At 44.8% G+C, this 144,179-nt stretch overlaps 4 protein-coding genes across 5 annotated transcripts; 3 read left to right on the top strand and 1 right to left on the bottom strand.

Annotated features, from left to right (window-relative positions):
* The first annotated feature begins 27,673 nt into the window (after window positions 1-27,673).
* On the top strand, window positions 27,674-89,550 carry l(2)05287 (WD repeat-containing protein l(2)05287). 2 transcript variants are annotated; one of them, XM_084593830.1, is made up of 19 exons: window positions 27,674-27,884; window positions 28,317-28,446; window positions 28,570-28,635; window positions 29,635-29,743; window positions 37,929-38,115; window positions 39,500-39,607; window positions 43,869-43,954; window positions 44,145-44,300; window positions 47,780-47,961; window positions 51,137-51,315; window positions 53,018-53,208; window positions 56,032-56,215; window positions 57,591-57,682; window positions 60,764-60,847; window positions 60,936-61,090; window positions 67,665-67,721; window positions 72,342-72,476; window positions 72,722-72,816; window positions 87,562-89,550. In XM_084593830.1, the coding sequence occupies exons 1-19, from the start codon at window positions 27,733-27,735 to the stop codon at window positions 87,764-87,766; spliced, it is 2,553 nt and encodes an 850-aa protein (XP_084449956.1). In that variant the 5' UTR covers window positions 27,674-27,732; the 3' UTR covers window positions 87,767-89,550. The 2 variants fall into 2 exon arrangements, with proteins under 2 accessions (XP_084449956.1, XP_084449955.1); XM_084593829.1 differs by having other exon boundaries at window positions 27,675-27,884; window positions 56,029-56,215.
* A 6,276-nt stretch (window positions 89,551-95,826) lies between these two features.
* LOC146198362 (multiple myeloma tumor-associated protein 2-like) lies at window positions 95,827-108,930 on the top strand. Its single transcript, XM_084593827.1, has 6 exons — window positions 95,827-96,153; window positions 97,353-97,503; window positions 99,713-99,761; window positions 104,022-104,107; window positions 104,400-104,531; window positions 108,732-108,930. The coding sequence occupies exons 1-6, from the start codon at window positions 96,060-96,062 to the stop codon at window positions 108,811-108,813; spliced, it is 594 nt and encodes a 197-aa protein (XP_084449953.1). The 5' UTR covers window positions 95,827-96,059; the 3' UTR covers window positions 108,814-108,930.
* A 153-nt stretch (window positions 108,931-109,083) lies between these two features.
* Window positions 109,084-117,258, top strand: LOC146198361 (cytochrome c-like). Its single transcript, XM_084593828.1, has 3 exons — window positions 109,084-109,241; window positions 111,006-111,192; window positions 116,911-117,258. The coding sequence occupies exons 2-3, from the start codon at window positions 111,009-111,011 to the stop codon at window positions 117,054-117,056; spliced, it is 330 nt and encodes a 109-aa protein (XP_084449954.1). The 5' UTR covers window positions 109,084-109,241; window positions 111,006-111,008; the 3' UTR covers window positions 117,057-117,258.
* Window positions 117,259-120,090: 2,832 nt separating this feature from the next.
* On the bottom strand, window positions 120,091-136,230 carry LOC146198360 (uncharacterized). Its single transcript, XM_084593826.1, has 4 exons — window positions 136,035-136,230; window positions 130,256-130,369; window positions 129,843-130,025; window positions 120,091-122,450 (listed from the first exon to the last, which is right to left on the bottom strand). The coding sequence occupies exons 1-4, from the start codon at window positions 136,143-136,145 to the stop codon at window positions 122,379-122,381; spliced, it is 480 nt and encodes a 159-aa protein (XP_084449952.1). The 5' UTR covers window positions 136,146-136,230; the 3' UTR covers window positions 120,091-122,378.
* Between the last annotated feature and the right edge of the window lie 7,949 nt (window positions 136,231-144,179).

The following is a 144,179-nucleotide window of genomic DNA, read 5'->3' as shown; positions in this document are numbered from 1 at the left end:
CTCATGCTATTGTGTTTTTATGCCAAGTCGCTAAACCAAGAGCAGACCTCTAAAGCAGAGCAGGTAAAGCACCTAAAGCTGAGGAGATGCAAGTAATCGTGTTTGAGAACTTTATTTAATCATTCTGCCTTTCTCTTGTGTGTTTTCAAATTTAGCAGCTTAATTTATTCACGGTCTAGTACAGTTCATTAATATTCTCATATAGTTCTGTACAGTTTTATACGTTTGTACCATATTCTTGCACTAAGTCGCGATTTTTTTTTTCCACGTCGTCCATTGTGTGGTTTCGTTCATTGCTATGTGCTCTCATTCATTCATTTCGTTTTGAGTAGAACTGCCAGTTCATATGTATTCGCCCACATTTAAATAAAGTCATCAGTAAGCGCTGGCATAATTTCTGTCTTCAAGCAATCTTCGCATACCTCTATTTACATGTGGCGCAAAAAGTACGCTAGCCTAGCCTAAAACACCATTCACTGCGTTTTCAGTGCGTGCGAGCGTCGATGGAAGACTTCAGTCTATCCCGCATAAACCGGTGCATCCAATATTAAAAATTTACATGACCATAGAAATACGTTGGAGATTCGCCATTGAACATCCCGCTAGTGTTCGAGAAATAAAGTACCCAATACGTTCAGGAAATATATCTTGCCGTTGCTTGTCAGTTCGTCGGCAATCTGTATCTTACATTGCCTGCATGTGTATTGCCGTTCCCTGACGACGGCCGCTTATTTTATAGGGAACTAGTTGTTTTGTTCATGAACATAACCGTTTTAATACATCTAGACAAGCGTGTGGGAGCTAAAGCTACACAATTTATTGCTACGCGCCTTCGGAGTCCGATTAAACTAGCGGTGACGAAGGCGGTTCACCCAGCTGTCTGCTCCGCGCTCACTGCGCTCCTCCTGCACACAGCGCCCTCTCTCCTGTCATCGCTGAAACGACCAGCTCGCCGGCGGCAGACGGCACACTTCTCAATTCTAGAACACTATAAACCCTTTACAGCGCGAGCGCATGGGCGCTGCCATATTTGATCATGTGACCCTTCCGCCATCGCTGGCCTTCGGGCCTTCTGGTTTGACGGCTTTCGGCGCGCTAGTACGGGCTGCACGGTGCGGCGTACCCGCTGGGGACTACGAGCTTGTAGACAGCCGAAAAACTTCCTGTGAATGCTCATAGTGTGTATGTAGGTGCTAAAAAATGCTTAATTCAACCACGTATTTCATTTATTGCATCCTCCTAACTATATGCATTGGCTAGAACGTTTCGACAAACCGTCAGCCGCCTACTCATTTTTTATTTTTTTTTTACCAATTCCCTCTCTTGCGCTCTCAGTGGAAAACATTTTCTGTAAAACTGAATAGATTACAAACTGATTGTCCCCTCGAACTTTTTTTTCTTATTCTCTTGCGCAGAGGGCGAACGCATGTTCAGACCGTGCTGGCTGAGACGCATTATTAATGTTCACCATTTAACACTGTGCACAATATTTACTGCTCAATATGGACGCGCGTGTAATCCCCGACAATTGATAAGGTATAATTTTACCTCCTCTAAACGTCCTGGCTTCAAAAGACTATTACGCTGCATGATGGCCACATCAGGTGCTCAGCGGCGTTCACCTGCGCTCGGGCGAAAGTGACTGGAAACTGCATCGGATTTCAGAACCCACTGTATAGGCAGCCCAAGCAAGTGGGGATATAAAAACTCTTATTATGGTAAATTTTATCATTGGTCCGTGCATTAGTTTCATAAAAACAGCAGTTATTACAATTGCAGCAGTGCTTGTCTAATTAAAGTTTGGTTTGGTTTGGTTTGTGGGGTTTAACATCCCAAAGCGACTGAAGCTATGAGTGGAGGATGCGGAAATTCCCACCCCCTGAGGTTCTTTAACGTGTACTTATATCGCACAGCACACGGGCGCCTGGGTTTTCGGCTCCATCGAAAAGCAGCCGCCGAGGCCGGGATTCGATACCGCATATATCTTGGGAACAGTACCTAATTAAAGTAAGCAAGTTCACTGACATGCCCACACTGATTTTCCTTCTCTGCACAATCAATTCTTATAAATGCATATACATTAATAGCCACGTCAAGGTGCTCCTTAACGCCACGCGAAAATAACGCGGCATCAATGGCGCAATATACAACTCCTCAGAAAACGTCAGGGTCGTTCTCACATTCCCCTGGCTACTACCGGTGTTAAAATGAGCTGGTGCGTGAGGTATAGCCTTTCTTCACAATGCACAAGCGCTTTATTTTTCCAGAACGGAACATGAACTTGTGATACACCTCCGAGAGAAACGGCGACCTAGCTTGGCCATGATGTGCACCTCGTGTAGAAAACACAGTCTGTTCTTCCGCAGTAAACAACAGGGTCATTAGCTCTACTTCCTCGCAGAATACTTATACAATAAAGATGACATCTGCATCAAAGCAGCAGTGTTTAAAAGTCTGCCGGCATTATTACACAAGACGCAGCAGTCCGCACTGCGCGTCGATGCGTTCCGAAGGCCAGCAACGACGGCCGTCCTAGTGGTGCCACCTGCTAGGGAGGAGTGGAACTACTCTCTGTAAACGGTCTATAGCCACGGCTTTAAGCACCCAGATTGCCTTGACTGCGCCAGATGGCGCCACATGCTTGGACAGCGGCACGCAGGCCTGCCGCGACGGGACCAATCAGCGCGTGAACAGGCGTGAGCACGGGAGCCATCGGGAGAGCTTACGGGTTACGGTGGCTGATCGCATCATTACTAAAACATTTTTTTTAGAACAGCTTGGCTCACAGTTGGCCAACCGGACTGATAAAGCAGCATCTTCACGGTTCCTTTGTTCAACATTTCTACCAGTTGACATTTCCTGCGCGTCAAACCACCAAGCTTTCGCGGCTGCTGCTGATTCCTGCTTCGTCGCATGAGTCACAGGCGAGCGGGTCAGGTTTTAAGTGCCCGGCAATGTTAGTAATATCCGCGCTACTGGACAAAACAACGTCGCAGTACTAATTATGCTACGCTGAAGCGCTGCTCGACGACGATATTTTCGTGCACGTGCGACAGCAAGCAGACGAAAAACGCGACCCGAATGCGTCATTAGATTTTGTGTTTACGCGATCACCAACCTTGCCAGCAGGGGGCGCTCGTGTGGCGTTCTCGTTAAAGCCCCTCTATCTCTGGAAAGTAGCGAAATTGTAAGATCTTTGCCGCCGTTTCCTTCTCCCAGCGCTTTCCTCCTCGCTCCTCTACGCTCCCCTCTCCAAAGAGAGAGTGAGGGCGGGTTTTCTGGTTTGTCGTTGGCTGCCGGGCCCCCTGACGTGACAAACACGTCACCATACGTCATCAGCGCGCGCAAAATCTTGTTTTGCTTGTTTTTTATTTTCTCGCTGCCGCCATTAAACTGCCTCGTCTTACCATTCCTGTGGCTTGCGCGCGTTCAGTTTCGAGCACGCGATGCTGTGCTGCTGCGCGTTTCAGTGTTCAAGTAGAACAGAAACAGAACATAGAATAGTAGAACAGAACGACTGCCGCGCTTCGCTGATTACCAACACGGCACCGGCAAGGTTAATTGAGTTGAAGAACTTTTCACAGTCTCACATGTCACTGACGAACCCATCGCCAGCCGTAACCGAAACTGTAAAAATTGCTGAGAACTTTTTCCGCAGTAACAGAGAGGGTCTCCTCAAAAATTCAATCAGCACTGCACAACTGCAGGCCCGGATAAAAGATAGCATTTCATTGGTATCTTGCTTCCCAGCCTGCCACGATGTTGTAAAAGAGATTGTGAGTGTTTTCGTGAAAGTACGGATCCAGATTTTTGTCCGAGATGAAGCCTCCAAAATATCTCCAGTGACTAGTAGTAAATGCGGTAGCAAAGGCGTAGGCATGCGGGTCGCTGCAGCTCAGATTCGGTGACAGTATGCATTCGTAATTTCAAGTTTCATTAATTTGAAACATTTGTGAAAGTTGTGGTTTGAAAATCTGCATACAATTAATATTTTGCCTGTCGCCTGAATGAATCTGTAAATTGTTTAAAATTTCTGGTAACTGCTTGCATTTTTTAAAGATAATCTCGTGCATATCTGAAGCTTAAATCATCGAAATTAAAATTGGATTGTAGCGTGTGTGAAAAATGTTTCTACGAAAATTATTTGCTTGCACTTCGTTTTCGTATCTTTTCATTTCGTTAAGGTTTCTCAGCATCTTCCAATTGTCTAACAGTGTTTTTCTGTGCATTTATTTTTATTTCAAAATGTGTGTTTTCAATTAATGTGCCTGCGCCAGCCTTAGGACCCTTTTCAAAGCGACCAGTGCTTGTCAGTAAAATCAAAGATGCTACTTGGTTCCAATATGCAACAGTGTTTATCGCTACATTTCTTCTGTATTTGGAACTGTGTATTTTGTATGTGCCACATCGTACGACCTTTAAAGCAAACCAGTATTGTGACAATAAAATAAGACCCTATTTTGCGTGAGTCACTTTGCCGATCAATTTATTTTGCGAAGAAATAAAAGCCACTTTTTTCACCTACACTGCCTCTGATTAGCAGCTGTAGGAACACTGTTTCATCGTTTTCTTACAGATGTGATTTGAAAATGAAAGCATACAACAATCGACGCTTTTGCTTATAGGTTAGCCAGAAGCGATCGATGTTAGAATTCGCCGGTTTGCCGCTCACGCGCAAAGATGCAGAAGATTTCTGAAGGGGACATTGGCTCTCATTCAGGGTCATCTATCTGTCACCCAACACAGATGACACCATAATTGCCTGCTCAGTTTATTTCCCGTTCTTGATGCTTCACAGTACCCGAGCGCGATGCTGAGTGCAAACATTTCTTGCCGTTTTGAGCATGTCTTCTCCTTCCTTCTTTGTTATTGCGAACAACATGTGCCGCTAAAACCAAACATAACATTTTCAAATCGATTAGTAGTCACCTGTGCAAAGCAGATTTAAAAGAACGCTTTAAAAGGCAGCACAAAAAGCCCCCGCCATTCACTATCATTGACCCTTCCGCGGCGCCCCTCGAGCGCAGGCAGGTTCAGCGTGCCGTGCGCAGCGCTCCCGCCGGTGGTAGAGTGAAATCAGAGGAGAATTGAGGAGGAAAGCAGCCGAAGGGAGGAGAGTTTCGCTACTTTCCAGATAGAGGGGCTTTAGTTCTCGTATCTTTGACGTCATCGCGCGCTCGTGTCCTGAGAGATCGAAACCGAAACTGGCCCTGATAAATGCACTGATAACAAATTAATCGATCTGTGCTGGGGCTTTTTGGGTCGCAGTCCCTCTGTTTTGGACCACTGTGGATCGATTAAAGCAAAAATACCAGAACAGAAAATGTACGTGTCTATACTCCTTTAAGAACATATATATGTAGATTAAAGGTCCCCTGAAAGGGGTCACCAAGGAGGATAAACAGCGCCATAACACTGTTAGTTATTGAACCACCCATCATTCTCCCGCAAAAACTTCGATCTAGCTTCTGCAACACCAGAGATATCGGCGATTAAAAATTACCCTTCCAGGTGGTCGAAATTTCCGGAATCCTCCACTACGGCGTCTCTCGTAGCCTGAGTTGCTTTGGGACGTTAAACCCCACAAACCAACCAACCAATTTTCCCTCTCAACTCGTACGCCGAAGGGAGCCATAAAAAAAAAATAAAGAATACAAGCAAGTTCAAAGCTCCGCCCAGACATACGTCACTTCGACGAACTTCCGGTTGCCGTGCGCTCGCTCGCTTGCGTACTCGCGTCAACCCGTCCTCGCTCGCACAAGCCTGAGTTCGCCAGTTCGCGCAGCGACGGTTATAGTGTAACCGCGAACCCGTGGTTACACCACTAACCGCGGTTATCGCAAACCGAGCTTGACGACCTCGGTTTGCGTCGTTAACCGAGGTTATGACGGCGTCTGTTGACGGAAGCTACTCGTCGGCGCCCGAGTGCGCGAAACGTACGAGCGGGTCTGCTTCACAAAGTTATTCATTTGCCCAATGTACCACGTTTAAATATCGATGTATAGAATATGGTGCCGCCCGACGTCTTCGATTACGGCCGACAGCGCAGCGACTGCGTACTGAAGCCTTGTCTTGCCTGCAGTATCGTTTGAATGGCTTGTTGCTGAGCAGAACGTCACAAAATGCGCGGCCTTACCTATGAATAAAGTACACGAGTTTGCAACGCTTACAGCACGGGATGCCGCGAGCAGGCTAAGGTACGTTACACAATTACCGCGGGGGTGGGGCGCGCGGCGAACGACGGCGCCGTGCGTGACCGTCTTTAGTCGTTGCTAGGCCTAAATATTTTCGCTTCGAAGCCGCAGCGGTCGACGCTTTGGAACATGATCAACGCTGTCGTAAATCGTCTACTTATGAAACTGCCTTATAGTGATTCCTATCCTGCCATAGTAAAATAATTATAGGATTAACTCTGCCGACGCATTAATCGCAGAGCTAGTACGAGCAGATCGGATCAGCCGAAACGCACCAGCAGCAGCTGGCTTGAGCAGAAACTAGCTTGTATCACGGCTATCGCTCTTACCAGCAATTTGCTGCTGGTCAGCGATCCTCACGAGGGCTTCATACTTGATATTCGGCTCAATATTCTAGACGCCAACAAATTTTAGCACGCTTTATTTCGGACATCGGTGCTAACGATCCGCCGTGTCGTTCGCGAATGGTATGCGGGAGGGGGAGGGGGGCACAGCGGCGGTGTTTACGGCGGTCGAGGAGGTGCTGCCATCGTGCGGTGCTTGACCGTGCTGTTGACGCCTCGTCGGACGACACTCCGGTACTCCTGAAACTACGTTATATAAATAAGATGTTTGTAAATGCAGCTTCGTTCTGCCGATCCCTGCGTCGCTTCGGTTGTTGTACTTAATGGGCAATGGCCACCTAACCAAGGGCGGCGAGCTGTGTAACAGCCCGCACAGAGTTCGAGCAGCGCACGAGCAGACGACTTTCGCAGCTACCGGAAGTGTGTCCATGACGTCATGGCTGCAGTGGCCGCAGCGAATGGCCGCTTCTAGCAAGCCTTGCCAGTCAACTTACCCGTGACGTCACGGGTCAAGGAAATAGTTCCATGCGACACCGCCAAGCGACATTCTTTCTGCCCGCGAATTTCAAAAAACGCTGTTTTTAAAAATAATAATAAATCGCTGGATTTGTTCCAAGGAGTTATACTTTGCCTTATTGCTCAAAAGGATGTATTCTACACACTCAACACGTTTGTCAGTGCCTTCTTGGGGGCCGTTTCTGTGGACCTTTAAAGTAGCGAAGATTGTGCACACTTGTACGGTTTCGAAGCACTGGTAAGTAAATCTAGATCTTCTGGAGGAATAGCACAACACACTGCTAGAATCACATGTCACAATTTTTGCTGAGCCATTAAAACGCGGTATACCGGCCGTACGTGATTGCAGATAGCTGCAGTACACCGAAAGACAAGAAACCCTAGCTGCTCTATCTCGGGCAGTGCAGCATAAACCGATAAAGCTTTGTAAAGGCTGAAAAAAAAATTTTGCACAATGTACGCGTGGTATTTGCATGCTTTCAGCTATGGCCGTCGCAGCTATAGTTGTGCTACAGTCAGCTCCTAGGTATCGTTAAACTGCGGCTGCCGGCAGTCTAATTAACCGGCTTCCGCTAGCGAAATACCTCTAAACAATGCTTACTCTAGTATATTTTATAGATATATGTCGCGACTGAATGATAACATCAAGGAAAAACGAACTTTGACCAAATAAATGATGTATGCAAACTTCATCGCGAACAGACGACACGTAATGGTTGCACTTGCAGCGATATTTCACCAGTTTTCTTCAAATACGAAACGTTAAATAGGATCATAACATGTGTGCAGATCATTATGACCTTTTCTACCACTTCATTCGCGCTTATAAAACACGTGAAGAGTCGAATTTAAGCTTGTCGATGCCGAGTTTCAAGCACAGCGTAGCAGACATGATAGCAGACGCGCGTCACATAGAAAGACCCGGAAGTCGAAATTACCCAGCGTGCGTGTTTACAAACAAAGGGGGCGCTCGCGGCGCCACAGCCGACTAGGGGTGAAAAATAGGCTTAGCGTCCATAGGAATACATGGAATCGAAATATTCCAAAGCAGTTTTCTCATTTCACGTGGCACCTGTGATGTCGTTATTCGGTACGAAGCAACTATAAACATCCTAGAACAGATCGTCAAAATATGAAATCTCGTCACCGAGGCGAAGTATTTTTAAAACACCGCGAAACATCTTGGGGTGCTAGCTGTGAGGGCGACCCGTAGAAATACATGTAAACACAACTTACCAGAACATTTTTCTTATTTCGCAGAACATCAGAAGTGGTGGCTGGTCGTTAAACGTTGACCAGTGCTTTGAATAAGTGTGTGATAAAGTATGGTGCGTCATTACGGAGGCAGTCTACTTTTAAAACTCCCTGAATAACCTGTATTACGAATCCAGACACTGTCAAAAGGTAAGCTGGGTGTAGCGAATCGCGTAGTTTGCTTACAGTCTGATATGCTGCCGCATAGGGTAAATACGCTTGATAATACTGTCGCTCCAGTGATACGTGCTAGACAGAATTACATTTAAAAAGCAGTTGTCAAACGCCATATGACAATATGAACCGAACGAGATTCGCGCATTGCAGCAGACGACAGCGTAGCTGGCGATACCCACCACGGCCGCCTCCAGCTCCGGAGCGTCTGCTAGCGACGGGGGTACGTGGTGCATGGTCGTCTGCAACTGTGCGCGGTCAGTTCATTACGCTGTGAGCGGTCCCGCAAGTCGTGAGACTTGCATTAGTTGCAAGAGAATGTAGTGTGTCATGCAACATGACATCGGGGCGTCGTACAAGACGTTCACCAAAAAATGAGAAGGGTTCAACGCTGCTGAACGGAGCACAATGTTGCGGTAAGTTGTGCCTACATGTATTTCTATGGGTCGCCCTCTCAACTCGCACCCCCATACGTTTCGCTGCGTTTTAAAAATACTTCGCTTCGGTAATAAGATTTCATGCTTTCAGGATCTGTTTTAGGATGTTCATGGTTGCTCTGTGCTAAATAACGACATCGTATGTGCCCTGTGAAATGAGAAAACTGTTTTGAAATCTTTCACTTCCATGTATTCCTATGGGTGTTAACCCTACTTTTCACCCCCAGTCGGACCCATAGAGTTTCTTACTCTTAGTGTAAGGAACTCTATGGTCGGACCACGCTAGCGACAGAAGCGCCACCGCATCGTGTTTACGTCACAGATCGTAACACCGATCTGTGACGTAAGCACGATGCGGTGGCGCTTCTGTCGCTAGCGTGGTCCGACTGGGGTGAAGTAGGGTTAACACCCATAGGAATGCATGGAAGTGAAAGATTTCAAAACAGTTTTCTCATTTCACAGGGCACATACGATGTCGTTATTTAGCACAGAGCAACCATGAACATCCCAAAACAGATCGTGAAAGCATGAAATCTCATTACCGAGGCGAAGTATTTTTAAAACACCGCAAAACGTATGGGGGTGCAAGTTCAGAGGGCGACCCATAGAAATACATGTAGACACAACTTACCGCAACATTGTGCTCCGTTCAGCAGCGTTGAACCCTTCTCATTTTTTGGTGAACGTCTTGTACGACGCCCCGATGTCATGTTGCATGACACACTACATTCTCTTGCAACTAATGCAAGTCTCACGACTTGCGGGACCGCTCACAGCGCGATAAACTGACCGCGCACAGTTGCAGACGACCATGCACCACCCACTGTCGCTAGCAGACGCTCCGGAGCTGGAGGCCGCCGCGGTGGGTATCGTACGCTGTCGTCTGCTGCAATGCGCGAATCTCGTTCGGTTCATATTGTCATATGGCGTTTGACAACTGCTTTTTAGATATAAATCTGTCTAGCACGTATCACTGGAGCGACAGTATTATCAAGCTTATTTACCCCATGCGGCAGTATATCAGACTGTAAGCAAAACTACGCGATTCGCTACACCCAGCTTGCCTTCTGGCGGTGTCTGGATTCATAACACAGGTTATTCGGGGAGTTTTGAAAGTAGACTGCCTCCGTAATGACGCACCATACTTTATCGCACACTTATTCAAAGCGCTGGTCAACGTTTAACGACCAGCCACCACTTCTGATGTTCTGCGAAGTAAGTAAAATATTCCGGTAAGTTGTGTTTACATGTATTTCTACAGGTCGCCCTCCCAGCTAGCACTCCAAGATGTTTCGCGGTGTTTTAAAAATACTTCGCCTCGGTGACGAGATTTCATATTTTGACGATCTGTTCTTGGATGTTTATAGTTGCTTTGTACCGAATAACGACATCACAGGTGCCCCGTGAAATGAGAAAACTACTTTGGAATATTTCGTGTCCATGTATTCCTATGGACGCTAAGCCTATTTTTCACCCCCAGTCGGCTGCGGCGCCGCGAGCGCCCCCTTTGTTTGGCTGGAAACGCTGATTGGTGGACACGCCGCGGCCTGGCGTGACGTTTTTTGCGTTGGGCTCGATGCTTAACCGGACGTGATGTAGTCAAAAACTGGGTTTGCTTGTTTTTTTTTCGTCCCTAGACGCTCTAGGGAATCGCTAGGTGCCCCCCGCTCTGGCAACGCGCGCGATTCCGGCATTCGGTTCGTGGATCTCGCTGCTGCAAGGCATCGGCATGGTAGAAGAACAAATGGTAGCGTAACTCCCATAGAAGCCTGCGTGTCGGCTCTGAGCGAGGCTTTAGTTTCCCAGTGCCCCCTGCGAACTGTGAGGCACAACAAACGCGTGACGTTGCTTGTGACGTCACAGTAACGTGCTTTTGGCGGGGAATTTGATTGTCTTTTTACTTATGAACGAAAAACAAGGCCAACAACGACGGAGGCAGAACGATGCTCGGATAAGGCAGAAAAATGGACACCGTAACTGTTCAGCCAACTTTACTTGACATGGATTTCTACTGTCAAGTTTTACGTTAACTGAACTGTTACGGCATCTTTAACCACCTTATCATAGCATCGTTCTGCCTCCGTCGTTGTTAGCCGAGTCTTTCGTCGCGCGTCATGTAAACGCATTCTGGGGCTTATTTCTTCGGGCACGTTTGTGAACAAGGGCCTTCAAGTGAATTCGGCAAGCACATGGATGGAACCACATGGCTTGAGGCATTTCACTAAGGGCATAAATGAGTGAAGCTGTGCTGCATAGAAAGCCAGGCTTTATTAATTCACGATTACTTACATAGACGCTTCACGACAATGAAATCTAAGTGTAGCAGAGCGACCACCGCTCATTCGTCACGGTCTTCATGAAATCCTCGTGATAACAAAATTTCCTGAGCGTAGGTCTCCAAACGAGACGCGGTGAGATTATAAAAGGGTGAAAGATCTGGCTAACAAACAAAGTACATATCAGCGTCAAAGAACAACAAAAACAAACGAACGGAATAACTAACGCTAGCGCTAGAACGCCAACCTGTAAGAGCTTAGGTAAGCAATTCAAATTGGGATTGCTAGTATTTAGAAGTTAATGCGTCTGACAAGTGAAAATATCTAAGATATAGCTTCGCTCCAATAAATCGCCCTGTTCATGATTCCCATATTTTACTCGCGCTTCATTTGCCACTGAAAGGAGTCAATGTGAGGTTACAAATTTACAACTTAAGCATTTAGCATGTTCATGAGAAAGATCCCATTGACAATAGGAACATCACTGTAATAACAGCTAAAGCACGTTCAGCGAACGTTGGTGCGGTAATACGACGCAGTAAGCAAAACACGCAGCAAAGGGAGCGGAACGGAAGGCTCTGCGACACGCGTCTTGGGAGCAATAAAATCTCACCTTCACCACTCAATTAAAACATGCAGCGATACGCCGCTCATGCAGACGTGTATCCGTAAAACAAGCCACCACTTTTGCGACGTGCCTGGGAGGCCGAGCCGAGCCGCCGAGCTGTGACGCAGCATTGTCCAATCGTCCGGAAATGCGCACCTGCAGCGGCAATCAATTTCTCATCGAGCACAGACAGTCTTTGCCTTGCTGTAAAGCTCTACCACAACCAGCAGAATGAAATACTGACTGTTTGTTACAGATAACCCACTCTACGCAGCACGCAACGATGAACGTTGAACCGGGGCCGACGACGCACCCATTCCGCGGATGAAAAAAAAGCTTTGGTCTGAGCCATATTTGAGCTTGAGCCTCTGAGCTTTGGGCAACTACGCAGCGGATAATAAGTGGCCGAGAGAGGCCGTTAGAAAGAAGTTAAAATATTATTAAAAATGTGACACGTTTTTTCTTACGCAAGAAACGAAAACTGCATTCATTCCTGAGCGCGAATATTATGTTTACTTTCTAGTTCTTTGGAGTTCTGGCAGATCTTATTTTCTGTGCGCTAGTAATTTGCCTCACAGTTCGCAGGAGCCCTCATCATCGAGTTGATGCCGCTGGCAGTAGGCAGCTGCACGCGTTTTCTTCCAAGTTGCGCGACCAGTTGTACATTGACCTTGGCATCGGCGCGTTCGGTCACCGAGGTGCTCGACGATGGCGGGCCTGCGCGTTTACGTGGATGCGCTTTCGGCACGCTGATCCGTACTTTACGTTGGGCGGAATGACGTTGATAATGGCGACGACCTGCGGGAGATCGCAAGCACCGTCAAGGTAAGTATAAATTGCACAAAATTGTCTCGCATTTTGCTTATTTATAAGTGCTGTGTCGCTTGTCTCTCCCCACGTGCTTCCAGGACCTCGTGCAGCAGCAACTCGTGGCATGGACGCTCCTCGTGTTCAAAAAAAAAAAAAAAAAATCGGCCACGGCTATGGAGACCTCCACGAAAACATCCGCCGTCGGCAACTAACCGCTGCCTGACTGCTATGCTGAGGCGCACGTCTGCCGTGCGCATTCTCAACCCTGATTGAGGTACAAGAACGCAGATTTCTTTGTCGAAAGTTTTGTAATATGTTACGCATTCATCAAATCGCTATGTTCATAATGCAACTTTTTTCTACTCTTTTACAGCACCGTTTCCTGTATGCTGCGAAGAGGCCGAGGATTTTCTTTGTACGCAGCAGCCCATGTCAGGGATCGCGGCAACCCTCGTAAATGTCTACAGTGGAAGCATCACTACAGCATCCAGGGCTGCATATAACCAGGCACTGTGTACGACGTAGTGCACCACTGTTGACGGTGCACGGCAAAGGGCCACGGACGAGTGCAGGGCGTTGTGTTCGCCACGCCGTCACGTCGTTGCGCATCCAAACGGCCCTTTTCAGGGCCGCCCCAATGTTTCCTGGCAGACCGCAGACCTGCACATCCCGTACTCCTCTTCCCTCTCTACGTTGCACATGGCTTGTATCAATCGCCGCGGCCACCAAAATAACTTGCGCGCTAGGCCTCATTACCAGGCTATACGTAAATACACGCATGCATAATCGTGTCAAATTTGATATAATAAACGAAGTGTCTAAAGGTACGTCCGACGGATCCATTCGATTCTCGTAAAGATACGGCGGACGTCGATATACAGGCTCATGGCTATATGCACGTCGAACGCGGCCCCATTCCGCTTGCTACGCGTGAATGGATCTCATCCTCTATGATATCAGCTAGCCGCGACTCTGCGACTCTCGATGAGGTGCTACGAAGAGTGCATCCGTTCTAACATAGATCACGGTCTTCACTTAGGGTTGTGTACGGCAAACATCGCTGTCAAGCACATAGCTGCAGGCGATATGCTACGTACTGCACCAGCTCCACCAGCTGGCATCGAGATACGCACATTCACGAGCAGCTTTCGCTTCGCACTAAACTATCACCTCGATCTGCCCGTAATGCGAGCGAGCTATTCCTAGCATTTACGCTGTCTTAGGTCCTGCATCGACCTCTGAAGATCTAGCGCCGGCACAACACACACACACACCTCGTCGTGCAGCTGAACATTCGGCAGTCCAAAGTATGTATGTGAAATGGCATTATGCTCGTTCCTCACATGCAGACCGAGGAAACAGGATGTTTTTAGCTAAATTCTTCGTTTAAATTCTACCTCAGAGCCGTGGCAGAAGACATGCCGAATCTACTAGAGGCCTGCACATCGACTCGTCGAGGCGAAGACCTACTGCACCGCACCGCAAGAGTGCACAACCGGAAAGCCGGAAGCGTGAATGATCCGAATTCCCTGTGAACAGCAATGTTCTTTGGTATATAGGGGATTACTAGACTAAAGTGCTTAGGCTGCATCTTTTTCTTGGCGTTGAAGTTTGCGTACATGTAGTTTAAACCCCCGCATGCTCGAGGTTAGCGTGACCCGACTGAACGGCCGCGCAGCTTTGAAACGATCGGGATCGATATACATGCATCGCCGGGCTTAGGTACGCGGTAGAAAATGTGCGCTGCACATTTCGTTGAAGAAGCTGACTCTTGGAATTTTGCAGAGTGTGCCATGCAAGCGATCGTTGCTACAACCACGCATCCATGTTCCCACGGCTGGCCTACCCCGAGGCGCATAAATGTTCAACCGTGGACGTATCAATGATCGAAGAGAGGACAGATTTTCACAATATTGGGCGCGAAATCGATAGCTACCAGTGCTCAGTGTTAGAGAAATTCTGCCTTGATCATGCGCAATTCAGTGTTTCAGGTGTGGTCAGTAGCTATATAAGTTTGAACAGTTCGCCTTTCAAGTCAGCGGCGCCAGCGATGGATCGGCGGAGCGATTTTCCACGCTACACCGCTGTCTTGCTAGAAAGCCTATCTAGGCGGCGTTTGACATTCACCTGCTTTTTGTTGGCCCCGTAATTGAAAGCAACGCCTTCAGAAACGCGTTAAATGTTCAAAAATGTATTCTCTTCAACAGTTTCACTCCAGGCTGTCAAAGCAGGCGGACGTTGATAAAACAGTTGAGCACTCCAGTCTTTAGAAATCTGTACAATCACCTTCAGTTTGTAAAATTATTGGAATAGGTCACTTTCCGATCGCTGGGACATAGACCCTCATGACAGCGCTGTCACGTGAATAAGGACCACACCAGGCCGAAAGCTTGTCTCATATAACATAGCTAACCAAGGTATACCTTACAGCATTGTGTTGATTTTTATGGTGCCTAAGCGACTAATGCTGCCATGCACCAAGAACAAGGTTTAATGTATTTATTTTGTGTGTAATGACTAAAATGTTCTTTAGGATGTAGCTTGTTTAGGAACATTTTAGGAAACCAAAAATGCAGGAAATTTGCACGTCTCTCCTAGGATCATGCTGGGATGGAAATGGATCTGTTGGAAATTGTACAAAATGTTTCCTCTTTTCTCGACTCTGGTGCATGTGTAAGATATGGTTTATTGTTAGTTCATCTCCACACTCCTTGCATATTGGTTTGCCCTCTTTCATAAGTATGAAGCTGTGTGTGAGGTTTGGGTATGTGTTTTGTGAAGATGACCTAAAATGTCCTCCATGTTGTGTTTTTGATTACTGCATGATTTCCATTCCTTAATGACAGGTTTGACAAGTATAGTTTGTAGTTTATTTCAATGTTTCAAAAATCCTGCCATTTCACTCTCACTTTTCTTTGTACAAGCTTCTTGGTATCTTCATGCAGCATATTCACCCTCTGTAATTTAGCATTGCGTCAAGGTAACCTGGTTATTTCTTTTCATCACCTTTCAAGACTACTGTCCCGATTTCATAAAGTTTCTGACGACAGGAACTCCTTGGAAGTCATAGAAATAAATGAGATCCACAATCATGAGCTATCTAGGGTATGCATACACATGTCCATCGCTCAGTGGAATGGCGTCAGTACGCTGTTAGAACAGGTCTTGAGATAACAACAACCATTGTCTGAGGTGGTCCTTTAATGGGCATTGAAATGCTATGTAACTACAGGTACTGATAGAACTCTTGATCATGTTATGTGATGATGCAATCCTTGCATGAATATAGGTATACATTTCAGAATCTGCAGTGCACCACTTGACCATTTGCCACCAGTTTGTGTGAAAATGTATTTTTCATGCATGTTAACCAGTGTTTAACAGATGACCCCTGTGCACAAGCCAAAAGTGCCACGAGCCAAATGTCACGAGGCCACACGACATGGCAGGAGCTGTTAAGCCAAGCTTAAAGTTATATTTGAAATATTTCAGCTTCAACGTTTCAGCTCCAATTAAGAAAGGTTGAGGCTTACAGAGGTCTATGCCAGGTTGTCTATCACCTAACAGGGCAGCCTACGACCGTATGCTAATGAGTATATCTGAGATAACAGAGACATGAATTAAGGAATTAGTAGTAATGTTTGTAGCAAAGGGCATGTAAATTAACGAGAATCCACAGTGGGATCTGCAGACAAGAACCATTAACGCTGGCACACCATACCCTTACAGGTGGAGATTAGGAGTCTCCCTAATTTTTTGTCTGCTCAAAGCTTGTCATTTCCTTCGTTCTTCCAGATGAGGAAGATGTGAAAATGATAGCATCTAAAATGCCAGAGACCATCGTTAACAAGGATGCTGATCCCAACAGCGTAAAAAGGAATTTCAGAAAAGATGGGTGACTAGTAATGCTGGCAACAGTTGAAACTAAGTGGAAAGGCATGAAATTGAAATGCAACATATGCAGAGATATGTTGCGAGACGACCAGTCTGTGGTGTGCGACATCTGTCTCCGTTAGTTCCATCAAGTGATTGGCCAAAGCAGATGGGGCTTGTGGTTTTGTGATAAGTGCAGTGTAGTAGCATAGATGCAACCTTGCCCATTAATAATTCGAGTGGAGTAAGTGCATTGTTTTGTTTTGTTCATGGTTTCCATGAAAACATTATGAGAAATTTTTTCCTAGAGAATGTTTGCTGAAATGTGAATATAATGTGCACTAAAACTAGTGTTTTCTTGCTGTTTATTTTTCCTTGTATACATTAGTTCTGTGAAGAAAACCACCGGCTAGAAGGAAATGTAATGGCATGCATTTTGATACTTGGCCCAGTTGTGCTGGCTCAGTAAAAGTGCTTGGCTGCTGAACCCAAAGATGCAGATTTGGTTCCAGCCACAGCAGGGACATTTCAATAGAGGCGAAACAATAGGCCGTCATGCACCGTGCGGTGTCAGTGCATGTAAAAGAACCCCAGATGGTCGAAATTATACCGGAGCCCTCAACTATTGTGTTCCTCATAGCCGTAGTTATTTTGGGATGCTAAACCAGATATATATCACATCATACTCTGAGTAAGATGCTATTCATGGTCAGTTAATCATACACTAAATGATCATTTTTTTTTCTGCATGGTACAGCAGCTGTTGTACAATTTTACTTTAGCCTTCATGAAGAATATCACACTGGCTCCACATGGCCTTCTGTTGACCCTTGATATCCGTCACAATCACACACCCGAGTATGTATTTGTCTAAAGGCACCTATGCATGCAAGGAGGGGACAGTTACTTTCCACTTGTCAGAACAGAAATGCATGATCCACATCATTTCTGTAATTCAACTGCTTGCTATTTGAACTGTCCAGCATTGATGCAAGTTTCAAAGAACTGCAATTAGCAAATTAATCTAAGCAGCAAACCATGCCAAGAACTGCTTCGGTTTCATCTTTAGCAACTGTTTGGGAACTAAAATTAGCCAAATGTTGCAAAACATAGATGAGAGGTTACAAAATCTAAAAAACAATGCAGCCTACCTGTGGCATGTAGGGTTTCACATCCTAAAGTGACATATGTAGCTATGAAGAATACCGTAGTGGAGAGCTCCAGACTAATTTGACTGCCTGGGCTTTGTACTTTGAATTGACATCTTGCAGAAAACAGAAGCATTTGCATTTCACCTGCACCAAAGTGCGACTGCCATCACTGGTATTAAACATCACGACCTTGGGGCAAGTAGCCTAACGTGCCACTAAGATGTCGCAGCGTGTACATACATGCTATACATGTCAACCTTTCTAGCATTAAAGCTGTCACATGCATGGCAGATATTCATGTTCAGCTTTGGACTGACAAGTTTAAAAGTGTACTATTTGTGTTTGTCTAGCATGAAAAACAAAGGAAACTAAGGAAAAACGAAAAAAAAAAATGAACATAATATGTTGAAAAAGCATTAGTCATTAACACATAAAGCATATTCGTTCCTTTATTAATGATAAAGTGGCCTTCAACAATAGTACAAAGCCTGAACATTTAGAAAGGTGCTGTGCCAGGCAGCTATTTTACAGAAACCTGAACCATTTCACCTGTAGTAATACGCATCCCGGCGGTGTGGGCTGGGCACTTATTTTTCGGTCCACTCCAACATGCGAAAACTGCATCGTGCATTCCCATTTTCCGAGTTTTGAGCTCTGTAGTACAGGCTAACAAATTGTCGATGACTTATTTTCGTCTGATTGTTGCACAGCGCGTGTAAATAAATTACCACTGCACCTAATAAACACTGACATGCACGTGCAACATCGCCGATCATAAACGGACACACTGATGTCCGTCCGGACATCGGCGCACTCATCACAGCACTCTTCGTAGTCTCACACAGCACTCTAGTAGGACGTAATCCGTAATCACAGCATCTCACGGTAAGCACAAACCACACCTCCAGTTGTACAACAAACACGAATGACGCGATGCTTGGGCTAGAGACACGCCGGCGGTGCCCAGCTTTTTCTGCGCCGCTTGTACTACGTAGAACTTGCAGCACCAAACCTCAATGCGAGCAGAAAGCGATGCATTACGTGACGCATCTCATCACAGATGGAAGTGACGAAACTTTGAAGAATCAAAACTACATAACTACATAACGACCGTCGTAGACGTTAATCCACATGATAACGAGGACCAAATGAGCGGGCGTGCGGGCCGCGGGCTGGCCGTCAACACCGCGATTACATGCGCTTGCGCTCTGGTCGTGCTTGCCACCCTGCCGCGGTCCAACTCACGTAAACCTATCATCATGCCATCACGTAGTATATCACCCATTCTAGGCACTATTCTTGCCACTGTACTATTCTTTGTAATTTCACATTTCACGCATGCAGTATGTAGTACATACTTACACCTCGCACGTACACCTCATACCAACTTCGATTTGGCTACATATGGCTACCATGTTGTTGCTACAACCACATCTGAGTCCGGCTTTCCCGACGGATCCCAAGGCCCATATCGGAGAAAAATGCGTTGGGTCCGTCGGAAGAACCCTACCGATCGGGTCCGTCCGCCGTACCTCTGAAAAATATTTCCCGGATCCGTCGGACGGATCCCGAAGAAAAACGCACCGGGTCCGTCGGACGTACCTTTAAGACCATTGATCGGGTCCGTCCGACGTACCTTTAGCCACAGCCTATAATAAAATGCTACAGTGCATATATTACCTGCTTCCCTCACGCATTCTTCCGAGTCTTCGTGCAGCAGCTGCAGAACACGTGGCAAGTGTCACTCTGCTGCCGCGACGAACGCTAAGTCCATACAACAGGGTTAACAGCTAGAGTATTCTCAGTGTGGTGCGGCTTTGTTCAGCGATGTTAATGGAAGTATCGACATTTTATATAACAACTGCATAGTCGTCTTGAATATTGCTTCATAAAGTACTGTACTGCTTAGTTCTCACTTACCTCGTGCATTCCACAGCTGCTGCAGCTAGCACGTGGCCATCGTCGTTCCCTCCAGTGCTGCAGTGACGACAAACTATAGGCCTCGCGATAGGCTACAATATACACCGCGGCTTTGTGCCGCTGTGTATTTTTTTTTATAAATGCATCACATTTCGAAGGTTATAGTCGCCATCCAAGGATCACTTAACTCGAGAGCACGGGAAAAGGCAGAAGTGTACGCACCTGAATTCGATGCTGTGTACAACGCCGTATTATTTATTTATTTTTTTTTTTTTTAACGAAAGCATCCTACGCGCTAGGCGTCCTAGACAAGGTTCGAGTGCAGTGTGCCTTTGTATAGTAACATGCATGTATGGGGTGAGCGGTTGCCATGTTTTTAGTTCACTTTTGTTGGCTGTTTCTTAAATAAAAATCGTCATTGGTCTCTGTGTCTGTCACATGTGTCTAAAGAGCTGCTCTAGCCGAACCACGTACGTAGCGATGGATTGCACCGCGGCAGTATGGCTTTGTTCCAAGTTTAACAAAACAGTTGAGGCCAAATCAAAATCGGAAATGACCATTTCCAACTTGGATATCGGCCCCCAGTCAACAATTTGGAGTCCAATTCAATGGCAACACTTCAGCTCTGTGCCAACATTTCGTACAATTAAGGGAGTTGAAATTATGGAAATGGCATGCATTTGTGAACATCAAACATGCTTCACATCCAATTAACATATCATGCAATGCTAATATAAAAGCTCAATATTCTATCGGGGAACTCTATGAAATCTGCTAGAGCATGGAGCACTCGTTCGTAGAGATATTTTTTATAATTACCAGCACTCGTAAAGGTATTGGAAATAATTGAATCAAGTCCCATTCAAGGAATCAGATGAACAGTAACAAAAACAAATCATCCTTTATATATTTTGTTTAGTACCTCAATGAAAAGTATTAGGCACACTTTTGCTGAATTTGTACATAAATGACATTCATATTGACAACAGTGTTCAGCTCATCATGTATGCTGATAATAGTGTGTTTATTACTGGCTTTGATCTCAATGAGACTGTTTTACACTGAAATTATTTGCTTGAAAAATCGTTTGCCTGGTCCAATTTCATGAAGAAATAAACACAGAAAAACTATTTTGTTTTGAGTCTGAAATAAGGAAATGATGTAAGAGATGGCTACCGATCTATAATAAAAATATTGACCTTGTAGAAACTCGCATAAGTCTTAGTGTGAATTTTGTTCATTTGAGATAGGAAATTCATATAAACAACACTGCAAATAAAAAAAAAGATTTCTTCAATGAGTGAACTTTACCTTGATGTGGTACTGTCCTTGCCTTTAATTATGCAAGTCCCCACAGATAAGGTATTGCAGTTTTATGTGGGCAAGCACCACAAGAGCAAATATCAATAAAATGATAATTCTCAGTAAATTAAATGTGTGTTTCTTACATAACCGATATTGACTGCCGGTTTACGACATGACACCTCCGTGCAGAATACAGTATAAGTATCTTTAACTATGAATGCCACTTGTTGCATTTTTCCTATTTTTCTTGGCAGGACAGTAAAAGCTTTCTTTACTCGATGGCACTGCTGCAATTTAGAGCCACTCCGTTTTTAACTCAAAACTCCAACCTCTGGTTTCTCCCGCACTTTCACACTTGGTGCAACCTGCAATCAATAAAACACAATCTAATGGTCTCACTGAATGAACTTAAACAGGTATTCCTGAAATTGTGAAAACAGCTATGAATACACTTTTTAGGGTTGTAAAATCAGAAATGTTGCAAAGTTAAAGAGCACTGCAGAATCTGCATTGGAGCAATGCAAAAGAACGGATGCTGCTGCATCATTACATCACCCTCCATCGATTGACACCACTCATTAACCTCCACCACTTCTCAATTACTCACAACTGCTGCGGACATGACTTTGCAGACATGTTCTGCTGATGCGGTGTGCGGACGCGGTCTGCGGACAGAAATCTGTGAAATCTGTGCGTTTGCCAGCGCTGTGTTAATGTTTTATGTTATCACTTATACTACTTGAGAATTCATTTAGTGTTCTATCAGTGTGTTGTGTTACCTTGCTAACAAGTTTCCTTGTATTTTCTTTGCATGTGTTATTGTATGTAGTTGTATCCCCCCTACAATAATGCCTCATGGGCGCTGTAGGTACTTACAATAAATAAATAAATAAATAAACATAGCGAAGTAATACTTTCGCATTAATAGATCTTCTAGACATACGGTCTCTAATTCTTGCACTCTTTTTTAAATAATGTGTAAATTTTTTTATCCTACTCTGCAGCTAACATCTGCTGCTCCTTTGTAACTAGGTCCAGGACCTAAGTGCATGAGTTGCTCTCTGAAACATTTAATTTAGCTCTCGAGACTATCTAATATGCTTGAATTGAAATCATTGACTCCAGATTGGACTTTGAAATTAGTTGCAAGATTTTTAACTGCAAAGCCTATTGAAATCTAATATGTTTGGATGTATTTTTACTAGGGAGCGAAATGCACCAGCTTCCTTTAACATCTTAGCCAGCACACACACAATGCATCATTGAAATGTAGTTTGAATTCCAGTTTCACCATGCATAACAATTGTCCATTCAGTTTGGATGTTCATTGGGAATATCAATTCTAACCCGTAAGATGACCATCACTTAGCAGCCCATAACAAAAATAAATTGCTTCTTTACAGAGAGTTGAAACTATGCAGTTGGGACTAAGTACTTATTCCAGCTGGGAGGTCATCTGGAAACTGGAAGACATTTGATTATGGAAATTCAATTAGAACTGAAAATTCTAATTGGAAAGAATGAAAAGATGCCTAAATGGAATGAGGGCTTCTAGAGAAAGTGTAAATTCTGGAAACTCAATTGGATAATACAAGACTCTTTAGCAGGATCTAGAACACATCTTTTACAAATGAACACTTGAAACTGAAGTAGAACTTGTTGCTGGGCTAGTTGGTTCATAATCGTACGGGGAAAGTAAACGCAAACAAAGAGACAAACACAAGAGAGGAGACAAGACAGTTGCCAGTAGCGCGTTGTTTTGTCTCCTCTCTTGTGTTTGTCTCTTTGTTTGCGCTTACTTTCCCCGTACGAACACTTGAAACTTAGAGCACTGGCTGACGCTCACCGCCGCAGCTCTCAGAATAACTGACAGCATGGTCAAAACTACAGTAGGTGTTAGTGCAGTATACACCAGTGTTGTCACTGCGAAGTGAAGAGCCACAATTCAGAGGACTGCCATCCTTACTTCTGTCAATATAAAAGTCCTTCTCAGAGCCACCCCATTGTTTCCTGGCAGATCATGGGCCTTCAACTTCATCGTCATGTTTTCTCATTTTTAGTCTTTTGTAGGATGTATTGGACCTTCGGTGGTCTGTCATGCAACACTGCATGACTAATCCACTGAGTGCAAAGCCGTTAACCAACAGAGATATCTTTTCACTTCATGTGCGGCACACAAACATCATGCATAAAAGAAGCCACATATGTCACTATTCCATCTTTCTTTACACTTTCTTTCTTTAGCACACTCTAAAACCATTCCTGTAAAAAGCTATAGCTTCTTTTATGCAAAGTGACATGGCAATTATTGTAGCTTGAAACATTTTCAAAACGAAAAAATAAATGCATGAGGCGGCTCACAACCATTGTTTTTTTGTAAAACTGTGTTGCTTCATAGGCAGTAACTTGAACAACACTGACAACATTTCTACATTACTTTGAAACAACCCAGGCAAAAATCCTAACTGATGTAAATGGTTTAAGGAACAAACTTCCAGTTCACACCAGTTGGATAACAATGGATCCCCAACTGGAATTCAACAGGGATCAACGTTCATGCGTATAAGGTACCCGTTGCATGCGAGCCTTGCTACCTGTTGATGGTTTACAACTCAGAAAGAACACAAAAACGAGGGCACAAGTGCAGATAAGGCGCATGTTTGCAGTCTCCATGACCGGTTGTATTCATTTCTCTGTATCCCATGAAAGCACTCCATTTCTAACCCCCAATGACGTAGGTCTGCGACATCCGGTGAATAACGTGAGGCAACCCCCCCCCCCCCCCCCCCCCCTCTTCATGAACACACCTGAGCGCAATACCATCAACTACTTTGTTGTCAAGGCTTTCTTCGATTGGGGAACTTCGTTTTTCTTATCGCACAACATGGTTCAAGCCGAGGCATTTTTTTTCATTCATTTCTTAACGTAACAAGCATACCCCACAACTGATAATAAGCTATATTACGAGGGGCATATGTCATATTTTTTCTTTTCTTAAGAAAGGTGCATTTGTGAAGAACTAAGTAGAGGTTTTTGACAGATGAATTTCTAGACTGGGACCCCTCAAATAAAAGGGCATATAAAAACCACAAGAATTGCAAACTTTGAGCATGTAGAAATACTTGGTAACATATAGTAACTAAAAAGTGGCAAACTGGCAGATGCTACCAGGATTATAACACGGTGCCATTGTGAACAATTTTGTTTACATCAGGCATAGCGCAGTGCCAGCAAAAGCCTTGAGAACTGGCCAATGTGCTGTATTGCAGTTCATATTTTTTATGCTTCCACAAACTCTTCATAAGAACTGTTGAAAGCTTTGAACATGCACAAGACTACTGCAATTACATCGGCCACAGTGACAAAGAATAAAGTAAATACGAACCAGCTAGAATGTTAGACGAGTGTTCACATGCAAATATGGGTGTAGAAATGCTATTTGAGAAGTAAGCATGCTAATAGTGAAAGGACAACTCGAACACACAGAAGAGAACTGAAGTTACAAAAACAAACAAGCAGTCATAATTGAGGCCTTCAACAACTACGCTGTAAAATCAAATTTTGCAGAGGGACAAGTGCATAATTTATCCTGCCGCACAAATGAAATAAGCATACCCCTCGATCAATTATAGAAATCGCTTGTGTACAAAAAGTGGGAAACACTGAAGTCATCTTGCTTTGAGCAACTAATTTCAGATATTATAAATCTTGTTTTGAAAGCTGGTATTGATCTAAAGAGCATAAAGAAAAAAAAAAAGAAAACCCCGACATGCCAACATTTTCATTTTCCAGTCTTTAATTAAGGCTTCAAAGCTGCTACTCGGTTTGTCAAAATCAATGTATTTTGCCAGCTCACCTACACAAGAGATGATAATGCAAGATCTGAAAGCGTGCACTGACCCATCATAGGTCCTCTTCCTCACAGGACACAACCTCCTCCTCTCACAGGATACAACAGACACTCATATATTAGGAATAGTTGCAGGCTGGGGAGAGGCTCTAGAAAATCTCAATCTGGGGAACTCCAATGCTGCCCAACTGTTGGCCTCTTCAAGTCCAATGCTTGCCACTTTAATTTGAGGTGTCTCCTCAGCCAAGGCATTTCGATGAAATGTGTCCTATCAGACAGCTTGTCGTAAAAAGATGTAAGCTTCGGAATACATACTTTAAGGCTTGAGAGGTCCCTCAGTAGAATAAAGAAATCTCTTCACTTCAAGAGGACTAGATATGTTCTGCGGCTTCTAAAATTGCTTTTGATTTAATGCAGAGCTCGGCATAAAATCTACCAGTGCAGTCAAGCATCACCCCTTTTATTTTCTTCCTGCAATGAAAACCCTGAACCTCAGACACATTCCCCTACCATACTCTTTTTGAAGTTTTGGGGCCTGTCTACTGATATTCTGAGCTCATTTGATTTTATGAATTTCTGCTCAATAGCCTTGCACACTGTGGCCACACATCATCTTTGAGAAAGAGCTTTAAATCATCCATCTTTGCCACCACTTTGTAAAGTATAGGTGCTTTGTCTGCAAATGAAATTGTGCAGCATTTACTACTTCAGGTACTGCATGATATAGGTGCAAGCAACATAGAAAAGCAATGGCACAGACTACTGTAGCCTCCATGCAAATAAAAAAGGTACCAATGAGCAGTGATGCCTTGCTAACAGAATACATTTAGTCTCAAAGTGGTCTTCAGCAGCGGAGTGATAGTGGGGGTCGTCAGGTTTGATTTCATGATGGACTGACTTGTATCTCTCATTTTAACGATAACCTTCTCTTACAGCAACAAAAGAGAGAAGGTATTCTCTTGAAGAAAAGAACTTAAGGCCCACAGTATTGCAGCATGTGAATTGCCTTGCATATATTTCTCTAACTGCACTCTTTGCATTACCACCCTCTGCGCTGGCGAACCTCGATTGTTTTTGTCGCCGAAAGGTCTCACACAGATCTAGATAAAGGAAAAGCAATTGAACTGTGATTTCCCCGGCAATTCGTGTGGTGTGACAAGCTGGTTCGGAAACCTCTTCGCGGCTCGGAGCGTGCATATGTTATTTGACATCGCTGCCGTTTCCACGGTGTCCGCACTGCATGCAAGCTAGGCCTCGTGCCTCTCCGCCGACGGCCATCGGCTGGACAGCTGCCGTTTGCTTGCGGAGTTCACTGTACTTGCGGTACTTGCGGCTCGCCGCCAACACCGCCGGCCATGCCGCCGGGTCGCGCCCGGGCGCTCTGAAAATCATGGGGAATCCAGGGACAGTCTAGGGAAAACACGTGCACCCTACATCCGGACATGACATAAAATATCACGTGACCCATGACGTTGTTTGTGACGTCATATATGACGTCACAAATTTTGGGTCAATCAGCGTTTCCAGCCGAGCTACCCCTAAACGCTTGTTCTAGGTTACTGTCTTGTATCCTCCGTTCCAGGTTTATCATATAAAGCATGAGCAGCACCGGTGATAGAGGACAGCCTTGTCTTAATCCTTTGTTTACTTTGACATCCTCCGTACTTCTTATCCCTTCCCACGTAATTTCTACTTTGTTATCCCGGTATATTTCCTGTAGGAACTCTATTATCTCATAACCGATACCTTCTTCTTTTAATATGTTCCACAGGAGTTCCCTGCTTACGTTGTCGTACGCCCCGTTTATGTCCAGGAAGGCCAAATACAAATGTCTATTTTCCACTCTAGATATTTCGATGCATTGGGTAAGCACGAACAGGCAATCATCTAATCGCCTACCATTTCTAAAGCCGTTCTGAAGTTCTCCGAGTATCTTGTTACTTTCAACCCATGCTTGCACCTTTAATTTCACCGCCTGCATGGCTAACCTGTACATAAAAGATGTTATGGTAATCGGCCTGTAGGATTTTATGTGCATCCTGTCTCCTTTCCCTTTATAAATCAATTTCATTTTACTCTGCCGCCAGCTGTGCGGAATTTGCTTATGCGTTATGACTGTTTCCAGAGCTTTTAACATTAACGTTTCCTTACTTTTTGGACCGAGTTCATTAATCAGCTTGATCGGAATTCCATCTATTCCTGTAGATGTGTTTTTAGGAATATTTTTTTCTGCCTTTTTTCCAGTTTAGATTGGTCAGTTCTAAGCTGCTTTGTATTCTGCTACCTTGTGTTGCTTCCTGATTTGCGGAGATTACCCTGTCGTCTCTCTTAAATGACTCGGCTATAACTGATGTAATGTAGTTCACTGCGTTACCCTTTAAACAATTTCCCTCGTTATCTTGAATCCGATCTTGCTTTCTTTGATTCTTCTTCCCTAGCCAGCTTATATGGTTCCAGAATTTTCTTGCTCCGCCTCTAGAGCCATCGTGTATATCAGCCATCCAGCGATCGGTGGACTGTCTTCTTTACTTTGGACGAGGGCCTGCACCTGAAGTTTCTTTTGTCGATATGATTCCCATTTTTTGTCGATTTCCTCCTGAGATACCTGTGTTTTCTTTGCCATTCGGTGTTCCCTTGAAGCTGCCCGTCGTTGTTCAATAGCTTCCCTGATTCCCTGAATCCCAGTCCTCCATGGGGCTTTTCTCTATTGCTTCCTCTATGTCTGCTGCTATCTGCGCTATTTGATCGTCGTTTAATTTTGCGTTTATGTTTTGTCTAAGTTCCATTTCTCTTTTCATCAAGGGCCCCATCTGCAGACTAGTACCCTCCCGACAAGCAGCGGCCTCTGCCGCTAACGATTGGCTTTCATTGCAAATAGCATCATCCTCGCCCATAGGGAAGCGCGGGCGCTCGTCACACTAGCCAGGATATTCTAGGCACTGTAGTAAGGCTAGAGTCTTTAGAAGTCCCTAGTAAGGCTTTTTTTGCTTCTGGAGACATACAACGTGTATTCCTCCATACATGCCGCGTGTGCCCGTGTGCTCCGGCAGCGTTTGTTGTGTTTGGTCGCATTGGAAGTTCGCTGCTATGACTTTTAAGAACGAGTTGTCGCCGCGGTGCAAAACAGGCGCAAGTTTAATCAAGCACAAAGGAACGTTCTCCTACGATTCCAAGTAAGCCCACCTGTTACTGTAGTGGTAACAATCGCCTTTAAAAGACGAATTTAAGAGCTACTACGCGCTGGTCTGAAAACTCTACATACCTCGATATCAGCTTCAGTTGAAAAAAACTAGGAATTCTTATGAGCACGAGTAGCAATGGCGATTTCATGACACATTGGACCGTACGCATGGTGTACTTACACTCGCGCAAAAGCCTGACAAGTCGAGCCAGTGAAAGTAGGTTCTGGTGCGCCTTTATTAGTTATTACTGCCATGATTTAAAACCAATGCTTCTTTTTAATTAGACTGCATAAAAAGTGTCATGCCGTTTAAAAGTTATCACTACCTCCGTTGGGGCACTTTTATCTAAGTGAGATGGCCTCACGCTCAGAAAAAATACCTAATTTGAATCTCATTGCAAACACTGTGCTGTCATTTTCGCAGGTTTTTTCTCATCCCTAGCGGGACGTGTGTGAAGGTTTTCAGCTGCGCAAGTGGGGAACGTGTCAGCACCTTTAGCAAACATAATTCGGAAGTGGTTGCTGTTGTGAGAAACCCGGAAAACTTTGTACAGGTAAGCAGTTTAAAAAATATTACGTTTCAGTGTAGTGACTTGTTTTAGGTCCGGGGTATGCATCGTCTCTTGCAAAAGTGGCTACGTCATTTTAATCTGGTTCATTGCATTGCGGAATTTCAGGTGCTGAGTTGTTCTGACGACGGTGTTGTGTTCAAGTGGGACCCTTCAGATGGCTCTGTCCTTAAGGTATCACTGCTACACTGTTTGAGCTAAATGAAAATCATTTACAAAGCCACATGTGTGGCTAAGTTTAAGGTGCGCATTGCAGTATTTTATCACATGTATGCTAGCAGAAGGTTGCACAGTTTTGAGTCGCAAAGAGCGTGTGACCGGTTGTTGCATGCGAACAGGAAGCCACTCAGCTCGACCGATGTTTACGCTTGCAAAGTAAGGGTGACCTGTGGGTCGCTTTCCCTTATTGGCCTCATTCGGAATGAGACTTGTCAGTCTCGACTGTTCACCACCACGGAGAACCCGAATGTAAAACTAATTTTCATTCACTTCAGCAGGGATTCTCATTAATTACTAGTCTGCAACTAGCAATCGGAAGGTTGCAAAATTGTGCAGGGCTTGACTGGCCTACATAGGCATTAAAATAAAATGAGGCCACCACAAAATATAAGCAAAAGAATAGCGGCATGCCAAGCAGCGTCTGGGCGATTAGTACGCTTGATCGTTGTCATCACTGAGCAGAGTAGGGATGACTTGAAGTTAAGAAAAATGAAACCAGAAATATACTACTGAGCTATATTTCAGAAATGGGAAGCTTCCGATTGTCGTTGTGGCTGCTGTAGCATGCACGAAGAATGTGTATACCACTGTTCTATGCAATTTAGGTTTTGGAAGGTCTATTTCAATGATCACTGGCTACGCAGGTTATGCCTTAACACAATGGCCCATTCAAATTAACCAGATCGAGGCTCGCCTATGTCCAAATCAATAAGCATCTGACGCCATATATTTACATTGGTGTCAGCCGTGATCGAATTTCCAAGTTAACAAGGATCTAGTTACAAAGATTTTACTGTAAATGTGTGCATTACTGTAGTGTGGAGCGTATGCTGCATGTATCGAACATCAGGCTCTTTAGAAGTACTTCTTTTTCAATTATTCATTGGTTCCTACAATTCAACAGCAACCACTAATTCTGCATGGTTCTCTTAACGCTGCCTGCACTTTCCACAGAAATACGATGTCTCCACGTGTGGGGTTAAGGGAGATGCAGTGCCCAAGGTAGCAGGATTCTATGCTCCACCTTCCTATTCATCCTGGTTTGTTCTGCGATGGAAAGCAGGTGAGGACAACTGCTTTGGATATATTGTCACCCTCTGCTTTAATGGCATGGGGATGTCTGAGAGGTTTTCAGTGGGTGGGCAGGCTCAACTGTAAAGCCTCGTCTTATTTTACGCAAGTTTCAGCATTCACAGCACTGCACAGTTTACGTGAAAGAGCATTGGGCACAATAGTGTCTAAAAGCTGTAACCAATCTCTGATTTAGATTAAGCTGCACTCTTACTCACAAAAGTGTTCATAGTGCTCATGAAAAATGCCTACCAGGCTTTACAGTTACTCAGAAAGTTTTCCAGGCAAACAGTGAAGGGTTAATTATCTGTGGCCTGGCACAGACACCTTAATCAGCAAAGAACTCTGCAATACAAAAAGGTGGTTAGATAACTCATGTGGAATTTGCTGTGGCCATCCCTGTTGAAATCCATTTCCACGCCTGAACTGCTAGTATGAAGTAGCACAAGCAGAATTCCAACTGTTACTTTCATTTGTCATTCTCTCAAGGGGCATCTTTTAAAGCAGATGCTTGCGATCTTTTCTACATCATGGACACTGAGCACCAGTGCTTAGGTGTGAATGGTGTAACAATGATCAGGGAAAGGAGGTTCTAGGGGTTGGGCCGACATCAGAGACAACACTTGCTTTGGCCCCTGTTTTCCCCAGATGGCACCTCTGGGCCGCTGTTCCATCGGGGAAGGCAACAGTCGCTATTTCCTATCTTCCCCTTTTTCTTTCACTTTCCTACCTTGTTTCTCATAACTTTCCTGTCTTCTGCCCACTTCTCCAGAGATGTGATTGCTTTGTCAATTAGGTCAAAAGGCATAGCCTACTAGTACATGCTGCTACATTATGACAAAATAGGAGTCATCTGTGCTAACCCTCTACTAAAAGCCCGTATTTTCTTGATAACATAATTATCCGGTGCGGCACGTAATCCTACATCTATGGGAAACAGGACTAGCCGACAAATTGTTTTTTTTTCCGAGAACTCTTAATCAGTCAGTATATAGAAGGGTGAGCATCCTTCTGGCCGGGCTCGTCAGTGCGTGTAATAAAAACAGAAACAAAATGGCCTGCTGCGCGCAGGAATTTACTCTGGTTGTCTGGTTGTCCCATGATGTGGGTGTTATGCTGAAAATGTGCATGGCATAAACATTCACAGAAAGCACCAGTATTGACTTTCTTGTCCTTGCTCGATCGAATTGTGGAAGTAGCATTCTACTTCAGTAAGTGTTCCCAGTGGGTGTCGGTTGTAGGGTTTGCTTCATTGCCCTAAACTGTGCCTGGTGTGCATGCCATGCATCTACTATTGGAAAGCCAACTTAAATGGACACTGAGGCCAATCTCATCCAGTTATTGTTCCCAGTAAAAATCAATTCTTCAGTGGCTTGAAACTTCGATTTTTTATCACAGCTTTTCTGTCTTGCAAGTGATGTCATGTTATGTCAGCTTTGCGGCTGCGGTGCTGACGTCGGACTTTCAGTAATATGACTGAACATATTACACATAGTGCGCTTTGCTGAACTTGCGTATGTGCAGGTCATCTTTAGTGCGCGCTTACCACTGCGCAGACACAGCTGTCTCACCACAGAGGCGGATCATGGTAGTGTGCTACGACGCACTAAAACTATGACTAGATTTTTTTTTTTTCTTTTCTCTCTACTCGTTGATTTCTGTATCAAATATATTTAGTGGAACTGCAAAAGGTGTCGCGTGCTGGTGTACCATTTTTGGTCTTTTATAAAGGTTGCACTGGCAAAAAAGCACCAAACCATTACTTATCTCTGCCAAAAGGCATTGTTAGCTGCTCCGAAGTGACTTCGGCTAATCGCATCACTGCTTTCCACTTTTTTTCTTCTTCAAAGTAGTGAAGGTTAACTTTGTTTGTCTAACCACCGTGAGTTATGTTATTGTGTGTGCTGGCATGGACAGTATTTATTTTTTAAGTTCTTGTCTCATCTCAGATTGGGCTGCATAGTGCGCAGCTGCCCCCATGAGTTATTCTACTAATGGTGTACTGCTGGCACTGACATGACTTAGTTTTTAAGTTCCTGTGCTGTCCTCATATTGAGCTGCATAGTAGGTTGCTGCCATCATGGCTGAAAGGCTAAAACACATTTTTTCATGGCTTCTCGTATTTCTCACAATATCCTTCAAAAAAGAGGGGCACAGAGACCGCAACTAAATTCTTCAATAAGAATGCAACCAGCTTCCCACAATTCCACACTGTTTGCAGCAAACACGTGGAGAATTCCACTCGAACAGACTTGCCATATTTTTTTTCACAGAAATTAGCTTGACCAGTTGTACATGTCTTGGCAAAACAGCACGCAGGGTAACAGGACAGAGTCATGAATGTACAGACACAGCACTGACTAACAAATGAATTTTTTGCTTGCTGGCAGTAAATACAGGGAAAGTAACCTAAATTACAAATAAATAAAGCCATGGCATTTGTTGTTACCAGGATTTTAACAAATCCTCTAAGAGAAAGATAAAAAGTCAGAAAGTCTCCAAATGGCAACCTTCATTTATAAGGGCTTTACAGCCATCAGCAAGAAAACTCTGAAGTGAAATCTGTTGGGGAAATTTCAGTTGCAGTCAGTCTACACCACTCTTTAAACACCGTCGAAGGTGTTGTCACACATAATGATCTCAGATATGCAACCGAAGAAGTTCTACTAGGCCTAAAGGATCAGAATGTGGTCAACTTGTACAGAGTAAAATTTAGGCGAAAGAAGAAAATACCCGCACCACACATTGTTCTTTACATTTGCATCAAGAATGATTCCCTGATCTACAGAAATACGCTGCATAAAGCACCAACCCTGGCAATATATGCAGAGTCCACGACACTTCATTTAATGCCAACAGTACGGCCAAGGTTCTCAGAGCTGCTGAGCCAACTGATATGTGCCAGATGTGTTTCCCACAAACATGACTCAACTAACCTCCGTTTTGGTGCAGCAGGGCGCGGCATCACAGCAGCTTTTGGCATCTGCTCACATCACACACAGTAAGCCTGGAGTAGAGCCACTCGTGCCTTTGGTGGCAGCAGATGGCGCTGTGCCACCACCCACAAAACAGGCTGTGCGGACTTCCAGGTCAGCGAGCCCTAAGCCTTTTCCCCACATGGCAAGAACAAACAGAAACATACCCCTGCATTCTGCATAGATGTTGAGCACACCTGAGGGCATGATGTACACCAATCGAGACAGTCGTATACTGCCAGCATCAGATGTACAGATGTACTATGGGGGCCTAAAATTAAGGGGCCTGAAAACATAACCTAGTTGTTTTACTACACACATGTAATAAAAGATGGCTTTCATACATTGGAATTGCAGGGAACATTTGCATTACCTGAGTGACACTAAATACATATTAGCCACATTCTTACCTTGTGTTTACAAGAAACCACCTTAGGCTGTAAACACAAAATTGTACTCCACTCTGATTAGAAATCAAGTGAGTAGGCTTTTAGGTGGCATTGCTGCTGTAGCCAAAAATGGAGTCGAAGCTCGAGAACATGAACTTAAAACTAAACTAGAAGCATTGGTGGCCGTCCTACACGCATTTAAAACAATTTTAGTGTGTTGTTTACATCTAGAGCAAAATTTTAGATAGCCATCAATAAATTAGAAGATCCTTTAGAGCAGCTGCAAGAACTACCTTTACTAGTAGAAAATTTTAATGCACATAAAACCAACACAAGAGGTCAAGTTATTAAAGGGAAGCTGAAATGCTTTTTTGAGAATTTCCCGAGAGGCGTGCATTAGAATATATGAAACTTGTAGATTAAGCTCTCGAAGTGGTTTTGCGGTACTATTTAAAGTTATGACATAATCTACTATTAAATTTGCAACAATTCTCAGGCTTCTCCTCAAAGCAATGAAGCAGTGCGGTGAAACTAGACGATGACATCATTATGGGTGATGTTTCGAATTTCAACAGCTTTCGCCCAATTCTTTCTGTAAATCACCTGATGTCACTTAACAACGCCTCACTACTTTTACTTTTGTTGGCGTTGGTGTTCTTCCTTAGAGCAAACATTTCTGCGTTGAAAATGCAAAACCTCTGCAGATGACATCATCACTGGTGTCCCTACTTGTCACCGCATCCTGCGGAGAAGCCTGAATGCCGAAATAGTTTTATTGAGCAATTATGTCGTCAATTTAAATGCTAGCGCAAACCTGCTTGGCATGATTTAACCTTAGCCTTCACACATTCGACTCTTAATTTAGTGGAGTTCTAAAAGTGCTTCAGTTGCCCTTTAAGGTTGCTATACTGTGTAATAACCTTTGTTTGTCAAATACCAGAAAAGCAACCTATTGTCCTCCTAGCTCAGGAAAAATTCCTGTTTTTACATTCATGATGAAGTTAGCGTAAAAATGAGGATCAAATGGGAATAAATGGGATTCCTTTAACAGCCCATATAGAAGAGATCATTTAGCTCTATTATCAGCTTAATATCTTGATCTGAAGTAATATCAACAAATCCGTGACATTGGAAGCTGCTCTAGCTGACTAGGCGTTGTTCCGAGAAAAGGGGCAGCCAGCTCGGGAAAAATTCCTCTGTTTTTTCATTCATGATGAAGTTAACGTAAAAAACTGGACCAAATGGGATTAAATGGGATTTTTTGAACAACCCATATGGAAGGGACTATTTAGCTTGATTGTCAGCTTAACATCTTGATCTGAAGTAATACAGTCGAACCCGGATATATTGAACTCGAAGGGGATCGCGAAATAGTTGAATATATCGATAATTCGATATGCAGCAATCGGCTTGGGACGCCACTTGCGATCATGAGAAATGATACTGTATCTGTCGCGTAGTCAACCCACTCGCATAATGAACCCACTTCCCACTTTTGCCCCCGAGAATTTGAAAAAAAAAGCGTTCGGTGGTGCGTCCCTTCGTTTCGATCGTCGCATCCACAGGTAATTTATTGGCAGTCCGCCAAGATACAGCGCAGCGATAACGTCACGGTGTGCTTATCTTTTGACTATACTTTTCATAGATCCTGGCAGAGTGCCCGCGTGATGGCTTGATTGCAAAGCCTGGTTCGATTTATTGTGTCGCGCTTAGGGCGGGTGTAGTCCACTGCTACAAAATCATTGGCAAGTGTGATAGCTGCAAATGCCGTTTGAAGAGTACAATGCTAAAAGCCGGTGTCATGATCGCAGCTGACCGCGTGCTTTCGGTGATTCAGAAATACAAGAATGAACTACTCCTGCAAAAAAAAAATCTGCCGTTTCTTAACATCCACAGCCCCCATATATTACGCTGCGCCGCACGTTCGGCATAACATGTAATGGCTCACAAGTAAGGACAACTCTCGTAAAAGAAAAGAAAATGCTGCTTCTAAACGTCCGCAGCTGCCACAGCATACGCTACTTCGCACGCTCAGCACGACAGCAAGGATGAACGACTCTCGCAAAAAAAAAAAAAACTGCCACATCTTAGCGTCCGCAGCCACCGTAGCTTATGCACATTTAAAAGCACGACAACACGAGCTGCACAGAGCGTTCACAACACACACTGAAGAAGCGTCTGCCACGGGTTGAGCTGGCTTGTCTGCGCATGCGTAGTGCGTGCTGTTGCGAACGAAGACCGGGAAAAGAGAGAGGAAGGGAAGAGATAAAGCTATGCAGGAGAGCGCTTTGCTCTATCGCATTTTTCCTTCTCGTTCGTTCACGCACATGGCTTGCAATCGTCACGTGCTGGAGTGTAGCAAACATGGCGACAAATGGTCACCGCAGATATCACAGATGCGCACGCCTATGGGGAAAGGGCGCGGTGCTGCCCTAGACCAGCCGCCGCCGAACTGTACGCTCACATTCCTTCCACGCGTGGCTTGAAAACGTCAAGTGGCAAGCGGCCGAGGGTGATGCAATCCTCTTTGGGGTAGGAACACGTCCAATGGGTGGTGCGGAGTTCGATGTATCGAACGACCGGTGAAATTGAGTTCGATATACGATGCAGCTTTCCTATACTTTTACATGGGATTTTCAAGGGGATATTCAGTGAGTTTGATATAACCAAAATTCGATATATCCGGGTTCGACTGTATCAACAAATTCATGACATTGGAAGCTGCTCTAGCTGACTAGGCATTGTTCCGAGAAAAGGGGCAGCCTAGATAAAATAATTTTGGATGATCTGAGTGTAGACGAACTTACTGAAGTTTTCAGAAGCAGCGTTATTGCTGCTGCGTGGCTAGGTGTTCCTCATTCCTCTAGAGTGGTAAAAAGAAAATCACAGTTTGATATACATAAGATTGTGGAAGCAAAAAAGAAGCAAAGCAATGCCTAAGGAATTTCTCATAGATACCAACGCCGGATTTCATAAATTTTAAGAAGGTGGGAGTTAAAGCCACTTTATCTGCTATAGCGCCGAGAAAACATTGGAGCAAAGTTACTTGTCATCTGTAAACGGCTCAACCTTATCAAAAGAAATATGGGAGAAGGTTCACAAGCTAAATGGAGTGGAAGGTGCGCTCGTCGAGTGAAGCCTCCGCGACGCCATCTCGAGGGGGCAGAAAAGCGAGCCAGTTGCCTCAGAGCGTGCCCACATTGAGCAAACGGAGAAGTGAAGGTTGATCAAGTGCACGGCATGTAACACGATCAAGACAAACATTGTTGGTTTATGCATGGCTTACGATTGTACAGACTGTGTAAAAATGACACCAGGAGTCACATTTCACAAATTGCACTCGTTACTGTTCATTCCGAACTGACTGTGCTCCTTGCATTGCGGCATGTACGTGCGGGTGGCTATTTCTTTTCTGCTAGGTTTCCCTGAGACACGGACACTAGGAACGAGCTGTTCGCCATGAGCACTGGCAAGTAGAAGTCGGAGGCTGCTTGTGGGCGGTTCATTTCACTCTAGAATTCTTTGACTGGACTGAACAAACGGCACGGTTGTGTATACGCTCTGTGCCGGCTCTGTTATTCCCAGAACAGCTACAGTCCCCGGTAAACAGTATACAGGCTCAGTACAGTTTGTTAGTTGGTTAAATAGGTTTATGAAGTGCATCTAAAACACTGACACGAACCCATGCATGAGCGCCACAAAAAGGTGTCATGTTCTAGCTACCACAAGGAATGAGCATTTGTTTCATCATTGCCCTTAACATGTAGCCCATGTGATCCCTCGCCCTCTTGCTCAACCCAGGCGACAATTGGACAATGACATGTCATCCTAGATCTCAGAAGGCTGTCCCATTGGAGTTTCATCTGCCGGCAGCCACATTTACTTGGGTTAATTTCTATCAAAAATTTTTTGCACAAGCATAACTTCAAGCACTACAATTTGCACGTTAATTACCGAAAAAAGTGTTTGTGCTAACAAAAATGCCTGTGAACGGATCAACTGACTTCTGACGACAAAGGAATGCCACATTAGAACACAGAAAATATTCAGTGATTCATTCACAGAAAGTAATAGTATTCGCCAAACACAAACTTGTGTTCTGGAGTAAGCACCAAGAAAAATTGCGAAATTTTCAAAGTATAAGAATCGAGTCAAACCCCTAGTTATATATCAGTAGCTCTCACCAGCTGTAAAGTGCTTTGAACAGGATAAAATCTTCCTAACTTGAATTAGGTTAATTCAGAAATTCAAATTAGAACTAGGAGCGCAGTCCTGACCAATGCGCATGTAAATTTCTGCTGTTGGATACTCGTTAATTCGGACATGGGCGGGCTCACGCCTGTTAATTCGAATGCGGAGCCACATCAAAGTATGGCCTATGAAGTAAGCGACTTTTCAAATAGACCGGAAGCTGAATGCATGAAAAAGTGGTGCCCACCCCTGAGCCTTTGATGTGCACACTGTGGCAGGGGCAACAACAATGTAAAGTTGCGAAAATATAGCCCAACAACTTCTCTTAAATTCACGCTATCCCACTGCTGTCGCATGCGTTGGCTAGTCGCACTTGATTTGACGCTGCTTGACGCTTAACTGTTCTTTTATTTTGTGAAGGACCCATGGTTTCTAACACCTATGCTTATATCCCTTGCTTGCATCCACGTGCTTCTTCCAGTTAGCTGGAACTGGGCACTGGTCACATGCAGTTCATTCTAGGTACAAAGTAACTACCTTGGCCCATAATTTCTATTAGAAATCAATTAGCCTCCTTTGCAGCAGTTAAATTTAAGATTCTATTTACCATGCCATTTTGTAGATGATGGCCACAGGACGCTTGAGTCAGTGCCTCCTGGAGGTGGGGAGGGCCAGGTGCTGGCAAGCAAGGTGTCCCTCACAAGCATCTCTCCTGTTGCCTTCAACTCAGAGGGTGGTTTCTACGCAGCCATACACAAGGCTAAGCTCTTCATTGGCACTCCAGGACTGCCTTCCCATCCTGCAACCAGGTATGAAAATTCTCTGCCTTTGGCAAAAAAAAAAAATTAGCAGGGAACTGACGTAAGTGAAAATAGAATGCATAATGGTGTTATCCTTGTGATAGTTCTATAACTATAGATTAAAAACATTTTAATTATCTAAGGAATGCTGTTTGGCACACAGCACTGCATTGAGTAGTTTATATATATGCTCCCCCCACCTTTCAAGGGTTTGTTTAATTCGTGCCTATCTTAAATAGACTGTACAGCAAACACTGACTAATTTGAAATTTTAAAGGAGCGAAAAAGTTTGAATTATTCAAAACCAAATTTTTGAATGACTTCCAAAGTAATTTACAAGGACTACTAGCATTGCAGCAGATATATATTTGATAAAAGACTGGGCGATAGTCACCTGCTTTTGCTGTGATAACGGTGTGAAAATGGCTATTTCCCACCTTTCTATCTCGGCATCTGTCAAGGTACAATGCAGTAGCGGTGGTGCCATTTTGCAAGCAGTCTGCTTTGGGTGTGAGGAGGCCTCACCGCACACGGCAAGAATGGCACTTGACGAACACATGGTCTTGGTGCAACAAAAGAACTGTGTGGCCGGAAGCGAAGGAAACGCACAGCGCCAGCAATTGATTGATGCCTGAAACTGCGTGCATGTTGGCTGGGTTGGCTGGCTGGTCCATGGCCGACAAACACAGTCGCCGCGGGCTAGCTTGAAACTCGTAAAAGTGAAACCGAAACTGACTGCTTGGCATGATTTCTGAGACTCTGCCTTCTTTTCTTCATCCCTCTTGCCATTGCATGCAAGTCAGAGGTGCAGCTCAGGTTTGACAAGTGCTGTTTTCACATTCGCTTACAGTGGCGATCTTGCCTTCAAAGGCCCATCCAAATCAAATGTTAAGAGGCCTGTCCGAATCAGTGATATTCTGAACCATAGCCTAATGCAGGCATTGGTCGCTGAATTGTGCAAACGATTTGGCTTGTCCGGAATTCCAAATGAATGGGGATTGAATTAATGAACTTTTACTGTAGAAGTTACATGTCTTGAAGGTAGCGCAGGACAGGAAGGAGGCAGTCGCTGCTGCGCCACTCCTGACACCTCCTTGGTTTTATGCGGTTTTACTGGATATGACTTTTCCTGTTCTCCCCTCCGTTCTGGTGTCAAAGCTGCCATGTGACTTGGCTGCCCTATCACAAGTGCGTTTCTCTGGCCATGTGCCGGATGTCAGGCTTCCTGGGCACAGCAATGTGCTGTTCAAATTATGTTTGCGGGAACCAACTCGCATTGAAATTTTTTCTTTACCTAGATTTTTATGGAGTCGTGAAGTTGAAACTATTGAATAAATTTTATTTAACATGCTTTCACTGTCTCTGCATTGTGCATTTCTTGGAATTGTTTCAGGTTTCATGCCATGGGCCACAAGAAAAGCGTACAGTTCACTTGTGTGGCATGCCACCCCACTGAGGCATCACTTGCCACTGGTGACAGCCTGGGGCGCATCACGATCTGGTACGGTCTGGTTGGGTAGTTACCTAAACACGGGCTAGATATGCTGCCCTTGGCTGCAAATTGCTGTCCCTTTTCAGCATTTGTAAAGCGAAATAACAGCCTGTATCAAATAAGAGTGTATTATAATACCAGTACTGCTCACAGGGGTTGCAGCGGTGGCGTAGCGGTAGAACATCCGCCTAGCATGCAAGAGGACCGGGGTTCAAATCCCGGTGCCGCGCAATTCTCCACCGGATGAAAGAAAAAAAAAAAAAATCCACGTGTTGATGGAATTGCATAAACAGGTTTGGGGTGCGACCTGATGCCGGTGAACACCTCCGGCAAAGCACTCCCTCACCAGAACAGGAGTTGGCCACCCTGGTGCAGTAATTGGCCGCAACCTCCTATGATAAGCTCCATAAAACCCCGGCCCTCAGTCACCAGCGGCTGCGGAACAACTGACCACGGCGGCGGTCAGACCTGTGACGCAGCAGGGGGTGCTAAGAAAGTCTGGCTCCGCTGGACAGGCCGCCATTGGAAACTGACCCTGGCAACGTTTAATGCTAGAACCCTAGCTAGTGAAGCTAGCTTAGCAGTGCTGTTAGAGGAACTAGAGGGCATGAAATGGGATGTCATAGGGCTTAGTGAGGTTAGGAGGCCGAATGAGGCATATACTGTACTGAAAGATGGGCATGTACTGTGTTATCGAGGCTTACCAGAAAGGCGACAACTAGGAGTAGGTTTCCTTGTCAATAAGTATATAGCGGGTAATATAGTATTAATGAGAGGGTTGCAGGCATCGTAATTCGGCTTAATAAGCGGTATAAACTGAAGGTTGTACAGGCCTATGCACCTACATGTAGTTATGATGACCAGGCAGTTGAAAGCTTCTACGAAGATGTAGAGTCGGCAATGCGAAAAGTAAAGACGCAGTATACAGTACTAATGGGTGATTTCAATGCCAAGGTAGGGAAAAAACAGGCAGGAGACAAGGTAGTAGGTGACTATGGCATTGGTTCTAGGAATAGCAGGGGGGAGTTACTAGTTGAGTTTGCAGAGCGCAATAACTTACGAATCATGAATACCTTCTTCAGCAAACGGAAGAACCGGAAATGGACATGGAAAAGTCCTAACGGAGAGATTAAAAATGAAATCGACTTCATAATGTGTTCAACCCCCGCCATTATGCAAGATGTAGAGGTAATCGGGAAAGTGCGATGCAGTGACCACAGGATGGTGAGGTCCCGAATTAGCCTAAATCTGAAGAAGGAACGCAACAGATTAGTAAGAAAGAAACCCATCAACGAATTAGCGGTGAGGGGGAGGGCAGAAGAGTTCAGGATCTCGCTACAGAATAGGTTTTCAGCTCTAACTGAGGAGGGCGACATTACCCTAGAGGCAAGGAACAATAATTTCAGAGATATCATTACTGAGTGCGCGGTAGAAGTAGGCGGTAGGATAGTTAGAGAGGATACCGGTAAGCTGTCTAAGGAGACGAAAGATTTGATTAAGAAACGCCAGAGTATGAAAGCTTCCAATCCAACAGACCAGATCGAATTGGCCGAGATATCGAAGCTAATCAATAAGCGCAAGGTGGCCGATATTAGGAAGTATAACATGGAGAAAATTGAGCATGCTGTAAAGAACGGGGGGAGCCTTAAAGCGGTAAAGAAGAAATTGGGCATAGGCAAAAACCGGATGTATGCGATAAGGGATAAGGCGGGCAACGTCATCACTAATATGGAAAAGATAGTCAAAGTAGCCGAGGAGTTCTATACAGATCTCTACAGTAGCCAAAGTAGTCAGGACCGTAATGAGATTGGCGGTAGGGAAAAACAGTCAGACGTTCCACCAGTGACGAAGGACGAGGTCAAGAAAGCACTAGAAACTATGAAAAGGGGGAAATCAGCTGGAGAGGATCAGATAACTACAGATTTGCTGAAGGACGGGGGGGATATCGTGCTAGAAAACCTGGCCACCCTGTATACGCAGTGCCTGGTGTCATCGACGGTACCGGAACCATGGAAGAATGCAAACATTATCCTCATTCACAAGAAAGGGGACTCTAAGGACCTTAAAAATTACAGACCAATCAGCTTACTGTCTGTTACGTATAAGGTATTTACTAAGGTAATCGCTAATAGAATCAGAACAACCTTAGACTGCAATCAAGCAAAGGATCAAGCAGGGTTTCGGAAACGGTACTCTACTATCGATCATATCCATACCATCAATCAGGTGATAGAAAAATGCTCGGAATATAACCAGCCCTTATACATAGCATTCATTGATTACGAAAAAGCATTTGACTCAGTTGAAACCTCGGCGGTGATGCAGGCATTGCGAAATCAGGGGGTAGACGAGCCATACGTGAAAGTGCTGGAAGATATATATAGCGGCTGCACAGCAACCATAGTTCTGCATAACGAAAGTAACAAAATTCCCATAAAGAGAGGTGTTAGGCAAGGAGACACAATCTCCCCAGTACTATTCACAGCTTGTTTAGAGGAAGTATTCAGAGACTTGGAATGGGAGCAGTTAGGGATAAGGGTAGATGGAGAATACCTCAATAATCTGCGATTTGCTGATGACATTGCCTTGCTAAGCAACTCGGGGGATGAACTGCAAATAATGATTGATGACCTAGACAGGAAAAGTAGAAAGGTAGGCTTGAAAATCAATATGCAGAAGACTAAGGTAATGTTCAACAGCCTCGGGAAGGAACAGCAGTTTACATTAGGTAGCGAAATACTGGAAGCAGTAGGCGAATATGTCTACTTAGGACATGTAGTAACCGCAGACCCGGACCACGAAAAGGAAATAACAAGAAGAATACGATTGGGATGGAGCGCATTTGGCAAGCACTCGCAGATTATGACTAGCAGCTTACCGGTATCGCTCAAGAGGAAAGTATACAACAGTTGCATCTTGCCTGTACTCACCTATGGGGCTGAAACGTGGAGGCTAACCAAGAGAGTTCTACTTAAGTTGAGGACAACCCAGAGGGCTATGGAACGAAAAATGGTAGGGGTAACATTAAGAGATAGAAAGCGTGCAGAGTGGGTCAGAGAAATAACTCAAGTTACCGACATTCTAGTAGAAATTAAGAAGAAGAAATGGACATGGGCAGGACATGTAGTGCGAAGAGAGGATAACCGATGGTCGCTGAGGGTAACAAACTGGACTCCAAGGGAAGGAAAGCGTAGCAGGGGGCGGCAGAAAGTTAGGTGGGCGGATGAGATTAAGAAGTTCGCAGGGGTCAAGTGGATGCAGCTAGCACAGAACCGGGTTAAGTGGAGAAATATGGGAGAGGCCTTCGCCCTGCAGTGGGTATAATCAGGCTGATGATGATGATGACTGCTCACAGTGAGCACCATGTGGACACTTGTGCCACCTAAATGTTCAAGTAGTTGCTGGCTGGCACAGCTGCAGTAGTGGAAACTTGGTAATCATAAGATTAGGTATCTAGGATCTTAATGAGGGTAGCAAATAGATGTGTGCTATGAATGCTGTTATCAGAAGGTAGCTCGCTGCTATGCTATGCACATCAGGGCACTGTGATATTTTATGGGTGGTGTAGCTGTGACTTCTCACGCCAGCACAAGATATGCTCAATGCCTGCATTTGCATTTGCGCCTCTGTGGAGATATGCTGTACTGCACATTTTCTCACATATAGCCTGGAACAAAAGTTGAAAAGCGTTACTGAAAGTATGTTATACAATTTGTTTCTTTTTTTCTTTTCGTTGGTCAAAATTGGGGATGTGGGTCATATTCGCAAGAAACGCTATGCTGTTAAGTGTACAAGAGAATAATCTAAGCCACAGAAGTAGAAACTAGGAGTGATGATTCTAAATTGACAGTTTAGAGTGAATGCAATGACTCGGTTGTTTGATGTGATGTAAAGTGTTAGCTGTCTACTTATTGGTATGATTTGTTGTGTGAATGATGACTTTTTCTCTCTTGTGTAACCAGATCAGTGCGTAAATTTACTTGGCTGTCTTCATAGCCTCCTCCAATCGCTGTAATGTCTTTAAATCCATTTATGAGGCTAAGGATATACGTATGTAATAAAACATTTATGACATGTTTAATTGGAGTAATGCATGATATTGCAGTGTTGAAAGTACCTGAATGTATAAGTATTTCTCTCATTAAGTGCTAGAGTATTGCAGGAAAATATGCAAGCTGGTAAAGTTGCAGTGTGTTGAGATTGACAGAATCTCCCCCCTTTTTTCTTTGTGAATTCACACGCTTCCATCACTACCATGACATCATTACAGGCAGGGCCTTAAAGAAACGTCACCAGTGCGCTCAATTCACCACTGGCACACACTTCCTGTTCGTGACCTGGCTTATACCATTTCAGGTCAGTGGTCTAACAGGGCTTGTCTTTTGAGCCTGAGGCAGAGTGGGCCCAGCTTGTTCGTGCCTGCATGTTGGTAATAAGTTTGCTCCCTAATGACAAGGGTCCTAGGATTGAGCAGCTTGTTTGTTTACTTGTACTAGTTGTGTTGTGCATGCCTCACTCTGTTTTTTTTTTTTTTTTTGCACTGCAGGCAGCTTTTTGCTGAGCGGAGGTGGTGAGTGCGTACTGGTCAAGTGGAGCCTGCCCTCTGGCGACCGTCAGTTCTTGCCACGTATGGGCCTGCCCATCAACCACGTGGTCACCTCACCTGATGCTACTCTGCTTCTCACAGCCCACACGGACAACTGTGAGCATTGAGAAAGCATTGGTAACATAGTTTTATGGCGGTGATTTTCGGTGGATGAGCAGGAGCATTTTGGAAGGCCGCTGAAACTGTGCCTATGAAAGACTGGTCTGCTTGCCAAGAAAGACTGAGGTGCCAGTTTGAGCCATATTTCTCGGTGCTGCTGGTCCACAAACAGGGGGAGTAAAGGAAGCTGGTTATTGTGAGTGACAGTATGGGCAGGAAAGCAGTGCTTTTAATGTCCAAACATGTCAGCAAAGTGACTGGTTAGAGCCACTGTTTGAGAACTGCACTGTGTATAAAACAAAATGTTTTGAACTTCTTGGAAGGCTTTCCAAGCCTCCTGTCACCCAATACTGCTGCTGCAGGTGATGACCTGCTTTGGCAACGAACATAGCAAGGAAGTCACCAACATCTTTGAGAGTCTGCATTTTCTTCTATTTGAATGAGGACTTTGTCGTGAATTGTTGTGAATTGTATGAGCAGGAACAGGTCCGTTATCCATACAGCCAAGGTCGTTATTGCATCATTGTTAATTTACAGACAAACAATTGCCGTGATGGCACGATTGCTGTCAAAGTTGGTCTATTGTTTAATTTGTAGAGGTGTTGACACCTTTGGGTGCTTCTAATATTAAATTAAATAATGTATTAAATTCATGCTTTGAAGCAAATGTCAATATTGGAAAATCTCGTAAATTTGGAACTTATTCGAGGTTCAAGAATTAAGGAAAATGTGCTGTTCAAAGGAAGAGTTGATGGTCTCATGCATGCTCTGTCATTTCTGCACAGTTGCATTGCTAGTGGTGCAATCGCATCTTGTGATGTTGACATGCCTCCTGCATAAGGTGCGGTAGCTTCATCTGAAAACTCAGCTTTTGATGACTGCATTGTTCAGCATGTCGCTGACGAGCATACAGGATGTGGAAAAAGGCCCAGATGCGACAGCAGACAAGGTGCGGCAGAAATTTTGATACGCTCACCGTACAGAAAGCCTGAAAGTCGAGGGTGGCAAGTGACGCCTCTCTTGTGCCAAAATACTCCAAACTGGGCGCTAATCGAGGAGAGCTCACCACTCTGATAAAAATTGAAAAACTGTACCAAACTGCTTCAAACTTACGGTTCTAGAACTTGGCGGTGCCAGCAGTTCAGAGAAACGTTGGCTTGGTGGTCGCCTCTGTTCCAAACAAATATGGCTATCTCGCGGTAACACGGTTTTGCATACGGTAGTTTCTGTGCCAGTACACTAGCTACCATCAGTCCCGTGAAGTTTCGGCACGCATTTCAAGCTGCATTGACGAGATGTTGATTGATGTCCTCAGTCTTGTGTGTGTGTGTGAATCTGACTTTTGTTGGCGCGATTCAGACTGGACAGCCAATTAGACCTAGCCTGAGTCAGTTGGTTGAAGGTGTCATTTAAATATGAAGCAATGATAACTTGGTGGGGCAATTCACATGCTCAAATATGGAAATTTCTGCATATACAATTAAAGCTCGTTAATAAGAACTTTGCAGTACTGGAAAAGAAGTTAGTATTATTGATTGGCCTCACAAAATCTGACAAGAATGACCAGCATCAAGGCGAATTTTTTGGGTAAAATTTTTTCCAATGGTCACATACTTTCTAAATGAGAACAATGTTACAATGACTATTTTTCGCATTCCTTTTAATGCTTTATTCCGCGTACATTGTCAGGAGTGTTAAAGCAAAACTTCTCAAAAATGCGCAGTATGCAGGTCGGGTTTGAGGATTGCTACGATAATTCACAGTGCCCTTTGTACATGGACACAGCCTAATCGTCACGAGGTCCGTAGCACTCGTCCGATGCCATAGCCTTACATTGGCATTAGCTGAGAACATGCCAACTGCAAGACTTATTCATATTTTCGAAATAACGGTAGTCGAATTAACAAGCATTTAGTACTTGGAAGTGTCAGAAGTTGCACAGAACAGAAAGCAGGCAGTCACCACCAAGTATACCAGCCTCTACCCTCTGACGCTGCTGGTCACCGCGCGTCGGTCATGACGTCAGAGTGTAGGTACTAGTGGACTTGGTGGTGGCTGCCTGCTTTGTGCCGCTGGTTTGACTTTACCCATTCCTGTACCTGGTTTTATCTCATCTCTCCATTTTAGAGGCATACATCCTCTTAACTATGCTACCCTATCGCTGGGTCATTTCTTTGACCTTGTGTCTGTCGATGGGGTTTGAGAAGAACGGAGTCTTTGCCTGGCTAGTATTTAAAATCAAATTAAGATATGTTCGTGGCAAAATGAGAGGCTGGGATTACTTGAGGAGCATCTCTGTATAACCGGGAAAGCAACCGTATCTTCCTGACGCTTCAAGAATTGGTGTCTATACACCTTTAAACATGTGTACATGTTTTGGCCATTTCTCTTGACAGAAATTAATGTGTTGTTTTTGATGCTCTGTGGCACGTTATTATTTTTTTAATTAGGAAAGGCATTGCACTGCTCTAATGCTTACACTTTGTTGTATCCCTCACTTGTATCCACATGCTTCTTCCAGTGAGCTGAAACTGTGTGCTGGTCAGATGCAGTTCATCATTCTGGTGTTAAAGTAACCTTTTGTTCTACCTGTGAAGTAACTGCCTTGGCCCACAGTTTCTATGTAAATTAATGAGCCTCCTTTTCACTTGTTAATAGTTTATTTCTAATCAATTTTTATTCACACATACGTTGGTACATAAATAATTTCACTTTAATCAAAACCACACACACAAAAAAAAAGACTCCCTGTCCTTTTTTTGTGGTATCAGAGGCTATTGGGTACCTTTACATGTATCTCAGAATGAGCCTGTCATTTTCTTATGTCGGCTCTCTACTGAGTGGAAGTCACGACATTTAATGACTTCAGAATTTCTGTGCATGTAGTGTGAATCAAACTGCGAACGACTGGAACTTGGCTCTGTGGTCAGACTTCTGTTCCACATTTAAAATCTGATCTTACTGGGTTGTTTGCAGGTCACCCCGGTGTAGGATTGGTGCGTATAAGATGACATTACAACTATCTCAGTTTTTGATCATAGAAACTTATTCTTAAATTTAAAAGCCATTACATAAAAATATTAGCTAAGGTATGTTAGCATACACTTTGCATCAGGTTTCATACTGGGAAAAAAAAATTGTACACACATTCTCACTGTGCTCAGTTGATTTAGAGTGAAGTTCCACAGTAGCGGTGAAATGTACAGGATGTTCTTTCTTAGCTACAGAGTGAAGTCGAGCATTGCAGTGCAATGGTGGTGCAGTAGTGGAAGGACTTATATGTGCATGTGTTGACAGTAGGCAGTCTTTCTTTTGCGGGCAATTGTTTTTGTCTGTCTGATAATACTTTTTAATTCCTTTCATCTGTTGTATGACAAAGGCTTCCTGTTCTGCAGGATGCGGTTCTGTCTTGCGTTAATGTTTGTGGCCAGTGATCTCAATGTTAAGGCACTTATTTGGGTCCCTTTGCCTTTCAGGCTTGCAGTTGGTGAACAGTCAGCTGTGTGTGATGCGGAAAGTGCAGGGCCTTGCACTGGGCAAGAGTAGCTCATCACCCGTCCTGCTTCAATACGACCCCCGCACAGGTGCCCTTCTTCTTAGAGGGCAGCCAGGGCACTTGCAGTTCTACCAGCCACATGAAGACAAGCAGCTGTTCTGTGTCAGTGCATACCTTTGTATCGCGGTTTCGTGCTGTTATTTTTTACTTCACTTTGTGCAAAACATTTTGGATGGTTAAATTGGTACCACACTCCAAGGCTGTTATTTCTTCCTACAAAGTGCAACAATTTAGGTAGAGCTGTTGCAGCTAGCTTTGTGGCACATTGCAGTGGAACCATATTTAATTTCTTTTTTTTACCTGATCAATTCACTTAACGTGTGGTGTAATCATTGCATGATGATGGAATTTCTTCTCTCATTTTGCTGCAGCTGTGTATGCTTGGAAGAAACGCTGGGGATAAATCAAGGTTAATCTGTACAATAGACTGCCACATTATTGTCACAAAGAGGCAATTGTTACTGGAAACAGTTATAAGACAGAAAAGATGAAAACGAAATATAGGTGTCGTCGTCAGTGGTGGATTTTTCAAGTAAAATGTGTGTGATAGTATTTAAGCACATAGACCAGATGCTGTGCTGCACTACCATTCACATAAAACTGTGATGGCCTGTCCATTTTGGTTAGGATGTTTCTAGTTTTAATCAACTGGAGGAAAGATATATAAATTCAGTTTTTTTTTTCACCTATAAATGGGTCTTTTACTGCCAGAAAAATGTCAGTACTGTAGCCTGAAAGACATGGAGAATCAATTTTTGCCAAGAAGGATAATTAGATGGAGTTGTCCTTGTTGTAAAACAGTAAAGTTTCGTTCATTCGGATAATTCAAACTGTAAATGCAGCCCCGGCTGACTCCCATGTAAGTCTATGGCATTAGACACTCATTAATTTGGACATGCGTAGTTCGCTGCAATTCGGATGAGCAGTCGTGTCACGGTATGACCTAAGCAGCCAGAGGATCACAAAAATAGGCTGCCCCAAACCCGGACTGCATGGAACTGCAGTGGCCACGCACTTTGTGGTATGCCAATCACGCTGATGGTAGGAAGTTCCCCTCTCTAAAATAAAGGTCAGTCGCATAGTTTCAGTTTAGCTTTCCTTAACTTCATGCCATTTCACAGCTGCGATTGGGTGCGAGCACAGGCCAGTCGCACTGTTTCAGATGCTGCTTGGTCACTGCTAATTTATTTATTTTCTTCTGATGGCGTTACGATTTTCTAACACTTATAAAGTCATGTCTCATGCACTCACATACTGCTTACACCACGCTGAAAGTGCATGCTAGCTCACCACATCCTTAAAATGCGATGGGGCTGCTTTATGAAGAGTCACCACTGCTATTTTGTCTGTGAAAAGATAAAAGAGGCCTTTACAATTTTGAAGTAATCCTTCAACTTTACTGACGGTGTCTGCAAAACAAAACACTTGAAAAATAAAGATAAAGGAAAACCGTCATTCTCACTTTGTTGGTTTCATTTGAAATGCAGATAACCATCATGCAGATGCGAGGGGTTTTCAGCATTTTTTTTAAGTCCCATTTAATCATTTAAACTTTCCGTTAACTCAAATATTTCGTTCTGGTTCCTAGAAGGCTGAGTTATTGAGAGTTTGCTGTATTCCTGTCAGTATTGGCTACAACTCGCAAGATATGGTAGGATTTCGGTTCATGGAGTACTGCTGGCCCAGCGGTGCTTGATTTATGTTTTTAATGCCATTAAAAGAGTGCAGTGCACACTGAACTTTTTTTTCATTGTTTGGACTCTGATTGAGACATAATGATCTGCTGTAATACAGAAACTTCATATGCTTCACTTGGTGCAACTAATGTATTGCAGATCAAATTCGAAGCTGCATGTTCTTGCACGGACTCTCTGGTACAGATGCTGCTTCCTGGTGCACATGCATGTTGCTCATGCGTACCACTATTTTGTGGTACAGTCGCTAACAGAAGATTCAGAGCCTTGATTTTGTGTACATGCTCGAATATTTCACCAGTTTTATTTTTTTACTCTGCAACATGCACATCAATGTGTAACCTGAAATTTCGAATGCAGTGCAACTTATCGATCGATGTGCTGGACCTCATTCACACTTGCTGCAGCACCACAGTCGGTAGAAACGCTGTCATTTAATGTGCTAGAGGAACTTCATTAATTCAGACTTTAAGGGACATTGAAAATTAGACCGCATGAAGCAAAATATAAATGCGCACACATTCTTGAGAGCTCATGCAATTCTTAGGCATCATCCGCTGCACACACCTGAATTAATATTGCAGCGAGAGAAACAATCTATTTTGAGTTATTTTTCTGCCGATGATGCGAAGAGGCAGCAGAAAAGCCTATGGGGGGTGTATGCCATCACGTAGAAAACAAGTAGAAAAAAAAATATCTGCTTTTCAAAGCAAGGATCTTGTGCCTGTGACAGAATGCATTGCAGCGCTGAATGTTCTATTGCAGCACTGTAAAAATTGGCATTTAAAATTGGCATTTTGATGGCAGGCTAAACTCCTCTCCTTCTGTGCAGGCCACATACTGCATACAAGGATATACCATCAGTTCTGAGATTTGTTTCCAACTCTAGTAGTCAGACATAGTTGCATAGGCCAGCAGAGAGCTTGCTTTGACTCTTGGGTTTTTCTTTTTTTCCCTCATCTCTATTGCCACTTTCGACATTTCGCTTTGGGCCCTCTGTAGAGTGGGCACGGCATAATTCCCGCAATAGTGAGCTTGCTTTTGTATCTAGACTTATTTATGCCCAACCAGGGCATCCATCCACAACATGCCTGTGACGCTACTACTACTAAATACCGAACTCACCCGAAGATTTATAGTTATGTGAAGCACCAGGGCGCGCACAAAACTGCTGGCCTCTTCTTCCATCGTAGTTGGCAATTAAGAACTGAAGTGAATAGATTTTTGCTATGAAATTTTATTTTTCAGATGTTTCTACAGTTTCGACAGAGTCTAAAAAATAGGCCGCCTACTGTGCCACCACATAGTATAAACCTTCCTATAGTTTTAAGTAGGAATTAGCAAGGCCCTCGGGTGTGGCAATAGTAGTCTCTCCGACTAGCACCATTTGCATGTGAATAAGGGTTTGTGCCAACAAAACAGCAAGCTGTATAGTTGGCACCAGCAAATATTCCTTCGTTCTAGTTGAACTGTTCTGTTTTCCTTTAAAAGGGCCAGCCATGGCTGCTTGTCTGCACCTGACACAGACAGTGTGGAGATAATGTGAGACAGTGTGGAGATTATGTGAACTGCTTTCTGTGCAGCTGGATGTGGTGGGCCAGAATTACATGACCCAGGAGCGAGAAGGTGGCATTGTCAACACAGAAGTCATTCACATCGCCCTTGCTGGTGACTGGCTGCTTACAGTTGAGCACTGGGCCGATAACAGCTTGGGGCCTGAGACTCGATTGAAGTTCTGGCGCTTCGACCACACCCTCCAGAAGTGAGTGAAAGCACCTTTATGGTGTCAGTGCACTGAAGCAGTATTGCTCAGTTTTGACCCACTTCTGATTTGCGTAGAAAATTGTAAATCTTGTGAATCCACATATCCTCACGTGACAGCCAAAAACAGGCTCCTTGAAAACACTAAGCTTTTGAAGTATTTGCAGCGTGACACGAGTTGCACGGGGTGTCACCTAATCGCATAGTAGCTGGTAGCGATAGATGATTAGCGGATGAATGTATCGTATAACCACCTCATTCTTTCAAATGAATTCTGGAAGGCCTTCAATGTTTGCGTCTCAGGAACTTTGAAACCAATGCTCTCAGGATGGTGCCCTGCAAATTCAGCTGAGGCAGAATGTCGTTGTCAGGACGGGGCACATATGGGGAAACAGGATCCATAGATGCACAATTCAGCAGTCACAGCAAGAGTGCATAAACACACTTCAAGGTGCAGAGAACAAGCGAAGCTTCTTAGCAGACATGTCTTACACTCTACATTATCATTGCTGCCCTGGTGGGTGTTTACAATTGACATAATAAAAAGAGAGCATAAAGTTTTCTTCAGTGACAACCGTCATTGTGACGTTTCTTGTATATGGATGAGGTCAAAGCGTTTAACAGCATTCGTGCACCTCTGTGATGGGATAATCTGGGCATAGAACAGATTAGACTGCAAATTTTTTTAATAAAATATAGCAGTGAAAAGTCATTCCTACATAATTGTTGAATACATATTATGGAGAGACTCTACCATATTTACTTACACGTTCATTTATGCATCATAAAGATCAGCTCAAAATTTTTGGGAAGCAGGAAAAGGTGGGGGAGTTAAGAATTGGACATTTGCATGTTTTGACCGGCGGAAGTTCTGCACTGGAAACATTCGACTGAGCTGACTGGCATGACACATTACACTTTGGAGAGCAGCTGTAGCATGCTGAGAAATTAGTCACCGGAAATTGCGCACTTTAAAACCTAGCGTGAATTACCATGCCTTATCCCTCATGAGAGTGCGGCAGAAGACATAAAGGCCATCATTTCAGTCTATAAAAGTTTGCCGTACGCATGGTAATGACAGCAGTCTGCTTTGGACACACAAAAAGCTTGGCTTTGCTGTCAGCTTGCAATTCCAGTTAATGAACGAATGAAATTATGGCTCTCTGGCCTTCTTCAGGAAAAAGAAGGATTAGGTGTGGAAAGGCTATCCACAACCAGGAGGCAGTGCTAACAGAGTGCAGGAGGTCACAGGGCATTGACCGCATTGCACGTGTGGCTTTCCCAGCCTGCATGGTTCAAATATCACTCCTTGCTCTCAGCGACAACCAGGAGCATAGCTTTAGTTTTAGTTTCTTTGTTCTCCAAGTTGTTTTTTCGTAAGCACTTTGCTAGTGTTACACTCTTTGGATTGCAAGTTACATCAGCCCTGTCCACTAAAAAGTGTGGGAGAAATCTCCGCTGCATTTACACTCTGCTTGTTTCTCCAGTTCTCCGCCGGTCATTGCAGACATGGAATTACTTTTCTATGGAACATCTTTCTTTTCTAGTTATTATTGTCCTTCAGTTTCTAATACCCGTTTTTGATTTTTTTTTACTAATGTCGGCACTCGCATCATTGTGTCTGATCGACATGCTAAACCTGTCGTGTGGCCGTCTTGATTCGTGGTACTGATTCACTTCCTCCACTTCCATGCTTCCAATAGTTTTGTTCTGGACACAAGTGTCTATGCTCCCCACAATGGCTTTCTCAACGATCTGCAACTCTACGAGCCGCGCAGTATGAAGAACAATAGTAGCAGCAGCAACAGCAGCCCTCTTGCACTCACAATGGGTAACGACCACAAGTTTCGTCTCTGGGCACCACAAGATGATGTGGCTTCATCAGAACATCAACGTAAGTTTTTGTTGTGTCTGTTTTGGAAACGTGGTGGAGTGCTGTATTAACCCGAATTCTAGATTTTTTTTTATACTGAAAATAGAAAATAAAGTCACCACTTAGGTTATTATCGAATATTTCATAACATGGAGACAGAAACACATTTTGACATACTTGCCGTGCGTAATTGATGCAACATGTAAATGAGCCCCAACTTTAGGAAAAATACAGTTAAAGTGCTTGGAGATGGCATGCGTGCATACTGAGTCTGAATTCAATGCATCGTCCCAAAGAAACAAGATAGAGCGTGCTAGGCGTAAAGGTCTTTGTTTTGTTCTGCTAAAGTCTGATGGATCTCCTTAAAGGGGTTAGGACACCAACTTTTTGTGCTGTATTTTTGCGTTGTAAACAGTGCGTAGCGATTCTGTAAGCATAGCGCATGGTGTTAGAAGCCCTAATTCGCATTACATAATTTATCATCGCATTATTAGTACGCAGCAGTTTCTGTTCCAGTTCGTAGTTGCCAGGTTCTTACTTGACGTCAAAATACAGAAGACACAACAATGAAATGTCACGTGGGCCAAAACCCTTATGACATCAACGAGTAGGCGCGTCATCTGCTCTGCTTGCAGTGCGACTCTGCCATATGCTCTCATGGCAGAGTCACACTGCGGAAACGGTCAACTGCACCTGTAAACATGATGTTTGCGTCGTTTTGTCGGTCCTGCCGTGCCACAGCAACATGAAATATTCGGAAACATGTTGTTGCCTGTGAACAGGTGTCGTCAACTTGCTCTCCAACAACTTGTGTTTTGTTTTTGTTTTAAATAATGTTGTTTATTGCCTTGGGGCATGCTCGTAGCAGTGCCGATGTCGACCGCCTGCTTCGCTACAGTTTTGCCGAAATTCCTACGCTATGCCAACGCCTGGGAAAAACTAAACAGCTGGAGAGGCTTTGACTATGAGCACTCACGCGTAAATGCTCGCGGTATGTAGTTTGAATCGCACTGATTGAGGTCGGCGCTTTAAACGGCACACGTTTTGAGCGCCGCTTTCATGTGTGCAAATCTGGTGATTGTTGAGAGAAAATTCACAAATTTTAGCAAATGATTGAGTGTAGTTTTGGCAACAGTGAACTGAAGTCGACAATTGCTTACATCGCAGAACGCGCATACAATCACCATAAAGCGCCGGTGTGACCCCGGTGCACCGAGCGATGGTGCAAGCAGCCTGGAACAGTCGGCGGCGTTACTTGTGGAGAACAAATTAGGCTGATTGAGGACAGTCGCCACACGTACATTTTATCGTGCATATTTTATTGTGAGATAGGCTTCTTATAGCAACGTGGTGACGGAAGATGAACCTTTATTACATCGTTGAGTTGCTGACCCGTTTCGAAGTACCGTCCGGCGAAACCAACTAGGCTTATCAACGAGTAGGGTAGACAGCACCGTAGTTCGTCGCCGTTGCTGAAGGCTCCGCACTTGTGCAAGCATGCTACTGTTGCACGAGTATGTCAGCAGTCCTGATAACATTTGTTTTGTTTTTTTCTTGGTACAAAGTGAACGAGTGCATACACCGCCTCACTGCTGCGCCGCCGGACACTCCGACCTCTGCATATGGTGACTGACAACAACGCCGTCCGCCGACCATTGCCGCGCCATCGGCGGCAGCCTTCGCTAATTTCAGTGAACGAATATTGCCATCAAGCAATTTTGGGTACAGTGAGCTGTCATGCTGTTCGTGCGTTAGATCTGTTAGAACGCTGCCAAAGAACAGCCGAAACGAGCTGACCAGCAACATCGTCTCTTACGTCAGAAATCTGTGCAATGACGTCACAGTCAATGCGCTAGCGATGGGTCTGGAATGCAAGAGTGAGCATTTTCACAAACCTTAAAAAAGAATTAAAATATTTTCTACGCCTCCTGTGAGTCTAATACTTGACTCTCATGGTCTTTAAATGCAAAGGAAGCACATGACAAGCTTTGCACAACCTTCTAATTTGATGTCTCTACCCCTTTAACATCCACAGTGCCACCAGTATTGTACACTGAGGGCAGTGATCTGTTTTTGGTGCATTGAAAGCTTGGCATTGCTATTGCATGCCGAATGGTCATCTGTGTCAGTGCCTGATCGCACCTTTCAGAACATAGAGCTCTCTGGCTGCAGTGCAATTTTTGAACACTTATATGCATAAGGTGAAGGTTCATTTCAACTTTATAGAACCAACCATCAAGGTTCGAACCTTGATGGCCTGTGATAGCTGGCGAGCCTTACAGAGTGATTGGGTGACTGAGAAAAATTTCATTATTACAGTAGGCATTTAAAGCGTACAGTAAGCACTGTGGTATTGTGACAGACCTCGGCGGTTATCTTTGTGTTGGTTGTATCGTAAATGAGAAAGCTATGCAGCAATCAACTGCTCTACAGCCGTTCTGTGTTCCTTCACTTCATTCTCCTCTTCGTGTGTGTTGTGTGCTACAAAACTTGTCTTTATCACACCGGTCTTATCTTGTAATGCTTTGTGTCTCTCCTGAAACAGCCTACCTCCCACTTGTGTGTTCTTTTGTTTTCTTCCTTTATGCGCCCGCAAAGCCAAACCTTGCATTGCAGTGCTGGTTGTGTTACAATTGAATAAATGTGATAGGCTGTCAGTGTGGCATGCTAAACTCTCTCATGTAGTGTATTTTTCAGGGCACTCATAAATTTGTGGCCAAAAATAATAGTAAAATTGTTTAGATTTTTAGCAGGGAGCAAGGGGAATTTTTGCCTGCATGCTTCACTGCGTGCCTTTGCTGCACTATTAGGGCTCACTGACAATCCTTCTTTTATTTGCAGCAGCCTACATGACTTCATGGAACTGCATTGGCTCGGGTTCATTTCGGGGCTTTGTGGCTGGCAAGGGCACAATCTCCCAGGATGGCTCTCTACTGGCAGTCAGTTTTGGCCGGTCAGCAACCCTCTGGTCAGAGGACTGTGTTCTGAGGGCAGCTTTAGCCTACCCTCACTGCCCCACCAGTATCACGTGGGTCCCACTATGTTGCATTGATCTTGGAGACAGAAATTATAATCAAGCTTGGTTAAAATGGACCTCCAGTACAGAGAGAGATGTCTGGATTATCGGAATTAATGATTGAACCCGATCACAGTAGCCGATCGTACTATGCTATGGCTACCTGTTATCGGCATATAAGCGAAACATGGGAAGCGGCGAAGTTCGCGATTTGTAAAGTTGATTTTTTTGCGGAAAAGTGATTTTTTTTTTTTTTTTCAAGTTCACGGGTTTTTCGGACCGTTCGATTATTCGAACCATTTCCCGCGTACTGCCAAGTCTGAAAAAACGGTCGGCGACTGCATGTTGCGTGACAAGTGCACAGTTTTCGTGTACAAGCAGAACTTGAAAAGGCCAACAGCAAATAAAAATTTTCACCCCATAAAAAAAGTGTTTTCCAGTAGCACATCAAGAAAGAGTACTGGAAACAAAACATAGCAATCATAACAAAAGCGAATATGCCAGTCATCACTCTTAAAAACCACCATTTTCGCTATAAAATGTCAAAAGGGCAGCCATTACGAAGAGCTGATATTTGCATAGAAAGGGACACAATCGGAACCTTCAGGTGTATAGTTTTGGAATTTTGGCTTTTGGTACTCTTCCTAGAAACCTTAGCGAGTGGCCACGCATTAAATTCGGGCTCTTTGATCAACATGAACTCCGGATGCATGAATTCTCTGCAATGGGAACCAACGCTACCAACGTAGTCTACTGTGGTTGATCCCAGATATGTCGAACTCGAAGGGGATTATGAAATAGTTTGATTTATCGATAATTAAATGTATAGCACATGCCAACAGATGAGCTCTTCCTATGCTCTTATCATTGCTACTTATACTCTGTCTTATCGTGACAGAATATGCGAATTTTGTGTGGAGCACTAATAAGCATCTAATTGCTACAGCTACCTTTAACACTTCGACTGCCTTTTTAGCTTATCTTCATTCGTAACAATAAAGACTGCTTTGGTTATTGGAAAGGGACACACACACGCTTGCCGTATGACTGTGTAATTGCATTATCACAATCCTTCGTGCCTTGTGAATGCACTTTGTTTCTGTTTTATGTTCATGGATTGTGGTCATAATTACTGCTACTGCAAATAAGTAGCAAATGCAGCAACTACAATTTCTTTTTGATAGTTAATAAGTTTGATAGTTTTGATAAGCTTTTTGATAGTTAGGTCTTCATCTCTCTTTTAATAGTTGCTGAAGAATAAAGTGGGCAGAAAAGAGAACATAGAAAATGCTCTGTATGTGTTTCTATCGTTTCTGTTTCTATCTGTTGTTTTCTACCTTTTTTCTGTATCAGCCAAATGGCGTGACATAAATCTCTGTATTTGCAGGGCACTGTCATTTGGGCGAGGTGCCTCTTCTCACCTGCTCACAAGCTGCACAGAGACAAAGCTAGTCGTTTGGGACATTATCTCACTTTCAGGTAACCTATGCTTACTTGCCTGCAGTGGATTGTCTGTATAGGAGGTCATCATACAATGCAAACTCAATGATTACTGTCTGGTCTCAACAATTTCGTTTCATAGCTGACCTAACATATTTCTAACGAAATGGAGCCCGATGGGAACAAGGAGCTGATGCTCTGGGCCAGTAAGGGCATGAAAGCTTTTTTGTGTATTGGTGGCCAATCAGCACAAAGTGATGTCTGTGATGAATATGTTGCCACTTCCGGTATACACCAGCACCACATAGATGCCACTTGGCTATAAGTTTTTCCACGGCCATTAAAATAAACCAGCACATATTGTAGCAAACTATTTCAATCTTTATTTGGTGCTGCCTATATGATGCGGCCTTATCATATTTTTAATGCGCAGAATTATCTTGGCAGTGCCGCAAACATTTTGTTTGTATGCTCAAAACTGCTTGATGCAGCTTCATCTTTTCTTTTTTACGCAAGAGGTGCCAAGATTTATCTCGAATGATTTCAGCCATTCACATCTGCTTTCACAATGTTCCAGGTTGTTCTAGTCACCTTTGTCGGCTTTATTAAGAGGGGGGGAGTGGGTCTTGTCTTAAACCAATTTTCTTTTTTATTGGTCAAATCTGAATGAAACTTTTCAGTCTTGATCAGTTTTTTTATGCCGGTTTCAAATCTGTACTTGGATTTTTTATAGTTACTCAGGTTCAGGGACTGCTGAAGTTTTAAAAACATAATCAAAGGGTACTTCTTACGGGGCTTTTTGGCAATTTCACCTCACCAAGCACACAAAGTAAGTGCATAGATTCAATACCAAAGACGTGCTTTAAGGGCTGATGCTATATTGTTGATGAGCTATTGTCACCATCTTTTGACAATAGCGCTGTTTACATGGACCCAACAGGGGTGGTTTGAGTTGAGTTACCGGGATGAAAACCGATTACTGGCTTCATATGCCCCGCTGGGGTGGTGCAGTGGTAAGACGCCCGACTACTGTGCTGGAGTTCCCGGGTTCGATCCCAACCTTGGTGGCTGCGTTTCGATAAAGGCGAAGCGAAGAGGCGTCCATGTGCTGTGTGATGTCAGTGCACATTTAAGATCCCCAGGTGGTCGAAATTGCTTCCTAGCCCTCTACTACGGCTCCTCTTTCTCTCCCCCGCCGGGGTGGCGCAGTGGTTACGGCGCTCGACTACTGTTCCCAAGGACGCGGGATTGCATCCCGGCCTCGGCAGCAGCTTTTCGATGGAGGCGAAAAGCAAGGCGCCCGTGTGCTGTGCGATGTCAGTGCACGTTAAAGAACCCCAGGCGGTCGAAATTTCCGGAGTCCTCCACTACGGCGTCTCTCATAGCCTAAGTTGCTTTGGGACGTTAAACCCCACAAACCAAACCATCCTCTTTCTCTCTTTCCACTTTCACTCCCACCTTCCTCCCTTCCCTTGCGGCAGGATTCAGGTGTTCACAGAAACAAGTGTGACAGATACTGAGCCTTTTCCTTCCTGTGAACCAATTATTATTATTATTTATTCATATAAATGCTGTCGGATGACGTCGACGAGCTGAGGAGTTGAGTCGAGTCAACTTCGCCGCAGGCGGCGGGTTGACCCGCTCGGCCCCGCTGCGGCAAGTATGTAAATGCATTCGAGTCAAGTCGGGGACAATGGGAGAGGAGAGCAGTATGGAAAACACGAGGGGTGCTCTGGGGAAAAAAACATAATCTGGTACCATCTGCTAGTTCTTCGTCTCGAAGCAAAGCGCAGCTGTAATCACCGCTCATCGAGGCAGGTTCACGTGGACCTGGTAAGGTCGAGTCCACTCAACTCAACCCTTGCAGTTGTGTCCATGTAAACGGGGCTATTATTAACATAGTTTAGTGGCATGCTGTTTGCAGTGGCGTTTCATTTGGTAGTGGTGCTACCGTATTTACTCGCATAATGCTTGCACTTTTTTTCCGAAAAATTGATGCAAAGTTAAGGGGTGCGATAATTATGCGGAGGAAATTTTGAGCAGATGTTTTGGAGCGCTAAAAGCAATTTAAATAGGTGTGAATAGCGATTCTTAGGCCAGCTATTGTAAATATAACCAAAACATTGCTTTCAAGCAAAACCTACCTTTGTTATAAAAGTACAGGGTCACGAAAAACACAAATTGCTAAAGCACTTTATTTGCTGCACGCATCCTCACCAGCCTCCCCTTGTTTCGTGGTATAATTTTCACAGCAGACCATACAGTTCTACTCTTGATCAGAGTCTGTGTCGACACTGCCGACTCCAGTAACGTATGCAGAACCCGTTGACACCGAAGTGCCCATTCTCAGCGCGGCTGCAATGCTGTAGCGCATACTCAATAGCTTTCAGCTCAAAAGCAGCTGTATAGTTTGCGTACTGCCCCATTTCGATGCGACACCAAGAAGATGGTAGACAGTGGAACAAAACAAGTAACACAGACGGAACAAAGGAATGATGACAACGAGACATGGGGATAGCTCACAAAATAGCGGAAAGAAGACTACACGACTAAACGAGCATAATCTATGATGAGGATGATATACCCGAGCTTGCTATCGCTGCCTGGTAGTGCTCGCACACAACTAGGCCAGCTAGTTTCATTAGTGCTCCAAAGATGGCGCTTGCTACTACTAGCAGAAGACTCTCGCGGCAGTAGTTTTGGTGATGCGATGATTATGCGAGGAAGGCCCCGCTGGGGTGGCGCAGTGGTTACGGCGCTCGACTACTGTTCCCAAGGGCGCGGGATCGAATCCCGGCCTCGGCGGCCGCTTTTCGGTGGAGGTGAAAAGCAAGGCACCCGTGTGCTGTGCGATGTCAGTGCACGTTAAAGATCCCCAGGTGGTCGAAATTTCCGGAGTCCTCCACTACGGCGTTTCTCATAGCCTGAGTCGCTTTGGGACGTTAAACCCCAGAAACCAACCAAACCATTATGCAAGGAAGAAAATCCAGTTTTTGGCGCCCAATGTGGAGGGTGCGAGCATTACGCAAGTGCGAGCATGATGTGAGTATATACGGTATATTGTGTAGCTGATCATGCTTACCACATACCCCCTCTGTTCACTTTCTTTTGTACATGTAGTTCTGTGGGAACTTGAGTGTACAGTGACATGCCTGGTGAGGGATGTCTCTTCCAACGTCATGGCTGCATTTTGCAACAGCTCAGGTAGGTGCTTGGGTGCTTAATGTTTTTTTTTGCAACCCTACTGGGAAAATATGTTATCGCCACTTACTTTTGTGTTTCACCTTGGCAGTGCTGCTGTTTGAGCCAGGGAACAAGGACTCGGTGCAGACGTGCAATGTTCCAAATGAATGCCTGCCTGTCAGAGCTGCTGCATTCCTGCCAGACATCTCAGCCAGTCCCTGTGGTGATGCTCTTCAGCGGCTCTGCTTTCTCAGTAAAGAGCAGGTGGGCTCATTGAGCAATATTCCACTATGTACAGTTGCCGGCTGAATTTTCGGACGCCCGATTTTCAGACCTGCCTTATTAATAGGACTTTGTCATGACACAATGATGCTCTTCATAGAGTCAACCTATAACACGAACCAAAATTTCGGATGTTTAAAACTTCTTCTAAGATATTCTAAAATTTTCTAAGATATTTTTTTTGGATTGCAGGTCAAAAGCTGCGAAAAATTGCCACAAAATCACTGCCATTTGTTTTTCTGCAACCTCGAACTCTCATTCCATGCATCCCGCATACCCCTATACTCTCGATAGTAGGTACCGCTAGCTGTGGCTAGTTAATGGACCCATTAGTCCCTGAAATCAGGCGACCTGTGCCATGGAGCATGGATGACGGCGACTGAGCTCCGCCCCATGGAGGACGGGCCAGTAAACACGAGCACTTTTATCAAATGACCATACGTTATGGCTTGCGTGTAGCTGCGAGTGAAAGAGCCAGTGGTGCGGTTTACCGCGGCGGCTCCAAGCGGAGTCGCAGCGGAACGAGTCTACTTGCAGATGGCGATGCGCAAGCACGGAGGGAAAAAAAATAAGAAAAGATTGCGCGCCTGTTTAGTGCACTGAAAAGTGCCCGCTGACAACAGACGCTGCTTTTAATTTATTTTGCAGTACACCAGGTGTCCCAACTAGACACATTCTTCCAGAGAGCTCGCGAGACAGCATTGCTTTCTTTTTTTAAACATGTGCAGCACATAACTTCCACCGTGCCCCCCTCCTTATTCTCTCTCTCTCTCTCTCTTTTTTTTTTTACACGGGTGGAAAGACAAATGTGCTGAGGTGTAGTCGCGTAGGATGCTCTGCCTGAACTGGTTTGGCGCGGTTCTTCCCGCCGTCGCTGCCGAGTTGGAGAGGAAACCGGCTATGAGAAGAGATTGACACAGAAACAGATTGGACCAGATTTTCAAGCCGCTCAGTAAAAAAAGTGATGTTTTTATTGTGCATTCATTTTTGCGGGCTGCCTGGTTTTCCGGGAACTTTTCAGGTCCGAAAAAATCATTTGGCGACTGTATTAGGAAAAAGAGGCTTGAGCACGAAGGTACCGGTGGGCCGGGGGCATTGCTGAATCTGGTTGTGCTCATAGTGTGGCATGAAACTTTAAGAGCACTGTTAATTTGACTGCTGTATAGTTCCACATGGCTACCCGCTCACCTTGAGTTAATTTACAACAAAGGGACCTGAAGCTAGCATTAGAAGGAAACTGTGTTAATGAAAGCCAGTGGTATACTACAGTCGAGCCTGCTTATAACGAACCTGACCGTCACACGGCGTCCTTTCGTAATATCCCGAAGTTCTTAGTAACTGGACCACATACTAAAAAAAAAAGTTGGCGGTCAAAACACGAAATTTATTTCTTTGCAAAAAGGTCTGTGATGCTTGTCTGTTTCTGCAGTGCAGATGCAATGAGGGCAGTCTCCAGTTTATTGAGTCCCTTGGCATAGGCCCTCTATATAGCCCATTGCTACAGACGTGCTTATGGGTGCTGGCTCCGATTTTTCATCCTTATCCTATTCTTCCGCGTCGCTCTCGGCCCGCACTTCAGAAATGATGCCCTCGTCCGTGCATGGTTCCGCAATATCCGTGTCTTCATCCACAGAAATAAAATCATCCCAACCAATGTCATGGCCTCCCATGTCAGAGCCGACGACGCGCTGCTACAAATTGCTGCCGGAATGATCATCATCGGAGGCGTCGGGCCCGACATCCGGCACTGCGGCGAAGAAGCTGGCCTTGCCGAAGCAGTTCCATATGCAAGCGGCCGTCACCTCCCGCCTTCAACATCTCAAGGGCTGAATACAATGAAACTCGGGCAAGTTAGCGGCAAGTGCTCCACAATGTGGCGAATGCGGGAGGCACACGGGAGGCAGGGAATTCCCGTCCGCCATCCTTATTTATACAACTCAGGCCCGACAGACGACGCGCTCACACCGCACTCAACGAAAGTGAGAACAAAGTGCTGCAACACATGCGCACGTGCGACAGTCAAGCAAAGAAACACAGCGAGACCAATGAGAGGCATCCCTGAGCGTCAATGCTGCCATCTGTTGGCTCTTACCGTAGTTGCCTTCAACCGCCCATGGCCTCCGAGATCACCTCTGCGCAAAAACAACGCACGCGCGTGGTGGTGATCTCTGAGGCCATGAACCGCCTGTCATCACGGAGGCCACCAGTGCAACCGCTAGTGTACGTTCAATAGAACAACCAGAAAACAAAACTTTTGAAGACTATGCCGCGGCGGGGGGGGGGGGGGGCCGGCCTTGGAAGCCACACCACACGCCAACACTCGTAGGCAGCATGTGTCGGCGAGTAAAGGATAGCTCGCTTGCAAGGAGGATTGGATTACGAAAGGGACTGGAGCCCATCGTTATCTCGCATCGCTGCGCCGGGTTTTGCACCGTCCGTTCACTGTAACTGATCGGCAGCGCTCAAGGATGTTCGTTATACGTGCGATTTTGTCATTGAAATAATGTATATTTTGGTGGTCGCGCAGGTCTCATTCGTTTTAAGCAAAAGTTCGTCTCAAGTGGGGCCGTTATAAATGGGCTCGACTGTGCTGCATTCTAACAACAAGAGTGCTGCTTTAATTGTAGAGAGAGCTTATATGTATAAACTGCTAAAGGCTAAAAAAAATTAAACATATGTTTCACTATTGCTGGCCAGTTTCACAAGGGAATTGTGATAAATTGACACTGACCTCAAAGCCTAAGCTACACCAACTTTCACTTTGAGATGGTGATCATGGAGTCCCTTTCTTTTTTTTTTTTCACATGCCATGAGCTTGAATCGAGCAATGGGAGATTTCCCAGTGCAGCTTTTTCAGCAGTTGATGTGCCTTTTACTGCTAGAACAAACATCGGCACATGCAGAAGAGGCATGGAATCAGTTTTTGGCCAGAGCAAAAAAATTAGATGCGGCTGACCTTAGTTTTTGTCTTGTGGCAGGGCTGATTTGTATTTTGTCACTCGGGGTGTGAGTCGAGGCAAGGGCGAATGTGGCTAAAGAGGAAGGATGCATACATTATGGAAATTCATTTGTCACCAATCCTCTTATTTCCACGCTGGTGGGCATGACTGCTTTCACGTTTATCAGTACCGCACTGCCTTTTCTTCCTGTTTTTTTTTTTTTTTTTTTTTTTTTATTGTATGTAGTATTGTAGTATTTATTGTACGTCACATCTGGCTCGTCACATACTAAGCATGCTGATCGCTTGAATTCTTCGCCGGACCACAATCAGCATTCAAGTATCGATACACCTGACCTGACAGGTCTCGCGTCGTAGGGATGTGCGAGGGGCGGTGGGTCGGCACCTGGTATTGTAAACTCGCTTTCTGTTCTTTATACCAATATAAGAAGCTTATTACCTAAGCGCGATGAACTTAATTCTGTCATTGATTCGTGTGATGCTGACGTTGTGTTATTAACGGAAGCATGGCTTTCTTCCATGATAGCCAACAAAGAACTGTTTGATTGTAGAAAGCGTTATAATGTGTTTAGATTAGATAGAGGTCAGAAATATGGTGGAGGAGTTTTAATAGTGGTCACGGATAATTTTGTTGCATCGCCTATTAATTTTTCTAATAGCTTAAAGTTGGTTTGGGTAGAACTTTGTGCAAATTTTAAGAGGATTGTTTTGGGCATATGTTACCATCCCCCATCTTCGAGCCAGACTTTTGTTGACGAATTACATGACGCCCTTAACCTAATCACTGTACGTTTTCCGAGCATGCCTATTCTCTTAGCTGGAGACTTTATCTACCCCAGTATCATGTGGACTGATACTTCGCCTTATCTGAACCCTTTCTCCACTGAATGTAAAAAGTTTTTGATGACCTGTTTGGACTTCAACCTGTCATAGTTAGTCTCTAAACCTACTCGAACTACTTCATCCACATCTAGCGTTTTAGATCTTGTTCTAACTAACGTACCACATTTTATCTCTTTGGTTTTGCACCTGCCTGGCCTCAGTGATCATTCCTTGCTGCACTTTGATGTGCAAATTCCTGCTTGTAGCCACCCCAATCAGATTAAGCGCATTAGAGATTATAAACTTGCCGATTTTGACACCATTAACCGCAAACTAGCTCTTTTTCTGAACGAATACTTACCTGGGTTCTCACTGCGTTCTGTTGACACTAACTGGAAATTATTTAAGTACACCGTCGAGCGTCTCACTAAAATTTTCGTGCCGCTTAGATCCTTGAGGTGCAACAGGGAATCTCCTTGGTTTAATAATCTTTTAAAAAGACTTTCTAATAAAAAGAAGCGTTTGTTTCACTCAGCCAAGTTGTCGAATTCTAAGCAACGATGGGAATCGTATTTCCTCGCGGCAGCAGAGTACAAAGCTGCGCTAAAAAGCGCCAAGGACTCATTCTTTAACCATACTTTACCTGCTATGTTGATTAACAATCCTAAACAATTTTGGAACATTGTCAACAAGAAAGACACATTCACAATATTACTCACATCTTCTGACGGTGTTGCGTTTCCGCCTAACGAATGTGCTTCATTCTTAACGGTTTTTGCGGCAGCTTTTTCTGACAATGTTTCTATTGCTAATCGCGAGGGCCCTGTTTTTGATGTTGTTCCCATGGATCTAGTTCTATTTGACCTGCTATCAAGCGTTCTGAATCTTATTGAAAATCTTAAGGTCTCCTCCTCCTGCGGTGTTGACAATATTAATCCTAAGTTTTTGATAAACACAGTCATCCTGCTCTATAATCCTTACTAAATTATTTGATCAGTCTCTTGAAACAGGTTGTATTCCCATGATTGGAAAGTTGGGAAGGTGATTCCTCTGCATAAGTCTGGAAATAAACATTTTCCTCACAACTTTCGTCCTATATCACTCACTAGTATCCCTTGTAAGATCATGGAACATGTTATATACTCGCATCTTGTTTCTTTTTTGGAGTCGAATTCCTTTTTCAGCATAACCCAGCATGGATTTCATGCGAAACTCTGGTAATATGCTTCACACATGACCTTCATTTCATCATTGATCGCGGGCTTCAGGCAGATTGCATATTTATTGACTTTTCTAAAGCGTTTGACAAGGTCTCTCATGCGCTTCTCTTCCTTAAATTAAATAACCTGAACATTGACCCTAAGGTGCTTGCATGGCTGAAGAGTTTTCTTTCAAACCGTTCACAATACGTTACAGCAAGCAAATAACGTTGATTCACATTCTATACCTGTCCGTTCTGACTTACCGGCTAACATCTCTTCTTCAATTAACCTTTTTGCTGATGACTGCGTTATTTACCGTGTAATTAATGATGATAATGATGCCTCTTACCTTCAGTCTGATATTAACAAGGTTCTTGATTGGTGTAAGGAATGGAATATGGAATTAAATATTAATAAGTGTAAGCATGTGCATATTTCTCGTAGTTCCAGCTTACCCACTACTTATCAGATTAACAATGTTTCTCTTGAGACTGTGTACTCTTACAAGTATCAAGGTGTTTACGTTTCTTCTAACCTATCTTGGAAACCCCACGTTGACTATATCATAAATAACACAAACAGCATGCTAGGGTACCTTCGGAGAAATTTATCTCGTTCATCCAGTTCTTTAAAATTATTGCTTTATAAAACTCTGGTACGCTCCAAATTAGAATATTCTGCATCTGTCTGGAGCCCTGGCATTGATTCACTCGTTTCCGATTTGGAAGGTGTGCAGAACCGCGCCTTTCGCTTCATACTGTCAAACTATCACAGAACAAGTAGTGTAACTGCCATGAAATCAAGTTTGTCCCTTCCACTTCTATCTCACCGCAGATCAGTAGCATCATTATCCCTTTTTCATAAAATTTACCACCACAGCTACCTGAAAGAAAGATTACTAACAAGACCATCTTACATATCAGTGCGCATTGATCACCGCCATAAAGTTGGGGTTCCATCTAGTCACACAAAATGTTTCCATGACTCATTCATACCTAGAACTTGTGTCAGTTGGAATCACCTTCCCCGTGATATCGCATGTATAACAGATAACGACGCATTTCGCAAAGCCATTGTTTTTCTTTGAATGTATCTATGCTTGTTACGATGTTGTTTGCCCTTTATTTCCTGACATAGTTTTTACTTATCCCCACTGCATTGTGAAGTTTTGTTTTCCTTTTTCTTTTTGCGCATGTTTTTTGTGTACTTGTACTGTACTTTTTTGTAACTTTGCTGTACTTTCATATACTTTTATGTATCCCACTCCCCTCTGTAATGCCTCCGGGCCCTGAGGGTAAATACATAAATAAATAAATAGTGTTTGACAGTTTCCTCCGCTAATACCAAATGCTGCCAACTGCTGACTGGTACTACTGAGTGCTTCTACTTGCAGAAAAATTCAGAGTAAAGGTGTCATTTATAAATTACTATGAATGAGAGTGCACAGGCATATGGGTGGCAGGATTGTACGACATGTTCTCAGTGGGGAAAATATGCCGAATTCATTAATGATGGTGACAGGCAGCCAGTATTAGTGTTCCTAACTTGTTGAATGCTGCTGGCACTGTCACAGGAACTCTACTCCTGGGAGATGGAGGCCAAACAGCGGGAGCCTATTGCAACAAACCAGGTATGTGTACATTATTGCACTTGCATCATATAGTAGTAGTGTTTTTTTTTATTCAGCATGCTATGCTTATTCTTCTGTGAATGTCACAGGTCAACTAAGGCTGGTGGCATGTAAGCAGAAGGATACAGCTGTATTGGTTCTTTCTGTTATGGCAAGAACATTGCACTGAACAGCACTAAGATGCACACATAGTAAGGGGAATGTAAGGCTCTTTGGTATCAGGAAAAACAAGGAAGATATTTTAGTGAATAATTTAGTGAGCCCTTTTCCTGCAGCTCATGTTGACATTAATTTTGAAGGGAATAAGTCTTCCTTAACGTGCACATACAAAACTTTGTCATTTGCTTTTGAATTTCCCATGCGCCCCGCTCGCTACCATAGACATATATATGTCCCTTATTTCTTTTCTCAGACACTGCTTGTTCGAAATTTATGAAATTCACAAATATAATGCCGCCTATGTGTTGGACCTGTGTTTCTTTTCTATGTAATCTCGGCCAACTTGTATAATTGTGCGCTGGGTATATGTGTGTCTCATTTGAACCAGCTGTTCCTCGATTGTGCTGACACAGATGACAGCGCCCATCTTCACAGCAGCCTGAAAACAGAATCGATTGCCAAGTTTAACTGCACTGTACTTCCTCAACTTCCTTGCAGTCCTGGATGGGAACTGTCTGATTTTCATCGTAGCGCTTCGCAGATCCAAGTTTCGAAATGACTACAAGGCATTTATGCTGTGACAACATGCTACTTCAGGAGAAAAATTGCTGGTGCAAAGAAAGCATGCTTGCGATTGCCAAGTTTAGCTGCACTGTACTTCCTCAACTTCCTTGCAGTCCTGGATGGGCATTACCGTATTTACTCGCATAATGATCGCACTTTTTTTTAAAAATACTGACGCAAATTTCGGGGTGCGATCATTACGCGGGGTAAATTTTCTACAAAAAATTTTTGAGCACCGAAAATGCAAACAAGTTGCAGGTCAGACGTCTTAGAACATATATCTCGATTACAACCAAAAATAAAAGCTGAGTAAGGCTTACCTTCGCAATAAACACGCACATTAAGCATCACATGGAGTGCACAATGCCCATTTATTTTTTTTTCGTCAGTACTCTAATCAAAGTCTGAATCCTCGCCATCCTCGCTTTCACTGCTGCACGACTCATCGGAAACAGCAGTGTCGTCGCTGGGAGCATCTTCACAATCCCACAGGAAGTCATCTTCCGAGGACGCTCCGAGCACCCTTCTCGTTCACAGTTGTATTCCGGGGCATGTCGAACGTCAGTGGAGTTTGATCGGCGTTTCCAATTTGCGACATGAGGTAACCGCATTTTTCGCGAAGCCTAGTGACGAAGTGATGGAAGTCTATCACTTTGCTTTCATACGCGGCTGGGAGCCGCTGGCACAACGACGTCCGCCGCCTCAGGGAAAGTCCATTCCGTTGCATAAAGTGAGTCGTCCAACCGGAGCTAGCGCGGAAATCCTTTGCGGCGATTCCCAGCTTCCTGGCAGTAGTGCGCGACTGCGTCTGTATCATTTCTAATGACACTGCACAACCATCCTTGCGCAGGTCCCTCACGTATTCTAGGACCGCCTCCTCAACACGAGGGAACTTGCCCGTTTTGGGTCCACGGAAAGCCCGCCGTGTCTTGTTCGTAGCCATCAGCTTCTCGCGCTGCTTCTTCCAATAGTGTATCCTCATTTCGTCCACGCCGAAATGCCTACCAGCAGCGCGGTTGCCATGCTCCAGTGCATAGTCGACAGCCTTGAGCTTGAACACGGCGGTGTAACTGGCATACCGCCCCATGGTGAAATGGCGTAAAGTCGCACAAAAACACAAAGCACACTACGACGCTGCCGAATTGCAAAATGGCGAACGCCGCAAAGCATGGAATCATGGGAACTCCAACGTTACTAGACTAGGTTGGGAACTCGTCGGAATGCATTCGCTGCGGGATGACTGCAGATCAACCACCAGGCGGCTCCATGTTCGGGGTGCGATCATTACGCGGGGAATTTAAAAAATGGAATTTTGACCTCAAAATTCAGGGGTGCGATCATTATGCGAGTAAATACGGTATCTGATTTTTATCGTAGCTCTTTGCAGATCCAAGTTTCGAAATGACTAGAAGGCCTTTATGCTGTGACGACATGCTGCTTCAGGAGCAAAAATGCTGGTGCAAAGAAAGCATGCTTGCTGTTGTTCACCAGTAACATAAAAACCAAACATGTTGACCAGTGTTGCATTGACAGTTAGCAGGGAAGCTGCAAAAGGCAACCATATGCTGTTTGATGTTGGTGCATGTTTAAAAATTCCAAGTGGTTAATGTATGCCCAGCAGGTATGCAGCTGTTTTCTTTGCGAATTTCCAAAATTTTTAAAGGACGGTGTTTGAGAGAAAAAGTGAGGGGCATTACTTTTTGGACACCTCTTGTTCAGTACACATCAAATATGTGACTTACTAGTTGTCTGCTTAAATTTGGATTAATCAGTTGCTGCATTTATTACATCTTTATTTAATGATACATATTTTTACTCTTCAAAGGTCTTTTTCTTTTTCTATATTTGAAAGTCTATTGTGATGCTGTACGATCATTCATATTGCATACTGTAAAAGTGTAATAGAGTTCAGTCTAGAGTTCAGTCCTTCTCTTGAGTCAGTGCCACAGGTTTTGATCTTGACTCCCTCTTTAGCAAGAAAGATACAGTAAGTGGATACGGTCTATACCTGCCAAGTTTTACGATTTTATCGTAAAGTGCCCGATTTTCGGTGCTTATGAGTATCGTAGTGCCCACTGTCATTTTACGATTTTTTCTCGATTTGTGTGTTAAATTAAAAAAGGTAGCAAGATTAGACCGAGTAGACATGCGAAAACACGCACCCAGCTGGTTTTGTGCCACATGCGCAGTCGCATGGCGGGCTGTGTACTTCGCGGCACATCTTATTTGTTTGCCACATCTCTTGTCGGCGCCTCTGCTCCAATCAGATCATGCCCGTTCAATAAAGTTCGGCTACATTGTCATCACAATCGTTGACTTTTCGGCTAGCCCAGGCTGTCAAGCTGTTAGTTAGGCTTAACTGTGTTGGCAGCGTTGTTGCTGCGGGTGTAATTGTGAGTTGTTTACAAGAAGTAGCTACTTTCAAGTGTTCATGCCCAAATATTCAACAGATTTTTTGTGCATACAAAAATATAGCAAAGGTGAAAAGTACGCTTTCTGGACCTACTGTCGCTTGATGTGAATATTGCGCATGCCGGTCGTCAGCCGAGTGTGTCTTCACGGCTTTTCTGATCGAGTAGAAGTAACCATTCAAGAGTGCATAGGCGAGCAGGGCACTCTGTTGCCAGTCTTCAGGACATTGATCGTACTTTCAGGTATGATAAGCTCTCAAAAGTTATGTTAGGCATTCTCACTCTCCCATGCAGTAATACAGAGTGTGAAAGAGTGTTTAGCAAAGTCAAGAAGACGTGCACCAGGTTTTTCTCCTCCATGTCAAAGAGGATAAAAGGAGTGTGGAGTTTGTCACAATCAGATGTTCAACAGGGACTTCCTGCGGAAGGAAACAGTAGTAGCCTCTTTAGTACTGTCGCAGCCTTTCACTTCAAATACGTCTTTCTGAAGTTTTGTTTACATGACTTTTTGGAACTCCAGTTTTGACTACTGTTTTTCATCATTCAAAAGAGATTTTGAGTAATAAAAAGATTTTATTATTTTTCACCAAAACTTAGTATTTTTTTGGCATCCTCTATAGTAGACGGAGGGAGCACTGTGCGGTTGGCAGGTTTGGATACCAAATAAATTTCGGAAATTCTTTATTGAATAGGAAGGCTCATGGCCATAGAGAGAACAGGGAGTAGACAAGTAAACAGTCCTCATTCTTTGGAGGGGTCGCCAATCATCTCGCATTGCTCTGATCAGGGCCAGTGAGGGAGCCATGCTTGGCAAATGTTAGTCTATTGCTAGAAGAGAACATTAGTTCAGGCTGGTAGGGTTTGACCTCTTAACTATAATAAAGAAGGTATTGCAATCCCTGAGAAAATGGGACGTGCCACCGCGTGTTAGAGTTGTGCAAAGCAGGCACTTTTTTGTATCAATGCCAGCGTGCCATGATATGTGGTGTTTAAGCCACGTGGGCAAGGAGCTTATTCAAGAAGACCTGACATCGGGCTGACATTTTAGGCTTCATATGAATCAATAAGAATTCGTATCGATTCAGTTCCGGTGCAAGGCACCCCTACAATGCTCCCCAGTTCGCGAGGAGTTTGGCATGAAGGGGGTACACTGAGGTAGGTGGCAAGCATAAGCGCACTTGAGGGAAGGGTTGTCACCACTTAACCAGGTCATAGAGGCAAAGTCGTTAGTGGTTTCTGCATCAGTATATGTCAAGTGTGTGAGGTGTACAGTATTGTGATGTATAGTTCGATAATGGAGGTGTGTGACCACTGGCATCTCCCAGAGAGGGAGAGATGCATATAGGACGGGTTTGTTGTCGTGTGTTGGCGCTGTTGATCCCAAGCCTGCAGGTGATACCTTTAGCCGGTGTTTTCTAGGCATATTCGATGACTCATTTGGCACTCAGAAGGAGTTGTATAGAAATATTCTTTTGCCATTTTTCAGCCTGTTAAGCTGGATTCAGTAGTCCCGGCAACACCCTTTGGCGCCCTGGTAGCACAGGAGAGTCGATCAGCTGTTACCACCAGTGCACCTGAGCAAAGCAGACTGGGAGTCGCAGGCTTCCGAGAAGTGCACCAGGTATGTGTTCGTGCATGTTTGGCTTGCAGCTTCTCTGCAACTACGCAAGTATGCAACATCTAAGGCACAAAAAACATTGTGTGACGCTACTTGAGCCTGTTTGATTAATAGTGTTGTATCTTGAAATAGCATGACATGTCTTTCATGAAATATATGTGAGCCCTGAATTTGGACTCATTTACTGCTAAATGAAGTTCATCTAAAGTCGGTATCTGTTCAGACAAAGCTCTTTTTTCCTATTGCAGCTCTTGGACGTGGCATCACACACACTGCCACCAATGACAAGCCTTTATCAAAACTTGCTGTCGGCATTCCTCACCACAAAAGAATTGAGAAAAGGGTACGTAGGTTTTTAAAATAGAAGGGCTGTTAGCAGCTGTGGTCAGATTTGGATTTAGCATCAGCCCAGGTGAAGCTGCAGTTGTTTTACAATGGGACGATCACCTATTACTCTTCCAAATCTTTCACTCTCAGTTCTTGAAAGTGTTCCTGGAAGTGAAGTAATAGGTCTCTTCAATTTGGCTGCACCAGCTGCACTAGTTCAAGTAATGCAGCACCGCCGTCCTCATTTTGCTGGTGCCGTGCAACTTGGTGCGCAAGTACAGTATCGACAATCATTCGCAGTACGCTCAAAATAGAGAACGAAAGCAATGCCAGTCCTGCTCATGCAATGGACGATGGCCAGAAAAGGATTCGACACGGGGCTTACAAAGACTTGGAACAGATGCTCTGCCAGTGGTTCTTGAATGCCCGTGCTGTGAACCTGTCGATTAGTGGCCCGATTTCAGCAGAGAAGGCGAAGCACTTTGCATACTTCCTGTGCAGCACCGATCTCCAGCCTTGTGGTATAGTTAGATTCAACGTTTCAACGAGAGGCATGGAATCGTCGGCAAGGCAGTCGTGGGAGAGGCTGGATAGCTCGATGTCGACACTAGGCAGAAGTGGCTTGAGGAAACACTGCCCTGCATCCAAGAAGCATACGCATACCGGGACTTATACAATGGGGACGAGACTGGGCTGTTTTTCCAGATGCTGCTGTCAAAGACACACGCTGTCAACGGCGACTCCTGTAAGGGCGATAAGCAAAGCAAATTGTGCGTGGCTGTTTTCTTGCATGCCAACATGGACTGCAGCGACAAGTGCCCCGCCTTCGTCATAGGGAAATCCAAAATCTCCGCTGTTTTCATGCTGCCGCAAGAAAACGGGAAAGCATGGATGATGCGTGAACATTTCTGCGAGTGGCTGGTCGAGTTTGATCAATGGATGCACTGCAAAGGCAGGAATGTGGCACTGGGGCTCGATAATTGCATTGCGCACCAAACAGCTCAGAAGCTCTCGCATGTTGAAATTGTTTTCCTCCCACCTAACACCACAGCAGGCTTTCAGCCTATGGATGCAGGTGTGATTGCTAGCTTCAAGGCACTGTATCGCTGACATGTTTTGAGCAGGCTCGCCCTGAACCTCAACATTTCTGTCCAAGAGCGCCGACCGGCGCTAGACTTGAAAATCTCGCTCCTAATGGCAGTGCAGTTCATTTTTGGAGCATGATGTCGGCCAAATTACCATGAAACAGACAACACTTACGGATTACAGGTTTCTTCCCACTACCTCGCTACCTCGTCCTCATTAAATGTGTAGTTTACAATGTTTTCTTTGTTTTTTCAGCCTAACCCAGTTATAACAACAATATTTCCATGTCACTTCAATATTGTTATAAGTGGGTTTGACTGTAAATCCAAGCAAAAGGAACACAATTTTGCCAACACAAAGATACAAAAACTCACAATTTTTAAATTAATTGCTTGGTATAAACATGAAATCTCGCTTTTTGTTTCATGTTGGAGAGCATGAAAACATCAGTAGGGAGGCTGCCTCCACACAAAAGCAGATTTATTTAAAAGAATGGCCCATTTTGGCCACGTTGATAGCCTCTGCGCTCTTTAGAACTCTCTCTTCTCTGTCTGGTTCACTGTTATCAGCATTACTTGCATCACCTGCATGATTCGTATTATTGACGATTTCTTGGTCAGTGAGTTTGGGCATCACACCACCACAACGAAGTTCTCATCAGCAGTAACGAAGTCCTCAAATGCAACATTCGGAAGTGCCAGTTGATATGGCTCGCCTCCGAGTGTTGTTTACGCCGCCTTTGGTATGGAGTCTTTCTTCATTCTACCTTGCTTTCAGGACTGTCGACACAGGGCTAGGTGCTAAATCGAAGTCCATGCCAAAGTCCTTTTTCTGCGCTTGTTCGTTACTCTTAAAGGTCTTGATTTCGTTCTCAGGAAAAACTGCTTTGCACTTCTGAGTTGCCATTTTGCATGACTTGCAGAATGCAGCGCACGCGCACGAGTCTGTTCATATAATGACAGGTGCGCATCATGATGAAACAATGGTTCAATACATAATGTTCCAGTCACATACCTGTCAGCCGTTGATGCTAGTTTTTATTGCTCCCCTAGATGGCGCAGCCAGCGAATGTGCGGGCGATTTAAACACGCTTCTGCAATGGACGATTCAAACGAATGAAATATTTCATTTCGTGAAGTTTTTTTCAGCACCTTTATGCATTCTTAGGCACATGAATGCAAAAACTGCAGTGAAACCTTGTTGATGTGTTTTTAAAAATATGTGAGAAAAAAAATTATTATTTGGGGAAACGTAAAATCCAAACCACCCGATTTTAAAAAATTGAACTGTTGAACTGTTTGACTGAGGTACACAGGTATTTAGAGCTGACACTTTCACTGCATAAAAGTGTAGATTTGGATTTCTTTCATTTAGCAGAATTCAGTTGGTATTTGTGTCCTCCTAAGTGCGAAAGAGGTTTATTAACAAATCTGGTTCGTAGATGGTAATGATGAGCCAAGATTGCTTACTTGGTTGCTTCCAGATATTTCACCCCCTTGCAACAGTGATGTGAAGAAGCCGTCACGATCGATAGCTTACATTTGCCGCATTTTTGCTCGTGATGTTTCCTAGGCTCAGCCCACTCGTATGTGAGAGCATAGTTGTAGTTACCAAATGGTTTGCCGCTAACCGCCAAGGCACTACAAAGAAGCTACTGCGTTTCTCCTCATTAAGTTGTTTTCCACAGGTATGGGCGAGCCCCCAGGTTTGGCCCTTCACACATTATCTAGGTAGCACTTATCTGGTTGATCACCAAATATACTATACGGCAATTTGTTGAAATATTGAACATATTAACCAGGAAATCATGCTATCTGGGAACTTATTGACTGGGAGAAAAATAGTGCAACTTTATGAGAGGCCCACGATTTTAGGGTATTAAGTAGGAAATTGTATGAACTGGGAACGTATCAGCGAAACTCTACTGTACTTCTTGATAACCAATCAAGCGTCAAATTTCAGATTTTTTTTTTTTTTTCGCTATACAGATAGAACTCTAGTAGAAAGAAAGCATGGGTCAGCCAAACTTCACTTGTACTTCACTTTATCTGATAATTCTCTATGTCCATGTTCGTTATAATGAAGTTCGACTGCACTATGTTCGCAGATATGCGCTTGGCAAAACTTTTATTTCAAGAACGTGCTGCGCATACCCGCCGTTTGGTCCTGCCGTCACACTTTGTTTTGTAGTTTCCCACAGGATAGCATAGCGGTGTGCATACAACTTTAAGGTAAATTATGTCCTTACAATGCCAGCAGATATAAAAAGTGAAGCAGCATTTCACCCTACTTTCCATGCTCGCAGCACAATTTTTTACAGCAAATCTGGCCGTATACACCCTGTGCACCGCCTATGGGGCGGCCTTGAAGGCCGTCTAGTGGTAGTCTTCAAAAGTCTTTCCGGTAAATGAGTTGTGGCTGCTCATGCATCGCTGCAAGAATTGGCAATGTTTGCCAGGGCTTTTTTATTTTTTTCTTCTTCTTCTTTCTGCTGCTGCCAATTTTTTCTATGGCGGCCTGAATCATAAAGTTAAGGTTGGCTTTTGTGTAGAGGCGAAAACATTGATTATGGTTCAGCCATTTTGGAGAAACTAATGCATACATACAGCAGGTGCCTTCTACAAGCAAGCGCTAAATGATCAGCTGTATTTTTGAGCCCTGCTTTACTGTGGGTATGCTGCATCGACTGATCAATGAACAGAATAATCGGTTTTTTTTTTCATTTACCCTGCCTTTGCTTTGCAATCTCTTTTAATATGTGCTCATGGTGATGCGCCTCGACCAATGTCACTAACGGTCTCGTATCGCTGAAAATTCTGCACCATCGGGATTGTCATTGGCTGTGAACAAAAAAGTAACTGTATGAAAAATGCTATGGCAGCTTACAGGGCCCAGCCAGATGCCCTACACATCCTGACATCAAGCACTGACATCTTATGTTCCGCGTGAAATTCCCACCACCATGCATGCTTGCTACATAAACTTCGTTTAAATGTGGCTTTCACACACAGGTACTTGCATTCAATTTGACAAGCGGACTTCTTGGAATGTTCAACTTGTGGCATCCCCAAGACTGTGGATCATATATTATTGGCGTACCCAGTGTATGCGCGTGAATGAAAAGTGCTAGCCGTTTCCTTGAAGCATTTGGACATGAGGCCTCTGTTGGAGTAGTTGCTGCTGGGCGCTTGGCTGGACAAGGGAAGGGGTGTCCAGGCAGTGTGGGCTCTTTGCCGTTTTTTGTGCGACACTGGACTTGGCTCGCACTTCTAAAGCAAGTTGCCGTGCCACTAAACATTTTCATATGCCTTCCCCCATATAGTTACCCATCATGGTCCTTTTTCTTTTCCTCTTCCCCAGTGCAGAGTAGCAGGACAGATTTTATTCATTCCGGCCAACCTGTCTGCCTTTCCTTTCAATAAACCCATCTATTTGTCTCGATGGAAAATTCACGAGCATGTTAAAATGTTCAGATTAGAGCTAAATTTCTCAAGGAAGTTCCGTAACTAAAGGAAGGTAATTGAGGGGAAATGAAAACTGAACTTTGAGTTGGGGTATAAGTCGAATCCAGGACTTTCGTGTTGTGAGACAGACGCACGCTCATAGGTCGCGAAAGCTCGCGATTCAAGCTGAATAAAGCTTGACTCACTGTATTCGTGATGCGAATGATTTCTGATAACGCAATCGCGCTCTGGTATTAATCAGTTCAGTCAGTTCAGGCGTTCAGTCGTGTCCGACTCTTCGTGACCCTATGGACTATGTCACGCCACGCTTTCCAGTCTCTCACTATCTTCTTAACATCACATAGCTTCATCTGCAATGCCTCAAGAATGCCATCTAACCATCGCGTTCGCTGCCTACCGCTTCTCCGGCGACCCTCAACCTTTCCCAACATCAAATCTTTCTCCAGCGACTCCTCTCTTCTCATCAGATGACCAAAGTAGCTGAGCTTTAACTTTAGAATTTGACCCTCCAATGAGCAGTCAGGGTTTATGGTCGACAATATCGACTGATTTGATCTTCTGGCAGTCCAAGGAACTCTTAAGAGTCTTCGCCAGCACCACAATTCAAACGCGTCAATTCTTCGGCGGTCAGCCTTTTTCACAGTCCAACTCTCGCATCCATACATCACAACTGGAAAGACCATAGCACGGGTTATACGGATCTTGGTTGGCAGACTAATGTCTCTGCTCTTTACTAGGCGGTCAAGGCTAACCATTGTTCTCTTTCCCAGAAGCAGGCGTCTCCTAATGTCATGGCTGCAGTCTCCTTCCGAGGTAATCTTGGCGCCCAAGAACAGAAAATCTGTCACAGCTTCCACTTCTTGTCCATTGATGCTCCAGGACTTGATAGGGCAAGACGCCATGATCTTCGTCTTTTTAATGTTCAGTTTAAGCCCAAACTTCTCACTCTCTTCTTGTACGCGCATCAGAAGTCTCTTGAGTTCCACTTCACTTTCTGCCATTAAAGTGGTATCATCCGCATATCTAAGGTTGTTGATACGTTTTCCAGCAATCTTCACTCCAGCTGAAGACTCGTCCAGACTGGCCTTCCTCATGATGCACTCTGCATATAGGTTAAATAGGCAGGGCGACAGTATGCAGCCTTGCCTCACCCCTTTCTCAATCGGAAACCAATCAGTAAGACCATGCCCAGTTCTGACTGTGGCCTCTTGCCCTTCATAAAGGTTCCTGAGGAGACAGATGAGGTGAATTGGAACTCCCATCTCTTGGAGAGCTTGCCACAATCTGCTGTGATCTACGCAGTCAAACGCTTTTGCATAATCAATAAAGCAGAAGTAAATGGGTTTCTGGAACTCTCTTGCTTTTTCCATGATCCAGCGAAGGTTGGCAATTTGGTCTCTAGTTCCTCTGCCCTTGCGAAACCCAGCTTGCACGTCCGGAAGCTCCCGATCCACATACTGCTGCAGCCTACCTTGCAGGATTTTTAACATCACCTTGCTAGCATGCGAAATAAGCGCGATCGTGCGGTAGTTGGAACAATCTTTGGCACTGCCTTTCTTTGGAATGGGGATGTAAACTGACCTCCTCCAATCCTGTGGCCACTGCAGGGTTGTCCAAATCTTTTGACATAATGTATGCAGTATGTTAACAGCGTCGTGGTTGAGGTTTTGAAGCAACTCAGCTGGAATACCATCAATTCCGCTAGCTTTGTTCTTAGCAAGGCTGGCTAAGGCCCATTCAACTTCACTCTTCAGGATGCCCGGCTCGAGATCAGTAATCACAACCGTCCTATGTTGGGTTTGCACATCCGGGTCCTTCTTGTACAGTTCTTCTGTGTATTCCTGCCACCTCTTCTTTATCTCTGAGGCTTCAGTGAGTTCCTTGCCTCGTTTGTCCTTTATCACGCCCAGCTTAGCACAGAAGCTTCCTTTGATATCTTTGATTGTCTTATACAGAGCTCTTGTGTTCCTTAATTGGCTGTTGTCCTCAACTGCTTGACACTGTATGTTCAGGAAGGCATTCTTATCTCTCCTTGCTATTTTCTGAAAATCTGCATTGAGAACCTTGTATCTTTCTCTTTCCCCCATACCTTTTGCCATCCTCCTTTCCTCAGCTATTTGCAAAGCCTCTTCAGATAACCAGTTTGCTTTTTTGCATTTCTTTTGCTTTGGAACTACCTTTGTAGCAACTTCTTGTATTATATCACGAACATCAGTCCACATCTCTTCGGGCTCTTTGTCTTCTAGATCTAATTCTTGAAATCGATTGCTCACTTCCACAGCATATTCTAATGGAATCTGATCCAGATCATACCTGAAAGGCCTTCTAGTTTTCTGCGTTTTCCTCAATCGAAGCTTAATTTTGGCAACAAGAAGCTGATGATCGGTGCCATAATCGGCCCCAGGCCTCGTTTTTACTGCTTGTATAGCGCTTCTCCATCTCTGCCGGCAAATAATATAATCGATCTGATTCCTGTACAGACCGTCCGGTGAAATCCATGTGTACAGGCGCCTCTTGTGCTGTTGAAAATGAGTATTCGCTATGGTCAGGTTGTTTTCTTGACAGAACTCTACTAGCCTCTGCCCAGCTTCATTTGGCTCACCAAGACCGAACTTGCCTGTAATTCCGGATATTTCTTCACTCCCGACCTTAGCATTCCAGTCTCCAGTCTGATGATGGGGTGCGGTCTAAAAGGCATTGTAGGTCCGCATAAAATCTCTCAACGTCAGCTTCTGCTTAAATAGGCGCCCCAATATTTAAAGCATCCTTCACGAGCTTGTCCGTAACGATGGATTGGATCGCGGCAGTTACACGTTTTATAGCGTATAGAGTCAGAAATAGGTGAAACGCCATAAAGCGAGCGCTTAAAAACCTTTGCCTTGTAAAGCTTATGCGCTTCGGTAAAAAGAAAAAGAAAAGGAGATGCGGCTCTTAACAAGCACCGCTAATAGGCCATTAAATTCATGTATCGCGCTTGGAGCACCATGTTTAATTCATTATATTTTGTACTGGCGCTTATTATAGCTGCGTTCGATTCAGCCGTGGTTCACGGTGTGCTGCACCAAAGCGCTCGATTCACAGCGTTCCCTGCACCACCGTCCGTGATTGATTTTGGTGCAGTCGTGGTGCCGCTCTGATGCAAAGAATCGCGGCACTCTCCTAGCAGGAGGTGCAGAAAAGTGGTGCGCGTGTTGACGGCGCTAGCAGACGACGAGCGCTGCCGATGAGATGCTTGTAAACATCGATGGTCCACTTATGGACATTTTTACTTGTCGTCGACCGAACCAGTGTCATTCTCGGTGAAGATTCTCTAAGGTCTCTTGTGGTAATCTGAATAGCCCCCTGAGTTCAAAGCTGAAGTATCTAGCAAAAGGGCTTCAGTTGGATGGGAACTTGGTTAATTGCGATCTGTCCGAAACAGTCGATCGGCCTCAGTCTAAACCACGATGTAATAACTGTGCTGCCGGGAAGGAAAGCACGGCGTCGGGTTCTTCGGAGGACTACAGAAATTCCTTAAGAATGACTACGACAATGTTGTCGTCAGTGGCCTCGCGAGGCACGAAAATAGACTTACCGCGAAAACTTCCAGTTTGCGGCCAACGGGAACAAGCAAGCAGACGACAAGGCTCGATTGAAAATGCCGCACCAGTAATGCGTGGCGCTGCTGACGCGCTGCACCTGAACCACAGAACTGGAATTGCACCTCAACCGGCACCTGACTGGCACCAGCGGAACTATTTCAGAATTTGTGCCGAGAACCAGTTTTGAATCGAACAGACCTCATATTTGTCTTTACTTTGCACTCAGGATCTATTAATTGCTTCAAAAATTAAGCACCATAAAAGTATGCAGCATTGCACTAAGTAAATGAACTATTACAGGTTTCCGCAGTAACCTGTATTATAGTGTAATAGTTTTGCTGTACTTAAGCGCAAATAATAGTGACCTTCTGAAAACTCACGACGATGTGCCAATATTATTTGAAGTGCTTTCATATCGAAATATAAAAAAAGAAATGACAAGCGGTTTGTTAACACAAAGTGAACTCGAACAGTTTGCTATCGGTAGTATTGCTTGCCGAGCTCGGAAGAGTAAATACAGTCTCCAGCGTATTTTTTATAGCTTTCGAACATTTACTCAAACAAAAACTATCACTGGAGATGTCCCGTAGTTTTTGTCACAGTGCATTGGCAGCGGATGCTGTTTATGCAACAATATAAGCGCCATGGGAAAACAAATTTATGACACGAGGACTGCATTGAAACACACTACAAGCAGATGACGCGGTTGGCTCTGCTCCCACCAGCCACTAGCAGCGTAGCTGTCACTTTGCATGGGGCGTATATTGTTCCGGATTCGGTGGCATGCTGCACGCATCTCAGGTTATTGTCAGGATGTGCTCTTTCCCTGCCTAGCACCAGAGTATTGCTCTGGTTGTGAAACTTCTCTGTCAGTCTCGTTTGGTACGCTTCCCAATGTGTCTGCACGATGGCACCGGAGTCAGTTGGGGAGCATGTTTTTGTAGGCTGTAGAGAAGGCGGCTGTTTAACTGCGTAGGAACCAATGTGTTGCAGAATGTGGTTGTTTTCTTTTTGTGGCATTTTCACTGGTACAGATCCGAAGTATGTGTGCGCATGTGTTTTTGTAAAGCCATTGCGTTCTGTAATTGGTGCTGCTGGCTTGTGTAAAAGGCTGCCGCTAGGGCTATGGGAGCAAGGACAAAAAGGTATTGCTTTCTTGTTTCCTGTTTGATGCCAAACTACAACAGAAGTGTAGGCACACAAATCCTCCGAGAAAGGAGTTGGTGGCCTCTGATTTGACTCCCCAATTGTGCGTATTTGTGAGAAATATTTCGGCACCATATAAATCATCCGCTAAATAAAGTTCGTAGTGGATAGGAAAGGTCTGTCTTTAAGAAGCCGCCCACACTGAAGCCTTCAACTTTTATGAAAATATTTGAAGGGCTTCTACCGTATTTAACGAAGACCATACGACGAACTCTGCCATCTTCAAAGTGACTCCATACAGTAAAACCTCATTGATGCGTGTGCGTTTTTTTTTTTTTTGTTGTTGTTGTTGTTTTTTCGTAATGGGGAAAAATCTTACTATTCGGGAAAATGTATGGTCTCTGAACTGCCTGATTTTAAAATAATTTAACTGCTGATTGAGGTGCAAAGGCACTTAGAATATTGAGACATTGACTGCATGAAAGGGTAGATTAGCATTTATAGACATCCAGTGTGCACAGCTCCCTTCTTGCTGTTGCAGAATTCAGTCCGTATTTGCATAGTCCTAAGCTCAGAAGAGGTTTAGTAATAATCCGGTTCGTAGAATGAAGTCAGGAGCCAGAATCACTTATGTGGTTGTTTCCAGATTCTCTGCCCCTTTACAAGAGTGAAATGTGAAGGGCTCACCTCGATAGCTTACAGCCAACACGTTTTTGCTCATGCTGCGTCCCCGAGATTCGGCCCACTCGTTTGCATACGAATAGTGGTAGCTATTAAATGGTTCACCTCTGTGTTCCTAAGGCACCACAAAGACGCCACCGTGTTTCTCTTCATGAAGTCACGTTTCTGCGGGAACGGGTGGCTAATTTGTTGGCTTGTTGGCTTTGATGCTTCACCCGTTTGCATCTATGTCCTGCAGGAAGGCAACTGTGGCGGGCGAGCACCGCTGATCAGTTTTTCATGCCACGAGTGCTCTTTAGCATATATCCTGTTGTTCGCAAAATGTATTATACGACCACAATTTGTTGAAATTTCGAACGTAGTAAGCGGGAAATCGTGTTATCCAGGAACATATTACTGGGAGAAATATAACTTAAATATATGGGAGATGCTTTACTGCTCACTATTTTGAGTGTATGAAATGGGAAATTCAATCAACCGGGAACATATCGGTGAGGTTATACTTTATTTTTTCCTTTCTGAATTGTTGCCTACATTTTTGCATTTTTTCACTTGGGTAAGAGTTAAAGAGACACTAAAGACAGCCAAAGATGGTATGAAAATCTAATAAATTACATTTGGTGACACTGTCGCCGCATATCCGGCAGCAAAATATTGAATAATTGCTGAGATATTGCGATAAGAAGTTGAGGTTTTTTCTTGTTCCCGCCGGTCGAATTCAAACTGTGGCCTCCAACTACGTAGTTGGAGTTGAGTGACGCACACTATGACGTAAGCTGAGACTCCGTGATAGCTGGCAAGCCGGCGCGGCCCGCGGCGTCGCATCCCTCAAGGGCCAACTTGGCAACAGTGTACTCGCAATGACGGCCTCAGCCGAAATAAATAAAACGATGAAGAGAGTAATTTACCGAGCGATGGGCCCATAAAGGAAGAAAAAAAAAACATAGAGCGCTTGTAATGCACAATACTTTACATGTTTCTCAAGCTTTTGCACTCCTTCTTGCACTGTGTATAAACAAACCGAGCCCTCGGTCATCGCAACGCTTCCTGACATGTTTACATACAAATAAGATTTAGTTACCAGCAAAATAGTGTCCTCGCTGCTGCGCTTGTCAGTTTTGAAGCTTCGTCGCACTTTTTTCCTACAAGGTTTGTGCTACAGCTCCGTGTTCAGCGAAAACTACGTCCACGGTAGCAGAACATGACCGAAGTGCCGGCGCCACTACATTTGCCAGCGCTGTGAAATTTCATATGTTAAAATGGATCCATTGAACAATATAGTGCGCATAGGCATCCAGAACATTAGTTGCAAGACGTGAGAGCAGGCAGCATGCGCCGATGGTCAAGAAGTTGTAATTTTTAGACCGGCAGCAGAAACACTTTATTGTAAATAGGTCATGACATAAAAACTAGAAATATTTGCAAGGTTTCTGTGGCGCGGCGTAGCCGAGCGGTTAGTGCCGAACGTTACGGAGCAAGCAGTAGCGAGTTCGAGTCTCACCGCTTCCGGCGGATTTTTTTTTCTTTTACAAATCGATTTTTTTTTAACCTTTTGTAATGTATTTCTGGTGCTTCGTTATTTTTAGTTTTTACTTTTTACCCAAGGCCCTTTTTTTCGCTGGGCGACGAGCGCAATATATCGACGCTCTCCTTGGTATGAGCGGCAAGTATGCCACTTCTGTTTACGACGCCTGCAAATTGCACGTTGAAGGTCTTGTTGACGCAGTATATGTTGGTCACATGTGCCATGATTTAGTGAACAATTGAATGATAATGCGTTTTTCCTTCGGTACTTAGCATATGTATGCTTCTCGTGGCGTACGTAGCTGCAGTCAAGCGGTCAGGTCGCAGTCGAAGCGGCAACGGCGGCGATATGTTGGCGCAGAAGTGTGAACGAAGGAGTGTGTCGGCGGTAGCGGATTTCGCCCGCTCGTGCCTCCGAATGCTCAAATGGGAACCATCAAGGCGCATCTGCTGCTCCAAGCTCGTAATTCAGGCGCTGCAGGTTCAAACAAACTATCTGAGTGCGCACGAAATGCCTGAGCCGAAACATAACCAAAACTGAAGTGGGCGCCTGTGGCGCCTCCAAGTATATTTTTGTATTTGCCTTGCAACGTTTACGTTGTCTTTTCGCCGTCGTTTACGTATGATAAAAGCGTGTTATCATCTTTGAGAAAAAACGTACTACCGCATTCAAACATGCAACGTAATTCGCATTTGTCAGCCTCCGGGATCCCTAGCGCGTCACGTGATTTGTAGTTGCGAGCCTCGGCCGTTTGGCTGTGGTGGCGATACCTGTATTTCTGTTATTCTTCTTTACTACCTTATAACAGCTCTGTTTTCAGTAAGAGTGGTCTTTTTGTAATCAGGAACTGGCATTCTATCGATGCAAACCCACTTCCTTTCTCTCTTTAGTGTCCCTTTAAGGCCTTGAGAGCAGCTCTGCTTGCTAAAAGCAAAGGCAAAACATGGAACAGCTCATATGCTGTAACTTGTCTTTGTGAATTTCATAGTATACTGCCACAAAGCATTCACTGTTTGTACTTGTTCAGAATCCACTGGTTCACAGTTTTATCACTTTATTTGCAACACAAGGTGTTAATCATATTTATCTTAATTGACCGGAGCCACGTCTGACTGCTTCCACATTGTTTTAGTTGCTTTAGCATCTTGTTTTGAAAATGCCTCGTCATTCTCGCCCGCATGTGAATTATCGAGTGTCTAACACCGAAGGCTTATACAGTCGTGCCTCGTTAATATGTACACTTTGGTTTCCGACCAAAGCTGTCCATAAAGCGAGTCATCCATAATAACGAGTCATGAATAAATACAAAAAGGATTTTATTGAGAAAAGAGAAATATTGACTGCTTTTGTACATAACGGTGCGCACTGCACTCAAAATTTCACAGAACACCGGCAATTTTGAGTGCATTATCCTTGCCATTGTTATCTTTGAAAAATTGTAGTGCAGTCTGAAGCGACTCGCTTACCATGACACCCGAGATTGGGCTTTGTGTTGGTCGAACTTTCGAGCATAAACTCCTCGCTGGCTGATGAATCAGCGTCTGATTCTCTACTCACTGCCACTTCCAAAATGGCCTCTTCCCTGAGCAAAGTAGCCGCTAAGTAGCTGCTTGAGATTCTCCTGAGGCAAGGAAACAGCTGAGCTGTCGATACTGTAGTCCCTCGCAGCTTGGATTGACTGAGATGTCTTTTGCCGCTTATATTCACAGATTTCTTCGCGCCTGCGTTCAGCTCTATTCTTTTGCGTTTAACTCCCGCCATGCCAAAAGCCAGACTCAAGTTGAGGGTTACAGGCTCCTGATGCTGTGCACTTTTTTGCCTAGTTAACCTGCCTTTTCGTTCTTCTGATTCTTTCTTTTTTTGCCTTGTACTGTTTCTATAAGGAAGCAAGGGAGTCAAGTTGGCAAGCTGCTGTGCAGAGGGCTATCGAAAATCCCATCTTCTTGGCGCCGTGTTTATGTGTTCCCTTAAACCAAACACTGCAAGCTGAAGTACAGTTTAGAACGACGGCTAGCCGACTACGAAGAGCTCAGACTTTGTCAGGGCCGCATCATTGACTCAAAGCGAAGCCGACATACGGACCGCCTAGTGTGCATAGTTTGGCAGTTCGGCAGCACAACAGGGACGAAAACCAGGAGCATGAGAGGGAAGCGCTTCCAGAACGGGGCGCCCGGTCCTGGTTGCGTGTTCGTACTTCGCCTTTCTTTTGTCGCCCTACTTTGTGAGTGTGTCTTAACTCTCACGGAAAAGCGTTAACGGCTTCATGGAACACACATTGCGCTTTGGGAAAGAAAACTTCAGTTCCCACCGCCACTGTAGGCACTTGTCTTTCTTCCTGTAATTTCTTTCCTATGCTTTTACCGTTCACGTTCAGCAGAATTTATTGCAACCACATGTTGCTGTTTTCCCGACTGCGGCGGCACTTCCGCTGCACCCAGAAATCTCCTGATTCCCCCCTTTCGGGGTCTTTCTTACGATGACCCTCGGTTTGCTGTGTACGTTCTTCTCTGCTCTTGCGCTCCCTCCCCCTTAGAACGGCGACACGCCCGCTTTGGTTGTTTGCAACCCCACAGGACTCGTTCAGGCATCCCGCCGTATCGGCCTTCGCTTAGGTTCGCGGGCGGCGCGCCCTTCTTTAACTTGCGTTCGGACTCCTCTGCTTTTTTTTTTTTCAAGCACTGTCCATATTAACGAGACAAAAATACATGGGCCCAAGTGGGGCGCGTGCGTTCTTCCCCTGTCCATTGTCCGGACAGCGAGTTTCCATATTAACGAGGCATAAATACGTTGAAAAGGTTTCGTCCCCAGAAAAACTGTCCATAATTCGGGTCGTCCATATTAACGGGGGTCATATTAACGGGGCACGACTGACATCGGCTGTGACCACTCTCCGGATTCGAATTATCCGAATTTTCAAACTGTGGGGTTCAGGTAATGAATTCTTACTGTGTTAACTTAAGTGACCTGGTTTATTAATGTGCATTTATAAGTAATGTCGTTATAGACATAACTAATAAACCAGCATTGCTTGTAAACGTTGCTTATGTAATTTTGCATGCATAAGTGGAAATCAAGATCCTGGATTTATGCTCTCATCGCTGTCTTAGAACATTTACACTGTGTGCTGGTGTTTCCTGGCAGTGTGTGGTAAAGGGTTCCAAGGAAGTGCAGAACAGTGTGTGGCTGTTAGGAGACCATTGAATTTTTTGTTCCTGTGGTAATCTTGTGGCAGTAAAGTCATTATTTCATCTTTTCCTCCTTTCCTTTTTGTTTCGCAGTGTTGAAGTGAGGAGCTGCAGTGGTGCTGCATCTGATGATGATGTTAGTGAACATCATTCTGACTCAGATGCCGATATGGATGTTGATCAAGAAAGTGACAAAGCAGCTGAATTACCTGCTCCACTGGAGGGTCTCTCAGACAGTGTCAAGCTTGTGAAAGTGAAGCACTTTGCATGGTTGACGAAAAAGAAAACGGAACATTAAATCTAGGAACACATTTTTCATGTTTCTATGCATATATATATATATATATATATATATATATATATATATATATATATATATATATATATATATATATATATATATGGTTGAGTAATACTCACTTTATGAAAAGAGTTTTTATATTAAGGAGAATTTGGAGGGTGCAATCATTATGAGGGGTAGTATATAAATAAAAGTGTCCGTCTATGTCAACCGAAATAGCAGGTGCATGCACTGCTTCAGTGCAACCCTTGTGTGAGTAATTCAGTATCTAAATATGCGTTTTTATCGGGAAATATTTTCTAGTGATTTAGATATACACCATCCTCTAGCACTGTTTTTATCAATGATGGTCTCCTGATTTGGGAGTATTCTTTGTTACCTCACTGTAAAATTGTGCAAACATTAAACCCCACAAACCAACCAATCATCTAATGCCATCTAGCAGCTAAGCCTGATACGTGATTTAATGGAGCATGCTGAGCTTCGGCAAGCCTATCAAAGTCCAGTATATGAAATGGAAAAGAACTTCCTGAACTGTAGCTCTGAATGCCGTGTGTGTGCTTATATCCACCAAGTACTTCAACATCAGCATTCACGTGCTTGTAAAAGGGTCCATAAGTAAAGTTTAGTAATGCTTGGGAATAAATGGATAGGGAGAGTGCACCATTCTTTTCCATCTATTCCTTTTCTCTTGCCATAATTCAATGACATACCGTCTTGTGAACATGCACCAAATGGCCCATCTTGTTCCGCATGCACTCCACTGACCTTCCAGTTACAAAGTCTCTAGAATTGTCACAAAACTAGGAATGAAATTGTGCCTTGTATAATTGCTGATGGCACTGCTCAGCCTAAATGTTCAAGTGGAATTGATGCTAGCATGTAAATATATTTATCCTTGTCTTGTCACTATAGACATTTGCATATAATAAGTACAAGTAGAGTATAAATAGAATTAGACCAGTAATTCCATTGGTCCGTCCAGTGTTTCTTCCTTCACTCATCATTTAGCTGTCATTTTATTATTGTTGCTATTATTATTCCATTTATTTCCATCAACAATGGGTGAGGCGAGGCAAAAAGTTGCTGCACCAGCTTGACAAGTCCTCGTCCCCTACGAAGCAGCAGCAGTACACATCGCCCAACTTGCATGCATTGCTTTGAAAATTAGAATGTTCAGCTTGTACAATACAAAATTAAACACGAATGAAAATGGAAAAAAAAAGTGAAAAAAGAAAATGTACAGCTTGCACAAAACAGAATGATATGAACAGTCATAAAAGCCAAAGAATGACACTGGGATGCTTGTCCATGGTTTTGATTTGTTGATGGCTTTTGACGTTTGCAAACATTGTCAGTGACCTTATATGCAGTGTAAAAAAATTTGAACAAGTAATGATAAAGCGGCGAGTCTTGTGAGTAGAATAGTGTCATCAGTAGCGAGGTACGGACAGCATCGGGTGCAGAGCTAAGGGGGCTGGGCAGTTATTGCCGTGTAATGGGGGTTTTCAAGGTGGCAGCACTTAGAGTGTTACTCAAGCCTCTGTGCTAAACATTTCATTTTCATTTTCGAGCTATCTTCACACACATCTTGTAAATTAATTTTAACTTAATTTTCAGTCAGTGAAGAAATTCACTTATTTTGCGATTAAAATGCTTGCAGTGTTTGGCTATTCATTGCTGCTTATATTTTAAAAGAAATGACAAGTGCTTGTTTTTTCTGTTGCTTCTCACAGAATAAACTTGTCGTTAATTGTTTTATCATGCACACACTTCATAAAGCAGCAGCAGATCTTTCCTTCGCAACAGAATGACGCATACTCCCAAGGGGTATTGCGAACCATTGTAATAATCTCTCTCCTTTTTGTGCACTTGTGTGTCTATTACACTGCGACTACAGCTTAAATTTCTTATGTTTACCGCTTAAACATACTAGCTAGGGTTTTCATGCCATATTTTAAATAATTTACTGTCATATATTTTATAGCTTAACCTTCATATTGATATAGGATGGCCCAGAAATGGTTGCTGGAATCATTTTCATGCCATATTTTAAATAATTTGCTGTCATATATTTTATAGCTTAACCTTTATATTGTTATAGGATGGCCCAGAAATGGTTGCTAGAATCAAAGTCGCAGGAAAGGCTGCGGAACTTCTGACGTGTTTAGATTACTGGTAAGGTGAACAGGGAATTTTTTATTCTATAATCTCTTTCGGGCACCAGTAAGTGTTAATGCTTTAATGCTTTTACTCACCCGATCAGAGTGGCTTGTAACACATTGAACACTGGGAGAAAATGTTGAAGAAAACGATGTATTTTCTGGATGACCTGATAGTGTGTACTGTTTTATGCAAAAAGTAATTAATCAACAGGGTTTCTTAACGATGTAGCAGAACGCATTTTTAGCACCCCTTAAGCTTTAAACTTGCATGAACTCTTGCCCTCGCCTTTCGAGACCTTATTGTTTTTATGGGTGCCGTAAGTCTGAAAAGTAAATTTGTTGTGGATTACTTTCGGAACTATCATAAATGTAATCCTGCTGCTGATGCATCAAAGCACAAGTGATTGAATGAAACTGAAAGTAAGGAAAACTGAATTCAAGTTTATAACATCTATAGAGAATTGTATCCCCCGAGGTAAGAAAAGCGCATTGCATCAAGAAAGCATGTTATATTCTGAGTGTAACATCAAGACCAATGTAGCATAAACAAAGCCAGGTCCGTATTCCGAGTTTGCATGGTTATCTCACTGACCTTGAGTCGTACGATTGTTGGAAACGCCGGAACCGAAAATGGTTTCAACCAAACTGACATCTGGTTCCGGTGTTTCCACCAATCAGATGACTCGAGACCAGTGAGATAACGATGCTAACTCTGAATACAGAACCTGCTTCTTCCGCAAGTTGGTTGCTCATGTTGACGAAAGCTCAAAAAGATGGGGATGATAGAAATACAGAAGAAAGCATTGACTTGCGAATGAATTTTATTGACACGGGGACATATAAATACTGAAGCGAGTTCAACAAAAAGAAATGCTCAAGCAATTTTCATCAAGGGAGCCATTTCTTTATCGGAGAGATTGACTGATGCTGAGCGAAGGCAGTCTTGCAAATAAAACATGCTTCAGTTATCTCGCATGTATCAATCTTTGCTCTTAGGCTTAACTGTGCATTTTTTTAATGATGGCTTGTATGTTTTGCTGGGACAATCGTGTCACGCCGACAAGTGCCGTTTCTTGGTTGTGCCACATTACGCTAATATTCTAGCAATGTTTCATATATTTATCTGCCACTGTGCCCATCATTTAGATACAATATACACTCGTAGTGTGTAATCGGCAAATCTATTTTGATGGTTTATTTTGCATCCCTTTGAGCGGCTGAGAGATGAATTCGTGATCCTACACAATTTTGACAGTATGTCCGGTGCAGAGACAACCACATTCTTTTTTTCTCTGTGGCCGACCCCCATGAGCTTCTGTGGAATGCTGCATATGCATGGAGTCACTGTCTTCTTTTAAAGCAAAAACCTTTATAAGCTCATGAGTGTCTGCGAGGAGTGTCCCGTGCACCACTTCTTCACGAGATGCCGTGGAATACCGAGAGATTGTGACATCATCAGTCATGACCGCTGACGTCGCCAGGCGATTCACGCATATATGAAGCTGACCCTGCTGGGAGTTAATCCATTCGTCCGTGCTGCGCCTTTCGTTGGCGCCTCCTCGAACGCCACAACATACAGTGAAGACACAGTAAAGCAGGAATCAGCGGCATTTAAAACAAAGGCTTTCACCTCATCGCACTTTAGTGGTCTAAAGTGCCACACATTGTTTTTCCATTCAGTAAACTGCTTAGAACGGCTTTTATAACACTTCTTCAGCAAACCTTCTGCCACTAAAACCACCTGAAGAAAGGCGACTTGCTTGCTCACTGAGGCTGAGGGTTATCAAGAGGGACACGATGTTTTCATGACGCTAGTGAAGCGCATGTTTATTATTGGCCTTTTTACAAGCTTCAGGTGGGAGTATGAATATAACGGGCAGTTGTTGGCCCTGGGGCAGTGATGACAACTAACATGGGTTGCTGAGAAATTTAACGTTGCATACTGGCTTCATTTTTTTTTTGTCAACCGGTACCTTGTGGATGATCTCAAATGGTAAGGAGCAAAGAACGTGTGATTATAATTTGTTTTGTTGAGCTCACTTCAGTTTATGCGTACGTGCATGGATGTTCGTGTCATCGATAAAATTCAGTTGCAAAGTTAATGGTTTGACCTCTCTTGATCATCCCCGTGTTTTGGTGCACTTGAGTTTTCATCAGTGTACTTAGCGTCATTGCGTTGCTTTATAGCGTGTATTTTATAACAAAACCGCAAATATTTTCATGCACGTAATTAAAATGGAGTTAATGTAAAAGCATTTTTTAACTCTGCGCCTTCTCTTGGTACCCGCTGTGTTGGTTTAGACCAATTTTTTTTGCATGCTGGAAGGATCCGACAGTTATATATGGCCAGTAGGATCGCTGGTCATTAGCCAGGAACTTTTCATTGTCGCATATGTGGGACAGGAATTATTGAAATTATAGGAGGCTCTTATAAGCGCCGCCTTTATGGGTGGTGTTTATAAGCTACAGGTCGCAAGCAACCATCCGACGTATAAAGCCCCACTTTAACCAACCTAAGAACTGGAAGTTGGTTCTTATCCACCTTCCCTCTTCAAATAAGCAACCTGAATTGGCAGCTTCTCCCAATTTTGTGATATGTCTCGTTAAGCCACACAACCGTCAAAGAAACTGTGTTTGGCCATCTCAGCTACCACTTGCCAGCACGATGCTCGTGATTGTTTGCTTAGCGTTTGCTGTCGCGTTAAAATATCTGATGCAATAAAATATTCCTGCTGTACATAGTAATGCATGCGCGTTTCATTTCAGTCACGTGTGAATTGTTTTTTAGGTAATGTTTTGACAACCTAATCATATATCTGATAGCATTTCCTATTTGTTAGTTAATATTGCACTGCAGCTGAATATACAGCCGCGTAGGTCTAGTAGTAAAACATCTTGTGAGGAAGCCCTCTACACATACGAAACATATCTTCAAGACTATTTGCTTATCCTGGCTTGTAAATGTCCGACATATCAAGAAACATAAAATCCTTCCCAAGATTGCTTTGATATGCCTTGGCTTAGATATCTAGTAGACAACTATCAAATAGTGTCATATAGATGTCTTGTAGCCCAATGTATCTGACCACTATAGATGTTTCATGATACCTACGGGTATTCTGTGCTCAATGGGACTTATAGGCCATTGCACATGGCATGTGTATTACTTCACTAAACAGTGAATAAGGTAAGTTTTGTAGGTCTGACTATACAAAAATAAGCCAGAGGCATAAAAATGTTTGAGCTTGTAATCTGGTGCAATGCTTAGCTTTTTATGTACCTGTTTTAACAGCATGACAGTAACTTTCTGTCTTGGAGGAATTATGTGTTGCAGTACTCTAGTTCTACCCTGTTTGCGTTTCTTACTTTGTTTGTTCTAGAATGTCATATAAAAGAATCGTGATCTTTTCGTAATCGTGTTGCAAGCGTATGTACGTACTACTCTTGGACAAAATTTTGTTGCCGCCAGGATTGAAGCCCACCGCAGCTGCATGTAAGATAGTAAACTTCCTACACATCAATATTTCTAATACGAGGTGTGACACAAAAGAAATGAGGCTACGTGTGTAGCTTCAAAAAAGAGTGGAAATGTAAAGATTGATTGGGTTCCCACTGGTCAGACTGTTAATCAACATTACTACATTGAAGTACTCTAAAAAGACTTCGTGAAATAATTGGGGGGGGGGAAGGTCAAAGTTGTAGAGTGATGGATGGCTGTTGCACCAGGACAATGCACCCGCTGACACGGCCCTATCTGCCAAGAGTTTCTGACCAGCAAAAACATTACTGTGATGGAGCATTCTCCTTATACACCTATAATTTGGCTCCATGCGACATTTTTTTTCCTAAAGTTAAATCTTGCTTAAAGGGAACCCATATTACCTCAGTTGAAGAGGTTCAGGCAAAAATGGAGAATCTCCTAGAAGGGCCTTCCAAAAACCTCGTTCCAGAACTGGTGCCAGCAATGGCAGCACCGAATGCAGAAGTGTGTGGATGCTGAAGGCGACTACATTGAAAGTGATAACGTCACAGCTGGAGAACTGATTCTGTAAGTATAATAGTTTATTGAACTAGTCTCGTACTTTTTTTTTTTTTTTGTCACCTCGTATTAAGCCCGAGTTGATAAAGCACATATTTATATATAACACAACTTCCATTGGTACCACCGATTTCTGCCTTTCACTCAAATCACTCAAAACATGATTCATTTTCATTATAGGCCTACAGTAATCAGGTCAAGGCTCCGTTTGTTTAAGTGGTGTCTGCAGAAGTAAGCCACAGCACACGTTTACGTGACATGCAACGAAATACAGGACGTTGCAATGACGACCGAGATTGAACTATGCTTGGACAAGTCGGCTGGCGTTTAGCAGCATCCAGTTCGGTGCTGTCACTTTTATGCTGACTTGGCTGTCTGAGTCGGAATGCTTGTCAAGTTGACTTGCATATACAGGGCCTTGAATATTTGGGGGCTGGGATTTAAAAAATTCCTATGCAAAATCTACTACCCCATTCGAGCGATGCAAGCGCGCCAACGGCCGGGGTGGAGCTTGTCTCGCTGCTCGACAGATGACGCATCATGTTAAAATAGCTTTTCGACTCTCTTCTGCGAAAATTGTGCAAGCCACCGACAGCAGTTTTTTCTCGATTTCGGGAAATCTAGGAAGGTACCGATGTTGAATCACTTATCAGATAACGTAGACTATATTTTGCTACTTTGTAAACGTTATTTCAGCTCGAATAGTGTAGTAGATTTTGCATAGAAATGTTTTAAATCCCAGCCCTCAAATAATCAAGACCCTGTAATTGTCTAGAATAAAGGAACAGTCGTAATCCGCGCGACTGGAGTCACTATGACGTCACACGTAGCGCAACATTTTTTTTTTTTTTTTTAATCTACAGCAGCTAGCGAAACACCTTTGAAGGTATTTGAGTTTTGCTCACTGGTGTAGCTGATGAAATAGTGGACTGGAATTCAGGTTGTGAAACAATTTATGGCTCCACAAATAAAAGGTTTTCACCACCACTACTCGGCGACACCCTTCACAAGTGCGCCTGTGAACTTCACTATGGCTCCTCTTTCCGCTTTTTCACCCCCGTATTCATCCCTTATGCATGGTGGGCTCAAGGAGGTTACATCATAGAGTTCCTTACACTAACTAGAGGGAAAGCTGAGGGCGCTGCACTTCAGCCACCATGGGCGCGCTAAGAATCATGGGCCGGTGTGCTACTTGTTGCGGGACAGTCGGTGTTTCTCAGGTACGTGGAGTGGCGTTACTGCGATGTCTCTTTTTCGTCATCATCATCATTTGAAGGCGCGTACATAGACTGCGAAAGCCATAGTAGCGAAGGCGCAAAAGCACACGTCGCCAATAAATGGTTTCTGTTTCCCGAAATTCCACTAAAAACTTCCTTAAGTGATGGCGCAACGATAAATATTTTTATAACATTTTTTAAATTTCAAAGTTTGCCTATTAAGTGCGAAATATTGGTATTTGTGCTGCTCAAAACTAAGCCAATAGGAGAAAGGGCCATCGCTTATATTGGATAAATCTCACACTGGCATTCTGTTTCTCTCTCTTTTTGTAATTTATAGTCACAATATTCAATCTTAGGACATTATTTACGGTAGAACAACGTTTATCTTTTCATTAGTTTTGGCCAAAAGTTGTAGTTCTGCACTCGGTAGCTCACCGGCCCATGATGCTTTGAGCGCCCATGGTGGCTGAACTGGCCGTCTGGAAACTCCATGTAAACGCCCATAGACGGCAGCACAGCTTTCCCTCTAGGTAAGAGTAAGAAACTCTATGGGTTACATAAATCTTCAAGGTTTTATATAAAAAATATTGCAATATATAACCTCCATAAGCAATAAAGACAACACAAGAGCCAAGCCAATCCGGCGGTAAACATTCCTGAGCGGCAGATAGCGGCAGCAGCGTAAAAGTTTTGTGACCACAGGATCACAGCCGTTCGCTTTCATTTGGTTGTTGCTGTTTATTTTAATGTGCTGTGGGGACTGAGCGCTTTTACAGTAAGCACATTTAGATCTGTCCAAACACGGGAGGGCCGCGACATTTGAAGATATATACACAAGGTGCAAAGTTGCCGAAGATCGTGGAAAGATGTTTCATCCTGTCCGCGGCGGCACTCGGGGTGGTGCGGACCAGTTCAACTGGGAAGATGTCAAAGAAGACAAGTACCGAGAGAACTACCTGGGTGAGCTTTAGAGTAGAATGTAGGCAGTACTACACACGATGAATGACGAGCACCGATGTTTACACGCTCTAAAACGAATTATTCTGGTGCCCAGTGTAGTGTTTTTTAACTGGTAGATATGCAAGAACGGCTGCTTGTTCGCTAAAGGTATGGCGAACTAAAGCGTCAGCTTGTTTCTCGAACGCGACACCGCCTGAGTTTGTTTGTTTTGTGGGGTTTAACGTCCTAAAAAAAGACTCGGGATACGAGAGACACCGTATTGGCGGGCTCAGGAAATGTCAACTGCCTGGGGTACTTTAACGTGCGCTGACGTCGCACAGCACACGGGCGCCTAGCTTTTCGCCTCCATCGAAAAGCAGCCGCTCAGGCCGGGATTCGGGACTACTGCACCACCACGGCGGGGCGCTGATGTGAAGTGATGACAGAGGAAAAGAACTAGGAAACTAACCAATATGTATGCTGGTCACAAGGACGAAGAAATAAAGAGCGTTAAGCAACTGGTGAAAAACACAGAGTGTGTGGAATTACACTGAAAGTGGAAAAGCCAGTTCAGGAAGGAAGCTTTCTTTGATAACTCAAGAGACAGTGCCCTACTTTTTGAAGCTAGATCAGGGTGCCTTAGAACACGCAGCTACAAAAAGAAATTTCACAATGAAGATGATGCATGTGCTGTATGTGGTAACTCCAGTGAAACAATTGACCATATTATACTCGAATTTAATGGTATCCATCCGGAAGTCGATGCAGGTGCAGTCACTCTTCCTGAAGCTCTGGGGTTTGGAGATACCAGTGGCCGGGTGAAAACCTGTGGTGGAAGCTAGCAAAAAACGACTGGAAGATTGGTGGCTTAAAAGTAGGAAGATTGGGGGCTTAAAAGCAGAAAAGTGACATAATGTTAGTAATGTAGAAACAAAAATTCAATAAATAGAACAATGGTATAGTTAACCAATCTAAAACAATAATTAAGATATAGGGAGAAAAAGGAGCATGATAGCAACTGCTGCCACCCCATTTCAAAGGGGAAGCTCCAATATTCCATCCATCCATCCATCCATCCATCCGACTGCTGTAATAATGACAAATTCTGGCAGGCGTTCGCACTCCTTCTAGGATTAGTTTTTACCATCGCACCTCGGTATTGGCTCACGATAGGGTTGCTAGTCCGCTCATCCTTGTGGTGGTGTCCATTTCGTGAACAGGGCATTCGCTGCGGGCGCCTGTTGGTCGATGGCAGAAAGGCAAGGACCTGACGTGGTATGCCAAGGAGAAGACGCAGGCTGCCTCAACGTCAAGGGAAAATGAGATAGCTGCTGCCAAGAAGGCTGAAGAAGAAGCTATGCTAGCAGCACTGTGAGTGGCAAGCTTGTTCATGCTACTGTCAGTGAACAAAACTTACTTTGACGAATTACGGCATTACGGATAAGGGCACCTACAATTTCTGTTCCATCTTTTTGCTTGTTCCTTTTGTATGATACAATCTCCCAAACCTGCACAGCAGTACGTTGTAAATAAATAAATAAAATAAAATAAATAAACACATTTTGAGGTGCTTTTCTGTTAGTAAATGTAAAATCTCCATGAAATTGTTCTTACATAATTAATTGTCATAAAGCAAAAAGTTAAATTTACACCAGGCAGTTTGCACTACACCATGCATTACATCATCCAGTGCGTACATTAATTTCCAATCATGCTCTTTTGTAGAATATTTTTCTGCCATGTGCTTTTTTAACTGTGAAATATTTATTTGGCTCTCGTACTGGGTCATGAAAATGCCAGTGATATGCTGTTACAGTGGCTAGAAGGAGAAAGTGCGAAGAGCTCTGCGCGGCTCCTGTAGGTCACATTAAAGATACCAGGAGAGAATCGTGAGGGGTGCTTGCGCTTGTTTACGTGTTGCCTGAGACTAAGGCTGCTCCGGCATTATTCATCTGATCATTGTTAGTGGTGATTTCTGCACCGCTTAACCTGAATTGCAACTCATCTTCAGTTGGGTATGGATATTCATGGCAAAAAGGCAGAGCCACTGCTTCGTTTCAGCTGCTCAACAGTCCTGAAGGAAGGTCGTTGTTCGATGTTCCAAACGGCTAAACCATGCTTGCACAATGGCTGCGAGCAACTCCCAGCACTTGCAAGCCTCTCTAACAAAATTTCGCCATTTAATTTTGAGCTTCACTTAGGTCTGTAAATGCATAGTGAATGAAGAATGTCTTTTGATTGATAGAAGCAGGTCTTTGTAGCTGCCAGGAGCTGTGCTAGTGCAGTTTCGCAATGCTTCAGAGTGTTTGGACATGCTACCAAGCAGCAGAAGCTGAAAGTGACGAGAGAAATTTTGTCTCTAGCCAGCAAGCAACACACGAATGACGATATGTGGCTTTTAAGTGCTAACTATGAGAAAGTCTACATTGCTTCTGTAATCAAAAACTTTACATTGCCTTTGCGTTCACGGGGACAGCACATGTTGAATGTATCATCTTTCACTGGCACTTGCAGCGTCTGTCAACCTGGACAAGATGGAAGCATCCTGTTGGCAAATTAGCTTACTGTGTTTTCTCAAGAAGGAAGTGTGAAACGAGAAGTATTCGTGAAAGGTGTCCGGCTGTCAATAGCCATGTTTGAGCCCTGGTCCTTCACCAGCAAAGTGCAGTGCCATGGGCATCTGGGCAGGCGCTGGAAAATTCAAGAATATGTTTCTTATCGGAAATAACAGTTTTTGTCTGGGTGAAAAAACGTTTGAGCATCAATTGCCAAAGTCCTCTTTGCTCCTTGAATAACCCTTTCTTTTGCAGATGAGCTCAATATGGAATTTCACCATGTGGTTCATGTACAAGCTAACTGCTTTCCTGCAAGAGAATGTACTTGTTGGCTGTTCAGCGCATAGTATCAAGCTGACCAAATAGGTTGCCAAGTTCCTTTTATCACACGCCTTAATTTTTTTTCACGAAATCGCTGAGCCAAGAGAAAATGTCTAGTAGCGAAATGAGGAAGCATCTCAAACTAAGGTTAGTTACCTGAACAATCTTTGCACAACAGTTTTCTGCTGATATTGGAGAATATTACTATGGGAATAAAACTTTTCTCATTGTTATTTATGCGTCAGATTTTATTCCTCAGCAGTGCGTAAGGCAAACCAAAATCAAAGTGAGTGTGAGTACATGCATTTGCATTCCTTCTATTATGGTCATGCAAAATTTCCCGCATTTGGTGTTGATTATGTATGAACAAACTACACTACCGTTCATTTTTGCGTCCACATTTGAAGCCATGCGGAGCTTCTTAACTTAAGTTGCTGTTACCGATGTCTGTTAAAGATGTGGCTGCTGGCTGCCAACATTGATGATGATGATGATGGTCTAGTGGCCAGCCCCTTTGTAACCAGTGGGCACTTTGGTGGGGCAGCATCATCTGTGCTCTTCTTCTTAAAACGCATTACATGAGCCGGTGAGCTCCTCACGTTTCTCCCTTCTAGCCACTATAAAGCTGTTTCAGTGTTGTCTCACTATTGGATTTTATGGGTTTCACAGAGCCTGATATGTTTACTCTGTGTAATATGCATCAGGGGATTTGCTACGCCAGCCAAGCCTACTCACCAGCCACTATCAAAAGCGGTAAGAAAACTTTGTCTTTTCTTAGTGGTAAATTTTTTGAGCAATGATATTTCATGCTTTTTTAATGATATTGCTTTTAAATATAGGGAGGTTTTGATCCAGATGGAGTGCTCTGGAGATTATTTTGAAACGCTGCACCAGGAACACCTTTTTATGCTTATTATACTTTTTGAAAAATGTGCACAGTGCATGATGTAGTACGGCTGTACCAACATGGTGTTTTTGTCCGCCTGTGCTTTATCATATTGAAGTAACTCTACGGTATTTTTTAACATTTTGAATTCATAAACAAATCACATGTACTAAAGACAGTTTCTCAATATACCGAGTATACGTATTTAGAGAAAGCAAGAAATAGGCTACCGAAATCGGGTTCCACCCAAACAAAGATAACCTGACAGACCGTCCAATGACGTCACGGATACATTCACAAAAACTGTTGTGTGCGCATTACAAAAAGTTGCCACATAGAACCTGAAAACTGCAGAGAACATTTGATGCAAATTTCAGCAAAACCTGAGAAAGTTGAAAAAATGCCAGAGTTGGCCTTTTAGCTTGGCCTTTCAGTTAGCTTGGGAGATGTTCAATTTCTGCCATTGCTAATGCTTACGTTCACACACCAAGTGAATAAGGGAAGGGAGGCATGGAAGAAGGAAAAAACTGAGCAGAGGCCTCATGTATCCCAGGTGCATTGCGAAAAACGTGCCGCGAAGTCGCATGCTTTTTTTTAGCCTAGATATGGGGCAAATAGCAACAGCGTCAGCGTTGCTATGGGGCAGCATGGCTCGTGGACTCGTGGCGCGGAGAAGCGCTCAGACGGGGAAGGGCACACAGAGGGGTGCGAGGGGAAAAGCTGCCCCATGTGTAGGTGGCGCCACAGCATTTTCCGGTCGCGGGCCGGCGTCGCGAAAAGTGACGTCACGGCCTCTCCTCAGTTTTTTCTTTCCTCCATGGGAGGGAGGGGATTCTCAGTTCATTAGCCAGCATTTCAATTAGAGGATTTATCATCTTCACAAGTTTATGTTCTTGTGTATTGCCAGCTCTTCTGAATTTTCTGTAAAAGTTGATGAAGTTGGAGCCTGCTTATGAATTTATGAATGTTGCCTCCAGTTTTATGGAAAATAAACGTAATTTGTAAAAAAACAAATTGAAATTCTGTACAAACCAAATATTGCCGATGGTACCTTGCACCAGAAAAAGAGGGCGGTATGAACCACCTGCGAAATCTGTCAGCAGCCCTAACATTGTAACGAGTTTCATCATCTATCACTGGGGCGTCATTTCTCCAAATCTCAACAGCTGCCTTTGCTGACATTCCGCAGTAGTTGGATTACTCTATGCCTGTCGTCTTTGTTAGATCTTTGTTCACAGGTTTGTTCTTTTGTTTTGACCTTGCTTTCTTTTTCTGTGTGACTAACAACACGTTCGTAGGAGGGAGACTCTTGTTGGTATACTACTTTGGCTTCACAATGTGATAACATGCTATTTGAGAATTCTACACACCAAAATTTACATTCCGTATGTAATCATGTTGTCTAAGGAAAAAAACAAGTTCCACTTCTACGCCATGCATACATGTTGTCCAAGCCAACTTTAGCCAAGATCTGCCACATCTTGCTCACTGCAGGCATTTTTTCTTGTTTTGCAGTTAATTATGTAGTAATTAAGATCATTTTTCTAAATTACTAAATATTGTCTTTAGAAAATAAATTTGATTTGCAAAGTTGGTCAGAAACCCCCATTCCATTTTTTCGATAAAGAAAGCCTCATGTGTATCTTTTTTCCGAGCTCCGAAGGAAGCCTGCAAAATGCAGCAAAAAAGTCATGTGACTGGCACATCCGTGCACCGCGATTGTGCTGCTCTCAGCCGTGGTTCGAGTGAATGACATCAGCTGTGGTTTGGCACCTGCGGCAGATCGATATGCCTGCGATAGCTTCTTCGCCCACGTCAGCCAGCTGGCGCATGTGACAGTGCAAGTTGGAGCGAGCTCGCCGCGCTTGCTGCAACCATCCGCAACATAGGCCAGCTGGCGCATGTGACAGTGCAAGTTGGAGCGAGCTCGCCGCGCTTGCTGCAACCATCCGCAACATAGGCTACCGCAGGAACTCGGCATTGAGTGACAGCCGCATCTAATTTCGTTCACTCAAACCATGATTGGGAGTACTACAACCGTGGCGCGCGAATGCGCTAGTCACGTAGTAATTTTTGCACTTCATCGGCTTTCTTTGCAACTCGAAAAAAAGTACATGTGAGGCTTTATTTGTCGGAAATAAATGAAACGGGGGTTTCTGGAGATGCTCTCGAACTTTGCAAATCATATTTATTGTCTAAAGCCAATATTAAGCAAATTAGACAAAGTAATATAATACACTGTTATTTCCCAAACAAAATATTTCCTGTGGTGAGCCAGACGGCTGGCAGCTGTATTCAAATGGTTTCCCTAACCTACCTCAAGGATTTTATTATTGCGAAAGCAATACTACTTGCACTTTCAAGCCTTTGCCGTACCGTGGCGGTGCCACCATTGACCTTTCGCGTGACCTCTGTGTGACGTCGCGCCGAAGAGCTGGGCGACCATCTCGTGCCGTCTGCGAGCAGTGGCGGTGCCACCATCGGCGGCCTAACTCCCGCGCTGTCCGCCAGGAGCTCAACAGGTGTTGTGACATCACGCCGAAGAGCTGGGCGGCTATCTCGCGCCGTCTGCGAGTAGTGGCGGTGCCACATGGAGGAAGAAAAAACCACCGGCGGCCTAACTCCCGCGCTGTCCGCCAGGAGCGCAGCAGGTGTTGTGACGTCACGCCGAAGAGCTGGGCGACCATCTCGCGCCGTCTGCGAGTAGTGGCAGTGCCTCCGCCGGCGGGTTAACATCTGCTTCGACGATGCCACCCACCGCTAGGGAAGTTCGTTGCAATGAGCGTAAGAGACAGCAGCGAGCTACAGAGACGGAGGAACAGCGTATCCATGTCGTACCCAGAGTGAATCATTGTATAACCACCACAGTCTAATCATAACAATCATATCCATAAGCACCACCACCAACCGAACATTAGCTGAACCTGAGCGTAGCCATGGGTATTGCTTTCGCAATCTACCGGGCTTAACCAAGTTATGCCTCTGCCAATTTTGTTTTTTAACCTTTGGCTAAAGTTAGCTTGGACTGTACAGTGTTCTGAAACTTTATCGAACCCCTGTTTGAAAAATTCTCCTGCCTCAACTGGAGGCTCATTTGCGCTGAAACTGCGCACAAAGCTTGCGCATTGTTGTCCCCTTCTTTACGAGGTAGGTTTGACCATGGTGCTTACTTGGTTTGGCCGCGCATGATGAGAAAACAGAGCTGTCGGCGACGGGACTGAGAAGCAAAAGACGGAAACTTAAATTTTCCGGCGAAGGGCAGCAGTGGCGCCATCTAGTACCATTGCAGGAATGTGCCATGCTTGCCTCGGCGCTTTTGAACCGCAGAGCTTTCCTCCAGCCACGCCAGATGGCACCACTGCTGCCTTTTGCTGGAAACTCTGCGCTGGCGTTTTTTTCTCCTCAGTCTCGTCACAGACGGTTCTGGTTTCTCATCATGCGCAGCCAAACCAAGTAAGCACCATGGTCAAACTTGCCTCATAAAGAAGGGGACAACAAGTCGCAAGCTTAGTGCGCAGTTTCAGGCCAAATGAGTCTCCATTTGAGGTTGGAGAATTTTTCAAATGGGGTTCGATAAAGTTTTAGAACACTGTATATGTGATGTGAATGTTTTCAAAGGTGGCAAGGATGGCATCAAGGTGTTCATCGCTTCACAAATATGGCAAGAATATGTGCAAGCCACTGGTGGCGAGTCAGACCTGGTTGTAATGATAGTGAAAACATTAGCAAGGCTGTCAAAAAAATCAATCTCTTGAGATTTGAAAAAAGAAAATGTGCTGCTGAATCACCCTCACCCCCCGCTCTCCCTAGAGAAGGTTTTATGAATTTGAAAGCCTTCAGGTTGGCAGGTATGTGTTCTTGGCATTATGTATGAATGTGTCATTTAATTGCCTGAAATCAATACTGGGACTTTTATTGATGCCAGAATATTCGTGGGTGCACACACATTGCATCATGGCTCAAGGTATGTTAGTCTGGGTTTGTTCTGTGATATATACTGAAGTGCAAAACTGTAGAACTAAAAATGTTGCCACTACTGAAGCTTAAGATAAATATGGCAGGTAGCAGCCATTTTGTATCTTCTGCAAAATAGCTGTGTACATTGAAAACTTTTTGCTTTTTTGCAGGAAGTCACAGAGGCTCTGCGACGGGGAGATGGCAGCAGAGATGATGTGGACACTGACAGAGTCTCGGGGGTGGGCACCAATGCAAGGTACGCTTTCTGTAGCTTGGTCCACACGAGCTTGACCATTTGCCTTGCTGCAGTGGCCAGAGACTTGAATAAATTGGCAACTATTGACCATACTTAATGAAGAATGCATAGCATGACATGATTGCATAGATTCTTACATCTATTCTTCTAGTAACAAAGGCAGGTGTTGAATCTTGTGCTGTGGTACTGAAGGTAGTAGTGGGAGGGTGTGCAGTCAAGTTCCTTTTTTTTTTTTTTTTCTAATTTTTGTAGTGGGCTGCATTAAGGTCTGTTGGACATATGTTCCATGCAGGGGTGACTTCTGTACGCGTGGGAAGCGGCCAGCCGAAGGCGTGGAGTTTATTTCCCCTGCAGTCCCTGCCCAAGATGTCTGCCGTGAGGAAAGGGAAGGTGGCTCCAGCAAAAGGCACAAAGCTGAGCACAAGTCAGTGCACCACCTGCAAATGTTGTGCTGCTGCATTGCAACGAAATCAATTTATCTATGTGGTAGCAAGCAGGGAATTGCTCTGTGTAGTAAAGTAGGGTGTCCTTTTTGTTGACACATTTGTGGTTAGGTGTTGTATCTGCTTAAGGAATCAGTCATTACAACTTGTTCTTGCACTTGTGGGGGTAGGCATGTCAGCAATGGCCTACAGTGCATGCTTCTTTTTGTTGGTTGGACATTCAGCAGTCTGACGGTAAGAACTTCAACACTAATTGTTTTGACAGTGCTCGGTACTCTCGAGGTGTGCATCCTTTGCTGCATTTTTTTTTTGATAGCCAGTGTTTTTTCTTTTAGGTTATTAGTGCAGGTTTCTTTGTTTACTTTATCAGTGCTTAGAGGTCTCAATTATAGAATTTAATCCTTTGGTATATTGTTCTGGGCCACTGAGCTCTTGAATAATTTCAAGACAAACACAGAGATTCTAGTGAGTCATAGTTGATTAGGAAAAAAACAGTGTGAAATTTAAGGCAAAAAATTAAAGCAGCAAGCATAAACATTGATTTATGGCAGCAAGATGAAAATAATATAGGCCAATGCTGGGGGAGGGAGGGTGATATGCTGCTTTCAATATTAGAGCAGAGAATATCCATAGAAAATAGGTGCTATAAAGAAAATAAGGGAGGAAGAACTAAGAACTTAAGTCAACTGATGAATCGCATTGCAGGGTAGAATCATTAATCTTCCAGTTATATGCTTCACCTCATGGGGATGACAAGGAGGGTAGAGTGCCCCTAATTTTTTAACCACATGTTGTAATGCACACTTAATTTGCTTTAAGTTTTATGGTGTCTTCTGCTGATGGCACTCGTGGAGTTTTCTGCTCACTCGTGCACTGCCACACGTTCGTGCCACCGTGGGGACCGACGGGAGCGTAGTGCAATCCTATCGTGCTGCGCGCACTAGCAGACACTGCGCGCAGATGACGCTGTCATCGTATCCGTATTCTACATCGGCTGATAGTGAGTTTCTACGGAGAGAAAAAGGGAGGAAGCATATCAGGTGGGCGTATAGTAAAGAAATGATGAATATGTTAGCAACTGCAATGTACACTGCCATTACTCAGCCACTAATCGACGACCCGTGCGTAGCTGGTCTGCAATGTGTGCATTGTGCAACGTACAGATAGAAGCCGGCAAGAATAGCACTATTGTAATGCCTGACAAACCAACACCGCCGCAATCGCAACATTTCGCAGTATGCGCCGGCGTCTTTGGTTAGCACTAGCTCTACACACCATTTGTAAAAACTTGGGGTGGCCTCCGAGACAGCAGTCAAGGGTTGCAGGCCGATTACCATAACATCTGTTATGTACAGGTTAGCCATGCAGGCGGTGAAATTAAAGGTGCAAGCATGGGTTGAAAGTAACACGATACTCGGAGAACTTCAGAACGGCTTTAGAAATGGTAAGCGCTTAGATGATAGCCTGTTCGTGCTTACCCAATGCATCGAAATATCTAGAGTGGAAAATAGACCTTTGTATTTGGCCTTCCTGGACATAAACGGGGCGTACGACAACGTAAGCAGGGAACTCCTGTGGAACATATTAAAAGAAGAAGGTATCAGTTATGAGATAATGGAGTTCCTACAGGAAATATACCGGGATAAAAAAGTAGAAATTACGTGGGAAGGGATAAGAAGTATGGAGGATGTCAAAGTATGCAAAGGATTAAGACAAGGCTGTCCTCTATCACCGGTGCTGTTCATGCTTTATATGATTAACCTGGAGTGGAGGATACAAGACAGTAACCTAGGTTTTAACCTGTCATATAGATTAGGTGGAAAGGCGGTAGAGCAGCGCCTCCCCGGTTTGATGTATGCGGACGATATTGTGCTGCTAGCTGAGAGTCTGGAAGAATTGCAAACTCTAGTTAAGTATTGCGGAGACGAAGGGGACGCTCTAGGCTTCAGTTTCAGCGCAGTTAAGTCGGGTCTGATGATTTTCAACGGCTCAACTGATCAGGGTCTTAAAATACAAGGCCTTGAAGTACCTAGAGTAGCAGAATATAAATATCTGGGGGTATGGGTAAACGAAGGATTGGCATACATTGGAAAGCATGAGCAATCACTTAAGGCCAAAGGGCGAAGGAATGCCGGGATAATGAAGCATAAGGCATTGTGGGGATACAATAGGTATGAGGTTTTGAGGGGTATTTGGAAAGGAATTATGGTGCCCGGACTTACTTTCGGAAATGCGGTTTTATGCCTAAAATCAGAGGTACAGTCGACATTAGAAACAAATCAGAGATCCGTTGGACGATTAGCACTAGGTGCCCACGGCAAAACTACAAATGAGGCGGTACAGGGAGATATGGGCTGGGTATCTTTCGAAGTACGGGAAGCTCAGAGTAAAATATTATATGAGGAACGCCTGAGGAAATTGGACAGTAACAGATGGGCAGCTAAAGTATTTAAATACCTGTACCTAAAAAGCGTTGACTCACAATGGAGGAAAAGAACTAGGAAACTAACTAGTAAGTATGCTAGTAACAAGGACGGAGAAATAAAGAGCATTAAGCAACAGGTGAAAAACACAGAAGGTAAAAATTGGATAAATTCGATGGAAAAAAAACTGTGTGGAATTATACCGAAAGTGGAAAATGCAGATCAGGAAGGAAGATTTCTTTGATAACTCAAGAGGCAGTGCCCTACTTTTTGAAGCTAGATCAGGGTGCCTTAGAACACGCAGCTACAAAAAGAAATTTAACAATGGAGATGACGCATGTGCTGTATGTGGAAACTCCAGTGAAACAATTGCCCATATTATACTCGAATGTAATGGTGTCCATCCGGAAGTTGGTGCAGGCGCAATCACTGTTCCTGAAGCTCTGGGGTTTAGAGATAACAGTGGCCGGGTGAATAAACCGGCGGTGGAAACTAGCAAAAAACGACTGGAAGATTGGTGGCTTAAAAGCAGAGAAGTGACATAATGTTAGTAATGTAGGAACAAAATTTAATAAATAGAATGATGTTTTAGTTAACCATTCTAAATCAATAATTAAGATATAGGGAGAAAAATGAGCATGATAGCTACTGCTACCACCCCGTTTCAAAGGGGACGCTCCTATATTCCATCCATCCATCCAAGTGTCTCGGAGGCTATGCAAAATGGATGGCAGAAACAACGACGGTACATTCAGTGTGCTTCACACGTTCGACTGGAGCACAGAGGCACAGAGGGGCGGTCTACTCGGTGTACTCGTGCCGTGTTTGACGTCAGTTCCTGCACACCGGTGCGGGGGCGGTGAGCCAGGTGAGCCTCAGCCGAAGACATTAGATAAATTGGTTTGTAAAGGCATTAGTGCCTGTCCTCCTCCAAGGGTTAAAAAATAAAATATTTGAGGTTGGCCAGCAAAACCACTTTTATACCACTGCCAACCGTCTTGCGCACCACAGAAACTTTTTTGTTCTGAAATTACTTAATTAGCTAATCGTTAATTTTTCTAATTGACTAAATATTGACTTTAGACCGTGAATGTGGATTGGAAAGTTGGAGAGCACCTGTAGAAACCCGCGAAATACAAATAATATCACGCGACTAAAGCATTTGAGCGCCACGATTGCAGTGCTCTCAGTCGTGATTTGAGCGAACGAAATAGCTGCGCGCGTCACTGGACGGTCCCGCTGCAGCGGCAGGCTGACATGTTGGCGATGGTTGGAGCGAGCTCGCTGCGCTCGCTGCTACTAGCAAATACTTCTAGGGACTCTACTGCTACTCGCACCGTCACGTGCGCCGGCTGAGTGACGCAGGCCGTGATGACTCAATTCGGGTTCGCGCTCGCACCTTCATTTGCTGGTACTTTATCGTCATCCGCCTGTCGTGACGTAGGCTGCTGGGGTGCGCAGGCCTTGCTAAGATCTCGGTGGTGACACGCGGGCACGCGGGTGAAGAAACCATCGCAAGCATATCGGCCTGCCACTGCAAATAATCAATTGCTTGAATGGAAATAAAAGTGCACAACTTTCAAAAGGTTACAAGTATAATACTGCACCTTCAGTTGTTGACAGGTGCTGCCAGTTTACAAATGTGGCTTCTGGAATTGTCTGTAATGCTGCTTCCAGGTTATTTGAGTGTCGTAAATTTTGCGCGAATTTTGTTTATACTTGGCGCTTATTTTCTGCGGCTTGAACTTTACTTCGCAGGAAAGAAAAGAAATCCAAGAAACACAAGAAAGAAAAGCACAAAAAGAAGCACAAGCAGCGTAGCCGACGGTCACCTAGCTAATGTAGCACATATGCAAGGGCAGTGCTGCTGCAAGTTGGACGACTTAGAAGTTTATTGCGATACCATCTCTGCTATGGCCATAATTTTTTTCGTACACGAAATAAAAGGTGAAATATCCTCTCCTGGGTTTTAATTTGTAGCTTTTTTCGGAGTGTTGAAGCAATGAAGAGCTCATATTGCTCATATCGACAGGCGTCAGCGCACCTTCGCCCTTGATACCCTTGGCCTTGCATCATCCGCCTACGTCATTTTTGCGTCATTGATCGGCGTAGCAGACGATACGTTTCCATTTGCCCTCTGCGCATGCGCGGCTGCAAAAAACGCATGCGCAGTACACGGTAGTGCGGCGTGGCTTTCTCAGCCGGCGTCCGTGGGTCACCTTCCTTGCACGACTCCCGGTCGCAGCGGTAGCGTGTGAACCTCGTGAGGTGAGCTCCTGGTCAGATGACTTGACCAGTCTTTGTTTATCAATGTAAGCAGTCCGGCATTCAGTCCTATGCTGACCCCCTTCGCACGCTTATGTTAAACGGCTGATACAAAGTCGTCTGCTTTTCAGTCCAGCCCCCGAAGGTCAGTGATAGGCCTAATGAATGAATGAAAAAAATGTGTTAGCCCGGTGGATCAGCCTGCGTTGTATTAGATCGCTTCGCTGCCGCATTTTACTAGCGTTGTTACCTGGACTCTGGATATCCAGACCAGTACCTCCGTTACGCATGAGCTGTGCAGCAGAGTGTAGGCTTCACGTGTTTGCGTACTCATTTTTTTTGGCACTATTTGACACGCAAGGTGACCGTGTCAAGGATGTGCCCGCAGGAAATCCAGTCGCGTTCCGTTCTCTCGACTCATCTCCGGACCGGTGAACTTAAGTGGCGTAGCGCATTATCCAGCCACTATTTTGTACCTCTACTTGACCTCTTTTTGCACAGTTTGGTTCGTTCTGCTTTGTATGGCCGCAGGCCGCGAGCCTGGCATGCGGATTATTGCATAATAATTAAGCGCTTTCTTTAAAAATCGCGATTTTTTTTTTTTTAATGAAAGCTTGCATTTCTAATTCGTATAAATAATTAAAGGGCAACGTTCTCTGGAGTCGTGGCCTGTGCTTGAGAATTTAACCTGTTCTGGCCCTTCGGTAAGTGCTTTTCCCACCGTGCACCTCTGCATTGCTAGACTGAGGTGCAACACCTTGGCGTTCTAAATGGAAGCATTGGACCAATTTCTAAGTACTTTATTGTCTTAAGACTGCTCAAGTGTCAAGGTAAAAGTATCGTATGAGTTCTGGCAGTTGATCGCACCATATTCAACCTCACAAAGTGTAAATTGTGCTCTTCGCTGCTGCCGCCTTCACGTGCAGTGTTTCAGTTAAAAGATGCCAGTGCTGCAGCATTCTGAAAGCACTTTGGACCTGTAAAGGTATGCGTGCTTGATCGCATAGCATTGTTTGACCCTTGTCGCATGGATTAATCCACCGACACCATTCTAGAATAAAGGGGTCACCCTACATGCCCTGTGTGTACAGGAAGTCTGTTCACTGAAGTGAATCATTCTACTGCTTATCAGCGCTCTTCTTATCACTCTGCTCAGCATTGACAGTTATATCAGCATTGACAGCCTTGCACAGAAAGTAGAAGATAAAGCATAAGAACAGGGGTACTTGAATTTTTCCTATGGTGCAGAAACACAGAGGCTAATGGGAAAGATTCAACTTAAATTGAGAACAATGCAAATAGCTGTGGAAAGGAAAATGAGAGGTGTAATATTGAGAGACTTAAGTGAGCAGAATACGTTGGAGAACAATTGCAAATAACTGCCATTCTAGCCTAAATCAAGAAGAAATGGGCAGAGCATGTATTGTAAAGGCAAACTGATGGTCGCTAAGAATAACTGGTTGGGTCGCGAGAGAAAGTAAGTATATCAGGCGCACCAGAAATTTAGGTGGGCAGATAAGAAGGTTGCGGGGATAACATGGTTGCATCCAGCACAGGACTGGTTTAATTGGAGAGATATGGGTGAGGCATTTGCTCTGCAGTGGGTGGTCAAGCTGATGGTGATGACGATGGCACTGGCTTGCAGGCTGTCAGCTGGCTAAATGCCCTATTGCCCTGTGAATTTGACTTTCTTGGCAAACTGTGCATTCATGCTTGTGTTGGTGAGGTGGAGTGTATTCTGAAGTCCCGTTCATTGCTTTCTTTTAGGCCATGGGTGATATCCCAAAAGGTGACCCTGAGAAGGGCAAGAAGCTATTTGTGCAGCGATGTGCTCAGTGCCACACGGTAGAAGCTGGTGGCAAGCACAAGACAGGCCCCAACCTCAACGGTCTGATTGGACGCAAAACTGGCCAGGCAGCAGGTTATAGCTACACAGATGCCAACAAGAGCAAAGGTGAGTCTTCATTGCCCTAGCAGCTCCACTACCAAACCACTTTCAGAACATCTCAATTTCAAAAGAAAGCTCGTTTAAGAGCAAACTTATAGGCAATCCAAAGTTGTTTTCTTTATCCTGGTATCCTGGTATTAGTTTCCTGGAACTAGTAGTTTCAATGAACGTTGAAGCCAGCTCAACTGTTTATTCACACGATCATGCCATGTGTAGTTTACTAAAAGTGTGTCTATACCACTGTCTATGAAGGACAGCACCCTTGAATCTGAATTAAAAGATAACAGGCTTTTTAATTCTATAGCTAGCTGTGTTATGGAGGGAAAATTTGTTGCGAAATTTCCGAGTTAGTTGGAAGGGCTGTGATGGCATAACCACATGCCCTTGCGTCATTGTTACAACCACCTTGTGATGATGACATAGTAAAACAAGGATGACATTACTACATAAATGATAAATGCTTATTGGTCTACACGGTCATGATGCCATTTTGCTGTCATTACATAGTTCCGCTGAAGAAAGGAAGGCAGTTAGGAGAATGAAACTGCTGTTTTGCGCTACCTTTGTACCTCTGAATAATTTTTTTTTTTAACACGTGGGACTATAGCCAGAAATGAGAATTTCAAGCATAATTGTGCCTCAGTATTATTACCAAGCTGCACAATACAAGCCCACCAGACCTCCATACTGTGCTATCATTACAAGTATCAAAATCCTAGGAGACACGCACATTCACAGAGATAGCGCACCCAGTCAGAGGATTCTTCCAGAGCAGCATATTTTCGCTTGGTGGTGACAGTACCATAGGCGATAAACAGACAGTTGTAGCACTGAGATCAACTCTTTATTGGGCTGACTTGCACCCACAAAAGAACTGATTAATTCGACGACATCAGAAGCACTCTCTAGTTGTCGAACTAGGAATGCTAATACAGTAGAAAGTCGACCTAGTAGTAGTCGAAGTCTGTGAAGAAGCATCTAGATAAAGACTTAAAAAGTGGCTAGCACAACTTGTGACATTGTGGAAACAGACGCGAGTAGCTGGAAATATTTGAGATACATCTTGGGGCACATTGTGTGACAAAGATAAATGATAAAGCTGCACATCAGCAACTCTAAGCATAAATAAATAAAAAATCATGAGATCTATAATAAGGCCACATGCCAGTGGCTGCCACCATCAACAAATAAAGGTCACAAGGGTTCACGGCAATATATGTCGTACAGTAAAAGCTCCTTAATTCCACATCTACGGGACCGTAAAAAATTCTCGAATTATCCGACTGTTGAATTATCGAATGGAAAAAACAAAAACAAAATGAGCTCCTGGATAACATACCTTTATTTGGTAAAGAAGTTAGTTATCACCATCTGTTTTTTTTTTTTCGAGCGAATTTGACCGGCGGCAATAGCGCTAGTCGCTGCCAGATGCTCCGTGGCATGCGCACCATCAGTAATCTGTTTGCAGAATTCTTCCAGAACGGACAGCGCTTCTGCGGCTTCTTTAACCGTGCGCTTCGACGGCGGGGGCAGCTGTTCACAATCATCGTTGCCGGTACTTTTATTTTCCTGAATTATGTTGTCCTCAGTCAGCTGTCCGGCGACTGCAACGCCATCATCGATGGTGATGTAATCAGCAAGCCGCACAGAAGAAGGCAAGACATTGTCAAAACAGCTGTCGTCCTCTGCGTTTGCGTCAGCCGTCTCACATGGCAGTGTCTCTGCACGAGAGTCCAGTGATACAAAACCGCTATGCCTGAAGCAGTTAACGATCACTTCTGAAGGCGTCTTGGTCCATTCATGAGCCAGAATGTTTATAGCGCTGAGGAGCGTAAGCTCATATTTTTTCCCCGCTTCCATACACAGAAGCATGCGCTGCAAGACGTGCTTTCTGTATTTGCATTTCACGAACTTAATTATATTCCCTGATCCATGGGTTGTAGGGCTGCGGTTGTATTAGGTGGGATAAACATCAGCTTGATCCATTGAAGGCCCGACACCTTGCAATGAGCACTGCAATTATCTACAACCATGAGGACCTTGCGCTTCTCCATTCCTAAACGCCGGTCAAGCTGATGCAGCCAAGTCTGAAAAATGCTGGATGTCATCCAAGCCTTCCTGTTAGCGTGATAATTAACAGGAAGGTTCCTCGCGTTTTTAAAGCATCTAGGCTTCTGCGCCTTTCCAATCACTAAGAGCGACAACCACTCTGTTCCCGTCATGTTGGCGGCAAGTAGAATAGTTACTCTTTCCTTGCTGCGTTTTTCTGCTGTGCACGGGTCACCTTTGAAAGTTATCGTCTTGTCCGGGAGAGCTTTAAAGAACAGTGCTGTTTCGTCAGCGTTGAATATGTTTCTCGCGTCATACGCAGCCAGATGTTCTAGCAGGTCGTTGGTCCGCCACTCCTCGATTGCTTCTTCGCTCGCGGCAGCTCTTTTGCCACACACATTCTTGAATGTGAGATTGTGCCGGTTTTTAAAATGAGCGGGCCAACCTTCGGAGGCTTTAAAATCTTCGACATTCATTTTTGCGGCGAATCTTTCAGCCTGTGCACAAATTAGTGGCCCACTCACAGGGAGATAGGCCTCTCGTGCGTTTGTGATCCAATGCAGTATGGCTTCTTCGAGCTCCGGGTGGGCCGCCGTCCGCAGTCTTTTCCTTTTAGCATTGAAGCTTTCACTGTCGAACGCCTCCAAGATGCTCTTTTCATTTTTGACATACGTGGCCAAGGTTGTCCATCACGTCTTGCCGTGAAACGCCGTCCTTGATCGCCTTCAATATTTGCACTTTTGTGGCCAGATCCATCGCTTCATACTTCGGCCGCTTTGCTGGTGTCGCCATCGCAGCAGCACTCAGCGTCAAGATGCGCAGGCACAGCACTCTATGCACACATGCAGCACAGTAAACACATAGGCGAAGCTCGACTACTCCACTGCGTGAAGGTAGGGCTAGGAAAGAACAACTTCCGACTGACCTCGCTCTCCTCGCATCATTCTGCTGATGGCGATGACAGTGCGGATGGCGTACGCTGCCTTTTTTTTTTTTTTTTTCAGCTTCACACTAGCACCGCTCTTGGCCGTGTTTTTTTTTTTTTTCCCCTTCCGCAGTGAAATGCAAAATGGCGGGCTACGGGGCTATGGAGCTACGTCGAATTAACTGACGCACGGCAAAATTTGGTCGAATTAACGAGAGTTTTGCACATAGGCTCCTATGTATAATTGGAGGAACCTCGTGTGCACGTTAAATTAACCGATTTGCCGAATCAACGAGCTTTCACTGTACACCGCTCTCGAAACACTGGCTTCGATGATCGTCGTTGTTCAGCATGTCGGCAGATCATAGGGTTCTTCCACATACTGAATGTCCCCTTAGTACAGAGAGATCCCAGGGCACAACAGTTTTCTTCAACTAGTGAAAGTCTGATACTGTATGTGTGGATTTCAATGTCCCAAGCCTATATATGTCCCAGAACAACACTGTATCATGGCACCACTGAAGAGCGTTCGTTCAGAGCACTGTGTAATATATTTCGCTGTTCCTTGGGCTGTTTAATACGTGGTCAGATGGCGCCACGTGACAGGGGCTTGTGAAGTCAGTGCGCTGCAGTGGCCATGTTGGAGAGGTGTTGCAGGATGGTTAAGTGCCGCATGGAGGATTGAACTTGCGGTTAGTCATTTTATGCCACTTCGTGTTCTCCTTATTGAGATACATGAATGAGCGCAACAGCGGAGAATGTGGTCCTGTAGCCCATCTAAGCTCATTGTCAAGCTACATTCAATCCGAGGGTTTTCTTTTTTTTTTTTTTCCCCCAGCCTCAGCATTCAAGCTCTGACTTTCGAGCCTACGCATGCATTCAAACATTGCTTGAGCAGTGCAATGCACCAGCTGTGTGCAAAGAACTTTGGCCGCCTGAGGTTCTTTAAAGCGCTAACCACATGAGGCGACAATACGCGACGGGCTGAGGGCCGTCAAATCTTTGCCACTCGTTGCTGCCGATCAAATTCTAGATTTTTGAAACATTCCGCGTGTTGCCCGGAAGCAGCCCGTGAGGCAGCCAATCGCATAAGACTTTGGGGTGCTCAAGTTCTGTTCTATCTTCTTCTTCTTTCCTTTTTTGCAGGTGAAGGTTTTTTTTGCTACTCCGGTTTATGCGAATAACCTGGTGCCTGCAGACGATCACTTCGTCTGATCTGTGTATTATGAGCGCATCGAGACAGTTCAGTAAAAGCTTGGATGGGTAGTAAAAGAAAAAAAAAAAGACTAGTGTGGCTAGATATTGTTAATTTTCGAAAGGAGAAGGAGAAAGTCGCTGTTTGCAATGCAAATCGGCATTGCAGTGTAGTAGCGCACCGCTGCACTGTGACCCTTTGAAATGCGATGCGTTACAAGAAATTTCAAAAGTGTTTTATCGTGCTTCGTGCTGTTTAGTGTTAAAAACGGGATATATCGTGATTGCGCTCCCCTAGGGGGACCGAACGATGAGGCGGCGGTAACAGAGCAACGCTGAAAACGGGCTTGTCACTGAGCCGTGTCGCTCCGTGCAGTGTGCACCAGCGGCAACGACAGGCGTTGTCGGCAGCGGCGCGAGACGGATTGCTAGGGGTTGTCGCCTCGTGCAGTTACCGCTTAATGGGCACAAACATTTGAAGGGAGTTTCCGCATTTTGCCTGCATCAGGAATGCTGCCTTCACAGCTATGATTGGACCTGTGCTTTCGTTCTGGGTAGCAGAATGCCTCTGCTGCTATATGTGCGAGCGTCTGAAATGAAAGGGAACCCAGAGTGTGTGTGCTACATTTTGATTTCTTGTGGAAATGCTCCTGGCCTTCCTCCCGCTGACATTGTCATGAGCAGTTAACCATCTTAGAGAAAGGTTGGAGTGCACGCAAAAGGTTAAAATACTTATGCAGCTGCAGGCAAGGCTTGGTGGGTATCAGTTAAAAACTGTAGTGGGTCTGGTAAAGTGGCTGTGTTGCGATCAATCTTATTCTGCAATGAAATTCTCCACCAAGCTTTCAAAGGTCACGAACATTGCACAGCTGTATAAACTTTGCCTGCATATCTCCTTACTTTTCTCGCCACTATTTTCTGTGGCGCTAAAATGTACAACAGGTACGCATAGCTGCGCTATTGTGCCATCTCTCATCTGGTGTGCCTGCTGGGATTCTTGAAGAGTGCAGAATTATCCACAAAACACTGGAGGGTCGAGACCGTTATTAGTAAATTTTTTTGCTAATCTCATGACTTTGCAGTTTTGCAACCTGGAAATATTTAAAATGATTTTAGGGTGCCAACTACTAAGCCAAAGGATGCAAGTAAAACCTCGGCTGTGGCGTCAGTGTCTCGATGGAGGTGAAATGCAAAAGGTGTCTGTGTGTTGTGCAAAACCAGAAATTCGAAAGTTCACCAAACGAAACAAAATGGACCAAACAAAAATTGCAGCATTAAGGCGAAATAGTGGGTGGGTTAAGAGGTCGAATCGTATAATCTGTAAAGTTACTAAAAAATTTGGGGATTAAAATGGATTGGTGGATGAGTTTTTTTAAGTGGTTGGATTAGTGCATTCTGTCAACTTAATCCACTGGAAAGTCCTAGAATATTCGAGAAAGAGGTGACTGATGAATGCTGATATGCTATTGCATTACTTTAAGAAAGTGCTCAACAAGATAATGGCAATGGCGATTGCTATAAATTTAATGAATCATCTTCAAACCTCTATCTTTCAGGGATCACCTGGAACAAGGACACACTGTTTATATACTTGGAAGACCCTAAGAAGTACATTCCAGGCACCAAAATGGTCTTTGCTGGCCTCAAGAAGCCACAAGATCGAGCAGACCTAATCTCCTACCTGGAGCAGGCCACGAAGTAGATGCAGCAGGTAGAGAACTCCGGTGACAAGCTCGGGGCACTGCCTTCTCCGCTCCTACCATTGTCATACCCAGAAGTAAATTATCACCGTTTTCCATATGTTTTGGGGCAGTGGCGTGCTTGCTGCAGAGACAACTTAGGTGCACTTTGCGGGGTCGCTCCGCCGTTGCAGTAATAAATGTTTGCAGTTTTACCGCTGTTAATGATGCATGGGTTCATTTATTATCCATATCGCTTATTTCTTTTTTTACACTGCACCAGAAAGTTCACATTTGAATCGCCAAGGATCTCCCAACAAATTAAAATTCAAGGGGTATTTAAATTTCTAGCAGGAGGGAAAGGCTGAGGGTAGCGGAAGTAGCTTTTTTTTTTCCAGATTATTACTTTATCCTGAGCTTAGCCATGAAAAGTGGGGTAATAGCACTTGTGTTACTGCTTTGATTCAGCATTAGCATTAGGTGACTGTGAGACTTCGCCCCCAGAACGCAAGGCCGCGAAATGTTTTTGAAACGAGTAACTAATAACGCAGTTACAGCCACCGCAATCACCCGATTTTGTCGTGTTTCTCTCCTCCCGTTTCCTCACAAAGAAAGTTAGTGGCCCTTTGAAGGCCCCTAACTTTCTGCGACCAAAAATTTGATTTTCAATTTCAATTTATTTCCATAGTGAGGGTCGAAGCAAAACAGCCAGAAATTGTGGCTTGACATGCCCCTCAGCTCCTACATTGCAGGGCAGCAGGCAACATTCACATTACTTACACTAGTAACATCGTGAAAGGCAAATAATGGTTGTCAAAAAATGGCTGGCGCAGCATTAAAACGAGGGAGAAAATAAAACAAAAACAAGGCAATGAAGGCACACAAAAAATAATAAAAAACAAAAAACAAAACCAATTCGTAGATAAGCAGGTCAACACTTTATGTAACGAAAAAGATAGAGAAGCTGAGAATGAACTGAGAATTCCACGGAAGACTTCAAAGAATGCTTGATAATGCACCTCACATCATATTTGAAAGTTCTACAAGGTAACTGAAGCAGCCTTTGCTGAAAGGCATGCAAGCTGCTGGGACAAGTCATCTTTTCAATCATCTTGGAGTGAAGAGTGCGACAATCAAGTGCAATGAAAATGGATGTGGGAGGAAGTCTGGGTCACTGAGAAGGTGAGAACATATAAGGCGTACAAGCTGCTGGCACAAGCCATTTTTTCAATCATCTTGGGGGAAGAGTGCGGCAATCAAGTGTAATTAAAGAGGATGTGTAAGGAAGACTGTGTCACTGAGAAGGTGAGATCATATTAGGAGAGTTGATTGGAATAGTCAGAGCAAAGAGGGCAAGCGAGTGCAGGACTGGGCCGCTGAAAACACCAAATAGCAGCTGCACAGTGGAGATGGAGACTACTGCTTTGTAGGAAACTTCTCGCATCAATTGCTTTGCTGCTTCTCTCTATTGTGACATATACATGTGAAGAATGTCATATTAAGTAGCATTCATGTATCAGTTAATTCAATATTTTAGCGTGCAGTTTGCGTCATTTTTGTTTGGTGCGGGTTATGGTTTGCCAGAGATTGGATTGTAGTCAAAAATATTCTTAGTTCCAAAAGGTTCCCAAGGTAAATTGTAATTTCCTTGGGAATTAAATTTGTAATTTTCATTACAAAGAAAATATGAATATTAATGATCATATACAGTGCATTGAAACATGTTGAAATCCATACTCTTCGCTGTATCACCCCAAGAACTTCTGCACAGATTTACTGAGGCCCCCACCAGGGTGGTGCAGTGGTAGAGCTATCGACTGTGCCCAAGGCTGCGGGATCGCATCCAGACTTCGGCGGCCGCTTTTCAGTGGAGGCGAAAAGCTGGGCGCCCATGTGTTGTACGATGTCAGTGCACGTTAAAGAGCCTCAGGTGGTCAAAATTTCTGCAGCCCTCTACTAAGTCGTCTCTCATAGCCTTAGTCGCTTTGGGGACTTCAACCAAACAGATTTATTGAGCAGCCAAAGCAATCGTGACTCTAATTGGATGTGCAGTACAGCTGAATAATTGCACAATGATAACGAAAGAAGTAAAGGAAGCCTTAGAAGCAATGCAAGGCAGACAAGTTTCTAGTTAGGGTCAGGTAAAAGTTCTTTTGGATGGTATGGACTGTGTTATAAAAAGTGTCTACCCTGTATGTGTATGAAAGGCTAATGACTTCATGTGTACCAGAATCTTGGGAGAATACTGACTTTAAAAGACTAAAAACTAGACCAGTCAACTTATTATCTGTTACCTACAAAGTGTTTACTAAAGTAATCACTAGTAGAATTCTGAAAACCACAGATTTTTATCAACCAAAGGACTTTGAAATCATAACGACTATTGAAGTTACCCTTATTTGTAGGTTTGACAGATTACAAGAAAGCATTTTAAACATCGGCAGTAATGCAGGCATTATAGAACGGGTGTACATTCAATAGCCATACTGGGAAAATACTGGAAGATATCTGCAGCAATTGAACAGAAACCATTGTCCTCCGTAAAAGTAAAAAAATCTCGATAAATAAGGGTGTTGGACAGGAAGTAACTATCAGTTTTTTCAGGGTTTCAAATTAGGAACGTTTGAGAACAAGAGCTAAGCAAGAATTCCTTAGTTGTGTGCGATTTGCTAATGACATTGTCTTGCTAAATGCCTCAGGGGTGAACTACAGAACATGATTGATCTAGACAAGTGAAGCAGTGCAATAGGGCTAAAGAATAGTATGCAGGGAACTAAAGTAACATAAGAGAACACCAGTTTATGATAGGTAGGTAGTAAGGGAATGCATCTACTTAGGCCAGGTAGTGAAATAACTGGAACAAGAATTGGGTGGAGTACATTTGGCAGAGAAATGTACAACAGCAATATTTCGCCCCTACTCACCTGTGAGGCAGAAATATGGTGGGTAATATAAAAAGAGTTAAACCTAAATCATGACTGTGCAGCAAGCTATGATCAAGGTTTAATTGAAAAACCTGTGCTTTTTGGTACTTATTTAACAATCCAAGGTTGTCAATACTAATGTGAAGCTTATTGCAGTATGTTTTATGGCTTGAAATTTTACCAATAAATCTGCATTTCTTGTTCGATATAATCAATGTTTATTCAGTTAGGCACATTACATAGCATATGTAATGGACATATGGCTAAGGAATGATTGACCTTTTAGCTGAAAAAAAAAATGCAATCTCAGTTGACAATTCTGTTGCACATGAACTTGGGCACAGCTGTTAAGCTGGACAATTTTTGTTTATTAAAATGCACAGTATGAGCATTTGTATGGTTCGTACAAACTTGAATGCCTGCATCTAGGGCATGAAACACTGCTTCTGAGAGGAGCAAAAAGTTGGTTACATACGTGGTTGAAGTGCGTAGGAATACAAACTGAGGAAGTCTACGAGGACTCTGACTTAAATAATGACAGAAGTGAAGGCCTTCCATATATGCCAACACATAACACATTCCCGCAAAGGAATAGTACAAGAAGCTTTCCAAGTGTCGCCTGATATGGTGATGCATGGAGTGCATGGGCTGTTTTGCTTTCTTGAAAAAAAGAGCAATTGAAATATTTCCGCATGATTAGTCCTGTCTACCATAAAAGGTGCTACTGAAACATGTTGAGCACACTTATCCTCTGAGCCTGAAGTTCCTTAGTACAAACTATGGTTTCCTCCACAGAGAAAAATCTAATCCAGTGCTGTAGCAAAGCTAGCACAGAATCGTAACAGGATGTAGAACTGGAATACTTTTCTGTTACCTTTTCCAGTGGCACACGGCAGTTATAGTCACACTGAATCAGAGCAGGACATTTCAATATGGACTTACAGTTAGGTGCAGCATGGAAGGAGGCTCATTGTCCACTTTTAACCAGCTATTGCACCACAAGTACGCTTATCTAGATAGCTTTCTTGTGGTCATATGATGTCCATGACACATTTTTAACTTCAATGTAGAAGTAACATAATTTGTTTTGTGCAAAGATTGCCTGCTCCAATTCATATGGAGTTTCTTGTAGTAGATCCTACACTAGCCACAGAAGTAACAAGCAGAAGGCAGGCTTCATTATGTCCTTTGATAGTGTGATGTTACATAGTGTACAGGTTAAAGCAGGATGAATGGGTGCTGTTTACTGTCATGTAGTCTACAAGACTTCCAAAGTATGATTCATGAGGTTTTTTTTTTTTTTTTTTTTTGTTACTGAGTAGTTTTTCTTGATATACATGGAGACATTTTGTGGCTATGTGGCAAAAACAAGGCTAAATGCATAGCTCGCTTTGCGGCAGTACTTTCTGCCTCCAGAAATTTTTGGTAAACTTGCTACGGAATAGTATACCATTACAGGAAGAGGTGGCAATCTCATGAGGTTTCCCACCTCTGTTCAAATCAAATTCAAATTTACTTTATTCAGCTTTTTTTTTTTTATCCTGAGGAACAGAAAAATGCTAGGGTAGGAGCAAAAAGCTACAAACGCAGTAGCCTGACGAGGCTCCCACCGCGGTTTAACAAGGCCAACAGACTGTTACAATTCATTGCAATTCACAATTCACCGCACAGAACACAAAAAAAACATATCTAACAGGAAAACAAAATAATCGCGCCAGCAGCTCCAAAGGGCAAGATATAATCGGGTGTACACAAGTTCATGTAATAGAAGCAGAAAAATAGACGATGGCAAAAGGTTACAATACATCCGCAATACAAAAGCAATTTGTGTCGGAGAAATGAACATAATTAAACCCATAAGTCTTCAAGAATAAGGTATTTCCGCCACTTGTATTTGCTAAGGTTATTTATATCTATATTTTTATTTTGTAGGAAATTCAAATATGTAGGCATGTGGTATTGCAGCATGTGTCGACCCTGATTAGTGCGGGTAGAGGGTATAGACCAGTATTCTCTATTTCTGAATATGTAGGGCACTTCTAAAGGTCGAGGTCATTGCTATATCAGGCTTTGCAGTATTGTGTACCTTTGAATGTAGGTCTAAGAATCCTTTATTTGCCATTGAAAGCAGTAGATGGACAAATGCCAATGTTCTGTTGCTGCAAATATCAATCCCATTATCCTGTGGCACAAGGGAAACCATGCACCCCACATCTCACTGAAATGCAACTGAAAAGTTGATCATGGCACCCTGAATAATGCTACGCTCTGCATGCACGTCAATCGTATTCACTGCCAGCAGTATGAATGAATGGTGTACAGGTAGACTATAGACATTTGCCAAAGGCTAAGAAGTTGGGTGCTACAGTTTCACCTGCCCTGCAAGACACTAATCTGCATGCGCATAGTGGGTGTGCGCCACTAGCAGTCGCCCCTGAAGTCGGCCGTCCAGGCATCCACATCTTCAAAGAGGCGGTGCACAACGATCTCCTCCTGTAGACCATTGACATCGCATGGAAGACAGAATATAAAGGGTGAATCAATGGAGTGTGATTGCACCATGTGTGCTGCAGCGGACATTACAGAAGTATAGCATGTGCTAGGTATGCACCATGTCATAAGTTATGATTGGGAATGCTTGCCTGTTAGGCTTGAGCAATGAACACTTTTAGTGTTCACTTGGAACATGATTTTAGTGCTTTTATGTCGGCAACTTTTTGATAGAGGTAAAAAGCAAGGCACCCGTGAGCCATACAATGTCATGGCATGTTAAAGAACACCAGTGGGCAAAATTTCTGGAGCTCTCTACTACGGTGTCTAGTACCCATGAAAAGCTGTTTACTATAAAACTAGAAAACGTACACGAGCAATAGGTATCCTATCAGACCTCTCCGGGACGCAAAAATAACCTAGCTTCATTAACACCTGGTAATACCTTTTCAGGACCCTGGTGAAGCTGGTTTGACTGGGTTTTTGAGGGCTTTGTCAACTATTCCCTGTGCTAAGAGAGCAGCACAGCATCTAATATGGCAGCGTCCTTCCCACTTTTGTGAAAAAGAAAATGATGCTCTGCCTCTCCCTGCTCCACTCGGCGCAAGCTGGTGCGCAAGAAAAATTGCAAACAAGTCGTGGCAGAGTCGCTTGAGAGCGTCTAAATGGGCGCACCTAGCAAGCCCCGATGACGTCATCGAGGAGGCTCCACTCAAGCTTTTAAACTCGACTCGAGTACGTGCAAAGACCACCTCTACTGATTTCTTGCATTAGAGCATCCCCCAGCATCATTTCAGGGGCCCTTTAAGCCCCATAAACAACCGATTTGTGATTTGTCGTTTTTATATAGAAATATCTGCGCTTTTAAGGTGAGAAAACAACATTTTTGCAGCAAAAACTATTGAAAAACAAAAAGCCATTTAACAAAGTGTGCTCATTATGGGCCGTGCTGGACGTCTCACTGGAGGGCTCTATTCATTTTAACTTCCTTCGGGTACAGCGCGTGTGGAAAGGAGGATGTGCTCAGGGAGATTTTTTTTTTTATTGCGAAACACTAATTCCAGTGGTTCAGAGCCTAGTAAAATCGTGTGTAGTTTGTATGTCTGCTTCGTGTAGGTGCCAGATACTGCGCTTTTCTTTCCCAAACACAAACCAACTAACGATTTTAGTTCAGTTTAGTTTCTACGGTTTAACGCCCCACCCAAAGCAACTCGAGCTTGTGGCAAAACTGACAATTGAGCGAGTTGGTACAGCACATTGGAAAATAAACAAAATTGCGAGGGACTTTAGCGACTAAAGTAGTGGCCCCGCCGGGGTGGTGCAGTGGTAAGACGCCCAGCTCCTGTACCGGAGCACCCGGGCTCGATCCCGACCTCGGCGGCAGCTGCGTTTCGATGGAGGCGAAACGAAGAGGCGTCCGTGTGCTGTGCGTTAAAAGATGCCCAGGTGATCGAAATTACTCCGCAGCCCTCCACTACGGCTCCTCTTTCTCTCCTTCCACTTTCACTCCTACCTTCCTCCCTTCCCTTAAGGCGCGGTTCAGGTGCCCACAGCGACAGATACTGAGCCTTTCCCTTCCTCGGAACCAATTTTTATTATTGAAGGCGAAATCCTGAGAAGTCTCATCTTGCCTAGCGTTCCTGCCACCTGCAATGCCACACTTGAACACGCGCTAAGAAACGCCACGCGACAGGAGAGATGGCGTACCGTCCAAACGCTTACTTGTCGGAGAAAGTGTGACAGATACTGCGCCTTTCCTCTAGAAGTCTCAACTTGTTTAGCGTTCCTGCCACCTGCAATGCCACACTTGAACGCGCGCCAAGGAACACCACGAGGCAGCCACCTTAGATGTCTCTATGCTTATGCCTGCCATCGTTAGCTTGTTGTTGTAGTGGTTATTTATTGTATGTACAAAAGGAAAGAAAAGATGTTTGCCAGCCCCGGTATCTGCTATCTTATATCTGAAGCACCTGAACTGGGGCGGCGGAAATAAAGGGATAGCGAGGAGAAGGTAGAGGAAATCAGAGGTGAGTGATAGGGAGAAAGAAAAGGGTAGGTAAAAATAAAAGAAATATATACACTATGGTACAGTATACAGTAGTTTGCTTGAGGCCCACCCGCAAATGTCTTAAGTCACTGAGCACTCGGCCCATCGGGCGGGCCTCCGCAATAGCTCTCCGTCCAGGCACAGAGCAAAACAGCGCAAACTTCACAATGGACAGAGAAGGGCAGACGAGACACAGGCGCTGTGTCTCGTCTGCACTTCTCTGTCCATTGTGAAGTTTGCGCTGTTTTGCTCTGTGATGAACCAACTAGCTCGAGATGTTTTCTCCGTCCAGGCAACTGTTCACAACGCACGCACTGGCCAACTGTACAAAACACTGACGGCTGCCGTGGGCGATCGGCCGTTATTGTGGGAAATAGCACACGTGGAGCGTTCAGTCCCAGCGCGCACTATCTGGCGAGGTGAAATAGGCGGGTCATCAAGCCCGCCTGTTCGATGTACTCACACAAGCTCACGTGAGCTCGCTCGCGGACGCGCGCACAGCCCGGCGGCCACAGGAGCACAGATTGGTTTAAAGGAAAGGCGCAATATCTATCACACTTTCTCCGCCAAGTGTGTTTAGACGGCACTCCATCGCTCCAGCTGCGTGGCGTTCCTTGGCGCGCGTTCAAGTGTGGCATTGCAGGCGGCATGGGACGTCGCAACCAGCCTCGGCCAACCAGAACGCTGCAAAAGCGGGACACACTTTGTCCACGACAGCACGAGACATGGAAGCGAAACACATAGCGCGCTTGTGGTGTGTTCCGCTTCCTTGTCGTGTGCGCTATATATTTTCCAAGGTATGAGAGGCGCCGTAGTGGCGGGCTGCGCAGATTGCCACCGGGGTCATTTAAGGTGCACTGTCATCGCGCAGAGCACGGGCGCCTTAAGATCTGTGTAAATTGGTGTGTGAAAGAGAACTGAACAGGGGTTGAGGGGAAGTAAGCCGAACGTTTCGACAAGGGCTCGTTGGCCCCTGGCCCCTCAAACCACGTGGGACAAGTCCGCTAGTCGAACGTCAGTTCGGCTTGCGAACTGACGATTGTTCAGTTCAGTTTTCTTTCATACCGTCTAGCCACCTTCTTCCTCTCGTTCTAGCCAAAGTTGTTGTATGGGCCCTTATACTGACTTTTTATTATTTTTTTTACCATACTCGAGATCGAGCAGAGTCGCCACCTTGCGGCTCAGCGGCGAAACCTACTCAGTGTGGATGCGTTTTCGCGTCGCGTGCCAGCCCGCAGTGATTTACGCGCGCGCATGTGATGTGTACAGGAGTGTTTTTGTCTTCGACGCTTGAGATCCTTTGACATGCAGTGTCTCAAACGAAGTGGTACTGTCGTTACCGCCGTGTCAAAGCAAAACAGGTCGTTGCCGTCAATAAAAGTTAATGCAAACGCTCAGAAATCGCATATTCCATTTTCTGTTTGGAATACCGCAGCTACTAAAACATATGCCACCGCAGACTGCTTCATATAGCAGAATGCAGTTTGAACAGACCACTCTATGCCTACTATGCCGTCTGTATGCACGATAGAGTTGTGTGAGTACTATTGTTTTTGTTTTGTTTTTTCTTTTTTTTCTTCTTTTTTTTTTTCTTTTTTCTTTTAAACCTCGGTCGCGGTGTCTCAATGGTAAGGGCACTCGACTGCTGATTTCGACAACGGGGGATTCAATCACAACCGTTTCGAAAGGCATTCCTCTGCTGTGGGATTTGACTGCACAATAAACAATCCCACGTGGTAAATGTGGTGTTAATAATGAAAAAAAAAAAAAAAGACACCAAAACCAGCCTCTGCAATCATCCGCCATAGCCGATGCCGCTTTCATGCGTTTAACCCGGGTCAATATGCATTTTCTTTTCTTTTGTTTTGTTGTTGAAGGCTTCTGTGCATCCGTAAACGTTTTAGTGAGCACACTTTGCTTTAGAGAAATGCTCGAATGTTTGGGAAACATATTCCCTGCAGCTAATTATTGCCCTAAATATTACATAATACACCTAGATCAATGCACTTCACTGGTAGCCTATAATCCATTTTCGTCCAAGTGCTGTCTTCCGACAAAACTCGTCATTTCTGACAAGGGGAGTAAAACAGCTTCATGCGGGCTTAAATATCAGTGTTTAGTTCGGGAATAGATACATTTTTATAGTCGCATGATAAGATGACCCCCATTTCTTTCGGAATAGTTTTATATCCGGCATCTGTTTTGGAAGCAATCCTAATATTTTACTTCGCATAAGATTTAGTCACTGCTAAATAATTAGTGACAAAGAAATTTTCAGCCTCTAAAATTGCTTCCCAGAACATGACAGTGCCCATGCGCAGTTTATAACGATGTCTTCGCAGCGAGTAATTCGTAGCTTGCACTTTAACGTTACTGAAAATTATTCGCTGATTATTGTAAATTCTGTCAAGTGTGTAAAAGTTCTCACACGGTGAAATTTATTCGCATTGCAAAAGAAAATATTTACACTGCTAGTTTACCGTTATATACTAACATCACACACATCAGAAATTCCTTATACTTTCCTCGGTTTCAGGAAATCATTTAGTTAGTAGCGCATGCATTAATACACTATCACATTCTATGACAGTGGCCGCAAAACGCATCTCGGCAAATTCAATCCACTTAGCGCTGTACACGTGAACAATCAGCTTTCCTGTGCGGCGAGGTTTCCTGTATAGTGTCGGCGTGATCTCACTTTTGAGGAATACTTGCGCGTGGTTGTCTGGGCCATAGTTTATGTGGACTCAGTCTAGAGCAACTCGCCATGCAGTGCGCTGCGAATGCTACATTTAACCTGCTTAATCCTCGAGTCAAGTACGATATAATGAACCAGGCTTTTTCGATTCAAGAAAGCCTGGAAATTACTGCAGGTCAGAGCACGAACCTTGTATCTGCGTGGGCTTGACACTAGATTCGCCTGTCTCACTCGCATGAGACACGCGCAAACTGTTTAGAAGCCGATAAGAAAAACAAAGCTGTCATTAGGCAGGCCCAAGCATTAGGCGCGTGAGCGCGGTACAGCGCAAGAAACGTGCAAAGTAAATCTAGGTGGTTGCGTGCTTTGTTTTCCTAAAATCCGCTCTTCTTCTGCTGCATTGGGGAAATACTTGGATTTCTTTTCTGCAATATTGCAGAAATATCAGAGGACACGTTTATATCGCCAACAAACCCGCCCTAAACTCGGAAGCAGACCTATACGCAGCGTGCGTTTCTGCGAGCGCCGCCGGCTGCCGATCCACACTACAGGAGTGCGGTGGCGCCACCTCTAGGTCGATCTCGCGGGGAATAGGCCTGTTCACACTTGCGACTCACGGCGGTTGTGCGACTGTTTTGGTCGAAATGCGACAGTCGTAGGCCGTTCGAGCACTGCCCGGTTTTCCAGCCTTGTGACTGCGGGTCGCAAACCGGTAACCAATCAGCGGCTCAGCTGAAGTTAACGGAAGCCCTCGTCGCTGGTACAGTGCCTAGAATATAAGGTCTCTTCGATTTGGCTTGCACTGGCTGCACTAGTTCCGAAAAGTGCTGCAGCGGTGCCAGGTGGTCACGTGAGCGTGCAGTGCCAGTTCCGACACTGGCGTGCGGCGGCAGCTGCCAAAACGAGTACGCAAGTGTAGGACTCTGCAACCTAGCAGACGCGTGCGAGCATCATGCATCGCGTGCTGTAACATGATCACGTCGTCCAGTTTCGAAGCCAGCTGCCGTAGGCCTACAGCGCTCGATCGGAAAGTGACGACGACTAACAGTGACACCAATTGACCAAATACCTGCGACTGCGCACGATCGTTATATCGGACGGTCTGCGAAGGTGCCATTCATGCGCCTGGGTACGAGAGAATTAACGTTGTAAGCAGTTGCCACGAGTTCTAGTTTAAATAATTAAGACTGCCTAACAAGACGCTTGATTGGTTTCCACGAACTTACTTCTGTCCAAAAGCACTAGCTGACGCACGTATGTTTGTACCTCATTGCGCTCTCAGACATTATATGTGCTCCGTGGGCGACAAGTTTGATGTCGCATAGTCGCTGCGCAAGCTGTCTTGTGGCACACACACTTGGCACGACAGAAACTCGATCGATCGCAGCTGATTTCTGTTCGCATCCACCCGTCTTCCGAGGTCACAACGCGATAAAAAAAAAATTGTACATAAGACAACGCGCGCGAAGGTGCCGTATCGCGGCCAGGTACCACTACATATGTGGCCACAACTACATATAATACCGCTCCTCTATCAACAAAATGCCAATCACCAGCATGCAGCCCAACTACCTTGTATACGCAACCATTTGCGGATCCGTTAGCAGCGAACCGTCCGGGTTCTGAAGGAGACGGACTTTACAAAAGCTACGCAGAACGATGCGCAGCGTCGTCTGCTCTTGGCCAAGCGGAGCGTACGCCAATGCTGCACTTTTTTCTGCACCTCTTCTGGAGCGAGTGCAGAGTGAGCGAGAACTCGTGCAGAACTAGCCCTGCACCTTGACAAAACGAGGAGAGAAGTGCAGACGGCACGCGCGGCACTGGCAAAACGAGGACGGCGGTGCTGCACTACTTGAACTAGTGCAGCTGGTGCAGCCAAATCGAACTATATTGCTAATGAACAGTCAAGGTCGGCAAGCATCGTTCCGAAGGAGACCATTTCGGGAAAGCGACCCGCGGGTCGCACATTTGCAAGTGTGAACATCGGTAAAGCTGAGTGGCCCCCTGGTTCAAAGTGTGGTATAGAAGGCTATGCTTTGGTCTCATATGACAGCTGGTCGCACGCCTTTCGCGACTCTCAAGTGTGAATGAGCCTTATCGCTCTCTTCCTTTATTTCCTCTTTCTGTTTGCTCTGTTTCTGTTTCCGCCACCGCAGCTCAGGTGCCGAGAGCGCGATGGCGAGATGCCGCGGCTGGCACGAATCCTTTTCCTATATTGTTTTAATTATTTTCATTAAAACCCACTTGCAAGGAAAGGCTCAATATCACGCTTCTCGCTGGGCCAAGGTGCCTCGATGTAGCGCGCCGCTGGGCACCTGAGCCGCGCCCTATGTGAAGGGGGCTCTCAAATGCCATCTATGGGGCAACGCCCCCACCCTCTGTAATATTGGCAGAAATGTTTCTACCACCATCTATGGGAAGGGACAGGGACTCAAAGAATGGTACCGTAACTCAGGTTTACGGAATGCACGATTTCCGCCACATAGGGACTTTTACGTTACTGATGTCGCCGTGCCAATTTCTCGGTTGTAAACCGCCAAGAAAAACCGTGCCGAACAATGCTTTCGCACATTAATCGGTTTAAGCGGAGTTAAATTCCGGCTATAACTTGTTGCCCTTGCAAGAATGAGAGAAGAGCGAATGAACGCACCTGCATCGATGCCGGGGCGAACCGGTGGTAGGTGTGTGCGGGCAGCACTACCAGGTGCCCCGGGCCAACTTGCAGCCGCAGCCACCGGTCTTCCGGGTCGCGCACGTCCAGGTACCCGGTACCTTGCTCAAAGTAGCGCACCTCCTCGTCCGGGTGCTTGTGCTCGCGTCCAATCATCTCCGTCTGCGCAACGACGCCTCATTTGTCCAGTTGCTATATTCGAATACATTAGGCTCGAAACAGCTAGGCTTGCGGGCGGATTCATGGTAGCGCCATCTTAATAGAATTTAATGTCACTGCCGTAAAGCTACGCGACCGTCTACAGACCTCTGAATTCTGAGCCGCCAGCTAGCCAAATTTTGCAACTTGCGGTCACGAGCATAAATTCCAAGAAAGAACCACCAGGCACGCACCGTGCTGGCATAGTCGTCCCTGCGCGGAGAAATGAACAGTCGGTCCTCGAAACGAATGGTCTTCTCCCGCCTGATTCTGTCAAGCATGGCGGCGGCGTCTTCGGCCGACGGTGCCTGCGAAGAACGAACATCACTGCAGAAAGCAGGCGCGTCTGAGGCGTACGAGCAATTTCATGTCTCATCCATTTACGTTTGTGCTGCGGGAACTGGCGTATTTGGATCCTAGAAATAGTGGGTCCACTTCGTAGTGTTTCAAACTAGGCGCGCTCCTTCTCATTCGCGTGCAGAGCATGAACGATCCAGTCAATCGGAAGGGAGAGATAGCAACGACAGGCAGCGTGGCCGCTGAGCTTGTCAAGAGTCGAGTCCCCCTGATGAGGTTGGGACAGGTAGGTCACCGCCGCTTGCGGCGGGGGCTGGCCTGCCTCAGAATATTTATCTGTTGTAGGCCGTCGTTGCACCCGCCATCGTTTCGGTGGTGGACGACGGCTGTTGTTGCGGCGCGCGTCTTTCTCCCCCTCTTCCTTTTCTTTCTTCTCTATTTTACAGTTACCGCGTCTTTCCCTTCCTATAAATCAATCAATCAGTCAATCAATCTCTTCTGTCTGCGCGAGGCAGCGGAGGTGGCTCAGCTACAGAGCCAGCATCAGGCCCGTGCATTTTATTTTCCTTCTTCGTATACAGCCACAACAACAACAGCTTGTCGAGAGCGCGGCGGAGCGGGCAAGCGGAGCGTTTGAAAGCGGAAAAGATTTTGCTCTTTTAAATGTCAGCGTACTGCCCGTGAGTTGCTACGTGCCGGAGCACTATAGCATCACCGCCGTCTGCGCGAAGATGCCTGCGCTCCGAGTTTTATGGCAGCTTGCGCGTTTCACAAGCGGCACGATTTTGGCGTGGAAAAAATTTTCCATGCGGTTGAGGCTTCAAGCTCTCGGACCGCGTTCAGCAGACAATGCGGCGGATGCAGCTTACTGCCGTAGCAGCAGAGGTGCTTCGATCCTGATATGGTGAGGTTCTTTGCGCGAGTGCTGCTACGCGGCAAGAAATGTTTCTTGTAACGTACAGTTCGGAGCCCCTAATTTTGCCGTGTCACATCGCCTTATTTGCGCCGCAGTGTGGTTTGTCCTTTGCATCACCTTCTCTCCCATCAGCGAACTTCACGACAAGCGGATGAGCAATAAGGTATCAGCCACTGAATCTGCGCGTACAGGCTTGGGTGACATCATGTGACTCGACTCAGATTCGCGCTCGCACCAATTCACTTGCTGGTACTTTATCGCCATCCGCCTGTCGTGATGTAGGTTGCTGGGGTGCGCAGGCCTTGCCAAGATCACGGTGACGACGGTTGAAGTCCTGACCCCTGTTCTGTTGTAATCTCGGCATTGCGTTGCCGCGAGCCTCGACCGTGTGCTTTCGCAATTTTTGGTGATCACTCGTGGGGCTGTTCTACAAAAGGCGGAGCTTTCGAAAAATGCGCATGTGTCCGATGCTTTCGATACCGTACGATTTTTGCTCCACCCGAAGAAGTGTGTCTTTGATAACTTTGTATATCGCGCGCTCTCAATAGTACTTACTATTGTGTCGCTCGGAATAACAAATGTTTGGGTGTGGTACGTATATACCTGATAGTCGAAGTGGCGGCTGACACGCGGTGACAGCCTTGTATATTGGTAGCGCTGTCTCGCGCCCATGAAGGAAGGAAGGCTCGATCACATTCGTAGCCTAAGTACGTTCCTCCGATGAGCAAGAGATAGCGCCAGCTAAGGTAAATAAAGCAGCTGCGAAACTTCGCCCAACACATCAAAGAATAAAAATAGCCAGTAATACCACCTCTGTGCGAAATCTGAATTTTTTTCGGTATGCTCCGAACGCCCTAACAATCGGGTTAATCGGGGTTTAACGTTGGTAAATCAACTCTGTGGATGTGATACACTACAAGCTGCCAATGGAGACGCCCTAACGGAGGTCCCCTGGTTAATTTGGGCTGCTTGGGGCTTTTTCCCGCACAGACATTGCACAGCACACGCACGTTTCTGCATTTCGCTTCCAACAATATGCGGCCGGGATTGATCCCTGTGGAATCAGCTACTGACTGCCATAGTCGATAAGCCACCGCAGGGGCCATCATCACAAAACCTCGATATATAAACTGTAGACGCATGTAACGGTTAAGAATATGCGGGCTGCCTTGCTGGCTTGACACTTTGATTATAGGATTCCATTACGTCTCAGCGACTAAGGCTATGAGGGAAGTGTGGAGGGAACCGGAAATTTCGAACATCAGGGGTATGGTATATATGTATGTATAACAATGAAAAATTTAGCGTGCATTGACATCGCACAGTATACGTGGGCGCTTTGCTTTTAACGGCCATCGAAAAGCGGCCCCCGCGGCGGGGATTCCATCCCGCATGACGATTGGTGTGTCAGTTTTAGTTTAAACTTCATTCTGATTCGAACAGTGGTCTATTAGGTAACCAATGTTTTAAAACTATGACGGTTGGTGACAGCTACAGTGAAACTAACGATAGCAGGAAAAAACAAAAAAAATGCGCTTTTGTCGCAAATATAGCTTGACTGCGTTAAGGGTTTTCTGGCCTCATTGCTCATCTGCGACTGGGACAAATGTTGCCGAATGTCACGGGCTCAAAGCCACTTGATGGGGCTAGCTATATATACCCCCACTAGGGTGTCTACCCAGATAAGATTGGGATGGGACGCATTTGGCAAGCACTCTCAGATTATGACTAGCAGCTTCGATATAGCTCAAGAGGAAAGTATACAACAGTTTCATCTTACCTGTACTCACCTATGGAGCTGAAGCGTGGAGGCTAACGAAGAGAGTTCTACTCAAGTTAAGGACAACGCAGAGGGCTATGGAACGAAAACTGGTAGGGGTAACGTTAAGAGATAGGAAGCGTGCAGAGTGGGTCAGAGAAATAACTCAAGTTACTGACATTCTAGTGGAAATCAAGAAGAAGAAATGGGCCTGAGTAGGATATGTAGTGCGAAGAGAGGATAACCGATGGTCGCTTAAGGTAACAAACTAGATTCCAAGGGAAGGAAAGCGTAGCAGGGGCGGCAGAAAGTTAGGTGGGTGGATGAGGTTAAGAAGTTCGCAGGGGTTAAGTGGAGCAGCTAGTACAAGACAGGATTAATTGGAGAAATATGGGAGAGGCCGTCGCCCTGCAGGGGGTATAGTCAGGCTGATAATGACGGTGATGATGATTCCCTATTCGCCAAAGCTCGCTAGTGCGAGTGGTTGCGCTATCCAGTCCCTCCTGTGATACCCTTCTCCACTCTTCCCACTCCTTGACTCTGATTGCCGACTGCCGTTTCCCTCTCAACACCCTCTCTCCCTCCATTTTGTAGCGAGAGCTACGCTGGGTTACCACCAAAGTGCATCTGCGACTCGGACATTTGAAGCAGCCTTTGTGAGCAATCCGTTTGGAGACGTGTAGTTTGTGCGAGAGACTTTGGCACCACCAAAAGTACTTGACACCGGCGATGTAAGGCCGCGGTGGCCCATTCTTTAATGTTTCGGTGCGCGCGCCGCAGGAAGCGGCGATGGAAATTTCTACAAGCTTTGAGAACGCGACGCGACCGATTACGTGATTTCGGCCACCGCGCTGCGCCTCCTCGCCCTCGTCGTCATGGGCTGAATCACGCGTGCATTCCCCCGCACGGACCCGGCCCTCCTTCTCGCTTCGCGCGGGAAGGCCGCGTTTGCTGACGACGTTCGAGAAAATTCCAGACCTCTCTAGCGAGCCAAGGGGGGGAGGCATAGCTTTGGCAGTGCTAAGCTGCTTTCCGCTCCTCCTCCGCGCCTAGAAGCTTCTGCGCTGGCTATTTAAAGGGCCACTGTCCAGGGAAGGCCCTTTTAAGCAAAGGAGCCCAGTGTTTCGATCAGGTACCGGAGATACTCTGTGCAAAATGCTACAGTGACACGCGCGCCGCAAAGCATCGAAAATACAATTCAAAGCTATCTCATGCTCTCCTCCGGGAAGCCAGATTCCCCGTTTCCTGCGCTGGCTCGACGGGCCACGATAATGACGTACGTACCGGGAACGACGTCAATTGGTCCGTCTCGCTGACTGACGGGAGAAGGATGGGTGTCTACCGCTCGCAGCGCGCTTTTCCCTCGCCACGGCCAGGCTGAATCCAGCGGCGCGCGCTCCCTCGGCCGTTTCTTTTTTTTTTTTTTTTCGCGCTCGCGGACAGCCACGCCCCACCTCCCGCCAAACGCGGAGGAGGAAGGGGAATTTGTATTGCGGAGGCTAGACGACCTCGGGCAGGAGAGTGAAAAACCTTTGCGAGGGAATGGAAGGAGAGAGGCATGACAGAATCGGGTGATTGCGGTGGCTGTAACTGCGTTATTAGTTACTCTTTTCAAAAACATTTTGCGGCCTTGCGTTCTAGGGGCGAAGTCTCACAGTCACCCGGGAAGAAAATATTTTCGACCGGAGGGTGGACAGTGGGCCTTTAAGAGCGCGCCGCGCAGCCATCGACGGTTCTGGTTCTTGCGCTAAGGCTAGTCGTCGACGAAGACAGCGTAGCAGGCAGGACCCGACTGAAAAGTTGTAAAAAGAGCGATGCGTTGTTTGCAGTTAGTCTTTCGCCCAGTCTCTTATGTAAAGTGTGTCGTCTCACTGCCTCTTGCAAATTAGTTTTCTGTATCTTGTGTTTGTGTCGTATAAAGTTAATTTTCGTTTTGTTACTGCAAGTTCGTCGTCCTACGTCTCAGTGTGTTTGTGAGTGAACTAAACGTAGCCTGCCGAATCGAGGAGCACCTTGGAGAGGTGCGGAAGATTTGGAGAACGTAAAGAACCTGACGTTTACTGGTGAGTTCAGGGAAACGTACCTCTCGCTAAGTATATCCTGGTATAGCCGAGCTAAGCAACTGCCAATTTTTTTCCATAGAGGCTTCACGCGCCACCACCAACGGCAGACACGTTTTGTGATTATGGGCGTAATGCTGCTAACGCATTGAAAGGATCGCAATTGGTCTTTTGGGTGCGAACTCGAGAAGTGCCACTTGAACAGAAGACGTCCATACAGCTGTAGTATTTCTTGACGACAAGCGTGGCAGTTTTTTGTACCAACATCAGTTAATTTGCCGCGAAGAGGAGATTACAAAAGGGTGATTAAGGCAAGCGCCAACAATTACCATCCAGAAAAGCTCTAAAATGAGTGATTCAATTTCGCCTCATGTGAGCTGTGGGTTATAAAGCGGCAAGAGAGGAAGATGCGGAAAAAAATTACGAGACACTTTGGCGACTAAAGTAGTGAAAGGTGAAAGCCTGAGTGCCGCATTCTGCTACACATTTGTTGCAAATGTGGCGGTGAAGAGGGTGACTACTGTTTCACATTCCTCCCTTCCTTTACGGCGACAGAAACGATGGTGTAGCGTCCAAACTCACACTTGCCGGAGAAAGTGTGATAGATACTGCGCCTTTCCTGTAAACCAATTATAATTATATGTAGAACTGCAACGAATGCCGACAAGAGGCTAACGATGGGAGGCAAATTACAGGATAGGAAGAGTAGGCTTTCGCCATTCTCCTTTTGAGAGACTCTCTAATTTTATTCATTTATCTTTAAGTATCGATTCAACGGTTGGTCGCTTCGAATTTGGCGGCTGGTGACGTCATTTCGTCTCGACCAATTAGAGCCGCCGCAAAATCGGGAGACACTGTTTACGACAACTATGAGGCATTAAAGGCTTGCGCCTTAATATCTGGGCGTCGGGGGTTGCGCGCGCGGGATGCGGCAGGCGTACCTCGTAGAACAGTGCACCACCTCCGATGATCTGCTGGATCCCTCTGGCATCCATCAGCTTGCCCGGTTCATTCACATACCAGGCCATCAGCTTGTCCGGCTTGGGCACCATTACTCTCCGCGCGGTTTGAACCTCAGGTCAAACTTCTCTTGAGCGAAAGGTTTGCCGTTGTGCTCTCGCCGATCTCTCGATCTCAACTGGCTCACCGCGCTGGATGCACGGTGAAGTAAACAAGGCTCGGCCAGTTATCGGGTGCACGATAGCGCGGGTTATGTCGGTGCCGGTCGCTGTGAGTTCGTAGGCGCCAGAAGGAAAACATATATCAGGAGGAAGGGTTGCTTTGCCAAAAGCCTATTGTACGCGCGCCTGTTTTCAATGGCAAAATGCCTGTGCAGTCGGAAATAATAATAATAATTGGTTTACAGGAAAGGAAAGGCGCAGTATATGTCACACAATTGTTCCGTGGATATTATTTATATTTTATATTATGTATAAATGTATATATTAGTTGGTTATAGGAAAGAAAAGGCGCTGTACTGGGCGACTGAGCCGTAAGGGAGGACAGTGAGCGTGAAAGAGAGACAGGTGCCAAAGAGAAGGGCTGCGGAATAATTTCGACCATCTATTGACCACTCACAGAAAGTTCCAGGGCTTCTCGAAGGAATTATGTACTCCGGGGGCAAGCAGCTTCTCCATCGATGCTTTGGTTGGGAGATGAAGAGTTTCCGCCATGCTAGCATGGAGGCACTCTGTGGGTGGCTGCTCCTGGCCCTACGGGGCTGGGACTGGTAGGTCACTGCCGCTTGCGGCGTAGCTAGCCTGCCAGCATATCTTTAATTGTTGTAGGCTGTCATTGCACCCGCTACCATTTCGGTGGTGGACGACGGCTGTTGCGACGCGCGTCTTTATCACCCTTTTCTTTTTCTTTCTTCTCTATTTTCTCTTCTGTCCGCAAGAGGCAGCGGAGGTGGCTCAGCTACAGAGCCAGTAGCAGGCCCGTGCATTTTCTTTTCCTTCCTCCTTCAGTCGCGACAACCACTCACAGGACATGGACGCCTTTGCGTTTCGCCTCCATTCAAATGCGGCCACCGCGGTCGGGTTTGAACCCGGGTACACCGGTTCGGTAGCCGAGCGTCTCAACTACTGAGCCTCCGCGGTGGGTTTCATAACATATATATGTGGTGAGCATATTTTGTTTCGAAATTTAACGAGAACTTCCATGACGCCTTCTTCTCCTCCCTTTGTGACAAACTGGAGGAGAAGAAGGCGTCATGGAAGTTCTCGTTAAATTTCGAAACAAAATATGCTCCTCCCTTTGTGACAAACTACCCCGCCGGGGTGGCGCTCGACTACTGTTCCCAAGGACGCGGGATCGAATCCCGGCCTCGGCGGCAGCTTTTCGATGGAGGCGAAAAGCAAGGCGCCCGTGTGCTGTGCGTTGTCAGTGCACGTTAAAGAACCCCAGGTGGTCGAAATTTCCGGAGTCCTCCGCTACGGCGTCTCTCATAGCCTGAGTTGCTTTGGGACGTTAAACCCCACAAACCAAACCAAACCTTTGTGATAAACTATACAACAGACAAGCAACGAAAAGGAAACGATGATTTGATTCTAATGGTTGGGTGTCATATGACTGATTTATTTATAGGAAGGGAAAGGCGCGGTAAATGTATCACTTGCTTTTGTGGACACCGCAACCGCGCCGTAAGGGAAGGGAGGAAGATGGGAGTGAAAGTGGAAAGAGTGAAAGAGGAGCCGTAGTGGAAGGCTACGGAGTAATTTCGACCACCTGGGGATCTTTAACGTGCCCCACCGGGGTGGTGCAGTGGTAAGACGCCCGACTACTGTGCCGGAGTACCCGGGTTCGAACCCGATCTCGGCGGCTGCGTTTCGATGGAGGCGAAACGAAGAGGCATCCGTGTGCTGTGCGATGTCAGCGCACGTTAAAAATCCCCAGGTGGTCGAAATTACTCCGTAGCCCTCCACTACGGCTCCTCTTTCTCTCTATCCACTTTCACTCCCACCTTCCTCCCTTGCCTTACGGCGCGGTTCAGGGGTCTACAGCTACAAGTGTGACAGATACTGCGCCTTTCTCTTCCTGTAAACCAATTATTATTATTATTATTATCTTTAACGTGCGCTGACATCGCACAGCACACGGACGCCTCTTCGTTGGTTGTCATATGAGCGATTTCCGCTTACGAAGAAGGCGGGAGAGAGTAGGAGGGGCTGGCTAGCTAATCAGACTAGCTACTGACACTCAAAAATATTTTCCCGCACGTTGCTTACGCAAAACGCTTACGCTTACGATGGGCGCACACTGTTTGGGACGATGCCGCGACGCATATGCGCAGGTGGAGTCGCGGCAGCTTCCGTCGCAACCGCGTAGGGAGAGCCACGCGCCTGATAACGGCTATGCGCATACACAAACATGCCGTCCGCAGCTCGTCCTTGTTTACAAGCTGTACGACGTCGCAGGCTGGCCGTATACACGGACAACGTGCAGGGTCAAATCATGCATGTGTTGCAATCGAACACCATGTGTCGAACACAAAGGCAGTCGCTATAGAAATAAATAGCTATGTCCAGAATTCGAATATCTAAAACTTATGTGGCGATAAATAAGCACATCTGTAGCGTAGAAGCAAATACTACACTTTGCACCTAGTGATGCGCTTCTTGCCGCGCTCCAGCGTGCTACTACGCATTGGCATATCGTATAGGCATTCGTATATGCCTCAGCTTCAATTCACGTCGAAGGCACTGCGGGTTACGCTTTAGAACTAGCAATTTCGCGTTTTCAAGAGGTCTAATCATGCTGCAGAGCACATCATAAATAAAATAATCTTTCATTAGATAGAAATAATTAAAGTGCAAACGGTTTTTACAACGCTTTCGGCGTAGGCGAGAGCCACCACTTGAATTTATTTTAGGTTGGCTTCTCCGTACCACCGCGATGGGGTGCATAAGATGACTACAAGATACTAAGCACTTCGTCACGCTAGCGTGCCCCAAATTAAAAAAAAAAAAAGAAAGAAACTGCGGTTCAATTCGACTGAACCTAGTTGTGCAGAGCGGAAGCTCAGTTAAGCATTGTTAGACACGTTTGTTGTGCTTGGTTTAAACTTTGTCGTCCGGTCTTGAGAAATTATAATTCGCCAAGCGACCATAAGTCTGAGCCAAAATGCCAGCTGTGCGGAAAAGGCCACGTACTGGGAGACTGCAAATGTCGAGAAATCTCCGTACTCCTCTTACGAAGCCAAGAAGCGACGATTAGGAAAGAATATGGAACAAGAAGACGCGACCGACGGAAAACATCAGAGCCGACGACGCGAGCCAAATAAAGAAGTAGAGAGCTTTTAAGGATCCGCGATGACTCCTTCCCAAAGTTGGAAACAAGCAAGGGCGAGCCACCGAAACCGCCCCGATATCGCTCGGGATCACGGATCAGAAGACGCTCGGGTTCCCAGACCGGAGGACGCTCGGGCTCACGGATCAGAGGAAGTCCGGACTCCCGGCCAGAGCTAGGAGGCTATAGGATACTCGAGCTCCCGGACCGGAAACTAGTCCAGAGAGCGATCGAACTCGAGGTATTCGGCCAGCCATTGAAACGATGGAGAAGCAAAGAGTGCAAAATTAAGAAGTTAGTTTCGTAAGCAAGGTCTCCCATAGTAAATAATAAGAAAGACAAACATGAAATCGAAAAACCGAGGAAAACGATCGAAAAACTAAAAGGTATTGTCGAATCGCAACCATCCTGAACCCAAAAATTGCTGAAACCGCAGGAGCAGCTAACCTCTCCTGTGTAGCAACTAATTCAACAAATAGCACCCAGCGGCACGCCAACAACTGCAAGGGAATTCGGATAAGATAGCAACAGAAGCGTCCCTCCCGCCCCCGGTGAAACGCAAAAAGAATATAGAGCAGATAGTTCGCAAATGAGAATCAAATATGGCAGCGGAACTATTGCAACTTTCGGCGCAAGCGAACAATTTTGCAACAATAGCTTCCATTATTAGATAAGACTGGTGATCGCCCTGAAGGAAACTGGAGGGCCCGCAGAACTGTCAGGCTATCAGGCATTTCTCAGCAGAAAGAAGGAGGAATACTCACTCACGATGCTCGAGAAACGAAATACTGCAGCCGTGGGACACGACATAGAAAAGAAAAAGACAGAGAACGCGTTCGTAGAAAGCCAGGAAACAGAAGGACCCTAATCTATTCCTTATAAATATGTATATATCACCCAAACAAAGAAAAGTGAGATTCGGGGCTCTGCTTTACAGAGCTCTCAAAATTTCAGGTAATATATAGTATGGGACTTTAATGCACACCAAATATTGGGGGACCCACAACAATGTCCAAAGGGCAGACAATTGTGGAAATTAGACACCCACGACCTGGGTCTCACGCTAAACACATTACCTCGAGAACCCAACGAGAATGGGAAATCAGCGTTAGCGCAGACACATCTCCAGATCTGAATTAAAAAAAAAAAACAAAATGCCTATAGAATGGAATAATTCCGACCGAAATTTTAGAAGTGACCACTATATAATCATATCAACTCTCAAGGAAGGCCCCAAGGGACACAAGGTGCACCCGCCGGCCATAGTTGAGTGAGAGCAGTTCAGAAATCTAAGAAGGGTCTAGGACATGGAACCCATTAAGAACGTGGAGGATTGAACAGAGGCTTTTAAATCCAACGAAGCGACCAAAACACTCGAAGGGGACAACGCCTCGGAGTTAGCGGGCAGTGTCTTTTACACATGTGGGAAGTTATCAACAATGCTTGGAGGCAACGAAAAGGGTCTACTTCAGTTGAAAACAACAGAGGGCTATGGGACGAAAAATGATAGGTGTAACTTTAAGAGATAGGAAGCGTGCAGAGTTGGTCAGAGAAATAACTCGAGGATGGAAATCAGGGAGAAATGGGCAGGGCATTTGCGCGTAAAAAGGACAACCGATGGTCGCTTAGGGTAACAAATTGGATTAATAATAATAATAATAATTGGTTCGCAGGAAAGGAAAGGTGTAGTAGCTGTCACACTTGTTTTTGTGGACACCTGACCGCGCCGTAAGGGAAGGGAGGAATGTGGGAGTGAAATTGGAGAGAAAGAAGATCCGTAGTGGAGGGCTACGGAGTAATTTCGACCACCTAATTGGATTGCAAAACATTTATTTCGTCGCTCAAGCAGGTCTGAGAGACGTACAAGATGGCCGCTAGGCCATGACTGGCGGCGACCTCATTAGCCCGCTCGATGGCCCGTAGTTGAACTTCGGGTCAGATCGAGCTGACCAGCACGGCTTCCCATTGCTCGATCGGGAGAGGGGAGCTGTATTAATTCCGCCTGCGGCGGATCATTTCCGCAGTTCCACAGAATGCTCGACCACCTGAGGATCTCGCACAGCACACGGACGCCTCTTCGTTTCGACTCCATCGAAACGCAGCCGCCAGCGATCGGGATCGAACAAACACCACCTAGACTAAGGCCTTTTCTTATCCTCCTCTTCCTCGCGCCTACGTCATCACACTACGACGGAGCTCTTTCGTCGTCTCCCGTCTCGGCGCATATCCGGGAGGCGGGTGCGAGGGGTGCGAGTGGTTAGTCTAGGTAGTGTTCATGCTCCAACTGCAGTGCGAGATTTCGCCTTTGTGCAACGTGTGTCGCAAAAGTTTTGCGTTTTTTTTTTTTTTTTTTTTTTTTTTTTTTTTTTTTAGAAATAAGCACTGAATTAGTGGCGGTGACAGGTCTGCGCTGATGCTGCAGTGTTTTCATCAAGTGTGCATGTTTTGAGAATGCCTGGACATTGCTGTGTACCGCGGTGCCGCGGAAACTATGATGGTGGGGATACAGTGAGAGTCTTCACGTAATTCCCTTCGGACCCAGCGAGAAGGGATCAGTGGATAAAAGCCATCCATCGTGCCGATTTCACACCAGGAAAGCGATCAGTGGTAAGGCAAATATCCCTCTTTACTATTTGTTATCGACAACTTCTTTGCATCATTAACGCTACATAGATACTCCGAGATTATGTGTACGTGATACCTCAAAAATAACGAGGGTCTTTAGCGAGTAAAGTAGTGGAAGGCGAAAGCCCGAGAGATATCTTGTCAAGTAAAATAATTGGTTCACAGGAAGGGAAAGGCGCAGTATCTGTCACACTTGCTATGTGGACACCTGAACCACACCGTAAGGGAAGGGATGAAGCTGGGAGTGAAAGTGGAAAGAGAGAAAGGGGGAGCCGTAGTGCTACGGCTCCCCCTTTCTCTCCGTAGGGCTACGGAGCAATTTCGACCACGTGGGGATCTTTAACGTGCGCTGACATCGCACAGCACACGGACGCCTCTTCGTTTCGCCTCCATCGAAACGCAGCCGCCGTGGTCGGGTTCGAACCCGGGAACTCCGGACAGTGGTCGGGCGTACTGCACCACTGCATCACCCCGGCTTGAACGCACACCGAGGAACGCCAAGTGACAGCTGCCGCTAAAGCGGGACACACTTTGTCCACGACAGTATGAGCCATTAAAATCTTCCGCCTTAAAAAGAAAGTTTCCACAGCTATCGTGCGAACCTTATTTTATACTGCGTGAATGTGACTTAGAGACACAGTATTACTGATATTTAGTGCGCGCGGACTTTAAACTAAATTGCGATCATTAGAACCTTAAAAGGTAGGGCTGCTGTTTTTTTTTTCTTTTTTTTTTTTTTTTTTTTTTACCTTCAGGTACTGCATCCTTCTAATGTCTGATTTCACATTCTAGGTCTGCGAGCGTCACTTTAAGCCTGCGGACATGGTCGACAAAACAAGTTACGTGGATGTGAAGACAGGAAACGTGATTGAAGCTAAGCTGAAACTGGTACGACTTCTACCTGACACCAATACCAATTTCCAAAACAAGCTGTCGTAAACGCTGTAGTGACAGCCGAGGTCGTGCTTGATAAACTTCGTAGTGAAAATCATGCAATTCAATTCTATGCACTGGCGAACCAAAAAGAAGTCCTTTTTACTTTGACAAGCAACCTGATGAAAGATGAAAATTTTGAAAGATGCGAAAATGGTCACAGCCCGCAGCAAGTGATGAAATATGTGCTCGGTGCAGCAACCAATGTTCTGCTAAAGAACTATTGCAAGACAAGAAACGATCGGCTTGTGCAATCCAAGATCGCTCAAAAGCGTAAAATTAACACTTTGAAGCCTTGATAATTTTGATGATTTTTTTTGTGACATTTGTCAAAGTTTTTCTCGAAACTTGCATATTTTAATAAATACTTTCATACTCGATACAGTTTACGTATTTATTGAGCTTAAATCAATTCTAGAGCCAAAAATAAAGTCCTCTGCTGATCGTGGAGTTACTTGTTTTGAGTGCTATGAAATCATTGCGAAACTTTCTTGCTATTTGTTTCCAAAACGAGTACAGAGACTGCAGAATGTTCCAGCGTTTATAGAGCTGACTTTCTGAGGCTATATGTCATCGCGAAGAACAAAGTGTTTGAGTGAAGGGTCTGAGGTGGCACCGCTGAGGCGATCGATTAGTGGACGCAAGGGGCAGTTTTGCCGCTGCTCGTCCGCGATGTTAAGTAGATCAGAGATAGCGAACAAGCGAGGGCAGATATCATTGTCTCCAGGATCTGGCGGTTCCACAGGGTGACGAGATAGGCAGTCAGCGTCTTGATGCAAACGCCCTGAACGGTGTAAGAATACTCTTGGAGGCGCGATACCTGAATACTAAGTCGGCCTGTGAGGTTCTTCAGTGAAGAAAGTCATCAAAGAGCTTGGTGGTCAGTCACAACCAAGAAAGAGAGGCCAAACAGATATATTTCGACACAGCCCAAACAAGGGCTAGGCACTCGCGCTCTGAAATGGAATAATTGCGCTCGGCAGTGGAAAGAAGGCGGCAGGCATATGCGATTACACGGCCTTAATTTTGATGACATTGGGCTAGCACGGCGCCGATACCAACGTTTGCCGATACCATATCCGCTGGCATCTGTGCGAACTTCTGTTGGAGCCGACAGGTCGAAATGGGCCAATACAGGTGGTGAAGTGAGCAAGTGGATCTGTGAAGTAAATGCGTTTTGTTGAGCAGGGCCCCAAGTAAAAGGGGTTTCTTTCTTAAGGAGGTCGATGAGAGGACGGGCG

Source organism: Amblyomma maculatum, chromosome 2, assembly GCF_055883805.1.
Source record: "Amblyomma maculatum isolate TAMU_Amacu chromosome 2, ASM5588380v1, whole genome shotgun sequence".
Lineage (NCBI taxonomy): Eukaryota > Metazoa > Arthropoda > Arachnida > Ixodida > Ixodidae > Amblyomma > Amblyomma maculatum.
Note: the sequence above shows the minus strand (reverse complement) of the source record. Positions and strands in the feature narration are given on the sequence as shown.

Excerpts from the sequence above, each read along its gene's own strand:
- LOC146198361 (XM_084593828.1), top strand. The coding sequence starts at position 111,009 with ATGGGTGATATCCCAAAAGGTGACCCTGAGAAGGGCAAGAAGCTATTT. Across the intron at positions 111,193-116,910 it reads AGATGCCAACAAGAGCAAAG|GGATCACCTGGAACAAGGAC; the intron begins GTGAGTCTTCAT and ends TCTATCTTTCAG.
- LOC146198362 (XM_084593827.1), top strand. The coding sequence starts at position 96,060 with ATGTTTCATCCTGTCCGCGGCGGCACTCGGGGTGGTGCGGACCAGTTC. Across the intron at positions 99,762-104,021 it reads ACCAGCCACTATCAAAAGCG|GAAGTCACAGAGGCTCTGCG; the intron begins GTAAGAAAACTT and ends GCTTTTTTGCAG. Across the intron at positions 104,108-104,399 it reads GGGGTGGGCACCAATGCAAG|GGGTGACTTCTGTACGCGTG; the intron begins GTACGCTTTCTG and ends TGTTCCATGCAG.
- LOC146198360 (XM_084593826.1), bottom strand. The coding sequence starts at position 136,145 with ATGGTGCCCAAGCCGGACAAGCTGATGGCCTGGTATGTGAATGAACCG. Across the intron at positions 130,026-130,255 it reads GGGACGACTATGCCAGCACG|ACGGAGATGATTGGACGCGA; the intron begins GTGCGTGCCTGG and ends GTCGTTGCGCAG. Across the intron at positions 122,451-129,842 it reads TCGCCCCGGCATCGATGCAG|GAGGAGATCGTTGTGCACCG; the intron begins GTGCGTTCATTC and ends AATGGTCTACAG.